This window comes from Oncorhynchus clarkii, chromosome 23 (genome assembly GCF_045791955.1).
Source record: "Oncorhynchus clarkii lewisi isolate Uvic-CL-2024 chromosome 23, UVic_Ocla_1.0, whole genome shotgun sequence".
NCBI lineage: Eukaryota > Metazoa > Chordata > Actinopteri > Salmoniformes > Salmonidae > Oncorhynchus > Oncorhynchus clarkii.
In genome coordinates, this window is record NC_092169.1 from 43,955,230 (window position 1) to 44,082,190 (window position 126,961).

General features: G+C 41.6%; 1 protein-coding gene across 2 annotated transcripts; it reads left to right on the forward strand.

Moving 5' to 3' along the window:
- The first annotated feature begins 1,133 nt into the window (after positions 1-1,133).
- On the forward strand, positions 1,134-70,934 carry LOC139381430 (phosphatase and actin regulator 2-like). Of its 2 annotated transcripts, none has more exons than XM_071124940.1 (12): positions 1,134-1,257; positions 44,948-45,115; positions 46,880-46,954; positions 47,488-47,634; positions 58,235-58,772; positions 60,412-60,596; positions 61,514-61,670; positions 63,520-63,575; positions 64,658-64,719; positions 66,328-66,465; positions 67,456-67,532; positions 67,689-70,934. In XM_071124940.1, the coding sequence occupies exons 1-12, from the start codon at positions 1,134-1,136 to the stop codon at positions 67,702-67,704; spliced, it is 1,743 nt and encodes a 580-aa protein (XP_070981041.1). In that variant the 3' UTR covers positions 67,705-70,934. The 2 variants fall into 2 exon arrangements, with proteins under 2 accessions (XP_070981041.1, XP_070981042.1); XM_071124941.1 differs by lacking the exon at positions 1,134-1,257 and adding an exon at positions 23,258-23,482.
- The last annotated feature ends 56,027 nt before the right edge of the window (positions 70,935-126,961 follow it).

The window sequence follows — 126,961 nt, forward strand, 5'->3', positions numbered from 1 at the left end:
GCTCATGGCTGGAATGGAATAAAACCATTACAATGAGCCTGTCCTCCTATCGCTCCTCCCACCAGCCTCCTCTGATTTACACCATAGTATACTATTTGCTCTTTTCATGTGGGTTGTACTTGCTGATAAATAAATGGGTCAGAGCAGAAGACCACCCTGTTGTCCTTGTGCCCAACGTACAGTAGTTACTCAAAACATGACCCAAGCAGGAATTTGGTTTTGACAAGAGGAAACCAGAAAATTGTGTCAAAGCCAGGTTTTCTATATCTTGGGTTGGAGTCACAACGTGTGTAAGAAGAATACAGCATGTTTGTGTATATCTGTGGAAGGAGTGTTATTGAACAATTCCACACGTTCTTGGTTCATTGCGGCCAACCTTTATAGGAAAAGGTCAACATTATAGTTTGGCTACACCCTCTGAATATCTATTGTTCTTACATAAAAAAAAAACACTTTGTTGTCAGGGCCCTAAAAATGTTTATATCACGCATTTTATTGATCGATATAATAACTGCCAATGTCAGCTTATGTCAACCACTACATGTTATGCATTACTTAAAGAATTTGTAAAATAGCCCCAGAAGGGCTCATAAGTGTCAATAAGTGTCAAAATTGTTATAATAATAACTGTCAAAAATCTGACTATTTTTGCTGAAACAATACTGCCACCAAATGAATTGTTTTGGTAACTTCACTTGTGGCAAATTATGCCACAATTAAAATGGCAGGCCTAAATCCCTTATTGATAAAATTATTGTAATATAAAATTGGGTTATGGTGGATTATGTTAATCGTTTAGGGTAGATTATGTTATTTTGTCTTCATCACTAATCTAGATATTATGACTATATATAATATATATATAATATATATATATATATATATATTTAGACAGATCATATTTCCTCTCTCATATCTTCTTAATTCCCAACTTTATGACACACTATTAACCCAAATACTGTATTTTTGTACAAGTACATTGAAAGTGAATTGAGTGAATTGTACAGCAATCTTCTAGAGCGGAACAACAAGTCGAGGGGAGGGGTTACTGATCTTAAAAGCTGTCGCTGTCCCCTGTCATTGTCAGCACACCCGACAATACTGTATATATCACTCGGTGTTCTATGGATCAGATGGCCAATGAAGACAGTTTCCCCGATTTGAAGACGTTCTCTCCGATTTGCAGAGTTCGTTCTCACAGTGACACGTCTGGTTTCAGGTCTAGAATACTGTTGAGACTGCGAGGCGCACGTTCAGGTGAGTATTTCAATAGCCTACACGCGCCAAATATGTATAACCTCGTCCATATTTTGCTAATTTAGTTTTGTTTGCTGAAGTTTAAATAATAGTCAATTATTGCAGTCAAAATGAAAAATATAGAACTTAATGAAAAACACTGAAAATGGTTGTAACACAGATGAAAGCAGAGTTAGTTAAACGTATATTTGGAAGAAATTGAATGGCAGGGCTTGACATGCATAGAATTCATAATTAAAGTTTTTGAATGCATTATGCTACACCTCTCTGTGATCAAATGAGGATATGCAGTCATTTTGATTGTGGGCTTATTATATATATATATATACAGTTGAAGTCGGAAGTTTACATACAGTTAGGTGTATGTTTACCAACCACTCCACACATTTCTTGTGAACAAACTATAGTTTTGGCAAGTCGGTTAGGACATCTACTTTGTGCATGACACAAGTAATTTTTCCAACAATTGTTTACAGACAGATTATTTCACTTATAATTCACTGTTTCACAATTCCATTGGGTCAGAAGTTTACATGCACTAAGTTGACTGTGCCTTTAAACAGCTTGGAAAATTCCAGAAATTATGTCATGGCTTTAGATGATAGGCTAATTTACATAATTTGAGTCAATTAGAGGTGTACCTGTGGATGTATTTCAAGGCCTACCTTCAAACTCAGTGCCTCTTTGCTTGACATCATGAGAAAATCAAACGAAATCAGCCAAGACCTCAGAAAAAAATATGTAGACCTCCACAATTCTGGTTCATCCTTGGGACCAATTTCCAAATGCCTGAAGGTACCACGTTCATCTGTACAAACAATAGTACGCAAGTATAAACACCATGGGACCACGCAGCCTTCATACCGCTCTGGAATGAGATGCACTGTGTCTCCTAGAGATGAACATACTTTGCTGCGAAAAGTGCAAATCAATCCCAGAACAACAGCAAAGGACCTTGTGAAGATGCTGGAGGAAACAGGTACAAAAGTACAGTGCCTTGCGAAAGTATTCGGCCCCCTTGAACTTTGCGACCTTTTGCCACATTTCAGGCTTCAAACATAAAGATATAAAACTGTATTTTTTTGTGAAGAATCAACAACAAGTGGGACACAATCATGAAGTGGAACAACATTTATTGGATATTTCAAACTTTTTTAACAAATCAAAAACTGAAAAATTGGGCGTGCAAAATTATTCAGCCCCCTTAAGTTAATACTTTGTAGCGCCACCTTTTGCTGCGATTACAGCTGTAAGTCGCTTGGGGTATGTCTCTATCAGTTTTGCACATCGAGAGACTGAATTTTTTTCCCATTCCTCCTTGCAAAACAGCTCGAGCTCAGTGAGGTTGGATGGAGAGCATTTGTGAACAGCAGTTTTCAGTTCTTTCCACAGATTCTCGATTGGATTCAGGTCTGGACTTTGACTTGGCCATTCTAACACCTGGATATGTTTATTTTTGAACCATTCCATTGTAGATTTTGCTTTATGTTTTGGATCATTGTCTTGTTGGAAGACAAATCTCCGTCCCAGTCTCAGGTCTTTTGCAGACTCCATCAGGTTTTCTTCCAGAATGGTCCTGTATTTGGCTCCATCCATCTTCCCATCAATTTTAACCATCTTCCCTGTCCCTGCTGAAGAAAAGCAGGCCCAAACCATGATGCTGCCACCACCATGTTTGACAGTGGGGATGGTGTGATGAGCTGTGTTGCTTTTACGCCAAACGTAACGTTTTGCATTGTTGCCAAAAAGTTCAATTTTGGTTTCATCTGACCAGAGCACCTTCTTCCACATGTTTGGTGTGTCTCCCAGGTGGCTTGTGGCAAACTTTAAACTACACTTTTTATGGATATCTTTAAGAAATGGCTTTCTTCTTGCCACTCTTCCATAAAGGCCAGATTTGTGCAATATACGACTGATTGTTGTCCTATGGACAGAGTCTCCCACCTCAGCTGTAGATCTCTGCAGTTCATCCAGTGATCATGGGCCTCTTGGCTGCATCTCTGATCAGTCTTCTCCTTGTATGAGCTGAAAGTTTAGAGGGACGGCCAGGTCTTGGTAGATTTACAGTGGTCTGATACTCCTTCCATTTCAATATTATCGCTTGCACAGTGCTCCTTGGGATGTTTAAAGCTTGGGAAATCTTTTTGTATCCAAATCCGGCTTTAAACTTCTTCACAACAGTATCTCGGACCTGCCTGGTGTGTTCCTTGTTCTTCATGATGCTCTCTGCGCTTTTAACGGACCTCTGAGACTATCACAGTGCAGGTGCATTTATACGGAGACTTGATTACACACAGGTGGATTGTATTTATCATCATTAGTCATTTAGGTCAACATTGGATCATTCAGAGATCCTCACTGAACTTCTGGAGAGAGTTTGCTGCACTGAAAGTAAAGGGGCTGAATAATTTTGCACGCCCAATTTTTCAGTTTTTGATTTGTTAAAAAAGTTTGAAATATCCAATAAATGTCGTTCCACTTCATGATTGTGTCCCACTTGTTGTTGATTCTTCACAAAAAAAATACAGTTTTATATCTTTATGTTTGAAGCCTGAAATGTGGCAAAAGGTCGCAAAGTTCAAGGGGGCCGAATACTTTCGCAAGGCACTGTATCTATATCCACAGTAAAAGGAGTCCTATATTGGCATAACCTGAAAGGTCGATCAACAAGGAAGCAGCCACTGCTCCAAAATCACCATAAAAAAGCCGGACTACGGTTTGCAATTGCACATGGGGACAAATATGTTGTGGGGGTGCTTTGCTGCAGGGGGAACTGGTGCACTTCACAAAATAGATGGCCTCATGAGGTGGAAAATTATGTGGATATATTAGAGCAACATCTCAAGACACCAGTCAGGAAGTTAAAGCTTGGTTGCAAATGGGTCTTCCAAATGGACAGTGACCCCAAGCATACTTCCAAAGTTGTGGCCACTCCAATACCTTGACTGTTGTCCTTAAGCCATTTTGCCATCACAAAGCCCTGACCTCAACCCTATAGAAAATGTGTGGGCAGAACTGAAAAAGTGTGTGTGAGCAAGGAGGCCTACAAACCTGACTCAATTACACCAGCTCTGTCAGGAGGAATGGGCCAAAATTCACCCAACTTATTGTGGGAAGCTTGTGGAAGGCTACCCGAAACGTTTGACCCAAGTTAAACAATTTAAAGGCAATGCTACCAAATACTAATTGAGTATATGTAAACTTCTGACCCACTGGGAATGTGATGAAAGAAATAAAAGCTGAAAAAAATAATTCTCTTTACTATTATTCTGACATTTCACATTCGTAAAATAAAGTGGTGATCCTAACCAACCTAAGAAAGGGACTTTTTACTAGGATTAAAGGTCAGGAATTGTGAAAAACTGAGTTTAAATGTATTTGGCTAAGGTGTATGTAAACTTCTGACTTCAACTGTAAATATATATATATATATATATATATATATTTGTTTTAAACATGCAAGGCATCTGGTGCTCCTCATTGTGATTCCAGTCACAAACTTCAACTTTAAAACACTTACGTTCATGCTTTCTATCTAATATAGGCAGGATAATAAAAACATAAAAAGTCCAACAATGTATAATGTGTTGTTGTTGATTAACAATCAATCATGAATTATGATTTCCCTTATGCAGTGGGGTAAAGTGAACAAAAATACTACTTAAGTCATTTTTGGGGGCATCTTATCTATACTGGACTATTTATATTTTAGTCTACTTTTACTTCACTGCATTCCTAAAGAAAATATGTTACTTTTTACTCCACACGTTTTTCTTGACACCCAAAAGTACTTGTTACATTATTAATGCTTAGCAGGACAGCAAAGTAATGAAATTCATGCACTTATCAACCGAACATCACTGGTCATCCCTACTTCCTCTGATCTGGTGGACTCACTAAACCGACATGCCAATTATGTCTGAGTGTTGGAGTGTGCCTGTGGCTTTCCATAAAATAAAATAGTCCCATCTGGTTTGCGTAATATAAGGAATTTGAAATTATTTATACTTTTACTTTTGATACTTAAGTATATTTTAAACCAAATACTTTTATACTTTTACTCAAGTAGAATTTTACTGGGTGACTTTTACTTTTACTTGAGTCATTTTCTTTTAAGGTATCTTTACTTTTACTCAAGTATGACAGTTGGGTACTTTTTCCACCACTGCCCTCATGTTTTTCAATTAATGGATGTACTTGATATCATGAACTGACAATGACAAAGATAGCATAATGAGATCACGTTTCCAAGAGAGAAGTTGCTTAGTCCCCTTCTCTAGAATGACCTTTATATAGAACTAAGGTGCCCAATGCTGCAGTGGTTTCCTGTTGTCATTTCTGCAAAGTGCACAGACCTTCAAAGAGCTATAATGCCTCTAGTCTTGATGTCCTATGGAGCTGTGTTCCTCTGAGGTTTAATAGGCTCTGGTGAGAATGGGCTGTTAATCGTCACAGTAAAGGCCTTGTTCTTTATTCCACATAGATTATTTCCTATAGAAGAAGGACTTATATTCCATATCGTTCAGAAGTGCATTATGAACACCATATCTGTATTATTTCTTCATTGTCACAGCTGTGTGGGTTAAATGTTCACATATTTCACATTGATGTGGTCATAAGGTTCTCATACAGTATGTACAATGGCAAGGCTTTCGCAAACAATTTACTGACAGTCACAGCTTTACCATGCCTCCTCTATCAAATGTCACATCAGTACATTATGTCTACTGACAGTCCACTTCCTGTCATCAGTCAACTTTGTTTTCCACTTTTGTCCTTCTGCCCTTTCAGAGTAGTCTAGTTAATTGGATCTTGAATTCATGCATGCTACAGTACAGCTGTAGGATCTTCATTTGAGCCAGTTTGCTACAGCAGGAAAAGAATCCTGCAGCAACAGGAAATGTGAATGATTATGTGGATTATACATTTGTAGGGGTTGATACATTTTTCAAATGTCTAAACGGAAATTACAAACTTCAGAAGTCGTTTTAAACCTCAAATACACAATATGTTTTAAATGTCCTGCATTGCAGGAAACTCCTCCTGCAGCAGGGTGTTTAAATTAAGATTCTACATCTGTATATTATCATCGTCTGTATCTAGCCAAAGTCTGCCGATTGGTGTCTGTGTGTTGCCTTGCCTTGTTAATAAAAATAACTTGAAACTAAATGATCTAGATCACATTACCTAAACCAGAAATATTTTGCAGACAAAAGTCGGGTTATGTATTGCCATCATTCATTCTTTGCACTTTATTGCAGCAGGAAGTGTGATAACACATGTAGAGTAATAGCAGGAAATGCTGGCTATTGTCTGGTAGTTTCTCAAATATCCACAAGAGGGGGGAAAGCTCCTTTTGTTGGAGCTCATTTCCTGTGTCTGTTGTATCTCAGTTGTAACTCAGGCCAACTTGTTTTGAAAAGGGTATATATACACTACCGTTCAAAAGTTTGGGGTCATTTAGACATTTCCTTGTTTTTGAAAGAAAATCTATTTTTTTGTCCATTAAAATTACATCAAATTGATCAGAGATACAGTGTAGATATTGTTAATGTTGTAAATTACTATTGTAGCTGGAAACGGCTGTTTTTAATGGAATATCTACATAGGCGTACAGAGGTCCATTATCAGCAACCATCACTCCTTTCTTCCAATGGCAGGTTGTGTTAGCTAATCCAAGTTTATCATTTCAAAAGGCTAATTGATCATTAGAAAACCCTTTTGCAAATTATGTTAGCACAGCCGAAAACTGTTGTGCTGATTTAAAGAAGCAATACAACTGGCCCTTCTTTAGAATAGTTGAGTATCTGTAGCATTAGCATTTGTGGCTTCGTTTACAGGCTCAAAATGGCCAGAAATGAATAACTTTCTTCTGAAACTCATCAGTCTATTCTTGTTCTGAGAAATGAAGGCTATTCCATGCAAGAAATTGCCAAGAAACTGTAGATCTGGTACAAGACTGTGTACTATTCCCTTCACAGAACAGCACAAACGGTCTCTAACCAGAATAGAAAGAGGAGTAGGAGGCCCCAGTGCACAACTGAGCAAGAGGACAAGTACATTAGAGTGTCTAGTTTGAGAAACAGATGCCTCACGAGTCCTCAACTGGCAGCTTCATTAAATAGTACCCACAAAACACCAGTCTCAACATCAACAGTGAAGAGGTGATTCCGGGATGCTGGCCTTCTAGGCAGAGTTCCTCTGTCCAGTGTCTGTGTTCTTTTGCCCATCTTAATCTTTTATTTTTATTGGCCAGTCTGAGATATGGCTTATTCTTTGCAACTCTGCATAGAAGGCCAGCATCCCGGAGTTGCCTCTTCACTGTTGGCGTTGAGACTGGTGTTTTGGTTGGTTGGCCATACACCACAAACCCTTGAGGTGTCTTATTGCTATTATTGCTATTATAAACTGGTTACCAATGTCATTAGAACAGTAAAAATAAATGATTTGTCATATCCGTCCGTGGTATACGGTCTCATGTACCACAGCTTTTAGCCAGTAAGCATTCAGGCTGGAACCACCCAGTTTATAAATATATATACAGTATGTGGTCTTCTAATAAATATAACAGTACAGGGCCACACATCACCACAATAAAGGCCTACATGGAAATGATCTAGTTAATATCAAATCAAATCAAATTTATTTATATAGCCCTTCGTACATCAGCTGATATCTCAAAGTGCTGTACAGAAACCCAGCCTAAAACCCCAAACAGCAAGCAATGCAGGTGTAGAAGCACGGTGGCTAGGAAAAACTCCCTAGAAAGGCCAAAACCTAGGAAGAAACCTAGAGAGGAACCAGGCTATGTGGGACTGGAGCAGCAGCACAGTCAGGTGGACTGGGGACAGCAAGGAGTCATCATGTCAGGTATTCCTGGGGCATGGTCCTAGGGCTCAGGTCAGTTGAAACTGGAGCAGCAGCACAGCCAGGTGGACTGGGGACAGCAAGGAGTCATCATGTCAGGTAGTCCTGGGCCATGGTCCTAGGGCTCAGGTCCTCCGAGAGAGAGAAAGAGAGAAGGAGAGAATTAGAGAACGCACACTTAGATTCACACAGGACACCGAATAGGACAGGAGAAGTACTCCAGATATAACAAACTGACCCTAGCCCCCCGACACAAACTACTGCAGCATAAATAAATACTGGAGGCTGAGACAGGATACCATATACCATTTATATAATGTGTTGCTTAATAAGAACTTGTCTTGAAAGTGTACTCTTTGTCTCTCATTTGAGTACCTCTGACCTTTCCAACTCAGAGTTGTTGCGCTCTCTCAAATAATAATGGAAGGGGTTTCAGACTCTTAGAGAAGCTCTGGGAAGTAATGATTTGTTGTGATCATTATAGGTTTTTGCCCCTTCAGAATCAATGAGGGGTAGAATACTGTTCCTCCCTACACTCAATTAGTCATGTAATTACACTGTAAGGGAGCTAGGCAGTGTAGCACGCTGTGCACATTGTACCCTTTCTGGACAATACTCCCAAAATAGACATTCAGTTTGAATTTGACACTCCAAATTACTAAGTATCATACTTTCTGTGCCCTTTGCTACTGCCTGTGTTTAACACAATGCAGCTGGTCATAATTGTGTTTCCAACATGTCCAGCATTGCATTCAATCTTAGCCAGGTCATTATAACAATGTACAGTACCAGTCAAAAGTTTTAGAACACCTACTCATTCCAGGGTTTTTCTTTAGTTTTACTATTTTCTACATTGCAGAATAATAGTGAAGACGTTAAAACTATGAAATAACACATATGGAATCATGTAGTAACCAAAAGAGTGTTAAACAAATCAACATATATTTTATGTTTGAGATTCTTTAAAGTAGCCACTCTTTGCCTTGATGACAGCTTTGGACACTCTTGGCATTCTCTCAACCAGCTTTATGAGGTAGTCACCTGGAATGCATTTTAAATAACAGGTGTGCCTTTTTAATTTGTGCATTTGTGGAATTTCTTTCCTTCTTAATGCATTTGAGCCAATCAGTTGTTTTATGACAAGGTAGGAGTGGTATCCAGAAGATAACCCTATTTGGTAAAATGCCAAGTCCATATTATGGCAAGAACAGCTCAAATAAGCAAAGATAAACGACAGTCCATCATTACTTTAAGACATGAAGATCGGTCAATAGGGAACATGGCTCTCATGAGGACCGCCACAGGATAGGAAGACCCAGAGTTACATCTGCTGCAGAGGATACATTCATTAGAGTTACCAGCCTCAGAAATTGCAGCCCAAATAAATGCTTCACAGAGTAACAGACACATCTCAACACCAACTGTTCAGAGAAGACAGCGTCAATCAAGCCTTCGTGGTCGAGTTGCTGCAAAGGAACCTCTACTTAAGGACACCAATAAGAAGAAGAAACTTGTTTGGGCCAAGAAACACAAGCAATGGACATTATACCGGTGGAAATGATGATCTCTGCATGTGTGGTTCCCCCTGTGAAGCATGAGGGAGGAGATGTGATGGTGTGTTGGTGCATTGCTGGTGAAACTGTCTGTGATTCATTTAGAATTCAAGGCGCACTTAACCAGCCTGGCTACCACAGCATTCTGCAGTCATACGTCATCCCATCTGGTTTACTCTTAGTGGGACTATCATTTGTTTTTCAACAGGACAATAAACCAAAACACACCTCCATGCTGTGTAAGGGCTATTTGACCAAGAAAGAGAGTGATGGAGTGCTGCATCAGATGACCTGACCTCCACAATCACCTGATCTCAACCCAGTTGAGATGGTTTGGGATGAGTTGGGATGAGTTGACCACAGAGTGAAGGAAAAGCAGTCAACAGGTGCTAAGGATATGTGGGAACTCCTTCAAGACTGTTGGAAAAGCATTCCAGGTGAAGCTGGTTGAGAGAATGCCAAAGTTTGAAAAGTTGTCATCAAGGCAAAGGGTGGCTACTTTGAAGAATCTAAAATCTAAAATATATTTTGATTTGTTTAACGCTTTTTTGGTGACTAGATGATTCCATATGTGCTATTTCATAATGTTGATGTCTTCACTATTATTCTACAATGTAGAAAATAGTAAAAAATAAAGAAAAACCCTTGAATGAGTAGGTGCGTCCAAACTTTTGACTGGTACTGCATATCATGTAAATGATTCTCAGACTACATTCTAAGAGAGTTTGTACTGTAGCAGTCTTGTTGGTTTCTCAACAAGGCTAACTGGTCTGGTAAGGTAGTATCAATGAACATCAAAACATGCTATGTTTGTGTGTTAATTACTATGGTTACAACTGGATTAGTTAAGGTAACCCCATTTTCTGGGAAAGTACAACCTCTCACAAGGACCTGTAGTCACTGCAGTGTTGGTAGAGTGGAACCAAGGGAAGTGATCTTCCTCTGACACTAATCAATCTCTAGACTGGGAAGGAACTGAAAGTGAAAGAGGGGTAATCTAAGCAGTTGGCCATAAAAATATAATTAGAACGTGTTACAGTATCTCTAGGCAGGCAGCTGTGTGAGTGCAGATGTCTGCTTCTAACTAAGATCAGTTCAGAGTGATTCCGACTGAAACGCAATATTAATTTGTCTCTAGCTGGCTGGGACTATTTCAATGCCGCTGAACAACATCACATAATTCCCTTCCCCTGAAATGATCTTCCCTCAGATGTCGATCATATCCGCTCATCGATTTGAGGACTTGGCTGATATTCATTCCAGATCCATTCCATTCCTGTTTTATTGTCAATATTTTGGAGTCATATCCTCATCTTGAGTTGTGATGATCAACACATACAGAGGGAAGCTTCTGGAATAAAGACATTGAAGTTCAAACTTCAATATCTCCTCTGTTTTGAAGGGCCTGCCATTATGAAGTATTCTGTCTCCCTGCATAACGTTACAGTAAATAAGTATTTTTGAGTCTGTACCTCAGGCAGCGACATGAGAAGACATGTATTCCTGGGTTTACCCCCACTGACCTGTGGGGGAGGCAGGGAAAACACCTCGAACATCTTCCTTGATCATCTTTCCAAGCCTAAAGCTCTCTGCTCCCTTGAATGCAAAATCGTGGCCCTGTGAGACGGCGATGCCAAAAGACTCAGCATCAAACACACAAAGGGTTGCTTTGTAAGAGGGGTCTTTCATCACTCATTTCCATGCTGCCCTGGTTATCTTTGTAACCAGGGTAGCAGTCTGTGTTTAGTACAGTGTGACAGCATATGAAGTAACAGACCAGTCTGGGTTAAGTACGGCACAGATTCTTTCATCACTGATTTTCAATCTGCTCTGGTTATCTTTGTGAGAGGGGTCTTTCATCACTGATTTCCAATCTGCCCTGGTTATCTTTGTGAGAGGGGTCTTTCATCACTGATTTCCATGCTGCCCTGGTTATCTTTGTGAGAGGGGTCTTTCATCACTGATTTCCATGCTGCCCTGGTTATCTTTGTGAGAGGGGTCTTTCATCACTGATTTCCATGCTGCCCTGGTTATCTTTGTGAGAGGGGTCTTTCATCACTGATTTCCATGCTGCATTTCCAAGTTATACAACAACCTGACTGTGCCAGGTCAGTGGCTCACTGTGTTTATCATTCCTTAAAGAGTCTAAAAATACAAACTTGTTTCCGCTGTCACTTTCAAAACTATGTAAATGCAATTTCCATCCCAGTCGAGCTGACCCAGTTGTCAAACAGTAACCCAGCTCAGTTAATGTCACACTGTTGGTCATTAATATCCGCAAGACCAAAAGGACATGGAGGATATTGTCAACATAACTTGTAATAATGCTGTTCACACAATAATGATTAAATACATTCAATTACATCATGTGTTGAAACACTGGCAGAAATTTAACATGGACTTTGACTCTCAAATATGACCTGTGTGAGTATTGAGTATATGCAGCTACTTTAATAATGCAGTTCAGTTTTAGCCCCATCAGGGAGAGTTAGCAGGGCACAAGTTTGCACCTTGTTCAGATTGCTATAATTTACTTGACGTTCTAAATTAGTCATCAAGCTTGTTAGGGGCCATAAAGGGTTAACCCTTTATGGTCCTAACAAGTCCTTAGCCCTTTATGGTCCTAACAAGTCCTTAACCCTTTATGGTCCTAACAAGTCCTTAGCCCTTTATGGCCCCTAGCAACTCCTCAACCCTTTATGGTCCTAACAAGTCCTTAGCCCTTTATGGTCCTAACAAGTCCTTAGCCCTCTATGGTCCTAACAAGTCTTTAGCCCTTTATGGCCCCTAACAAGTCCTTAGCCCTTTATGGCCCCTAACAAGTCCTTAACCCTTTATGGTCCTAACAAGTCCTTAACCCTTTATGGTCCTAACAAGTCCATAGCCCTTTATGGTCCTAACAAGTCCTTAGCCCTTTATGGTCCTAACAAGTCCTTAACCCTTTATGGTCCTAACAAGTCCTTAGCCCTTTATGGCCCCTAACAAGTCCTTAACCCTTTATGGTCCTAACAAGTCCTTAGCCCTTCATGGTCCTAACAAGTCCTTAGCCCTTTATGGCCCCTAACAAGTCCTTAGCCCTTTATGGTCCTAACAAGTCCTTAGCCCTTTATGGTCCTAACAACTCCTTAGCTCTTTATGGTCCTACCAAGTCCTTAGCCCTTTATGGCCCCTAACAAGTCCTTAGCCCTTTATGGCCCCTAACAAGTCCTTAGCCCTTTATGGTCCAAACATGTCCTTAGCCCTTTATGGTCCTAACAAGTCCTTAGCCCTTTATGGCCCCTAACAAGTCCTTAACCCTTTATGGTCCTAACAAGTCCTTAACCCTTTATGGTTCTAACAAGTCCTTAGCCCTTTATGGTCCTAACAAGTCCTTAGCCCTTTATGGCCCCTAACAAGTCCTTAGCCCTTTATGGCCCCTAACAAGTCCTTAGCCCTTTATGGTCCAAACAAGTCCTTAGCCCTTTATGGTCCTAACACGTCCTTAGCCCTTTATGGCCCCTAACAAGTCCTTAACCCTTTATGGTCCTAACAAGTCCTTAGCCCTTTATGGTCCTAACAAGTCCTTAGCTCTTTATGGTCCTAACAAGTCCTTAGCCCTTTATGGCCCCTAACAAGTCCTTGGCCCTTTATGGCCCCTAACAAGTCCTTAGCCCTTTATGGTCCAAACATGTCCTTAGCCCTTTATGGTCCTAACAAGTCCTTAGCCCTTTATGGCCCCTAACAAGTCCTTAGCCCTTTATGGTCCAAACAAGTCCTTAGCCCTTTATGGTCCTAACAAGTCCTTAGCCCTTTATGGCCCCTAACAAGTCATTAACCATTTATGGTCCTAACAAGTCCTTAGCCCTTTATGGTCCTAACAAGTCCTTAGCCCTTTATGGTCCTAACAAGTCCTTAACCCTTTATGGTCCTAACAAGTCCTTAGCCCTTTATGGTCCTAACAAGTCCTTAGCCCTTTATGGTCCTAACAAGTCCTTAACCCGTTATGGTCCTAACAAGTCCTTAACCCGTTATGGTCCTATCAAGTCAAATCAAATCAAATCAAATTTATTTATATAGCCCTTCGTACATCAGCTGATATCTCAAAGTGCTGTACAGAAACCCAGCCTAAAACCCCAAACAGCAAGCAATGCAGGTGTAGAAGCACGGTGGCTAGGAAAAACTCCCTAGAAAGGCCAAAACCTAGGAAGAAACCTAGAGAGGAACCAGGCTATGTGGGGTGGCCAGTCCTCTACTGGCTGTGCCGGGTGGAGATTATAACAAAACATGGTCAAGATGTTCAAATGTTCATAAATGACCAGCATGGTCGAATAATAATAAGGCAGAACAGTTGAAACTGGAGCAGCAGCACAGTCAGGTGGACTGGGGACAGCAAGGAGTCATCATGTCAGGTATTCCTGGGGCATGGTCCTAGGGCTCAGGTCCTCCGAGAGAGAGAAAGAAAGAGAGAATTAGAGAGAGCATATGTGGGATGGCCAGTCCTCTTCCGGCTGTGCCGGGTGGAGATTATAACAGAACATGGCCAAGATGTTCAAATGTTCATAAATGACCAGCATGGTCGAATAATATTAAGGCAGAACAGTTGAAACTGGAGCAGCAGCACAGCCAGGTGGACTGGGGACAGCAAGGAGTCATCATGTCAGGTAGTCCTGGGGCATGGTCCTAGGGCTCAGGTCTTCCGAGAGAGAGAAAGAGAGAAGGAGAGAATTAGAGAACGCACACCTAGATTCACACAGGACACCGAATAGGACAGGAGAAGTACTCCAGATATAACAAACTGACCCTAGCCCCCCGACACATAAACTACTACTGCAGCATAAATACTGGAGGCTGAGACAGGAGGGGTCAGGAGACACTGTGGCCCACTCCGAGGACACCCCCGGACAGGGCCAAACAGGAAGGATATAACCCCACCCACTTTGCCAAAGCACATCCCCTACACCACTAGAGGGATATCTTCAACCACCAACTTACCATCCTGAGACAAGGCTGAGTATAGCCCACAAAGACCTCCGCCACGGCACAACCCAAGGGGGGGGGGGGGGGGGGGGGGCGCCAGCCCAGACAGGATGACCACATCAGTGACTCAACCCACTCAGGTGACGCACCCCCTCCAGGGACAGCATGAGAGTCCTTAAGGACTTGTTAGGACCATAAAGGGTTAAGGACTTGTTAGGACCATAAAGGGCTAAGGACTTGTTAGGACCATAAAGTGCTAAGGACTTGTTAGGACCATAAAGAGCTAAGGACTTGTTAGGACCATAAAGGGTTAAGGACTTGTTAGGGGCCATAAAGGGCTAAGGACTTGTTAGGACCATAAAGGGCTAAGGACTTGTTAGGACTTTCAGTCGTTATCTTGTCAATAGCCTAACAATAATCTAGGACACCAGATACTAAAATCTTGCATTTTTGCCTAAAATTCATGATTAGGTTACTTGCATCTGTCCATGAGAGATTATCCTAACAATGAAATATACCCTTACCTGCCCAGGCTTCATACTGTATGCTTGCTCTGTTCTATAGTGCAATGCCATTTACAGCCTTCTTATAGACTCCTGGCTGAGCCAGAGATCTAAATACCCTCAAGTGTTTGTTCTCTGAAAGCCCACTCTGAAGTGTCTGCTGCCAGAGAAGAAAATATCAGCTACTATGACTCATTCCTTTTAGAACGTTGGCTAATTTCAACACTGCGCTTCAAAATAGACTAAACTGTTTTTTTTCAGAGATTTTCCACACAGCCCTCGAACCCACTGGTTCACCGACTTCAACCTCACATAACTTTCCATTCTGCCTCTGAACGTCGTGATGGGTATTGACACATGGAGTCTGGGGTGCAGAGAGAATATTTTTTTTAGGTGAATAGCAGTAATGAAATCAGCCTGGCTTTAATGATAGTTGCAGAGTCCCCCCCCCCCCCCCTCTCTCTCTATCTTCCTCCCTGTGGCCTCAGGTTGCAGCTAAAAGCCTCAGTGGACAGGGAGGCTCTATTTGATGGTTCCAGACTGGCTCAATCAAGCCTTGCTAATGAATGTAATGGTTGTTGTGTGCTCACTGGGCTGCTTCATGTACAGGAGGTTGGTGGCACCTTAATTGGGGAGAACGGGCTCGTTGTAATGGCGGAATCAGTGGAATGGTATCAAATACATCAAATATGGTTTTCATGTGTTTGATGCCATTCCATTTGCTCCATTCCAGCCATTATTATGAGCTGTCCTCCCCTCAACAGCCTCCACTGGCTTCATGGTCATGTCCACTGCAGAGAGGCATGCAGCAAGCAACACTGATGAACATTAGAGAGCCAGCTCTCTGCAAAGGAAGTGTTAGAGGGAGAGAGGGAGAGAGATAAAGAGAGAGAGAGAGAGAGAGGAGGGAGAGAGAGAGAGAGAGGGAGGGAAAGAGAGTTATGAGGAAAAGAAAGGATCAACTCACAAGGGTGATCATTTTCTTCCAGTCATGGAGCATGCTCGTGAGTCCCCTTTAGTCTGTGTGTCTGTGTCTGTGTGTCTATGTTTCTGTGTGCGTCTATGTTTCTGTGTGTGTCTGTGTTTCTGTGTGTGTCTGTGTTTCTGTGTGTGTGTCTATGTTTCTGTGTGTGTCTATGTTCCTGTGTGTCTGTGTGTATTTGTGTGTGTGAGAGAATTTATTGTCCTTGTGATTGTTGTGTGTGTGCTGTTACAGTAGTTGGTAGTAGGAGTTCTCTGTTGGATACATTGCCCCTGGACTATGCATGAAGAGGGTTGCCGAGAGACATTTGGGATTGCTATCTACCCTACTTATTGAGGAGGAACCTTTTGACTTTCCCTCTGTGCATTCAGATCAGCTGTTTAGGGAACACTGCCAGGCAAAAACCCATTCCTGTAATGTCATTTTGTTGAATTAGAGTTGTTTAAATAACTTAGCTTGTGCCTAAATTGTTTAAAAACCTGTTTTGTATTGTACTTATTTGATTATTTAAAGATACACATAAAGCCTTATGACTTAGAGAGATTACCTCTAAGAATATTATATTCATCATCTCATAACATATTATATAGTTACATCTAGTGACAAGGTAGTCACAGCTAGTGACAGGGTAGTCACAGCTAGTGACAGGGTAGTCACAGCTAGTGACAGGGTAGTCACAGCTAGTGACAGGGTAGCCAAAGCTAGTGACAGGGTAGTCACAGCTAGTGACAGGGTAGTCACAGCTAGTGACAGGGTTGTCAAAGCTAGTGACAGGGTAGTCACAGCTAGTGACAGGGTAGTCACAGCTAGTGACAGGGTAGTCACAGCTAGTGACAGGGTTGTCAAAGCTAGTGACAGGGTAGTCACAGCTAGTGACAGGGTAGTCGCAGCTAGTGACAGGGTAGTCGCAGCTAGTGACAGGTTAGTCACAGCCTGTGACAGGTTAGTCACAGTCTGTGACAGGTTAGTCACAGCTAGTGACAGGCTAGTCACAGCTAATGATAGGTTAGTCATAGCCTGTGACAGGTTAGTCACAGCTAATGACAGGGTAGTCACAGCTAGTGACAGGGTAGTCACAGCTAATGACAGGGTATGATGACTCTGTGTCTTGTAGTGGATTACAGTCAGTCTATATTTAGGCAATGCCATTTGATAAGTTTAATTAAGTTTGCCACACTGTGAATGTCATAACATTTCACTGTTTGTTAACTCATGTCATAACTTCTAGCTTAACTCTTAACTTTCTCTAGTGGAGAAATTGGACTCACACGGTGGGCTAGGTACATAGATCTCCCAGACAGAAATATAAGTCAAGTTCACCTGTGATAATACTGCAGTATTGATCTATGATGTGATGCATAGAAAGATAAGATACGAAGCCATATGTCATGACTGTGAGTCTGTTATAGGTACAGTATGTATATTTCTTTACACATGATTTCATATGGTCCAGGTGGATTCTTAACAGTAGATTGTCAAATCAAATCATATCAAATTTTATTAGTCACATGCGCCGAATACAACAGACCTTACAGTGAAATGCTTACTTACGAGCCTCTAAGCAACAGTGCAGAGGCTAAAGTAACAAGTAATTAAAGAGCAGCAGTAAAAATAACAATATATACAGGGGGTGCCGGTACAGAGTCAGTGTGTGGGGGCATTGGTTAGTTGAGGTAGTATGTACATGTAGGTAGAGTTAATTAAAGTGACTATGCATAGATGACAACAGAGAGTGGCAATGGTGTGGAGAGAGGAGGGGGGGGGCAATGCAAATAGTCTGGGTAGCCATTTGACTAGATGTGTTCTTAGATTGTGTTCTTCAATCTGTGTTTTACAATGCAAAACAGAATTTGTATATGGTATCATATGAGTCAGGTTGTCCACATTTGCATAGCCTCAGACCACAGTGATTCAGCAGTGTCGTAGTGTTGTAGAAAATCCTGATGCTCAACAAGGATAAAGACTACCCTGTGGCATTACTTTATTCTGTCACAACCAACCCTATCCCAGAATAGATGTACTCAATGGCGGGAAATGTGGCACTACTTCCATTGGGGAATTAACCAATGCAGTCTTACAAATGTTATTTTGTCTAGTCTTATGCTGTCCTTTCAATTGAACTTGTAATTGAAACAGCTTTAGTACAGTGTGACAGCATATGAAGTAACAGATCAGTCTCAGTCCAAACAGTGTAATGGACCAAAGTAACTGTAAGAATCGTGAAAATCAATGACACTAAGCCAACGGTTTTGAGCCAATCCACATCTTTAATGTAAAACACATCAATAAGCTTAGCAGCATGTCTGAACAAAAACAATTGGATTCCAATTGAGGAAAATCAGATCTGTCATTTGCTACAGATAGTGGTAGTGATTTTTCAATGAAGACAAACAGTCCGACATCGTCATGGTCTATTTTGACGTGGATGAGTAATGGGTGGGTAGACCTCTGTCTCTGGCTGTCTGCTGCTGCTCTCCTCTCTCTCATATTGAACCTTTATGTGATCATAAGCCCCGATGTCTCTGAACTGTGAAATATAATGCTCTCGATTTGCTCTGCAATGAGCTATTTTTAAACAGCCTAGATTTCAAAATAAGAGCCATCCAGACCAGGGGAAATAAACTACTTACAGACAGGATGACACATTGATTTGTATACAGTACATACAACATTTCAGTGTAGGAAGTGAAGTGGTCCAGTAATGAGAGATACCTGCTATCCAAACAAAGTAACAAAGAAACTGATATCAGTTTCAATAATGGTTTGCTTGTGGAGAAGGTCAAATCTAATTTGTGTATAAAGTAGCCCATTCTTATATGTCAATGTTAAGGTTTTCTCAACATACTTGTACCATACATACAGTATTTGTATGTAATCACTTTTGATTTGGGTATGTAAAATTATATGAAACGTTGAGGTTGCAGCATACTGTGAATTGTCCAACAGTGGTGAGACAATTCAAACTATGGTGCAAATTACACATCCAAAACATACAGTTGTTTCAATTTTATGTGTTTCATGCACAACTACCATCAAGTCTCTACCACTGGGATGAGGACATGCTTGCACCTCTCTGTCTCATATTATGATAGTCATTTTTGCCTTTTTATCTGTGGCTAGCTATGGAATGGCATGCAGTAGTGGTATGTATCATTTCTTAAAAACCTCCATAACAGATAATATTAGCTTGGTCCATCACATAACATTCACATCAATGTGTACTGTACTGCAGCCGGTAATCTGAATGCACTCAGTGACTAGCAACTAGACACACTCAATGACCATCCCATCATTGCACAGTGCTTGATAGAGAAGCTAGATCTTTGCTCTTCGGATCTAATAGCAATTACCTGTATGGACAAATGGCCCTGTCTGCTCCACTTAATCTATATGCAAAACAGATCCTATAGTATGAGACCAATCTGAATGTATCAAATGTTGTTCTGAAAATATTCACCTTAATGTAGACTACATCATAGACAAAGTATGATACTCTCTACTCTACAATACAGATTAGAACTATGGTTTTACTGTTATTTTAGACAGATACAGTCTAGGTAATATAAAACAAAGTTTACCAACACATAGGAACTCACCTCGAAGTCTGAGGTTAATAAAGAAATCATCTAAAAAGAGGAAGAACTAAGAAGCACCACATAAACAATAACTACGAGAGATTGCTGGTTAATCATTTATGACTCGTTCCTTTTTTCCTCCACTTGGACATCCTGTTACCTTTTTGATCAATCAGTGAGGTATACTATAACAACATAAATACATATATCCATTAGTCAATCAGTGAGGTATACTATAACAACATAAATACATATATCCATTAGTCAATGAGTGAGGTATACTGTAATAACATAAATACATATATCCATTAGTCAATGAGTGAGGTATACTATAACATCATAAATACATATATCCATTAGTCAATCAGTGAGGTATACTATAACATCATAAATACATATATCCATTAGTCAATGAGTGAGGTATACTATAACATCATAAATACATATATCCATTAGTCAATGAGTGAGGTATACTGTAATAACATAAATACATATATCCATTAGTCAATCAGTGAGGTATACTATAACATCATAAATACATATATCCATTAGTCAATGAGTGAGGTATATTGTAACAACATAAATACTAATATCCATTAGTCAATCAGTGAGGTATACTATAACATCATAAATACATATATCCATTAGTCAATCAGTGAGGTATACTGTAACAACATAAATACATATATCCATTAGTCAATGAGTGAGGTATACTATAACAACATAAATACATATATCCATTAGTCAATGAGTGAGGTATACTGTAATAACATAAATACATATATCCATTAGTCAATGAGTGAGGTATATTGTAACAACATAAATACACATATCCATTAGTCAATGAGTGAGGTATATTGTAACATTGTAAAGACATACAGTACCAGTCAAAAGTGTGGACACGCCTACTCATTCCATAGTTTTTCTTTATTTTTACTATTTTCTACATTGTAGAATAATATTGAAGATATCAACACTATGAAATAACACATGTGGAATCATGTTGTAACCAAAAAAGTGTTAAACAAATATATTTCAGATTTGAGATACTTCAAAGTAGCCACCCTTTGCCTTGATGACAGCTTTTGGCATTCTCTCAACCAGCTTCAACTCATCCCAAACCATCTCAATTGGGTTGAGGTTGGTTGATTGTGGAGGCCAGGTCATCTGATGCAGCACTTCATCACTCTCCTTCTTGGTCAAATATCTCTTACACACCCTGGAAGTGTGTTTTGGGTCATTGTCCTGTTGAGAAATAAATGATAGTCCCACTAAGCGCAAACCAGATGGGATGGTGTATTGCTGCAGAATGCTGTGGTAGACATGCTGGTTAAGTGTGCCTTGAATTCTAAATAAATCACAGACAGTGTCACCAGCAAAGCACCCCCACAACATCATAACTCCTCCTCCATGCTTCACGGTTGGAACCACACATGCGGAGATCATCTGTTCACCTACTCTGCATCTCACAAAGACACAGCGGTTGGAAAAATCTCAAATTTGGATTCATCAGACCAAAGGACAGATTTCCACCGGTCTAATGTCCACTGCTTGTGTTTCTTGGCCCAAACAAGTATCTTCTTCTTACTGGTCTCCTTTAGTAGTGGTTTCTTTTCAGCAATTCGACCATGAAGGCCTGATTCATGCAGTCTCCGCTGAACAGTTGATGTTGAAATATGTCTGTTACTTGAACTCTGTGAAGCATTTATTTGGGCTGCAATTTCTGAGGCTGGTAACTCTAATGAATGTATCCTCTGCAGCAGATGTAACTCTGGGTCTTCCTATCCTGTGGCGGTCCTCATGAGAGCCAGTTTCATCATAGCGCTTGATGGATTTTGCGATGGCACTTTCTACAAAGTTTTTGAAATGTTCTGTATTGACTGACCTTCATGTCTTAAAGCAATGATGGCCTTCGTTTCTCTTTGCTTATTGGAGTTGTTCTTGACATAAATGGACTTGTTCTTTTACCAAATAGAGCTATCTTCTGGATACCACCCCTACCTTGTCACAACACAACTGATTGGCTCAAACGCATTAAGAAAAAATAAATTCCACAAATGAACAAGGCACATGTGTTAATTGAAATGCATTCCAGGTGACTACCTCATGAAGTTGTTTGAGAGAATCCAAAGAGTGTGCAAAGCTGTCATCAAGGCGAAGAGTGGCTACTTTGAAGAATCTCAAATCTAAAATATATTAAATTGATTGATGGTATGGTTTCTAGAATATCCTTGTTGACAGAATGTTCATTGGACAGTAGATGTCACCCTTGCACCTAAACCAAACAGTCTGCAAAGGTCAATGGATTTTTACAACCTCTCTCAGATACTCTGTATCTACCAACTCACCATAGACCCTACTGTGTACATACATTCATGTCATTAATCATGATTATAATGATCCCTCTTGTCAACATTACAATAGTTATTTAATTGAGCTTCTATATATAGTAGTTTGCCCATTACAATGTATCTACACTCACAGTTTCCCTATATGTACAATGGCAATGCTCTTACTCAACGTGTAGGCTGTAATCAGTGTGTGCGGCAGTGCTGTATGGTTTAGTATATCCATGTTTTGGTATGTGAAAGTATTTTATCTCCTGTTAACACACATCACACAGCTAGAGTGTCAGCTGAGGCCCTGCCATAGGGCCCCTGCGAGTACTATGACATCAGAATGGTATCGCCCATGTCAAAAGCTGTAGCTCACTGCAACAGAGGTCCACTCAGGGGTTGAGCCTCATGCCTTGAAAGGAAATAGAGCCAGCCATCTTTGGTGTATTTTTAAGTGGTGTGAACAAGCTCAGGGGTGGTGATCTTTTAGTTTAGTTTTAGCATTTAGGGCCAAAGTAACAGCACATGCTCATTGTACAGTGCTGCCTTTGTGTGCTGTAATAACAGAGATATTGTGCACGGTTTAGGAGGTGGGAGGACGAGGAGATGGGTTATGGTGAGGCGTTCACAGTGTAGCTGCCTGTGACACAATGCTCAGGGAGGGTCTGGAGGCAGGAGAGGGCTGGTTTCCGTCAGCTCTGGGCGGGAATTGGAGAGCCTTCCTGAGAGGTTCCCACCTACTGACCATATAGCTCACTCAGGGCTTTGTTCTTCTTCTCAGGAAACCTTAGCCTAAGAGGAACAATTCAGATGACTGTAACAGTGTAAGCAAGTTTTGCAGGTAGCCATAATATGTAGATTTAAGATTTCCATTGCCCAAATATAGTATTAAACTAACTTTCTATTCAGTTTTCAAAGACCTGTTTGAAGATTTGTGTTGATTTTATATGTATTACTAAGTTACTAAAACTATGCCATGATATTTTGGATTTTAGAAATTGATGTTTGCAAACATCAAACTGCCATGAATTTCAAGATTTTGAACACTGGAATGATATTGTGGTGTCAGTAACTGTGTGTTCGAAAAATGTCTATACTGTAGGGATGAAATCCTGGTATCTACATATCAGTTGTAGGCTGTTGGGGAGGTAGGCTACAGAGACTGCCTCCCCTCGACCTCTGACGGGTAGTAGACTAATCTGCATAAAGGAATGACAGGCATTGTTGAGCTGAATCAGTGGTTTTGAGACCCAGCGGTTTTTTCAAGAGTTTTATCGCAACAATTGTCCACTGCCTGAAGTAGGTGAAATGAACTTTAGGATTAGGCGATGGCTACGATTTTGTGGTGAAAAAAAAAGTTCCTCGGGGAGCGCGTGATTGTTGCTTTTTCGGTCAATTGAAGACAGAATGGGCCAGACGTCTGTCTCTACCTTGTCTCAAAATGCGAGCGGTGGTGAGTCTACTTTCCTCGTTCAAGCGCGTACCGCTATCTAATTGTTTAGGAAGTCGATGTCTGACAATTTTCACTCGTTATATTATTTTTTCTAACTTTACCCTATTGAAATGTAGCTTTTCAACAAGTTTGAGTTGGTTTGCCGGAAAAAAATATCTGTCTTATTTCCCATCACTCCAATGTGCTCGTGCATATGCAGCTACATCATTGCAGCTGATTCTGAATGCATGTACATGTAACAAGCTGCTGGAAGTAATTGTCTTCCATCAGGCGAAACGAAAGTAACATTTACTTTGACAAGAATCGAATACTTTGTATCACTAAGGTTACGTTATGGCCATCAGTGATGGACTCAACAATTACTCATATTTGAACCCTGTTTAATATAGACACAACTAAATGACAATGCAAACTGGAAGACATGCAAAATATTGATTGTTTGTTCAATAGTGAACTAACCCTAACCCGTAAAAAATCGAGTACAACACAGCTCTGGATCAGGCGACGTACGTGTTGTACTCGATTTTTTTTTTTACGGCGCAATAACAGTTCACTATTGAACAAACAATCAATGTTTTGTACTTCAATCTGGCCCGCGAGACATCAAAAAATAAATATATATATATATAATCGAACCCGGGTCTGTAGTGACACCTCAAGCACTGCGTTGCAATGACTTAGACCGCTGCGCCACTCGGGAGGCCAAGGCAAACTGATTTTAACAAATAATTGGTCACCCCAAAAAATTTGGCTTTCTGTTGAATTTCACAATCCCGATGTGGCCCTTGAGCCAAAAAGTTTGTCCACCCCTGGGCTATAGCGCTATCAACTACATCTTCAATGGAAGAGATACTGATCAGCACATCTGTTTTCTTTTCAAAAGAGAGTAGGGACATATAGGTTTGGTGAACAAGCTAGCCTACACAATAAGTAACCTAACCTTGACTGAGCCCTAAGAGCTTATGCCTTACGGCTTTAGCTCAGTGGGCTAACACAGTAGTCTTGCAGACAACCTGGGTTCAATACCCAGTTGGTCACACATACCCAAGCAAACAGACATTGCTGTATTGATGTCAAAGTTAGTATGTGAGTGGTGTTGAATAATGGCACAGTTAATGCAGTGGGAGATGTTCAACAGGGTGGATCAGGATGCAACTTCAGTACCATACCAACCACAAAGCTTACTTAAAGGCCCAGTGCAGTCAGACATGTGATTTCCCTGTGTTTTTATATGTATGCCTCCTGAGGTTGAAGAGGCGCTGTTGTGCCTTCTTCACCACACTGTCTGTGTGGGTGGACCATTTCAGTTTATCTGTGATGTGTACGCCAAGGAACTTACAACTTTCCACCTTATCCACTGCTGTCCCTTCGATGTGGATAGGGGGTAGCTCCCTCTTCTGCTTCCTGAAGTCCACAATCATCTCTGTTTTGATGACGTTGAGTGAGAGGTTGTTTTTCTGACACCACACTCCAAGTGCCCTCACCTCCTCCGTGTAGGCTGTCTCGTCGTTGTTGGTAACCAACCCCACTACTCTTGTGTCGTCTGCATACTTGATGATTGAGTTGGAGTCGTGCATGGCCACGCAGTTGTGGGTGAACAGGGAGTACAGGAGGGGGCTGAGCACGCACCCTTGTGGGGCCCCAGTGTTGAGGGTCAGCGAAGTGGAGATGTTGTTTCCTACCTTCGGGGCAGCCCGTCAGAAAGTCCAGGACCCAATTGCACAGGGCGAGGTTGATACCCAGGCCCTCCAGCTTGATGATGAGCTTGGAGGGTACTATGGTATTGAATCTCAGTAAGGTACTTAATTGTTACCCAGAAATGATTTGATATTGAAATAATAAGGGCTGCATTGAACCTTTAACAATAACATTACTAACAAGTTCATGCAGGCCTGACTTTTCAATTCTCCAGGGCCTAAATAAGCTTATAGTGCAGCCACATTGGGGCTCCCGAGTGGCGCAGCGGTCTAAGGCACTGCATCTCAGTGCTAGAGGCGTCACTACAGACCTTGGTTCTATTCCAGCCTGTATCACAACTGGCCGTGATTGGGAGTCCCATAGGGTGACACACAATTGGCCCAACGTCGTCTGGGTTAGGGTTTGGCCGGGGTAGGCCGTCATTGTAAATCAGAATATGTTCTAAACTGACCTCCCTAGTTAAATAAAAGTTAAATAAAACATAACCTAAGGTGTTATAGTTATGAGTTTACCTTGCAAGGCATGTATTCTCTTAAACAAAATTGTTATCTCCCTGTTCTCTTGCTGTTCTCTTCCCTCCTATAAGGAATCATAGTCCATAATTTTCACTATTCGTAATAACAATGTCAGCTTTTCACGTGTTTGGTCAATTACACAAAATGTGAGAAAATTATTATATGTCAAATAGCATGTGATCTTAAAAACCTTGGCGTTTAAGTGTGTAAGCCCTCTACAGTGCCTGGATAAACCCTCCCCAGTGGCTTCAACTGAGGAAACCTCTCCCTATTTCCCCTTGACCAAATGTTTTTCTTGTTGCCCATAAAGAAAGACAATGGGAAAAACATCTGGTGAGCAAACAGCATGGCTGATCGAATTTAACGCAAACAGATGGATGTGAATGAATGCTTTTTCATTTGGTGTATAGTTTCATCATATGTTATTTGGCTACTCAAAATTCTGTTTTCGAGGGCACAAACAGAATTAGTGTTTTTGGTTATGAAACTCCTTTCCTATGACGTCATCACAGATCTAGAATCCCGTCAGTATGAGTCACAGCCTGGAGTTTACAAAAAGGGTTGACTAAATTGTATGGCAAGTGCATCAGTAAACACATAGGACCGGACATGTGTTTTGACCCTCCTAACGTAGCATTGTGGAAGTATCAATTTCATACTATTCATGATTTCGGTGTACTCCGTGAGTGTACTCTGTGATGTTTATTTTGGCTGATTGTCCTGATACCTCATAAACATTAATTATCAGCCTGACTGAGGCATGCTGGTCCTTTATTGAAAGTCTTATAGGCCTCTTGTTTTCTCTTGAAATGAAATGTCTTGATTGTTGTCTCATTACAGCTGAAGCTGATATAGAACTACTGATGACATTTAAGTCATCTCAAATCGTAGATGGATTCTGTATAGTCCCAGTCATTCATTTTTCATTTGTCATTTGTCTACAGCCCAATTCCAATCTTTTTTTTCACGAATTGGTCTTTTGACCAATTAGATCGGAAAAGATCGGAATTGGCTCCCTGTGTAAACGCAGCCATAGACAAATGTAGTGGAGCGGGTCGAGAGTTTCAAGTTCCTTGGTGTCCACATCACCAACAAACTATCATGATCAAAACACACCAAACAGTCATGAAGAGGGCATGACAACACATTTTCCTCCTCAGGAGACTGAAAAGATTTGGCAAGGGTCGCCAGATTCTCAAAAGGTTCTACAGCTGCACCATCTATTCTATCGCATCCTGACCGGTTGCATCACCGCCTGGTATGGCAATTGCTTGGCATCCGACCGTAAGGCACTACTGAGGGTAGTGCGTACGGCCCTGTACATCACTGGGGCCAAGCTTCCTGCCATCCTCAACCTATAGTGAAAGTATTCACCCCCCTTGGCATTTTTCCTATTATGTTGCCTTACAACCTGGAATTAAAATGGAATTTGGGGGCGGTTGTATCATTTGATTTACACAACATGCCTACCACTTTGAAGATGTAAAATATTTTTTATTGTGAAACAAACAAGAAATAAGACATAAAAACAGAAAGTGTGGATAACTATTCACCCTCCTAAAGTCAATACTTTGTAGAGCAACCTTGTGCAGCAATTACAGCTGCAAGTCTCTTGGGGTATGTCTCTATAAGCTTGGCACATCTAGCCACTGGAAATTTTTGCCATTCTTCAAGGCGAAGCTGCCCCAGCTCCTTCAAGTTGGATGGGTTCCCGCTTCTGTACAGAAATCTTTTAAGTCATACCACAGATTCTCAATTAGATTGAGGTCTGGGCTTTGACTAGGCCATTCCAAGACATTTAAATGTTTCCTCTTAAACCACTCGAGTGTCGCTTTAGCAGTATGCTTAGGGTCATTGTCCTGCTGGAAGGTGAACCTCCGTCCCAGTCTAAAATCTCTGGAAGACTAAAACAGGTTTCCCTCAGTAATTTCCCTGTATTTAGTGCCATCCATCATTCCTTCAATTCTGACCAGTTTGCCAGTTCCTGCCGATGAAAAACATCCCCACAGCATGATGCTGCCACCACCATGCTTCACTGTGGTGACGGTGTTCTCGGGGTGATGAGAGGTGATGAGAGGTGTTGGGTTTGCGCCAGACATAGCATTTTCCTTGTTGGCCAAAAAGCCCAATTTTAGTCTCAACTGACCAGAGTTCCTTCTTCCATATGTTTGGGGAGTCTCCCACATGCCTTTTGGCGAACACCAAACATGTTTGCTTGTTTTTTTCTGGCCACTCTTCCGTGAAGCCCAGCTCTGTGGAGTGTACGGCTTAAAGTGGCCCTATGGACAGATACTCCAATCTCCGCTGTGGAGCTTTGCAGCTTCTTCAGGGTTATCTTTGGTCTCTTTGTTGCCTCTCTGATTAATGCCCTCCTTGCCTGTGAGTTTTGGTGGGCAGCTCTCTCTTGGCAGGTTTGTTGTGGTGTCATATTCTTTCAATTTTTTAATAATGGATTTAATGGTGCTCTGTGGGACGTTCAAAGTTTCAGGTATTTTTTTATAACCAACCCTGATCTGTACTTCTCCACAACTTTGTCCCTGACCTGTTTGGAGAGCTCCTTGGTCTTCAGTGTCCCTTGCTTAGTGGTGTGGCAGACTCTGGGGTTTTCAGAACAGGTGTATATATACTGAGATCATGTGACAGATCATGTGACACTTAGATTGCACACAGGTGGACTTTATTTAACTAATTATGTGACTTCAGAAGGTAATTGGTTGCACCAGATCTTATTTAGGGGCTTCATAGCAAAGGGGGTGAATACATATGCACGCACCACTTTTCAGTTTTTATTTTTTAGAATTTTTTCATTTCTTTTCCATTTTTTCAATTTCCTTTCACTTCACCAATTTGGACTATTTTGTGTATGTCCATTATATGAAATCCAAATAAAAATCTATTTAAATTACAGGTTGTAATGCAACAAAATAGGAAAAACACCAAGGGGGTGAATACTTTTGCAAGGTACTGTATATACTAGGTAGAATATACCTCGTATATGCAGGTATATACTACCTATATACAGGTATTTTCTACCCCCCCCCCAAATTACCTCGACTAACCTGTACCCCCTCACATTGACTCGGTACCGGTACCCCCTGTATATAGCTTCATTATTGTTATTTTATTGTGTTACTTTTTATTTAATTTTTTACTTTAGTTTATTTTGTAAATATTTTCTTAACTATTTTTCTTGAACTACATTGTTGGTTAAGGTGTCGTAAGTAAGCATTTCACTACACCTGTTGTCTTCGGCGCATGTGACAAAGAAAATTTGATTGATTTGATGTATGGCTGGGGCTATTCTGAGGTGCCATTTTCTGTGACTTTCATTTCATTATGGCTCCAAGCCATTCTCCTTGGGCAATGTAAGAGCCGAGGACTATTCACTTCTTTTCTGCATCTGTGTCCCTAAACCATTTTCTCCCCTGTCCAGCAGCTGTTTGAATTATTGTTGTCCTGCAGTACGTTGTTTGATACTGTGTGTGAGTTATACCTCCACCTCAACATGAAAGCTGCTGCCTGGACTATAACAGAGATTAGTGCTGCACACATTTTAGGATGTGTATACTGAATGTGCTAGCAGAGTCACATGACAACACATAATGTATTATGTTGTTCTCCTAGCAGATGGGCATTTATCTGTATATGGCCTAGATGTTTGTGCTGTCAGTGCAGTCTCAATCATTGTTTGGTTGGTTTAGCATCATCAATTAATTCACAAGAAAATCCAAACAAAAATTGAGAAGGGCTACTGTTTCCTCTGTCAATTAAGTTAGCTTGTCTAAGAATGGAAGAAAGGTGACATGACAGTAGTGACAGCGAAATGCCCATGTGCTAGGAGAACAACATTATTAATGACTTGATGTCATGTGAATATAAAGCTCTGTCCTAAATCAGTTCTTCCTAATAGTCAACCTCTCTAACACTCTCCACTAAGCAGCAACAAGTGGAGCCACTGTCCATTTTCTCCCAGGCAGTTCTAGTCTTTTTATTGAAGTCTAATGGTGATAATTGTGAGCATTACAGATTTTCCTGCCATTAACCACACAAAGAACCTGCTGTAACGTTCCCATTGTTCTTAGTTTATATCAATCTGGAAATGAAACCATGGGATCGGAAGTTTGGAGTGCAGCTGGCCCCTCATGGGCCACACCTCTTTCCTATTTGTTTGTTAGCTTGATTAATTGAGGCTACATGTGATAACTGCGGAAGGACATTATGAGTCCTTCTATAGGCTTAACCCAAAATTCCCCAAACAGTTTGGGGTTGTTTTTAGTAGCTGTTTGGAGTATTGAGTGTCATTCTGGGAAATTAGTAGGACCTGATTAACAACTACTTCATTGTCCACTGTTTTGTCCCTCCCTTATGCTAGAGAAAAATATATTTCTAGTAAAACTGATTTGCATCAGAAATTAACATTCACTTAAAATTCCTTGTCAGAGTTGAGGAGCAAAGTCTCATAGGAAGATATTGACTGATCTACTGTAGTGGTGTATGATATGTTCCTGCACTATTCAATGCTCATCACCTCAGGCCTTTTTAATATTGAATGTCAGGCCTCAGGCAAGAAGTTATTATCCCTGCTGGTCTGGTCATTCATGACTAATAATCATTAGTTATCATGGTTGTGTGTTGTTTTTTATCGTATCAATGTTTGGTAACTGCCATCTGCAATGATATATATATATATATAGTTGTATAGTTTTCTGTTTGTATATAGCTAATCAGTTTTTATATGAGTAGGATGTTTAAACTTGTAACCGGAGCTCTGTTGGAAAGATGATTAGAAATTGGAAAAGATATGTCGCCTGTGTAAACACAATTTGGCCTATAAAGCTGTCTGATGGCTTTAAATGTTGTTTTCATTGCAATGACATTACAAGGTATTATTAGCCTTAGAATGATGGACAATTATGTCGTGCTCAAATCAAAACCCTGCGCTCGAACAGCTAGTTAGACTAAAACAAGCTCAGCTGAAATGGAGGTGTTAGCTCAAGCTGTTGGAAATCACACTTGCCTCATGCTGTACTTCTCTTCACATTGAAACACTTGCCATATATAACCACTGGCTGAGACATAATGATTATTTATTTAGCTTGTTACCGGTCATTTGTTCACTCAAAATGTCATGCAGACATGATACCATTCAGACCTATCAAATACATCTGTCTTCGATTCTACTCTATGTACATATTCTTTTTTTGTAATTTATCAGATGCTCTTATCCAGAGCAACTAGGGTTAAGTGCCTTGCTCAAGGGCACATCAACAGATTTATCAGCTGGGTGATTCAAACCACCAACCTTTCAGGTATTGACCCAACACTCTTAACCACTAGGCTACCTGCCAGATGTATTCTACTAGGTTCTATAGATGTGTTCTGCTCTATAGATATATTCCAGTAGGTTCTACTCTATAGATGTATTCCACTAGGTTGTACTCTATAGATCTATTCTACTAGGTTCTACTCTATAGATCTATTCTACTAGGTTCTACTCTATAGATGTATTCCATTAGGTTCTACTCTATAGATGTATTCTACTAGGTTCTACTCTATAGATGTATTCTACTAGGTTCTACTCTATAGATGTATTCCACTAGGTTGTACTCTATAGATGTATTCCACTAGGTTCTACTCTATAGATGTATTCCACTAGGTTCTACTCTATAGATCTATTCTACTAGGTTCTACTCTATAGATCTATTCTACTAGGTTCTACTCTATAGATGTATTCCATTAGGTTCTACTCTATAGATGTATTCTACTAGGTTCTACTCTATAGATGTATTCTACTAGGTTCTACTCTATAGATGTATTCCACTAGGTTGTACTCTATAGATGTATTCCACTAGGTTCTACTCTATAGATGTATTCCACTAGGTTCTACTCTATAGATCTATTCTACTAGGTTCTACTCTATAGATCTATTCTACTAGGTTCTACTCTATAGATGTATTCCACTAGGTTCTACTCTATAGATCTATACTACTAGGTTCTACTCTATAGATCTATACTATTAGGTTCTACTCTATAGATCTATTCTACTAGGTTCTACTCTATAGATCTATACTACTAGGTTCTACTCTATATATCTATACTACTAGGTTCTACTCTATAGAACTATACTACTAGGTTCTACTCTATAGATGTATTCTACTAGGTTCTACTCTATAGATCTATACTACTATGTTCTACTCTATAGGTCTATACTACTAGGTTCTACTCTATATATGTATTCCAGTAGGTTCTACTCTATAGATGTATTCCACTAGGTTGTACTCTATAGATCTATTCTACTAGGTTCTACTCTATAGATGTATTCCAGTAGGTTCTACTCTATAGATGTATTCCACTAGGTTGTACTCTATAGATCTATTCTACTAGGTTCTACTCTATATATCTATTCTACTAGGTTCTACTCTATAGATGTATTCCATTAGGTTCTACTCTATAGATGTATTCTACTAGGTTCTACTCTATAGATGTATTCTACTAGGTTCTACTCTATAGATGTATTCCACTAGGTTCTACTCTATAGATGTATTCCAGTCAGTTGTACTCTATAGATCTATTCTACTAGGTTCTACTCTATAGATGTATTCTACCACGTTCTACTCTATAGATTTATTATATTCGGTTCTACACTATAGATCTATTCTACTAGGTTCTACTCTATATATCTATACTACTAGGTTCTACTCTATAGATGTATTCCAGTAGGTTCTACTCTATAGATGTATTCCAGTAGGTTCTACACTATAGATCTATTCTACTAGGTTCTACTCAATGGATGTATACTACTAGGTAGAGGTCGACCAATTATTTTCAACGCCGATACCGAATATTGGAGGACCAAAAAAAGCTGATACTGATTAAATCGACCATTGTTTTTAAATGTATTATATATATATATATATAATTTTTTGTTTGTAATAATGACAATTACTACAATACTGAATGAACAATGAACACTTTTATTTTAACTTAATATAATAAATAAAATATAATATAAATAAAATCTATTTAGTCTCAAATAAATAATCAAACATGCTCAATTTGGTTGAAATAATGCAAAAACACAGTGTTGGAGAAGAAAGTAAAAGTGCAATATGTGCCATGTAAAAAAGTTAACTTTTAAGTTCCTTGCTCAGAACATATGAAAGCTGGTGGTTCAATATTCCCAGTTCTTCAATATTCCCAGTTAAGAAGTTTTAGGTTGTAGTTATTATAGGAATTATGACGCGTCGACTATTTCTCTCTATACCATTTGTATTTCATATACCTTTGAATATATGATCTAATAGGCACTTTAGTATTGCCAGCCTAATCTCGGGAGTTGATAGGCTTGAAGTCATAAACAGCGCTGTGCTTCTAGCATTGCTAAGAGCTGCTGGCAAACTAAGTAAAGTTTGATTGAATGTTTACGAGCCCGCTGCAGCCTACCACCGCTCAGTCAGACTGCTCTATCAAATATCAAATCATAGACTTAATATAATAAACAGAAATACGAGCCTTTGGTCATTAATATGGTAAAATCCGGAAACTATCATTTAGAAAACAAAAGTTTATTATTTCAGCGAAATACGGAACCGTTCCATATTTTATCGAACAGGTGGCAAACCTGTCTAAAGTCTAAATATTGCTGTTACATTGCACAATCTTCAATGTTATGTCATTATTATGTAAAACTCTCTGGCAAATTAGTTCACAGTTCGCAACGAGCCAGGCGGCCCAAACTGTTGCATACAGTGCCTTGCAAAAGTATTCGGCCCCCTTGAACTTTGCAACCTTTTGCCACATTTCAGGCTTCAAACATAAAGATATAAAACTGTATTTTTTGTGAAGAATCAACAGCAAGTGGGACACAATCATGAAGTGGAACGACATTTATTGGATATTTCAAACTTTTTTAACAAATCAAAAACTGAAAAATTGGGCGTGCAAAATTATTTAGCCCCTTTACTTTCAGTGCAGCAAACTCTCTCCAGAAGTTCAGTGAGGATCTCTGAATGATCCAATGTTGACCTAAATGACTAATGATGATAAATACAATCCACCTGTGTGTAATCAAGTCTCCGTATAAATGCACCTGCACTGTGATAGTCTCAGAGGTCCGTTAAAAGCGCAGAGAGCATCATGAAGAACAAGGAACACACCAGGCAGGTCCGAGATACTGTTGTGAAGAAGTGTAAAGCCGGATTTGGATACAAAAAGATTTCCCAAGCTTTAAACATCCCAAGGAGCACTGTGCAAGCGATAATATTGAAATGGAAGGAGTATCAGACCACTGCAAATCTACCAAGACCTGGCCGTCCCTCTAAACTTTCAGCTCATACAAGGCGAAGACTGATCAGAGATGCAGCCAAGAGGCCCATGATCACTCTGGATGAACTGCAGAGATCTACAGCTGAGGTGGGAGACTCTGTCCATAGGACAACAATCAGTCAGTCGTATATTGCACAAATCTGGCCTTTATGGAAGAGTGGCAAGAAGAAAGCCATTTCTTAAAGATATCCATAAAAAGTGTCGTTTAAAGTTTGCCACAAGCCACCTGGGAGACACACCAAACATGTGGAAGAAGGTGCTCTGGTCAGATGAAACCAAAATTGAACTTTTTGGCAACAATGCAAAACGTTATGTTTGGCGTAAAAACAACACAGCTGAACACACCATCCCCACTGTCAAACATGGTGGTGGCAGCATCATGGTTTGGGCCGGCTTTTCTTCAGCAGGGACAGGGAAGATGGTTAAAATTGATGGGAAGATGGATGGAGCCAAATACAGGACCATTCTGGAAGAAAACCTGATGGAGTCTGCAAAAGACCTGAGACTGGGACGGAGATTTGTCTTCCAACAAGACAATGATCCAACACATAAAGCAAAATGTACAATGGAATGGTTCAAAAATAAACATATCCAGGTGTTAGAATGGCCAAGTCAAAGTCCAGACCTGAATCCAATCGAGAATCTGTGGAAAGAACTGAAAACTGCTGTTCACAAATGCTCTCCATCCAACCTCACTGAGCTCGAGCTGTTTTGCAAGGAGGAATGGGAAAAAAAATTCAGTCTCTCGATGTGCAAAACTGATAGAGACATACCCCAAGCGACTTACAGCTGTAATCGGAGCAAAAGGTGGCGCTACAAAGTATTAACTTAAGGGGGCTGAATAATTTTGCACGCCCAATTTTTCAGTTTTTGGTTTGTTAAAAAAGTTTGAAATATCCAATAAATGTCGTTCCACTTCATGATTGTGTCCCACTTGTCCCACTTCATGATTGTGTCCCACAAATCATTCCCCATTTGGCGAAGTTGAAGTAGGCTGTAATTCGATGATAAATTAACAAGCACTGCATTGACTATATGCAACGCAGGACAAGCTAGTTAACCTAGTAATATCATTAACCATGTGTTAACTAGTGGTTATGTTAAGATTGATTGTTTTTTATAAGATAAGTTTAATGCTAGCTAGCAACTTACCTTGGCTCCGTGCTGCACTCGCATAACAGGTGGTCAGCCTGCCATGCAGTTTCCTTGTGGACTGCAATGTAATCGGCCATAATCGGCGTTCAGAAAGGCTGAATACAGATTGCTATGAAACCTTGAAATCGGCCCTAATTAATCGGTCAACTTCTACTAATAGGTTCTACTCTATAGATGTATACTATTAGGTTCTACTATAGGTCTATACTACTAGGTTGTACTCTATAGATGTACAGTGGCTTGTGAAAGTATTCACCCCACTTGGCATTTTTCCTATTTTGTTGCCTCTCAACCTGGAATGAAAATAGATTTTTGGGGGGTTCGTATCTTTTGATTTACACAACATGCCTACCACTTTGAAGATGCCAAATATTTTTTATTGTGAAACAAACAAGAAAGAAGACAAAAAAGCAAAAAACTTGAGCGTGCGTAACTATTCACCCCCCCAAAGTCAAAACTTTGTAGAGCCACCTTTTGCAGCAATTACAACTGCAAGTCTCTTGGGGTACGTCTCCATAAGCTTGGCACGTCTAGCCACTGGGATTTTTGCCCATTCTTCAAGGTGAAACTGCTCCAGCTCCTTCAAGTTGGATGGGTTCTCAATTGGATTGAGGTCTGGGCTTTGACTAGGCCATTCCAAGGCATTTACATTATTCCCCTTCAACCACTCGAGTGTTGCTTTAACAGTGTGCTTAGGGTCATTGTCCTGCTGGAAGGTGAACCTCCTTCCCAGTCTCAAATCTCTGGAAGACTGAAACAGGTTTCCCTCAAGAATTTCCCTGTATTTAGCGCCATCCATCATTCCTTCAATTCTGACCCATTTGCCAGTCCCTGCCGATGAAAAACATCCCCACAGCATGATGTTGCCACCACCATGCTTCACTGTGGGATGGTGTTCTCGGGGTGATGAGAGGTGTTAGGTTTGCGCCAGACATAGCATTTTCCTTAATGGCCAAAAAGCTCAATTTTAGTCTCATCTGACCAGAGTTCCTTCCTCCATATGTTTGGGGAGTCTCCCACATGCCTTTTGGCGAACCCCAAACATGTTTGCTTATTTCTTTCTTTAAGCAATGTCTTTTTTTCCGGCAAATTTTCCGTGAAGCCCAGCTCTGTGGAGTGTACGGCTTAAAGTGGTCCTATGGACAGATACTCCAATCTCCGCTGTGGAGCTTTGTAGCTCCTTCAGGGTTATCTTTGGTCTCTTTCTTCCCTCTCTGATTAATGCCCTCCTTGCCTGGTCCGTGAGTTTTGGTGGGCAGCTCTCTCTTGGCAGGTTTGTTGTGGTTCCATATTCTTTAAATTTTTTAATAATGAATTTAATGGTGCTCTGTGGGATGTTCACAGTTTTGGATATTTTTTTATTACCCAAACTTGATCTGTACTTCTCCACAACTTTGTCCCTGACCTGTTTGTAGAGCTCCTTGGTCTTCATGGTGCCGCTTGCTTGGGGGTGTCCCTTGCTTAGTGGTGTTGCAGACTCTGTGGCCTTTCAGAACATGTGTATATATACTGAGTAGAGGTCGAACGATTATGATTTTTCAACACCGCTACCGATTATTGGAGGACCAAAAAAAGCCGATACCGATTAATCAGACAATTTTTAAATGTATTTATTTATTTATTTGTAATAATGACAATTACAACAATACTGAATGAACACTTTTATTTTAACTAATATAATAAATAAATCAAATCAATTTAGCCTCAAATAAATAATGAAACATGTTCAATTTGGTTGAATTAATGCACAAACAAAGTGTTGGAGAAGAAAGTAAAAGTGCAATATGTGCCATGTAAAAAAGCTAACTTTTAAGTTCCTTGCTCAGAACATGAGAACATATGAAAGCTGGTGGTTCCTTTTAACATGAGTCTTCAATATTCCCAGGTAAGAAGTTTTAGGTTGAGGTTATTATAGGAATTATAGGACTATTTCTCTCTATACCATTTGTATTTCATATACCTTTGACTATTGGATGTTCTTATAGGCACTTCAGTATTGCCAGTGTAACAGTATAGCTTCCGTCCCTCTCCTCGCCCCTACCTGGGCTCGAACCAGGAACACATCGACAACAGCCATCCTCGAAGTATCGTTACCCATCGCTCCACAAAAGCCGCGGCCCTTGCAGTGCAAGGGGAACAACTATACCAAGTCTCAGAGCAAGTGACATTTGAAACGCTATTAGCGTGCACCCCGCTAACTAGCTAGCCATTTCACATCGGTTACACCAGCCTAATCTCGGGAGTTGATAGGCTTGAAGTCATAAACAGCGCAATGCTTGAAGCATTGCGAAGAGCTGCTGGCAAACGCACAAAAGTGCTGTTTGAATGAATGCTTATGAGCCTGCTGCTGCCTACCACCGCTCAGTCAGAATGCTCCATCAAATATCAAATCATAGACTTAATTATAACATAATAACACACAGAAATACGAGCCTTAGGTCATTAATATGGTCAAATTCCGAAACTATAATTTCGAAAATAAAACGTTTATTCTTTAAGTGAAATATGGAACCGTTACGTATTTTTTCTAACGGGTGACATCCATAAGTCTAAATATTCCTGTTACATTGTACAACCTTCAATGTTATGTCATAATTACGTAAAATTCTGGCAAATTAGTTCGCAACGAGCCAGGCGGCCCAAACTGTTGCATATACCCTGACTCTGCGCGCAATGAATGCAAGAGAAGTGACACAATTTCCCTAGTTTAATATTGCCTGCTAACATGAATTTCTTTAAACTAAATATGCAGGTTTAAAAATATATACTTCTGTGTATTGATTTTAAGAAAGTCATTGATGTTTATGGTTAGGTACATTCGTGCAATGATTATGCATTTTTCGTATATGCGCTTTTGTTAAATCATCCCCCGTTTTGCGAAGTTGGCTGTCTTTGTTAGGAAGAAATCGTTTTCACAGTTCGCAACGAGCCAGGTGGCCCAAACTGCTGCATATACCCTGACTCTGTTGCACAGAACGCAAGAGAAGTGACACAATTTCCCTAGTTAAAAGAAATTCATGTTAGCAGGCAATATTAACTAAATATGCAGGTTTAAAAATATATACTTGTGTATTGATTTTAAGAAAGGCGTTGATGTTTATGGTTAGGTTCACATTGGTGCAACGACAGTGATTTTTATGCGAATGCGCTTGTTAAATCACCCGATTGGCTATGATTAAGTAGGCTATGATTCAATGATAAATTAACAGGCACCGCATCGATTATATGCAACGCAGGACAAGCTAGATAAACTAGTAATATCATCAACCATGTGTAGTTAACTAGAGATTATGTTAAGATTGATTGTTTTTATAAGATGCGTTTAATGCTAGCTAGCACCTTACCTCGGCTCCTTGCTGCACTCGCATAACAGGTAGTCATCCTGCCACGCAGTCTCCTCGTGGAGTGCAATGTAATCGGCCATGATCGGTGTCCAAAAATGCAGATTACCGATTGTTATGAAAACTTGAAATCGGCCATTCAGATTAATCGGTCGACCTCTAATACTGAGATCATGTGACAGATCATGTGACACTTAGATTGCACACAGGTGGACTTTATTTAACTAATTATGTGACTTCTGAAGGTAATTGGTTGCACCAGATCACATTTAGGGGCTTTATAGCAAGGGGGGTGTATACATATGCATGCACCACTTTTCAGTTTTTTATTTTTTTGAATTTTTTCATTTCATTTAAATTTTTAATATTTCCTTTCACTATTTTGTGTATGTCCATTATAAGAAATCCAAATAAATTACAGGTTGTAATGCAACAAAATGGGAAAACGCCAAGGGGGATGAATACTTTTGCAAGACACTGTATATGTCTAGGTTATACTCTATAGAGGTATACTATTAGGTTCTACTCTATAGCTCTATACTACTAGGTTGTACTCTGCACACACTGTACATGGAGTTTTCTATTGTGTTATTGACTGTATATTTGTTTATGTGTAACTCTGTGTTGTTGTTGTTGTCGCACTGCTTTGCTTTATCTTGGCCAGGTCGCAGTTGTAAATGAGAACTTGTTCTCTACTGGCCTACCTGGTTAAATAAAGGTGAAATAAAAAATAAAGAAATAATATATATTCTACTAAGTTGTACTCTGTAGATGTATACTACTAGGTTCTACTCTATAGCTGTGTACTCTAAGGTTGTGTGTGACTTTGAATGAACGGAGTGAACAAGGATGATCTGATCAATTGAAATACCATTATCTTTCTGCTTGTCTTTTCCTTGTGACTGTTCCTCACCTCCTTACCTTGAACTAAATTATGTTTTAGTTCAAGGTAAAGTCATATTGAAAGAAATAAGGTCACATTTTACAGCCTAGGAATCTGAAAGCGACCTAGATCAGCAGTGGGTTGTTTACATAGAGATATATAGAGGACTCTAGTGCCCAAATGCCAGATTTAGCATGAGCAGGGCCATTGAGGCCTGTCACCATTGTAAAGTAGTCAACTGGATGGGACTTCCTATGGGTTAAGGAAGGATCACATAATTCCATCCAGGTCACCAGGAGTCAGACAATGAATTATAATCATGAGCAAACATTCCAAAACTGCAATGGACAGTAAATCACCAATCTTGGCATTATACCTGTTCAAACACACTCCAGGTGGCAGTATGCACCCTTTCAGTTTGTTTACCAACACATAGAAGTAGTAGAATAAGAAAATGGATTACTTCAAAATGAAGATGGCCTCATTGGTGCTGCCCATGCTCTCACAGACACCATAATGGGACGGATACAATGTTGCGTCCTCTAACTATCTCTATGGTTGTTTACAGGCAGGTGAATCAACTGCTCACTAGATCTTGGGGGAGTGTCCTTGGGAGGGAATGTGGGTGTGTTCCTCTCAGACTGGTGTTTAGTCTCCATGTCTGACCCTTCACACAGCATAGAACCACTAATGAAATTTATCAAAAGGTGGCTGTCACAAGGTTCCTGGTAATTACGTTGTTAGGGATAAGATACCCTTGAGGGCTATACAACAAAGCAGAATCAATGAGTTAGCCAGCTAACTCTGATAAACAACCAGAAATAACCACTTATATTCTGATTCATTTAGAATGCTAATCATAGAGATGTGTTTTTGGTTGTTGAGTCAATTAGATCATGTACATTGCAAGCTTATCGTTCTAAAAAAATAAAAGTTATTTCTGAATATTTTTGCAAGTAAGCTGGCTAACTCATTGATCCTGGTTTGTTGTATTCCCCTCTGGTCTCATGATCTTTGGAGAGCCAAACCTCCTGAGGTAATAATGTTAACCTATATGGCCTTTTTTGATGCTCAAATTGTCGCCTCCAGAAATCGACCTTTGAACCTACCTTCTGCTTTTGAATACTTGAGAACATTTTACTTACAGGCATCATAATTGCACTGAACAACAGTGAACAGCACTGAACAGCAAATCAAACAATAAGTGTAAAGTATAAGAGAGACGCTGGTGTGCTGTAAGTACCATGGCTTGAATTTTTGACACTTCCTGTTTCTCAAGCACATTATTTTACACTGTCTTGTTGATGTTTCTTTTGTGTCAATGGGAACCTCCCATGTTTTGCTGTGTCAATGGGAACCTCCCATGTTTTTCTGTGTCAATGGGAACCTCCCATGTTTTGCTGTGTCAATGGGAACCTCCCATGTTTTTCTGTGTCAATGGGAACCTCCCATGTTTTTCTGTGTCAATGGGAACCTCCCATGTTTTTCTGTGTCAATGGGAACCTTCCATGTTTTTCTGTGTCAATGGGAACCTCCCATGTTTTTCTGTGTCAATGGGAACCTTCCATGTTTTGCTGTGTCAATGGGAACCTTCCATGTTTTGCTGTGTCAATGGGAACCTTGCATATTTTTCTGTGTCAATGGGAAACTCCCATATTTTTCTGTGTCAATGGGAAACTCCCATGTGTTTCCTTTATTTGGACAGGCCTTCATCCACTTCCCCTCCATCAGACAGAGACCCCCGGTTGTATATACATTAGTTCTGCTTATTTACAGATACTTGGACATTAAATTGAACTGAGCGTGCATTGTTCTCGAGATGGTCTGGGATTCTATCCCATGATGTGTTCAAACACCCCTTTATTCTTTCAACCATTTAAAGAAACAAACTTTAGGGTGGCGTTTCTCCCTCTCTTTCAGGGTGTTTCTGAAGGAGAGGGAGTCCGGGGTTGTTTTATGTAGATACAGTGCATTCTGAAAGAATTCAGACCCCTTGACTTTTTCCACATTTGGTTACGTTACAGCCATATTCTAAAATTTATTAAATTGTTTTTTTTCCCCCTCATCAATCCACATACAATACCCCATAATGACAGAGCAAAAACAGGTTTTTAGAAAATTTTGCACATTTATTTAAAAACCCCCAGAAATATCACATTTATGTAAGTATTCAGACCCTTTACTCAATACTTTGTTGAAGCACATTTGGCAGTGATTACAGTCTTGAGTTCTTGGGTGTGATGCTACAAGCTTGGCCCACCTGTATTTGGGGAGTTTCTCCCATTCTTCTCTGCAGATCCTCTCAAGCTCTGTCAGGTTGGATGGGGAGCGTCGCTGCACAGCTATTTTCAGGTCTCTCCAGAGATGTTCGATTGGGTTCATGTCCGGGCTATGGCTGGGCCACTCAAGGACATTCAGAGACTTGTCCCGAAGCCACTCCTGCGTTGTCTTGACTGTGTGCATAGGGTTGTTGTCCTGTTGGAAGGTGAACGTTCACCCCAGTCTGAGGTCTTGAGCAGCTTTTCATCGAGGATCTCTCTGTATTTTGCTCCGTTCATCTTTCCCTTGATCCCGACTAGTCTCCTAGTCCCTGCAGCTGAAAAACATCCCCACAGCATGATGCTTTCACCACCATGCTTTTTAAAATTTAAAATTTAAATTTTACCTTTATTTAACCAGGTAGGCTAGTTGAGAACAAGTTCTCATTTGCAACTGCGACATGGCCAAGATAAAGCAAATCAGTTTGATACATACAACAACACAGAGTTACACATGGAATAAACAAACATACAGTCAATAATACAATATAAAAAAATAAGTCTGTATACAGTATGTGTAAATGAGGTAGGATAAAGGAGGTAAGGCAATAAATAGGCCATAGTGGTGAAGTAATTACAATATAGCAAATAAACACTGGAATGGTAGATGTGCAATAGATGAATGTGCAAGTAGACATACTGGGGTGCAAAGGAGCAAGATAAATAAATACAGTATGGGGATGAGGTAGTTGGATGGGCTATGTACAGGTGCAGTGATCTGTGAGCTGCTCTGTCAGCTGGTGCTTAAAGCTAATGAGGGTGATATGAGTCTCCGACTCTCATATCAAAGGGTCTGAATACTTATGTAAATAAGCTATTTTTAAAATGTTTTTTTTTATACATTTGCAAAAAATTATTTTTTATTTAATCCATTTTTGAATACGGTCCTAAGATGAAGCCTTGAGAGACACCACAGGTGATCGTGGTTGGTTCTGACTTGTCATTTCCTATGACAACATATTGTGTGCATTTGAAAAGGTAGGAGGTGAACCAGTGTAGGACGATACTGTCGAGACCTATCTGTTCCTTCAATCGATCCAGGAGGATGCTGTGGTCAACCGTGTTGAAGGCGGCACTGAGGTCAAGGAACACGAGGATGTTCAGAAGTCCACTGTCAGCTGACACGAGGAGGTTGTTTACCACGCTGACGAGGGCCATTTCTATGGCCTGGACGATACCAGTACTGCAATATTTTTTCCATGGCAAAACTGAAAACACGAAGCAGCCAAACTTTTTGATCCTTAAAAACCTGCTCTATGTAAAATAGTGTGTGATATAGCTTGGAAAATAAATAAATGTGACTCTGGATGATAATGATGTTTGTTTCCAACATTAGGGCTGTTTTCCCAGAGAAGTTAAATCTGCTTTGTGTTTTGTTCCTTTGCCAAGATACTAAAATGTATCGCGATACAGGTATCGTCCCGGTCCTAGGTGTTTCTCTACATTGGTTAGGCCTGAAACCGGATTGGAAATTCTCATAGTCTGAGTTTACACAGGCGATGATTGCACTTCTTGTGGTGTTAATCTTTTTGAAGAAGTAGGTGGAGAATCTTCCGCAGTCCTCTGTGGTCGTCCTCTGTGGCAGTCCTCTATGGTAGTCCGCTGTGTCAGTCCTCCATGGTAGTGTCTGTGGCAGTCCTCTGGAGTAGTCCTCTGTGGTAGTCCTCTGTGGTAGTCCTCTGTGGTAGTCCTCTGTGGCAGTCCTCTGTGGCAGTCCTCTGTAGTAGTCCTCTGTGGCAGTCCTCAGTGGTATCAGTGTTGTATGTAGAGTGTGAATGAATGGTGCAGATAAAACATTCAACAGCCATGGGCCATAGAACCTCCCTATTCTTGAAAAGTGAGGCATGAGTAAATGCCACACCTTATCTTTCCCCTCCAGCCTCAGTGTTTCCGGTCTGTTTCCATTCCCCGGGCTTCTTACTTTGAAACAGGAAAGGGAAGGATTAGGGAAGGACAAGAATCTGCTCCCTAAGCAAGTGAATCACTGTGAAAACCCTGGTGCTGCACTGTATGAGAAGACTTCATTTTCTACCCTAGTACAGAGCTGTATGAGAAGACTTCATTTTCTACCCTAGTACAGAGCTCTATGAGAAGACCTAATTTTCTACCCTAGTACAGAGCTGTATCAAAATACTTCATTTTCTACCCTAGTACAGAGCTGTATGAGAAGACTTCATTTTCTACCCTAGTACAGAGCTGTATGAGAAGACTTCATTTTCTACCCTAGTACAGAGCTGTATGAGAAGACTTCATTTTCTACCCTAGTACAGAGCTGTATGAGAAGACTTCATTTTCTACCCTAGTACAGAGCTGTATCAAAAGACTTCATCTGCTACCCTAGTACAGAGCTGTATGAGAAGACTTCATTTTCTACCCTAGTACAGAGCTGTATGAGAAGACTTCATCTGCTACCCTAGTACAGAGCTGTATCAGAAGACTTCATCTGCTACCCTAGTACAGAGCTGTATCAAAATACTTCATTTTCTACCCTAATACAGAGCTGTATCAAAATACTTAATTTTCTACCCTAGTACAGAGCTGTATCAAAATAATTCATTTTCTACCCTAGTACAGAGCTGTATGAGAAGACTTCATTTTCTACCCTAGTACAGAGCTGTATCAGAAGACTTCATCTGCTACCCTAGTACAGAGCCTTATCAAAGACTTCATTTTCTACCCTAGTACAGAGCTGTATGAGAAGACTTCATCTGCTACCCTAGTACAGAGCTGTATGAGAAGACTTCATTTTCTACCCTAGTACAGAGCTGTATGAGAAGACTTCATTTTCTACCCTAGTACAGAGCTGTATCAAAATAATTCATTTTCTACCCTAGTACAGAGCTGTATGAGAAGACTTCATTTTCTACCCTAGTACATAGCTGTATCAGAAGACTTCATCTGCTACCCTAGTACAGAGCCTTATCAAAAGACTTCATCTGTTATTTTGCTCTGCTATGGAGATTATAATTTGTTTTGCAAAGAGGAGAAATTACTAAATGCACCAAAGTTGGGATAATCGTTGACAGAATTATTGGCCTAGAAAGTCCAATTAAAGTCAAGTGAAAGTACAGTTTATTACTGATATGTACTGACTTGAATATACCATTGTTCAATATCCACAATTTCTAATTTTGTGTTCAGTGATTCTTGAAGCCTTATGTTCCACATAGTAATGAACAGTAAATATGTTCATTTCTTCTGATCAGGTGTTCTTGTGTGATTTCCCACAGTTGACGGACTGGAAAAATGTTCTCTGGCCAGCTGTGATGTTGTGGTGGGCAGCACCCAGAATCCTCCACTGAAGCAAAAGGGGAAGCTCTCCACTATAGGGAAGATCTTCAAACCCTGGAAGTGGCGCAAGAAGAAAACCAGCGACAAGTTTCAGGACCTATCCATATGTATGTCTGAAGTAGCCTCATCACATACTGCTTCATTATGCTGTAGCCAACTCCTTCATCGTTGTCATTCCACATGTTTTCATGTATTATGCTGTAGCCAACTCTTTCATCGTTGTCATTCCACATGTTTTCATGTATTATGCTGTAGCCAACTCTTTCATCGTTGTCATTCCACATGTTTTCATGTATTATGCTGTAGCCAACTCTTTCATCGTTGTCATTCCACATGTTTTCATGTATTATGCTGTAGCCAACTCTTTCATCGTTGTCATTCCACATGTTTTCATGTATTATGCTGTAGCCAACTCTTTCATCGTTGTCATTCCACATGTTTTCATGTATTATGCTGTAGCCAACTCTTTCATCGTTGTCATTCCACATGTTTTCATGTATTATGCTGTAGCCAACTCTTTCATCGTTGTCATTCCACATGTTTTCATGTATTATGCTGTAGCCAACTCTTTCATCGTTGTCATTCCAGATGTTTTCATGTATTATGCTGTAGCCAACTCTTTCATCATTGTCATTCCACATGTTTTCATGTATTATGCTGTAGCCAACTCTTTCATCGTTGTCATTCCACATGTTTTCATGTATTATGCTGTAGCCAACTCTTTCATCGTTGTCATTCCAGATGTTTTCATGTATTATGCTGTAGCCAACTCTTTCATCATTGTCATTCCACATGTTTTCATGTATTATGCTGTAGCCAACTCTTTCATCGTTGTCATTCCACATGTTTTCATGTATTATGCTGTAGCCAACTCTTTCATCATTGTCATTCCACATGTTTTCATGTATTATGCTGTAGCCAACTCTTTCATCGTTGTCATTCCACATGTTTTCATGCCAAACATGCCATGAAACTTGTGCCATTCGCTATCCCCTCACATGATCAACATCCCCGCAAAGTTTCAATCTATTGGTTTGCATCTTGCGTGACTCTGCCATGCCGGGCAAACTACATAGTGTATACCCTAACTAAAGTATATCTTGTGGATTTGACATTTATGTAAAAATTTGAAGCTTGATTATAAGAATATCAGCAGGCTAGGGGCAGGTTTGACAGAAGTGAGTGTAATCATGGGTTTAATTTCTCAAGCATCCTCCACTGTTTCTGTACTATGTAACACAGAACTAAATGAAGTGATATCTGATCATCATATGCAATCATGTTGAGCTATTCATGTCATACTAGACCTGGCTTCAAATAGTTTGTTTTATTTCAAATAGTTTGACCCTTTGATTGAGCCTGCCTGAATGCCAGCTGGGTCGGACAGCTATTTAAAGAAAAACAATACTACTGGAACCCAATTCTGTCGTCTGTGCCATACCTGTCTGGCTAGTAGTAGGAAGGCCTTCTCAAGTTTATCTCTTGGTGTGATAATCGACTTTTGAACACAAATGCTGTTATTATAATTTTTTGTACAGAATTTACATATTTAATGGTCTACTTTCCCTACTGCATCATGGCTCCATGACCCTAAGCTGTCCATCTGTCACATGGTCTGTTCTAGTTGTATTCTTCTGTGCAATGTTTCCTGGACTTTTATTTCATCCCTGCCGTACATATTGTGCGTGTGTGTGTGCGTGTGTGTGTGTGTGTGTGTGTGTGTGTGTGTGTGTGTGTGTGTGTGTGTGTGTGTGTGCGTGTGTGTGCGCGTGTGTACACACTGGGTAATATCCTACCCTGTCATTGCAAAGATCACAAAATGAATGACTACATCTGGCCAATGATTAACTCTGCCTTGCTCATCTCCATAGTTCTGGAGAGGAAAATCTCCACGAGGCAAAGTCGAGAGGAGCTGATAAGACGAGGAGTCCTCATTCCTGATCAAGGTGAGAGTTACGGTGGGAAAATGAATGTAATTAACAGTGTGCATTTGTTTAAGGCCCTCCCCCAACCCCCTGTTTCCCTCTGTGGCATTGTCATGCCAAAAACCACTCTCACAAGAGCTGCTGTCCTCTGCTAACAATATACCTGAATCAACAAGTTTGTGTTTTTATAACCAATGGAAAACTCCCTGATGTTAGCTGTTGCTACGATGGGGAAGAAACCCAAACTGCAGTACCATCTAAGTTGTTTGTCCTCCTGGTAGTCACTGAAGAGCAAGAGTAATGAGGCCCAGGAGAGGACTATGTTGCTGCCCTCAGTAACATCCCCTTCCCCCTACATTGTTACATTCTAATTTAACATTACTTCAAATCTTTAAGGATGAAAAATGACATTTTGTTCTTAAGGGAGTTAATCTCATGGTAAACGTAAATGTCTCAAGCCAGAAGCCTCCTTGTATTCCTTGTGTGTACTGTATACTGAGTGGATGTAAAATAGCTTCATATCACCCCCTGCTTACTGTTAAATGTTTCCTTAGGACCAGAGGACCCAGTGAACCCTGAAACTCTAAATGGCCACGCCACGCTTAGTCTGGGGTCAGAGGAGGTCAAAGTTGACATAGAGTCTCCTGAAACGCCTTCAGAGGAGAAGACCGAAGAGTCAGAGAATTCTGAAGACAAAGCAGGTGCAATGCGTTTAACATGTTTGTCTGCAAGCAGGCCAAAGCTAAATTAAATGGCATGGTCTAAATCCATTCAGTGTTTGATTGAATAATGTGTCCACTAGCGCTTCCTATTTTGGCTTTGACCTCCAAGCATGAGTCTGAACAGAGCAATAACCGATCCACTGATGGCCAATATTACCCAGTTAGACCTGCAGGAGTATTGCCATCTGAAGCTTTTAATGTGTTGTGGGGGTTTCTCAATTCAATTTGTATTGGTTTTTCCACCCCATATCCATTAAGATGTCTCCATCGCTGTTCATCTTTTAGCAGATGGCTGATCGGCACAGGGCTGCACACTCCAGCAGAATGTATCCAGATACACCTTCTATGTTAAATCCCCTTGATGCTTGGATAGAGAAATGAAAGAGTAGAAATCCCCTATTCTTAAGACCTGCAGGTCAATGGAGTCTGTCACTTCTGCAATGATCAAATGCCTTCTGTACTCTTACTGATCATACAACTGGAGCCAGAGCTCTGGCCTCTTCAGATCAATAGTAAGCCACTCCACTGCTCCCCACTTAACACCAAAGACAAACTGGAATGACGGGCTAGATCTCTCTCCAATGACACATTCAGAGTGGTTCAGCTGGTCAATGCAGGTCAGGAAAACTGATTCAATTGAGTTCTCAGTTCATTACAGAGCCATTTGGCGCCCTGTCAGGGCAGATACTCAGACTATGCCTCATCTACAGTGCCCGAGCACTGAGGGCACTGCCTGGCAATAATAATGTGCTGCTTTAATGAATGCATCGGGAGAATGGTCGTGACAGCTCAGATGAGTAAGAATGTGGAGAGAAATTCTCCTATGTTGACCCCACAATATATACTTTATAAGTCCATACTAGATGGACATTTGTCTTCTACTTTTGTCCCCTCCGATATAAACACACACGTTAGGTTAGAGGTCAAGTCACATCATAAAGGTTTGTTAGACCTTTCTTCATACCTCCGATATACAGTGGCTTGTGAAATGATTCACCCCCCTTGGCATTTTTCCTTTGTTGCCTTACAACATGGACTTAAATTGTTCTGCTGGAAGGTGAACCTCCATCTCAGTCTCAAATCTCTGGAAGACTGAAACTGAAACGGGTTTCCCTCAAGAATTTCCCTGTATTTAGCACCATCCATCATTCCTTCAATTCTGACCAGTTTGCCAGTCCCTGCCGATGAAAAACATCCCCACAGCATGATGGTGGTCTTATCTAACCAGAGTATCTTCTCAAATCATATCAAATTTAATTTGTCACATACACATGGTTAGCAGATGTTAATGCGAGTGTAGCGAAATGCTTGTGCATCTAGTTCCGACCATGCAGTAATAGCTAACAAATAATCTAACCTAACAATTTCACAACAACTACCTTATACACACAAGTGTAAAGGAATTAATAAGAATATGTACATAAAAATATATGAATGAGTGATGGCCGAACAGCTTAGGCAAGATGCAGTAGATGGTATAGAGTACAGTATATACATATGAGATGAGTAATGTATGGTATGTAAACATTATATAAAGTGGCATTGTTTAAAGTGGCTAGTGATACATTTATTACATCCAATTTGTTATTATTAAAGTGGCTAGAGTTGAGTCAGTATGTTGGCAGCAGCCCCTTAATGTTAGTGATGGCTGGTTAACAGTCTGATGGCCTTGAGATAGAAGCTGTTTATCAGTCTCTCAGTCCCAGCTTTGATGCACCTGTACTGACCTCACCTTCTGGATGATAGCGGGGTGAACAGGCAGTGGCTCGGGTGGTTGTTGTCCTTGATGATCTTTTTGGCCTTCCTGTGACATCGGGTGGTGTAGGTGTCCTGGAGGGCAGGTAGATTGCTCCCGGTGATGCGTTGTGCAGACCTCACTACCCTCTGGAGAGCCTTGCAGTTGAGGGCGGAGCAGTTGCCGTACCAGGCGGTGATACAGCCCGACAGGATGCTCTCAATTGTGCATCTGTAAAAGTTAGAGTGTTTTTGGTGGCAAGCCGAATTTCGTCTGCCTTCTGAGGTTGAAGAGACCACGCTGTCTGTGTGGGTGGACCATTTCAGTTTTTCCGTGATGTGTACGCCAAGGAACTTAAAACTTCCCACCTTCTCCACTACTGTCCCGTCGATGTGGATAGAGGGCTACTCCCTCTGCTGTTTCCTGAAGTCATCTCCTTTGTTTAGTTGACATTGAGTGTGAGGTTATTTTCCTGACACCACACTCCGAGGGCCCTCACCTCCTCCCTGTAGGCCGTCTCGTTGTTGTTGGTAATCAAGCCTACCACCGTAGAGTCGTCTGCAAACTTGATGATTGAGTTGGAGGCGTGTATGGCCACGCAGTCATGGGTGAACAGGGAGTACAGGAGAGGGCTGAGAACGCACCCTTGTGGGGCCCCAGTGTTGAGGATCAGCAGGGTGGAGATGTTGTTACCTACCCTCACAACCTGGGGGTGGCCCGTCAGAAAGTCCAGGACCCAGTTGCACGGGGCGAGGTCGAGACCCAGGGTACTATGGTGCTAAATGCTGAGCTGTAGTCGATGAACAGCATTCCTACATTGTCTCCAACATGCCTTTTGGCGAACACCAAACGTGTTTGCTTATTTTTTTCTTAAGCAATGGCTTTTTTCTTGCCACTCTTCCGTAAAGCCCAACTCTGTGGAGTGTACGGCTTAAAGTGGTCCTATGGAGAGATACTCTAATCTCAGCTGTGGAGCTTTGCAGCTCCTTTAGGGTTATCTTTGGTCTCTTTGTTGCCTCTCTGATTAATGCCCTTCTTGCCTGGTCGGTGAGTTTTGGTGGGCGGCCCTCTCTTGGCAGGTTTGTTGTGGTGTCATATTCTTTAAATGTTTTAATAATGGATTTAACGGTGCTCCGTGGGATGTTCAAAGTTTCAGATATTCTTTTATAACCCAACCCTGATCTGTACTTCTCCACAACTTTGTCCCTGACCTGTTTGGAGAGCTCCTTGGTCTTCATGGTGCCGCTTGCTTGGCGGTGCACCTTGCTTAGTGGTGTTGCAGACTCTGGGGCCTTTCAGAAAAGGTGTATATCTACTGAGATCACGTGACACTTAGATTGCACACAGGTGGACTTTATTTTACTAATTATGTGACTTCTGAAGGTAATTGGTTGCACCAGATCTTATTTAGGGGCTTCATAGCAAAGGGGGTGAATACATATGCACGTACCACTTTTCAGTTTTACATTTTTCTTTTCATTTCACCAATTTGGACTATTTTGTGTCTGTCCATAGCATGACATCCAAATAAAAATCTATTTAAATTACAGGTTGTAATGCAACAAAATAGGAAAAATGCCAACAGGGGTGAATGCTTTTGCATGGCACTGTAAACACACGTTAGGTTGGAGGTCAGGTCACAGCTTAAGGGTTTGTTAGACCTTTCTTCATTCCTCCGATATGCACATAATGCACCGACTTTATGTTCCCCACTTTTACGATTATTAGTGAGACTGTGTCTGTCTGACTCCCTCCATCTGGGTGTTGGTAAATGACAGGAGAGGTTGCTCTGCTCCCCCTCCTCTACCCTCGTAGTGACAAATGAAAACAAAGCTACTCTAAATGGGAACCAGGCCAGAACGAACCAGGCCAGAACGCGGGAGGCCCCCCAAAAAAGCCCTACCACTGCAACTCCCAAATCAGCTGGTGGGGTTACAGCAGGGCGCAGGGACGGAACCATGGGCGGTAAAAAGCTGGCCAAAAGCACAGGCAAGCAAGCTACTGCTCTGTCCCACAAACAAAACCCTCAAAACAATTACCGTGGGAGTGGTGAGTATCAGTGGTGCTGGTTGGTTGGGAGAGAGAGAGAGAGAAGCCTGTTTGCATGCAAAACCCGTCTTCGCATGTGTAAGGCCTCCCTCCGTCCATCAGTCCATCCATCCTTGTCCCCCCTCAGGAATGAATGGTAGTGTCCATACTAGAATAGGCTGAGGATTTACAGTAGTTGAAAGTTTTGTTTTTTTTGTAGGAAAAAAGGAAGTGAGAAGAGTGTGTACAGTGTTGCCTGCAAAGACTTTTACACAGCAGAGCACTACAATGAGACAATGTGTCCGATTTGTGTTCCCCTGCTTGCTGTCTGCCTGCTGCCTGCCTGCTGCCTTCCTGCTGCCTTCCTTCTGCCTGCCTGCGTCTGTCTGTTGTTTGCCTGCTGTCTACTTGCTGTCTGCCTGCTGCCTTCCTGCTGCCTACCTGCTGTCTGCCTGCCTGCCTGCTGTCTGCCTGCTGTCTTTCTGCTGTCTGCCTCTGAGAACCCTTGCTCATGTGGTTTCTTTTTGTCTTTGGTGCATGAGGATCTGGTTCATGGATCGTTTGGTTCCCCAGGTCCTGCGTGGCCATGTCGTGTTTGTGTGTGTGTGTCTGTCTGTCTGTCTGTCTGTCTGTCTGTCTGTGTGCCAGTGTCTGTGCACATGTCTCATTTGACCCCATTAGAATAAACTATGCTACTCAGGGCCAATAGTGTTGCATGTGATGGGCATGCCTGCCAAACTATGTATTTTATGAGTTTCTGTAAAGAAATGCCATATTTTGGGCTCTCCATATTTCTGTTTTATGTCCATTGTTATCCTCTGGCTATAGTAATCTTTGAGTTTGCATTGTTCTCTTGTTGAGTGACAGTAGTTTATTGAGTTCACATTGTTCTCTTGTTGGATGACAGTTTATTGAGTTCACATTGTTCTCTTGTTGGATGACAGTTTATTGAGTTCACATTGTTCTCTTGTTGGATGACAGTTTATTGAGTTCACATTGTTCTCTTGTTGGATGACAGTTTATTGAGTTCACATTGTTCTCTTGTTGAGTGACAGCAGTTCATTGAGTTCACATTGTTCTCTTGTTGAGTGACAGTAGTTTATTGAGTTCACATTGTTCTCTTGTTGGATGACAGTTTATTGAGTTCACATTGTTCTCTTGTTGGATGACAGTTTATTGAGTTCACATTGTTCTCTTGTTGAGTGACAGCAGTTCATTGAGTTCACATTGTTCTCTTGTTGGATGACAGTTTATTGAGTTCACATTGTTCTCTTGTTGAGTGACAGCAGTTCATTGAGTTCACATTGTTCTCTTGTTGAGTAACAGTAGTTTATTGAGTTCACATTGTTCTCTTGTTGAGTGACAGCAGTTTATTGAGTTCACATTGTTCTCTTGTTGGATGACAGTTTATTGAGTTCACATTGTTCTCTTGTTGGATGACAGTTTATTGAGTTCACATTGTTCTCTTGTTGGATGACAGTTTATTGAGTTCACATTGTTCTCTTGTTGGATGACAGTTTATTGAGTTCACATTGTTCTCTTGTTGGATGACAGTTTATTGAGTTCACATTGTTCTCTTGTTGAGTGACAGTAGTTTATTGAGTTCACATTGTTCTCTTGTTGGATGACAGTTTATTGAGTTCACATTGTTCTCTTGTTGGATGACAGTTTATTGAGTTCACATTGTTCTCTTGTTGAGTGACAGCAGTTCATTGAGTTCACATTGTTCTCTTGTTGAGTAACAGCAGTTCATTGAGTTCACATTGTTCTCTTGTTGAGTAACAGTAGTTTATTGAGTTCACATTGTTCTCTTGTTGAGTGGCAGTAGTTTATTGAGTTCACATTGTTCTCTTGTTGAGTGGCAGTAGTTTATTGAGTTCACATTGTTCTCTTGTTGAGTGACAGTTTATTGAGTTCACATTGTTCTCTTGTTGGATGACAGTTTATTGAGTTCACATTGTTCTCTTGTTGAGTGACAGCAGTTCATTGAGTTCACATTGTTCTCTTGTTGAGTGACAGCAGTTCATTGAGTTCACATTGTTCTCTTGTTGGATGACAGTTCATTGAGTTCACATTGTTCTCTTGTTGGATGACAGTTTATTGAGTTCACATTGTTCTCTTGTTGAGTGACAGCAGTTTATTGAGTTCACATTGTTCTCTTGTTGGATGACAGTTTATTGAGTTCACATTGTTCTCCTGTTGAGTGACAGTAGTTTATTGAGTTCACATTGTTCTCTTGTTGAGTGACAGCAGTTCATTGAGTTCACATTGTTCTCTTGTTGAGTGACAGTTTATTGAGTTCACATTGCTCTCCTGTTGAGTGACAGTAGTTCATTTGGTTTTGAATAGCTTCGGTATATCTACCAAATGGCGTTTCCACAATACAACCTATATCCACAATACTGCCTGTATCCACAATATGACCTCTATCCACAATTTGGCCTGTATCCAAAACACAACCTCTATCCACAATTCGGCCTGTATCCAAAATACGACCTGTATCCACAATGCGGCCTGTATCCACAATACTGCCTGTATCCAAAACACAACCTCTATCCACAATTCGGCCTGTATCCAAAATACGACCTGTATCCACAATTCGGCCTGTATCCACAGTACGACCTCTATCCACAATACGGCCTGTATCCACAATACCACCTCTATCCACAATATGACCTTTGGAGCACCTTAAATGAAATTTGAGGCAAAAGGGCAAATTCCCACTTCCATCTTTCACTGAATCAGATTGCTCATTCAGATTAGCAAATTTAGGCATGACATGCCAGCAACAAACGCTGGCACTACACATTCAAGTATATCTGACCAAATTATGAAAGACAAGTAATATTTAACTCTGTAAAGTGAGTGTGGAAGAGGTGAAAAATTGTTGTCTATCAAAAATGGCAAGCCACTGGTGGTCTGACAACTGGGATAGAAAATGACTGAGGATAATAGTGGATGATATTGCCACTCCCATTTGCCATATCTTCAATTGAAGCCTACTAGAAAGTGTGTGACCTCAGGCCTGGAGGGAAGCAAAAGTTATTCTCCCACCTAAGAACAATAATGCCCCTTTAACTGGCTTAAATAGCCGACCAATTGGCATATTACCAAACCTTAGTAAACTTTTTGAAAAAATTGTGTTTGACCAGATGCAATGCTATTTTACAGTAAACAAATTGACAAGAGACTTTCAGCACACTAATAGGGAAGGGCACTCAACAACCACAGCACTTACACAAATGACTGATGATTGGCTGAGAGAAATTGATGATAAAAAGATTGTGGGGGCTGTTTTGTTAGACTTCAGTGTGGCTTTTGACATTAACGATCATAGTCTGCTGCTGGAAAACATTTGTGTTATGGCTTTACACACCCTGCTATAATGTGGATAAAGAGTTACTTGTCTAACAGAACACAGAGGGTGTTCTTTAATGGAAGCCTCTCCAATATAATCCAGGTAGGACATCTGTACTAGGATTACATGTCAGGAATTGTGAAAAACTGAGATTAAATGTCTTAGGCTAAGGTGTATGTAAACTTCTGACTTCAACTGCACATTTAAACTCAGTTTTTCACAATTCCTGACATTTAATCCTAGTAAAAATGTCCTGTCGTAGGTCAGATGGGATCATCACTTTGTTTTAAGAATGTGAAATAATAATAATAATTAACCTTTCTGATCTCCCCATCCCGGATCCGGGATCGTGAATACAGACTCAAGCTCATTACCATAACGCAACGTTAACTATTCATGAAAATCGCAAATGAAATGAAATAAATATGCTAGCTCTCAAGCTTAGCCTTTTGTTAACAACACTGTCATCTCAGATTTTCAAAATATGCTTCTCAACCATTGCAAAACAAGCATTTGTGTAACAGTATTGATGGCTAACGTAGCATTTAGCATTAGCATTCAGCTGGCAACATTTACACAAAAAAACAGAAAAGCATTCAAATAAAATCATTTACCTTTGAAGAACTTCAGATGTTTTCAATGAGGAGACTCTCAGATAGCAAATGTTCAGTTTTTCCTGAAAGATTATTTGTTTAGGACAAATCGCTCCGTTTTCTGCGTCACGTTTAGCTATGAAAAAACCCCTGTATCCAGGATTGTGTAAATCTATCAGCAAGCTCATTAGCATAACACAACGTTAACTATTTATGAAAATCGCAAATGAAATGAAATAAATATGCCATCTCCTCAAGCTTAGCCTTTTGTAAACAACACTGTCATCTCAGATTTTCAAAATATGCTTCTCAACCATAGGAAAACAATCATTTGTGTAAAAGTAGCTAGCTAGCGTTAGCATTTCGCGTTAGCATTTAGCGTTAGCATTAGCGTTAGCATCCAGCACGCAACATTAACAAAAACATAAAAGCCTTCAAATAAAATCATTTACCTTTGAAGAACTTCTGATGTTTTCAATGAGGATACTCTCAGTTAGATAGCAGATGCTCAGTTTTTCCAAAAAGATTCCTTGTGTATTAGAAATAGCTCCGTTTTATACATCACATTTGGCTACCAAAAAAAATCCGAAAATTCAGTCCTCAAAACGCGAACTTTTTTCCAAATTAACTCCATAATATCGACTGAAAACATGGCAAACGTTGTTTAGAATCAATCATCAAGGTGTTTTTCACATATCTCTTCATTGATACATCGTTCTTGGACACATGCTTTCTCCCCTGAATCAAATGGTAAAGTAGAAGCAGCTGGCAATTGCGCACCGAATTCGACGCAGGATACCAGGCGGACACTTGGAAAATGTAGTCTCTTATGGTCAATCTTCCAATGATATGCCTACAAATACGTCACAATGCTGCTAAGACCTTGGGCGAACGACAGAAAGTGTAGGCTCATTCGTTGCGCAATCACAGCCATATAAGGAGAGAATGGAAAACAGAGCTTCAGAAATTCTGCTAATTCCTGGGTGATGCATCATCTTGGTTTCGCCTGTAGAATGAGTTCTGGGGCACTTACAGACAAAATCTTTGCAGATTCTGAAACTTCAGAGTGTTTTCTTTCAAAAACTGTCAAGAATATGCATAGTCGAGCATCTTTTCGTGACAAAATATCGCGCTTAAAACGGGAACGTTTTTTATCCAAAAATGAAATAGCGCCCCTAGAGCTCTAACAGGTTAATAATAATAAAAATAGTGGAGAGTGATTTATTTCAGCTTTTATTTCAGTCATCACATTCCTAGTGGGTCATAAGTTTACATACACTCAATTAGTATTTGGTAGCGTTGCCTTTAAATTGTTTAACTTGGGTCAAACGTTTCAGGTAGCCTTCCACAAGCTTCCCACAATATGTTGGGTGAATTTTGGCCCATTCCTCCTGACAGAGATGGTGTAACTGAGTCAGGTTTGTAGGCCTCCTTGCTCACACACGCTTTTTCAGTTCTGCCCACAGATTTTCTATGGGATTGAGGTCAGGGCTTTGTGATGGCCACTCCAATACCTTGACTTTCTTGTCCCTTAAGCCATTTTGCCACAAATTTGGAAGTATGCTTTGGGTCATTGTCCATTTGGAAGACCCATTTGCGACCAAGCTTTAACTTCCTGACTGATGTCTTGAGATGCTGCTTCAATATATCCACATAATTTTATTTTCTCATGAAGCCATCTATCTTGTGAAGTGCACCAGTCCCTCCTGCAGCAAAGCACCCCCAGAACATGATGCTGCCACCCACGTGCTTCACGGTTGGGATGGTGTTCTTCGGCTTGCAAGCATCCCCCTTTTTCCTCCAAACATAACGATGGTCATTATGGCCAAACAGTTCTATTTTTGTTTAATCAGATCAGAGGACATTTCTCCAAAAAGTACAATCTTTGTCTCCATGTGCAGTTGCAAACCACAGTCTGGCTTTTTTATGGCGGTTTTGGAGCAGTGGCTTCTAGTGGTCGACCGATTAATCGGAATGGCCGATTAATTAGGGCCGATTTCAGGTTTTCATAACAATCGGAAATCTGTATTTTTGGGCGCCGATTTATTTAACTAGGCAAGTCAGTTAAGAACACATTGTTATTTTCAATGACGGCCTAGGAACGGTGGGTTAACTTGTTCAGGGGCAGAACGACAGATTTTCACCTTGTCAGCTCGGGGGATCCAATCTTGCAACCTTACAGTAAACTAGTCCAACGCAATAACGACCTGCCTCTCTCTTGTTGCACTCCACAAGGAGACTGCCTGTTACGCAAATGCAGTAAGCCAAGGTAAGTTGCTAGCTAGCATTCAACTTATCTTATAAAAAACAATCAATCATAACCACTAGTTAACTACACATGGTTAATGATATTACTAGATATTATCTAGCATGTCCTGCGTTGCATATAATCTGACTGAGCATACAAGTATCTAAGTATCTGACTGAGCGGTGGTAGGCAGAAGCAGGCGCGTAAACATTCATTCAAACAGCACTTTCGTGCGTTTTGCCAGCAGCTCTTCGTTGTGCTGACCATGGCTTACCCTGACCCTGGCCGTGACCCCACTCTCCGAGGGTGTATCAGGGAGAGTTGGGATATGCAAAAAACGCATGCTTATAATACACTCAAATTATTATTATTATTTTACTCTTCTATTTCTATCACATGACCACAACATTCTATAGAACATATATACAGTATATATATTTGTTATATCATTGACTGTTAATGTTCCAGATTTAAACAAAAGGCTCATGTTCGTCTGAAGTCCCTGGTCTCGTCATTTAAAATGACAGCAAAAGCAAAAGCGCATAAAATACAACAGGACATCAGCCAGTTTTTGCTGTTGTTTCAAATAAACCTAATGAAGTTTCTTCTCCTCTTAGCCAAATCCTCTCATCCTAAGAAAACTGGAGGCACATCCAAGACCACGGCCCAGTCCTCATCCTCCTCATCGTCCACACAGTGTAACACAAAGATCTCGAAGGACAGGCCTGCCAATCCAACCGGGACAGAGAAGACCAACAAGCGCGAGCTCCAACTAGCAACTGACCCTTCCCGCTTCTCTGGAGCCCCCAAGGCCTCCCCAGACACAGACAGCCTACCAGGTGAAATACTGCTCACGGGTCCTGGGGATGGGAACCAGGGGGGTAAGGAGGATCCCTCTTCTGGCCCAGAGGGCAGGCCTGCTGCTCAGGATAACTCCTCTCTGCCTGGGGTGGATAAAGACGATGCCTCAGGTGTTGGCCCTCAGGACCCTGGAGAGAAAGCACCCCTTGTCAACAGCACCACTGAGGACACTTCCTTCACTGAGTCTCAAAGTGAGAGCTCCACGGAGGAAGCCCTGGGGACTGGGAAAGATGGAGGAGGTGACCATGAGCAACAGTCGGGGGACGAAGACCATGACTTAGAGAAAAATTGGAGGTATGTCTCTAGTGCAGAAAAGCCATTTTATGGGGTTTCGTACAGAGAAAAAACAGCACAGAACATGTTATTGTTCAGCAATGCCACAAAGCCACTTCATAAGGGTATGAACAACAGAATTATAATAACATTTATATTGTATGAACATTCTTGCAGACAGAACCATATAGTTGAAGTCTCATTATATTTGAAGTATGTTACCAGGCTGTACTGTGGTATTCTGCTAGCTACTGTACTCCAAACACCTACTGGAGCAGCTGAACAGATGCTTGCTGAAAATCTATATTGAAGCATGGCAACGTTCTTTCATCATCTCAGAGAACGACATTCATCAGAAAAGGTTGCGAGTTTTGAGACGCATCTGATTAAGCACGGCCTTGTTTATCATGAGCATCCTGCTACAGATGTAGGGTCTTAATTTGATCACCCTGTTACTTGAGAACTTTCCTGCAATGCAGGACATTTTAAACTTATAGTGTACTTGAGGTTTAAAAAGTATTCTGAAGTTTGTAATTTCCACTTAGAAATCAGACTTGATTTTCCCTTACGAAAAATGTATCAACCCCTACAAAAATGTCCATTAATTATAATCCACATAACATTTCACATTTCCTGTTGCTGCAATATTTTTTTCCTGCTGTAGCAAACTGGCTCAAATTAAGGTCTTACATCTGTATGCGGGAAACACACTCCGTCATATTGTACATGCAGGAATGGAAGGGAAACTAGTTCTAGCTGTCTCCTGCTACAAGGGTTTTGAGTTGTGCACTTTGCGTCCATATAGCAGGTCTGAGTTCATAAAGTGAAGCAGACCTGGGTCAAACGCAGACATATTTCAAAGTATTTGAGATATTTGAGGTACACTTTATGTAGCTTGAATTCTGCACTTTTGGGATCATTCCATTTGTTCTATCAAACCAGGCCAATTAAATCAAGTGCATTTCAAGTATTTGAAAGTAGTTGAGTTATATATTTGACCCAGGCTGGTAGTAGCTGAAGAAAATAAAAGGGTGTCTTACATCATGTTTGCTCTTACGAAACTTTGGAATGAAATCAGGTGGTATTGGTAGGAAAGCTCTTTACTGCAATCACGATTACCATAATAATACAGTATGCTTTACAAAACTCCATCGAAGGGATGATGTAAGTCTTACTGCACGTGTAAATGGTCAGCAGCATTGGGAGTCAGACAGTACTGCAGATTCAGAAGACAGCACAGCAGTGTAAAAAGCTATTCTGTGTGGAATATTGTACTGTATAATTTACTGATATACACTTATTCTCCCAGAGAAGCTGGATCATTTGCCAGGGGTATTGCACTTGGTCATGCATGGGATGTTCCCCAATGCTGGAAGGGGGGCTTGAGTGAAAAGTCACAGAACCCTGTCTGTGAAGTATGCCTTCAACCATTGAATATAGGATAGTTTATCTTGCATGATGCCAGGTTCATGAGGAAAAACCTTTTGGGAAAGAAAAGGCCTGTTTTCACCAGCGTTTTGGTCTATACACCCTTTATCTACATTTTTTAATCGCCATTTTCCATTATGCAACGAGGACAACAATGGACATGATAAATCAATCAATAGATAAGAATCAATCAAGTAAGAACGCTTTATCAGTTTTGATGATATGATTCCAGGCCTACCAATGGGATTGGTGAGAAGCTCCACAGTGTTAACCTGGAGAGCCCAGAGGTTACAGTCATCCCAGACAGTACTACGGAGTCTGACTACCACTCCATAGTCAGCGACTCTGACTCAGATGGGCCCATCCTCTACCGAGACGAAGAAGAGGACGAGGATGAGGAGGACGAGTATACCACAAGTAAGGAATCTGTCACAGATATAGAAGCTTACAGCTAATTGTATTCTAGCCTTTAGTCAGTCAGTCTTCATGTATGCTGTCCAGCCTTTGCAACAAATTCATCCATAGCCACTAGTGCACTCACTGCAAAAAGTGAAATCTAAGCAAGCCTAAATATCTTATATTGAGGGATAATTCACTTAAAATAAGTGTTGTTCTTTTCTTACCAAGCTAAATGATCTTGCGGCAGATCTTTTTGCTGATTTGATTTTATTAACCAAGATATTTTAATTGTCTTAAGGTAAAATATCTTGAAACATATCTTAATTTAGCTTATTTCTAATTAACAACAAAAAATTATCTGCCAATGATGTGAGATAATTTTGCTTGGTAAAAAAAATAAAAGAAACATATTTTAAGTGAATTATCCCTCTATGAGATATTTAGGCTTGCTTAGATTTCACTTTTACCGTGATAGAAATACGGAAAACACCCATGAAACAAGACTAGAAACAAGACTAGAAACAAGACTAGAAACAAGACTAGAAACAAGACACAAGACTAGAAACAAGACTAGAAACAAGACTAGAAACAAGACTAGACACAAGACTAGACACAAGACTAGACACAAGACTAGACACAAGACTAGAAACAAGGACTAGAAACAAGGACTAGAAACAAGACTAGAAACAAGACTAGAAACAAGATTAGAAGCAAGACTAGACACAAGACTAGACACAAGACTAGACACAAAACTAGACACAAGGACTAGACACATGGACAAGGAACAACCAAAACACAGTTGAAAACAATGTCACTTCTTGTGTTTCTTTCTGGGAGGTTTTATATGTACTAGTATATGTACTGCACAGAACACTTTCCTACAGTATAAAACTGGGGGGCTAGCTGGATTTACATGACTATTATTGGTTTTGTAGGCTCTCTAGCCAGTAAGATCCGCCGCAGGGACACCCTGGCCATCAGACTTGGCAACCGGCCCAGCAAGAGAGAGCTGGAGGAGAAGAACATCCTGCCTCGTACCTCTGAGACCGAGAGGCAGGAACTCCGCCAGCAAATTCACTCCAAGCTAGTGAGGTACAGAGTACACCCCTGGTGTCATGCACACATATACACACACAGACACACACACACCGGGGTTTCCGCTGCACTCATTTTCCTGTGGTGCTGCGCAACGGCAAAATCATAGGGGCGGCAGGGTAGCCTAGTGGTTAGAGCGTTGGACTAGGAACCGGAAGGTTGCAAGTTCAAACCCCCAAGCTGTCGTTCTGCCCCTGAACAGGCAGTTAACCCACTGTTCCTAGGCCGTCATTGAAAATAAGAATTTGTTCTTAACTGACTTGCCTAGTTAAATAAAGGTTAAATAAAATAAAAAATAAAAAATTGCCGCCACGCAACAATGGAACATGAATTCCTGTGAAAACAAAACAAACAATTAATAGAAAAATCTAACAACCCCATAGTAGAATAGTTGATCTATTTACCTAGTCGGCTAGATAAATCTTTTTAACAAGTCGGATAAATAACTATTCCTCTCATGGCTCATTCATGTTATAAGTGCCACAGGGATGGAAACATGCATTCTGACAAGTAGTCAATGCACAACAATTCTTGCAATCGTGAAAACAACAGTTTTAATGGCTTTTGTTTGGGAATCTCAGCTTTTCATTCCTACTTTATTTATTTCTCAACTCATAAATATGCGTGAAATACGCAATTTTAAACCTGGGGTTTTTAACAGTTTTTAACAGTTACACATTACCACTCCGCAATTCGCAGTGTGCATAGGGGAGAGTGGGGCTGAATGTAACACTGGTTAGTTGTAGGCCTCTCTACCTCAAAATAATTTATTTGGAATGACATAAAAAAAATTGTGATGAGAGATAATATTTTTTGTTGAGCAAGAGTAGTGGAAACAGGGAAAGTGTTGGGGGAAGAATTGTGACATGAAGTGGTTTCTGTGAGAAGTACAGGCAGGGGGGCTTTTTACCCCAGGTGGCAAGTTACCCTAAGTTACCCTAACAGGTAGACCTAAATCATATTCAGAGTTTATGCACGTTTTTTGGGACATAAAATGAATCAATATGATAATAACTAGCTAAAAGATCACATTTGAGATCTGGCTAATGATTAGCCCAATAGGGTAAATGCAGATAGGCAAACCCATGCTTCAGCCTATTTATTTGCGTTTGGCAGCATCAGTTGGGATAAAGGTGATAATGTTTATTGCTAATAGCATAGCTGATAATATGGACCATGCATAGGATATATACTGTACATGGCCCAATATATTAAAACCATTTTACTAATGTGTTATTGGGCTAATTTCTGGAGGTGGAAATTCTATTTTAGATGGTGTCAGCATAATTTTTTTAATTCATCCTTTTAAAAAGTCACCAGAACTGAGCTCCTCAGTCCTTCAACATAAAAATTATAGGAGGGACCCACCCTCTTCAACCCCCCTCCGCAACCTTTTCCCCCCACTCCTTTTCCCCACTGCTACACATGTTTCCAGAGGAAACACTGACACACACCACTGTCTGAAGCAGCAGTAGGTGTCTCTAGCTTTGGGATCCACCACTCCAGAAGACCCGGCATGACTTGCTATGGGTATAACCCGAGGCTTCTTCTAAGTTTCCACTCATCAGTGGGGGGTTGATAACATTACCCTGGGCTATTAAAGTTCTGGATAGAATAATGAGATGTGTTGGAGCCAAGTCTCCAAAACCTACAGTATTTGTTTGTCATCAAGATTATATCTAATATGAAATAACTGTTCGTTCTGGTGTGAGATTCCTGAAGATTTGGTAGCACTAAAATCATCTTTCATCCAAGGGACATAAAATGATCCTAGTGCTACAAAGCTTTTGGGGAACAAATCACAGTGGTGTTGTCTCACTTCCTTCTCCCTCTCTGTCCCTCACAGACGACTTAGTCAGAGGCCCAGTACTGAGGAACTGGAGCAGAGGAACATTCTGAAACGTGAGTGATCACAGACAGACAGCACCACAGACTGCACCACACTGGACCCAGTCAGACCACAGACAGACTGCACCACACTGGCCCCAGTCAGACCACAGACAGACAGGACCACACTGGCCCCAGTCAGACCACAGACAGACAGGACCACACTGGCCCCAGTCAGACCACAGACAGACAGGACCACACTGGCCCCAGTCAGACCACAGACAGACAGGACCACACTGGCCCCAGTCAGACCACAGACAGACAGGACCACACTGGTCCCAGTCAGACCACAGACAGACAGGACCACACTGGCCCCAGTCAGACTACGGACAGACAGGACCACGCTGGCCCCAGTCAGACTACAGACAGACAGGACCACGCTGGCCCCAGTCAGACCACAGACAGACAGGACCACACTGGCCCCAGTCAGACCACAGACAGACAGGACCACACTGGCCCCAGTCAAACCACAGACAGACGGGACCACACTGGCCCCAGTCAGACCACAGACAGACGGGACCACACTGGCCCCAGTCAGACCACAGACAGACGGGACCACACTGGCCCCAGTCAGACCACGGACAGACAGGACCACACTGGCCCCAGTCAGACCACAGACAGACAGGACCACACTGGCCCCAGTCAGACCACAGACAGACGGGACCACACTGGCCCCAGTCAGACCACGGACAGACAGGACCACACTGACCCCAGTCAGACCAGGGACGCTAGGCACATCTGTTAGAATCTCAACAACTACCTGTTGAAGAATAGAACAATGGTCTATGCTGGGCTCGGGTTTAAAGGGTTGACTATGTATGGTTAACAAAATACAACTCTAAAATCTAAGTTTGTCAGATGTTTTCAGACCTCAAAAGCAGACTTCTGTTGAGATAATTCCATATTCCAGGACATCAGTTTTGTAGATGTAGCCATAAGGCACACTCCAACATCAGTTGGAAAGATAAGCACCGTATCATTTCCAGATCTATCTTTTCCATCCATTTGTAGACCACATTGCTTAATTAATAATCACTATATTGGGTAGTAAAGTACCACCCCAGCCTACTTACAACTTCTTTTTAATTTCACTGCAGAGACAAATGAAGCTGATCAACATGAAGCCATACAAGAGATTAAAAGGAGACTCTCCCGAAAGGTACTGTCATTTATACTATGGTTAGGTAAGCCTGCTGAACGTCTGCATCTCATTGAGTTTATGGCTGATGACTTGTGTTGATATTTGTGGTACACAGATCCATCTGGTGGACATAGCCGGAACTGAATTAACTGGAACCAAACACATTCAAACTCATATTCACTGAATTACCAGATAATGTCTTAGGTTCTGAATTACCAATAAAAATTCAATCTCATTGACTGAATTACCAAACAATTTATGAATTTATGAATTACCAAACAAATGTCAAACTCATTTAGGGTTATACAATGTGAGGGGGTGCACACATTGTCACATTCAGAACCCACATTGAAGGTGGAGGAAGATGATTGTGTTTATTCCATTGTTTTAAAAAAGTATAATAGAAAATAACAAACTCATCATTTTAGAGTTTTTTGACAAGCCAAAATGCAGCAACTGTATGACTCAGTTGCCACAGTGCATACTGTAGGGCATACCAGCTCTGTGTGAGAAGCATGCCACAGTGCATACTGTAGGGCATACCAGCTCTGTGTGAGAAGCATGCCACAGTGCATACTGTAGGGCATTCCAGCTCTGTGTGAGAAGCATGCCACAGTGCATACTGTAGGGCATTCCAGCTCTGTGTGAGAAGCATGCCACAGTGCATACTGTAGGGCATTCCAGCTCTGTGTGAGAAGCATGCCACAGTGCATACTGTAGGGCATTCCAGCTCTGTGTGAGAAGCATGCCACAGTGCATACTGTAGGGCATTCCAGCTCTGTGTGAGAAGCATGTCACAGTGCATACTGTAGGGCATTCCAGCTCTGTGTGGGAAGCATGCCTCAGTGTAGTATCAGGCTGCTTGAAATTCCTCAGATTGCTCGCCCCTGTGGTGGCTGGGGGAAGAGGGAATTTTCCAGGGTTAGGCCAACACTGCTTGACCTTAGATATAATAAAGAGAACTGGAGTGTAGTTTCAACACAATGCCCCTGTATGGCATTGTGGAAGGACTTAAACTCTTCCGACAACTCTCTATCCATCTCCCGTGCCGCAGCTGTCTTGTCTAGAAGTCACACTTTACAGTTGTCAATCACTGGCTACTTACACTGAGTATACCAAACATTAGGAACACCCCCTCAAAACAGCCTCAACTCGTCAGGGCATGGACTCTACAAGGTGTCGAAAGCGTTCCCCAGGGATGCTGGCCCATGTTGACTCCAATGCTTCCCACAGTTGTGTTAAGTTGGCTGTATGTCAAGTTGGCTGTATGTCCTTTGGGTGGTGGACCATTCTTGATACACACCAAGCAACGTTGCAGTTCTTGACACATACTGATGCACATGGCACCTACTACCATATCCCATTCAAAGGCACTTAAATATTTTGTCTTGGTCTTTCACCCTCTTAATGGCACACACACACAATCCATGTCTCAATTGTCTCCAGGCTTAGTCCTTCCTTAACCCGTCTCCTCCCCTTCAGCCACACTCACTGAAGTGGATTTCTCAAGTGACATCAATAAGGGATCATAGCTTTCACCTGGATTCACCTGGTCAGTCTGTCATGGAAAAAGCAGTTGTTCCTAATGTTTTGTCCACTCTGTATATTTTGTGTGTGTTTGTATAGCTGAGTGTGAGGCCGACAGTAGCAGAGCTGGTGGCTCGGCGGATTCTGCGCTTCAATGAGTACGTGGAGTGCACAGATGCTAAGGACTATGACCGTCGCGCAGACAAACCCTGGACCAGGCTCACTCCAGCTGACAAAGTGGGTTCCAGACTCCTACCGTATAATGTTATTGCTAAAGCGACTAAAACACATGACATTCATAATGCCATTAAATACTTGGAATAAGAGAGGTTATAAAAAGGCATAATTAAAAAACTTTTTGTTAGCATTTTCTTCCTCATGTATTCCAGCTACCTGAACAATGCTGTAAATACATTATTCACATATAATGAGTTATCTACCATTTCATCTTCAGTTATATTAAATGTGTTGCCTGTCTGAAGCTATTGACGGTCTGATAGTTTGACAATTAATTCATATATTTGACAATTAATCTATGAATCCCTCAGGCTGCTATCCGTAAAAACTGAATGTTTATATTCCCTCAGGCTGCTATCCGTAAAGAACTGAATGTTTATATTCCCTCAGGCTGCTATCCGTAAAGAACTGAATGTTTATATTCCCTCAGGCTGCTATCCGTAAAGAACTGAATGTTTATATTCCCCCAGGCGGTTATCCGTAAAGAACTGAATGTTTATATTCCCTCAGGCTGCTATCCGTAAAGAACTGAATGTTTATATTCCCCCAGGCGGTTATCCGTAAAGAACTGAATGTTTATATTCCCCCAGGCGGTTATCCGTAAAGAACTGAATGTTTATATTCCCTCAGGCTGCTATCCATAAAGAACTGAATGTTTATATTCCCTCAGGCTGCTATCCATAAAGAACTGAATGTTTATATTCCCCCAGGCTGCTATCCATAAAGAACTGAATGTTTATATTCCCCCAGGCTGCTATCCATAAAGAACTGAATGTTTATATTCCCCCAGGCTGCTATCCATAAAGAACTGAATGTTTATATTCCCTCAGGCTGCTATCCATAAAGAACTGAATGTTTATATTCCCTCAGGCTGCTATCCATAAAGAACTGAATGTTTATATTCCCTCAGGCTGCTATCCGTAAATAACTGAATGTTTATATTCCCTCAGGCTGCTATCCGTAAAGAACTGAATGTTTATATTCCCTCAGGCTGCTATCCGTAAAGAACTGAATGAGTTCAAAAGCAAAGAGATGGAAGTTCATGAAGAGAGCAAACAATTTACCAGGTAATGACAACTTGAACGTTATTGATCCCCAGCCATTACACTTCATTATGAGTGATACAAGATAATAAATTGCTGTTTGATTTAGGCCTAGTAACAGTGTGCTATAAGGTGCAGACTTCAGTTCTGATCCAACAGTGTTTCCCTGTGCCTTGGCAGATTCCATCGGCCCTGAGGCATTTCTCTCTCCAGTGGGGGTGCTGGTCGGCTGCCGGCACTGCCTAAAGGCTCTCTCTCCCCGCTGCGGGCTTCACCATCGGGCTTTTCCCCGGAGCCTCGGGCCTGGATGCCCTTAGGCACGGACACATGGACACCGTCTCCCAGGGCCAACCTGGCTCCAGCTCTACAGATCAATAGAGGTTGATAACATTGGGCCACACCTGCTTACACAGACCAGACCAGACTGGGCTTTAGTGCTGTGTGAAAAGAGACAGACCGAGAGAGAGAGGCCAGTATCCATGAAGGACAAAACTGTTGCACGTTGTAACACAGCACTGATTTAATTACTCACATACTTTTTGGCTTCCCTAAAGCACCTTAACAGGCCTTGACCAAGTCCCCATGGGACTGGAAGGGAAAAGGTTTTGCAACTATGACAATGTTGTAGGTTAGGCAAGTCCAGCCAAAGGTAACAGTAATCAAATCAATGTTTATTTGTGATATACACAGGATACAATGTAAACCGTGCAATGCAATGCTTACTTGCAAGCTTCCTCAACAGTGCAATGACAAATATAACCAAATCAGACACATAGTCCTTAACTTAACGTAATCTTGGAAGTGCATGGCAAGGTGTTAAGAATAAATGGTTAGTTTTACTGCCATGTGGTCTTGATGGTGGAAATTAAGGTGTTTGGGTCTTGTTTTAAGGGGTGATTGTTGATGCGGATCTCAAAGTGGCTGGGACTACATGAATTTTGCCTAGATAATAAGGAATATGTATCATTACTGTATTTGTCATGTTTTCTAGAACACTTACCATTATTGAGCATATATTTTACAGGGACAGAGCAGAGTGGACCCTATTGATCTATGTAGGCTATTCTTCCACTCCCTCTTTCCAAATTTAGGGCAAGTTCAGAACAAATTGGTCTGCCCTTCAGATTGGTTGATCTATTAATAATGGATGGTCTGTGTAGTTTGAAAGTATATGATAAATGTTAGTATTTTACAGTCCCAGATGAATCCATTGAGCTTTTTTCCTGGTCATAAAATGTGAAGCATTTCTTTGATATTTCTGTGATGAGGTGCACCAATGAATTTACATTCATTTCAGACTGCTAAGGGCAGCTGTAGAATATAGGAAGAGAACCATAGTATTCATGCTAATGTTTTTCTCATTCTATGGATTTTTTGTACATAATGTATATCAGTTGCATGATCACAAGTTTACTGCCAATTACCCTATAGATTTTTACATTGATGTGATGTACAGGATGAGTTTTGTATTGATGGCGCTATGTGCTGTTCATATGTGAGTACTGTATCTTTGAATTATGTCAGTACATAATATTAATGTATATACAGTACCAGTCAAAAGATTGGACACACATGCTCATTAAAGGGTTTTTCTTTATTTTTACTATTTTCTACATAGTAGAATAATAGTGAAGACATCAAAACTATGAAATAACACATATGGAATCATGTAGTAACCAAAAAAGTGTTTAACGATTCAAAATATATTTTGGATTTTATATTCTTGCAAGTAGCCACCCTTTGCCTTGATGACAGCTTTGCACATTCTTGGCATTCTCTCAACCAGCTTCATGAGGAATGCTTTTCCAACAGTCTTGAAGGAACCAAAAATCTCAAATTTAGAACAAAGGACAGATTTCCTTCGGTCTAATGTCCATTGCTCATGTTTCTTGGCGCACGCAAGTCTCTTCTTCTTATTGGTGTCCTTTAGTACTGGTTTCTATGCAGCAATTCATCAATGAAGGTCTGATTCACGCAGTCTCCTCTGAACAGTTGATGTTGAGATGTCTGTTACTTGAACTCTGAAGCATTTATTTGGGCTGCAATTTCTGAGGCTGGTAACTCTAATGAACTTATCCTCTGCAGCAGAGGTAACTCTGCGTCTTCCTTTCCTGTGGCAGTCCTCATGAGAGCCAGTTTCATCATAGCGCTTGATGGTTTTTGCGACTGCACTTAAAGAAACGTTCAAAGGTATTGAAATTTTCCGTATTGACTGACCTTCATGTCTTAAAGTAATGATGGACTGTCGTTTCTCTTTGCTTATTTGAGCTGTTCTTTACATAATATGGACTTGGTCTTTTACCAAATAGGGCTATCTTCTGTGTACCACCCCTACCTTGTCACAACACAACTGATTGGCTAAAATGCATTAAGAAGGAAAGAAATTCCACAAATTAACTTTTAACAAGACACACCTGTTAATTGAAATGCATTCCAGGTGACTACCTAATGAAGCTGGTTGAGAGAATGCCAAGAGTGCAAACTGTCATCAAGGCAAAGGGTGGCTACTTTGAAGAATCTAAAATAGAACAAATATTTAGATTTGTTTAACACTTTTTTTGGTTACGACATGATTCCATATGTGTTATTTCATAGTTTTGATGTCTTCACTATTATTCTACTATGTAGAAAATAGTAAAAATAAAGAAAAACCCTTTAATGAGTAGGTGTGTCCAAACTTTTGACTGGTACTGTACATTTATTGCCACTCCCATATCCATCATGCATATACGAGGTCTATATATGCCTCTAAATGTCTTTATTGTTCCGTTGTTGATCACATACATAGATACCATTTATGCGAACCATCAACGGTGTATGCTCAGGAGGAAGATGCCATAACCCTTCAGTATTAGCTACATAGACTAAAAGTGACCCCATGGCCACTTAAATGGTGTAATATGTTGACTTAAGGCTCTATTCAATCAGATCCGCTTAAAAATGTAAAGATTCACACACTGAATAGGTGCAGTGAAATGTGTTGTTTTACAGGGTCAGTCATAGTAGTACAGTGCCCATGGAGCAAATTAGGGTTAAGTGCCTTGCTCAAGGGCATATCGATAGACCTTGTTGACTCGGGTATTCGAACCAGTGACCTTTTGGTTATTGGCCCAGCGCTCTAACTACTAGGCTACCTGCGAAAGCTTCTAATAACCTGTTTTTGCTTTGTCATTCTGGGGTAATGTGTGTAGATTGATGAGGTAAAAAAGTAATTTAATCCATTTTAGAATAAGGCTATAACGTAACAAATGTTGAAAAAGTCAAGGTGTTTGAATACTTTCGGAATGCACTGTATATATTTATATATAAAAATATGTATGTATATATATGTGTATGTGTGTGTATATATATATATATATATATGTGTGTGTGTGTATATATATACACTGCTCAAAAAAATAAAGGGAACACTTAAACAACACAATGTAAGTCCAAGTCAATCACACTTCTGTGAAATCAAACTGTCCACTTAGGAAGCAACACTGATTGACAATAAATTTCACATGCTGTTGTGCAAATGGAATAGACAACAGGTGGAAATTATAGGCAATTAGCAAGACACCCCCAATAAAGGAGTGGTTCTGCAGGTGGTGACCACAGACCACTTCTCTGTTCCTATGCTTCCTGGCTGATGTTTTGGTCACTTTTGAATGCTGGCGGTGCTTTCACTCTAGTGGTAACATGAGACGGAGTATACAACCCACACAAGTGGCTCAGGTAGTGCAGCTCATCCAGGATGGCACATCAATGCGAGCTGTGGCAAGAAGGTTTGCTGTGTCTGTCAGCGTAGTGTCCAGAGCATGGAGGCGCTACCAGGAGACAGGCCAGTACATCAGGAGATGTGGAGGAGGCCGTAGGAGGGCAATAACCCAGAGCAGGACCGCTACCTCCGCCTTTGTGCAAGGAGGAGCAGGAGTAGCACTGCCAGAGCCCTGCACAAGGACCTCCAGCAGGCCACAAATGTGCATGTGTCTGCTCAAACGGTCAGAAACAGACTCCATGAGGGTGGTATGAGGGCCCGACATCCACAGGTGGGGGTTGTGCTTACAGCCCAACACCGTGCAGGACCTTTGGCATTTGCCAGAGAACACCAAGATTGGCAAATTCGCCACTGGCGCCCTGTGCTCTTCACAGATGATAGCAGGTTCACACTGAGCACATGTGACAAGAGTCTGGAGACGCCGTGGAGAACGTTCTGCTGCCTGCAACATCCTCCAGCATGACCGGTTTGGCGGTGGGTCAGTCAGGGTGTGGGGTGGCATTTCTTTGGGGGGCCGCACAGCCCCCCATGTGCTCGCCAGAGGTAGCCTGACTGCCATTAGGTACCGAGATGAGATCCTCAGACCTCTTGTGAGACCATATGCTGGTGCGGTTGGCCCTGGGTTCCTCCTAATGCAAGACAATGCTAGACCTCATGTGGCTGGAGTGTGTCAGCAGTTCCGGCAAGAGGAAGGCATTGATGCTATGGACTGGCCTGCCCGTTCCCCAGACCTGAATCTAATTGAGCACATCTGGGACATCATGTCTCGCTCCATCCACCAACGCCACGTTGCACCACAGACTGTCCAGGAGTTGGCGGATGCTTTAGTCCAGGTCTGGGAGGAGATCCCTCAGGAGACCATCCGCCACCTCATCAGGAGCATGCCCAGGCGTTGTAGGGAGGTCATACAGACACGTGGAGGCCACACACACTACTGAGCCTCATTTTGACTTGTTTTAAGGTCATTACATCAAAGTTGGATCAGCCTGTAGTGTGGTTTTCGACTTTAATTTTGAGTGTGACTCCAAATCCAGACCTCCATGGGTTGATAAATGTAATTTCCATTGATAATTTTTGTGTGGTTTTGTTGTCAGCACATTCAACTATGTAAAGAAAAAAGTATTTAATAAGAACATTTCATTCATTCAGATCTAGGATGTGTTATTTTAGTGTTCCCTTTATTTTTTTGAGCAGTGTATATATATATATATATATATATATATACATATACATATATATATATATATATATACTGTGTTTCACCATCATTGTGTATAGTTTTGTGTATTGACAGACCAAGCCATGAAAACACAAGTTTATATTATTATTTACCTTTTGTCGGACTGTTTCTGTCCCATTGTGCATAATCGATTTAATGTGGTCAGGATCCGAATGTTGTAGAAGTGTGTTTGTGTTGAAAATCATCTGTGCGGTGGAAAGTAATGTGTCTGCCTGGCCTTAATCCACCTTGCAGTCAACTGTGAAGTCATTGAATGGCACTCAGTTCCAATGGCATGTCTTTGTCTCTGGTTCTTGTCCATTGATCACAGTTGAAAGCACCTCTGTGGATATAGGCAGCAGCAAATGCCAAAAGCAAAACGTTCAGTCTCTTAGAAGGGTCAAAGTGACAGGCAGGACCCTTGAACAAAGACCACACGTCTCAAGTAATATTAATTGCGTAATATTTTGAAGCAGCATATCTCTGTGAGGGAAATATGAGTAGCTAATATGTTTGTGGAAAATACTGTATGTTAACATCTATTGGAGTGGGTTACTGGCCAGCCTTTTGTGCCAACTGCGAAACCCACATTTTATGGAAACAGATGGTTTTAAGCTCACTTAAATGTCTCATTTTTCTAGAAGAATCCTAAGTTAGATGGAGTATGTCAATTTGTATCACTTTCCATTGGGTTACAGCAATAAAACTCTGATGGGGTTGGGGTTTATTGGTTTCAGGTTACTGTGGGAGAAGCAGTCAAACAGACATTGCTTGCACTTACATTAGTGTACATATGTCACATTTTCCACTGGTTGCCAAGCTCAGCAATATAACCTCATCATACGGTACACAGCCAGGCAACTTCCTGTTTACAGGCATGAACAACAACAGAGTGGGTGAGCTAATTTTGCACAGCCGGGGCGTCAATGATTAGAAGTTGGTTTGTATCCACCACCCCTGATAGCTGGCCTTGTCGTCGATGGTCAGTGTACACCGCCGGGCCCCTAAAGCCCTGTTTATACCTGGTTCTAACATCCTTTGTTCTGATCTTGTCAACATTCTGATTGTGCGCACATTTTTAGACAGGTGTAGACGATTAAGTCTCATTTTGATCACAACTTAAGGTAGTCAGGGATCTAATGTGTCTGGATATCTTACAAGTGTAGACGGTTTTAGACAGTGAAATCATTTAAATCATCATTATCCCGTCTTCTAAAATCTTTGCTCTGTGACGCCATTGACTTATGGCATCAATATATGTCTTCAAATGAATAATTAAATATTATTTTAGAAGAAATAATAATTTATGAATAATTAAATAATAAATAATAAATAATTTGCTTACGGGGGACCTGATATCTGATTACAATGCAGGCACAATGGGGGAAATGAGACACATTTGTGCAACAGATACAATGTGGGCACAATCAGAATGAGGACAATATCAGGACAAAGGATGCATTTTAGCACCAGATATAAACAAGGCTTTAATCCCCCCCCCCCCCCCCCCCCCCCCCCCCCCCCGCAGTCCCCAACAACCAGATGTTCCGGTTTTCAGGAGGAATGGAAATAATGGAGAGAGAGCCTGTGACGCAACTTTTTTTTCTTCTCATCAAGACCAGAATATAGGGCATGGTTTCCCAAACATGGTCCTGGGGACCCCAAGAGGTGCACATTTTGGTTTTTGCCCTAGCACTACACAGCTGATTCAAATAACTAATTGTCAAGCTTTAATCATTTGAATCAACTGTATAGTGCTAGGGCAAAAAACTAAAGGTGCACCCCTTGGGGTCCCCAGGACTGGGTTTGGGAAACACTGCTCTAAGGGATCTAGCTTCAGGCATTTCTTTTACACCTGTTACATTATGCTATGCAAAACAAGCTCGCCCAATTCAAAACTGCCTCTATTGCCCGGGTCGTTCCACCAATTCAGTGCCGTTTTGAAGAGCGAAACTTGGTAAAAAAAAAAATGGATTTGACCTAATTAACATCCTGTCATAAAGAGCAGATGTTCAACTTAATAAAAAAGGAGTTTTCCCATCTCAAAGGGTTAAATAAAAAAATATACTGTAAGTTCCTATTAATGCCAAATAAAGTAACAGGGTTGACCATAAATGGGTTGACCCTAACAGGGTTGACCTTAACAGGCTTGAACGCAACAGGCTTGAATGTAACAGGCTTGATAATGATCTTAAACCAGCCATAAATCCCCTTGTGAAAGGGGGAATGGAAGCGTGTTGTGTGCAACAAGGAGTGGCAATTGAATTCAGAGTGGTTAAGTGGGTTAAAATCTTCCTGAAAGTCAGAGGGTGCAGAGAGGGACATGTCAAATGCTGAAATTTGGCACTTTAGCAAGTCTTTATTCATATAGCAAAATCAATTTGATTGAATTGTCCATGTGGTCTATATTAAGTTGAACTTCATTTAACATACCAGCCTCATTAGTGCAGAATTTCTACTTAGAATATCAAAGGGGCAGAAAAGGCACTATTTTTGTGGAACGGCCCTATTTCAAAACGGGGCGGCAGGGTAACCTAGTGGTTAGAGTGTTGGACTAGTAACCGAAAGATTGCAAGTTCATATCCCCGAGCTGACAAGGTACAAATCTGTCGTTCTGCCCCTGAACAGGCAGTTAACCCATGGTTCCTAGTTGAAAATAAGAATTTGTTCTAAACTGACTTGCCTAGTTAAATAAAGGTAAAAATAAAAAACTGTGCCCTCCATGTCTACAATGGGAAGAGCCAATAGTAGCAGACTTGGCAGATGGTTATTGAACTCTATAAGCAGCAGAATGCCCTCCCATGTGGGAGGATGTCATACTGATGAGTAAGCTGTAACCAGTGGAGAAGCCAAAGAGAAGATGTCCATATTGTACAACCTTCCCTTGAAATAGTGTAACTCTTTCTACTAACTCCCCTATCAAATCTGTTTTGATCAAAACAGCGTACCCTTCTATCGTCAGAGGCGCCAGGCCTGTAATAGAATATTTCATGGATATTAAGAAAACATCTATCTGCCTGTTGTTTACTAGCCTGGCTGACGCGACTCACATGGTACACAGCTAAAGAGAGCCGTGACGCACAAGTCCAGGGATCGTCAACTAAATTCAGTGCAGGCTGATTTTTTCTTGAGCGGATGTTCAGGAGGGCAGAACATAATTAGAAATAATTTGTAGACTGCAAATTGACCGCAAGAAACCCAACCAGATGTAATATTAATAAATCATAATTTAAAACCATGATTACATTTGTATATGATCACGTGCCTATTATGCGTGGGAATACTTTGAAACAGAATACCCTAATTAAAATCACTTCGAGGTGATTTGCTGGCGTTTTGACAGTCTAATGTCCAACAACGCAGGGAACCACTTTAGATACGCTTTAGCCGACATCCGCATAGATGATGTTTGGATGATGTGGTGGAACTTGCATTAGAGCTGTAAAATCCTGGCATTATACCTGGGCATTGCCATTGACTACACGGAGTCGCATTAAGAGAAATCCCATGCAGCCTTGTTTACAAGTACAAACACTGGAATGTGAGATGTGATCTACACCTCGATTAGGCTGATAAAAATCCTCAGTATTTTGTTTAATGATTTTCAATGTGAGTCATTATTTCTATATAGCCTACACTTTCTCTTTCTGAACTTCTAACGCGAGTGAGACTGATGTGGCTTCATGACAATGATCAAAAGAGCAGCTGCTCACCGATTTGACAGTTCCAATGCAGAAATTAATCAAATACAAAAATGAAAGGCTAATTTCAAAGTCGGAACAAATCCAGCGTAAATATAAATAGATGGTCTTGGTAGTAATTTCCGACTAGATATACTGCCCTGAACAGGTTGCAAATTAATTTAGAAGAGAAATCAATTCTTCCCTTTACTAAATACCACTATACAAGTTTGACAGTTATTGTATTGTAGCGGATAAATGCTATGTTCAAAGCTTGCTAAAGGAACCGCAAGTCCTCTCTGTGCTCCTCACAGACTGCATGACACTTTAATAGGTCACAGACTGCTACTAAAGTACATTAAAGGGATCAGACACTTTTTTTCAATTTTCGCATAAAATGACATACCCAAATCTAACTGCCTGTAACTCAGGCCCTGAAGTAGGATATGCAATTTCTTGGTACCATTTGAAAGGAAACACTTTGAAGTTTGTGGAAATGTGAAAGGAATGTAGGAGAATATAACACATTAGATCTGGTAAAATACAAAGAAAAAAACAACATATTTTTGCATTTTTTTGGTACCATCATATTTGAAATGCAAGAGAAAGGCCATAATGTATTATTCCAGCCCAGGTGCAATTTAGATGTTGGTCACTAGATGGCAGCAGTGTATGTGCAAAGTTTTAGACTGATACAATGAACCAATGTATTTCTGTTCAAAGTGTTGTATCAAGACTGCCCAAATGTTCCTAATTTGTTTATTAACTTCTTGATCCTACTTGAGACGCAGATGTCTCAACTAGGCACCTGGAAATGCAAATGCGCTACGCTAAATGCTAAATGTACTCGTTAAAACTCAAACGTTCATCAAAACACACATGCAGGGTATTGAATTAAAGCTACACTCGTTGTGAATCGTTGTGAATCCAACAAGTCAGATTTTTAAAATGCTTTTCGGCGAAAGCATGAGAAGCTATTATCTGATAGCATGCACCCCCCAAAATACCAGCACGACACGTAAACAACAGATTTTGCGGTAGCCGGCGCTACACAAAACGCAGAAATAAAATATAAAACATTCATTACCTTTGACGAGCTTCTTTCTTGGCACTCCTATATGCCCCATAAACATCACTATTGGGTCTTTTTTTCGTTTAAATCGGTCCATATATACCCAAAATAGCTTTCTATGGAAGCTGTGTCATTCAGAAAAAAACATTGTTTTTAAACGCTGCGTCATTTTTTAAAATTAAAAAAGTTGACGATAAACTTTCACAAAACACTTCGAAATACTTTTGTAATCCAACTTTAGGTATTAGTAAACGTTTATAATCTATCAAAATGATTACAGGGCGATGTGTATTCAATAGCTCCTCGTCTTCACATCAATGGCTGCCAATGTGCACATTCAAAACATCCTGGTGGAGACCGGAAGAAATTGAATCCAGTTAGTTGGATTTACCAAGAAAAAACTCCCTGGAAAATGACGACAATGGCGACATCGTGTGGAATCTGTAGGAATTGCATGCAGATCCATAATTCATTTTGTGCCCTTTTAACAACCCATGAAAGTGACTTATGGAAATTATTTTTAGCTTTCAGAGAGCAGTTTTTCTTGCGTTTTTCGATGAAACACACGATCTGTTATAGTCACAGCCGTGATTTAACCAGTTTTAGAAACTTCAGAGTGTTTTCTATCCACACATACTAACCATATGCATATACTATATTCCTGGCATGAGTAGCAGGACGCTGAAAAGTTGCGCGATTTTTAACAGAATGTTCGAAAAAGGAAGGGGTAGACTTAAGAGGCTTTTCACATTCAAAACTGTGCACTCTTTTCAAACAATAGCATGGTATTATTTCACTGTAATAGCTACTGTAAATTCTACAGTGCAGTTAGATTAACAAGAAGCTTAAGCTTTTTGCCAATATCAGATATGTCAATGTCCTGGTAAATTTTCTTGTTACTTATGCTCATGCTGATCGCATTAGCCTACGTTAGCTCAACCGTCCCGCAGGGGACCCACCAATCCTGAAGAGGTTTTTTAAAGGATAAATTGATAACAGCATTTTGAAACAGCTCATCTGCCATATCAGCCTGCCAGTTATCTTTAGGGCTTTGGCGGCCTGTGTGTAATGTTAGTGCCTTTGTGAACAACGTGAGGGAATAAATGTATTTTAGCCAAGGCCCTGCTAAATTATGTTACGTTCGCTCAATCAGCCCTAGAGCTGTTGTTATAAACCTCAGTGTGTCTTGTAGATGTCATGCACCTGGAAAATGTGATTTCACAGGCAGTAGGACTTTTTTTCCCCTCTGGCACTCTACCTCAATATGCCATCTTGGTTCAATCAGTTTTTCACCCAGACGGATGAAGACAAGAAGCGTATACCTCTTTGTGAACCTGAGATTCATCTGTTCGAATGTTTCCAATACTTACTATTGAGTTTAGAGAATCAAATGAAATCAAATTGTATTAGTTACATTTGGCGAATACAACAGGTGTTGGCTTTACAGTGAAATGCTTACTTACAAGACCATAACTGACAATGCAGTTTAATAAAATTAGGATAAGAATAAGAAGTAAATGTAACATGTAATTAAAGAGCAGCAGTAAAATAACAATAGCGAGACTATATACAGGAGGGAACCAGTACAGAGTCAATGTGCGGGGGCACCTGTTATTTGAGGTAATATGTACATGAAGGTGGAGTTGTTAAAGTGACTATGCATAGATAACAACAGAGAGTAGCAGCGGTGTAAAAGAGGGGGAGAGCAGGGGGGTCAATGCAAATAGTCCGGGTAGCCCTTTGATTAGGTGTTCAGGTGTCTTATGGCTTGGGGGTAGAAGCTGTTTAGAAGCCTCTTGGACTTAGACTTGGCGCTCCGGTACCGCTTGCTGTACGGTAGCGAGAGGACATTCTATGACTAGTGTCATGACGTTGACCTGGGGGGTAGGTTTATGACAGTCATAAATACCTATTCCCCACTTTTTCCTCTCTCTACCCTACTGATGTTACATTTGCAAACCCTTGGTTAGCATAGAGATTCTGGGAACATCCGAAGGTGGGGGGAAATGAACAATATTCTGGTAATCCGACCTATTTAACATATGCGGTGGTACTTAATGAATATGATGTCAGTTCGGTTGTCATCTGAGACATTCTCATCAATGATAAGATGACATAAACTCTACAGTGGAAAGTATACACATCAGAGTTATCGGATTCACATGGAATTGTTGTTCAATTTAAATGTTTGAATATTAAATTATTCGTGATGGGAGGAAATGTGATTTTAGCTTCTAAAATGTGAGATTTGGGTTTTCATAAGATAGGGCTCTGCTCAATCAGTGACCCGCCCCTGTGAAAGGACAACAACTTTTCAAACATGCCCACCTCTCCCTTCCTATATAAGCCCTTGACGGCAATATAACCTCCTGTTCCGAGGACGTGAGGACGACGGTCCTATGTCAGAATGTTTCAGATAATAACTACAGAACGAAGCCAACATCAGCGTGAGCTTTGGTTGAGAATGGTATGAACTTTGAACTCTTATTCACTACAGAAGTGATACCTCCTAGCCGTTGAGTTAGCAACAGCAGATGCAAACGAGGGTTAGGAAGGAACAGACAGAGTAACCCGTCTATCACCCAACGACGTTACTACAACGTATCCAATTGACAACCAGAGACATTCTTCAGAGGACTCAGTTGGGCAACACGGCTTTCCATCTACCGCCAACCTACCGAAGCCCAGCTCAGAGTAAATCTTTATTGCATTTGCCTTTTCCAAATGGGCGGTAATTTAGAATGCATAAGATACTGTATTTACGATAGCACAGCTTCTTCCCTTTGTTCCTCAGTCTTCCCGCTCTTTCACTCAAACCCAGCCCTTTTCTTTTGTGTAACAAGCTGTCATATCTGTTCCGCCCGCTAGGGATGTTTTCCTTTATGACGTAATTTGTAATCTAGTTATGATTTAATTATGTGTATGTGTAATTCTGTGTGATTCGTTAGGTATTTAGTAAATCAATAATTAAACCCAAGTTTGTATTGCTGATTCAACTTGCCAGGGTTCGTGCAGATAACCAAGAATTTACAACTTTCAGATGAGAGTGAATTAAGATGACGATTAATATTGACTGCTATTGAGGTAAAATATTACTATGTCTTTAAAGGGTTTATTCGGAAGATAACAGCTCTATAAATATTATTTAGTGGTATTATTAGTGGTATATTATTTAGTGGTGCCCGACTCTCTAGCTAATTACATTTACATGATTAGCTCAATCAGGTAATATTAATGACAGAGAAATTATTTTATAGAATAGCATGTCATATCATTTAATCCGGCATAGCCAAAGACACGACACTAGGGTGGCTGGAGTCTTTGACAATTTTTGGGCCTTCCTCTGACACCGCCTGGTATAGAGGTCCTGGATGGCAGGAAGCTTGGCCCCAGTGATGTACTGGGTCGTTCGCACTACCCTCTGTAGTGCCTTGCGGTCGGAGACTGAACAGTTGCACCTGTAGAACCTTTTGAGTATGTGAGGACCCATGCCAAATCTTTTCAGTCTCCTGAGGGGGAATAGGTTTTGTCGTGCCCTCTTCACAACTGTCTTGGTGTGCTTGGACCATGTTAGTTTGTTAGTGATGCAGACACCAAGCAACTTGAAGCTTTCAACCTGCTCCACTGCAGCCCCGAATGGGGCATGCACTGTCCTCTTTTTCCTGTAGTCCACAATCATCTCCTTTGTTTTGATCACCTTGAGGGAGAGCTTGTTGTCCTGGCACCACACGGCTAGGTCTCTGACCTCCTCCCTATAGGCTGTCTCGTCGTTGTCAGTGATCAGGCCTACCACTGTTGTGTCATCGGCAAACTTAGTGATGGTGTTGGAGTCGTGCCTGGCCGTGCAGTCATGAGTGAACAGGGAGTACAGGAGGGGACTGAGCACGCACCCCTGAGGGGCGCCTGTGATGAGGATCAGTGTGGTGGATGTGTTGTTACGTACCCTTACCACCTGGGGGTGGCCCGTCAGGAAGTCCAGCATCCAGTTGCAGAGGGAGGTGTTTAGTCCCAAGGTCTTTAGCTTAATGTTGTGCTTTGAGGGCACTATGGTGTTGAACCCTGAGCTGTACAATAAGATGTTGAACAAACAGAGAGAGATACAATGTGAAAGGGCTGTGCTTCTTGTGTTGCAAGGAAGTGGAAAGGAACTAGTTATATGCTGATCAAACTGGCTCTGCACGTGCGTCTGCGTGCACCATCGTGCACATGTTGATTTCGTCTATCCCCACCAAAACCAACTGTGAACCAACAGGTTGAAACTGTAGCTTGCTGTTGCTAATTTTTGTCCTGGAAGATGAACATTGGGTGTGCTCTCTACTCCAACAATTCATCCACAGATAAAAAAGGGGAAACCTAGTTAGTTTTCTTTGATTAATCTCTTCTGCTTCTTCTTCTTCTTCTGTGAATTTTATATGACGGTTGGCAACAAACTTTATGGTTCACTACTGCCTCCAACTGGACTGGAGTGTGGACCTCGCTCATCTTTCAATCACCCACGTGGGTATAATGCTCCTAAAAAACAATGAGGAGATGGGAGAGGCGGGACATGCAGCACTTTAAGCATCTAAAATAGAACCAAGTTCATATTTTAGCGCCCGGCTACACAGATGCCCATTGACGCGCGCGAGTAGTTAGGATGAGATGATTGAATAACATGTATATGCTCATTTATTTTGCAACACTTGCGCACGCAACATGGCCGGTTTGGTCAACACCTTATTCAACATCTTATTCATCTTATTCTTCATAATTCATAAAGGTCAAGTTAACTGACTGATATTATCTCATAGAACAAAACCTATAAGATCTTTTAAACCTGTGTTCAACTTAGACCTTATTTTTCGGGTTTATCCCAAAACCCTGTTCTTTCCCCATTCAACCAGAAGTAATTAATGTACGTTTTTTAGGCGTACAAGCTGGCCAGCTCCATTCTGACCTCGACCTAAGGCTTCAATCTGTATCGCAGAAATTCAGCGCTACAGCCCAATTGAAATTTAAAGGAAATGTTGCTGTGTTGACAGAGACTGCATACAGTGCTTTCAGAAAGTATTCACACCCCTTGACTTTTTCCACGTTTTGTTGCGTTACAAGGTTTAATTAAAATGGATTTAATTGTCGTTGTCAACGATCTACACAAAATACTCTGTAATGTCAAAGTGGAAGAAAAATGTACATTTGTAAAGAATTTATGAAACAAAAATGTTAATATATCTTGAGTACATAAGTATTCAACCCCCTGAGTCAATATAGGAATTATAGCTGTGAGTCTTCCTGGGTAAATCTCTGAGCTTTACACACCTGGATTGTACATTATTTGCACATTATTCTTTTTAAAAATCTTGAAGTTCTGTGCTTGAAGTTCTGTGCTTCAAATTCACAGCTCAACTGAGGGACCTTACATATACTGTAATTGTATGTGTGGGGTACAGAGATGAGGTAGTCATTAAAATCATGTTAAACACTATTATTACACACAGAGTGAGTCCATGCAACTCATTAAGCACATTTTTACTCCTGAATTATTTAGGCTTGCTTAGGGTTGAATACTTATTGACTCAATATAATTCAGCTTTTAATTTTTTATAAATTTGTAAAAATGTCTAAAAACATAATTCCACTTTGAGATCATTTAGGTATTGTGTGTAGGCCAGTGACACAAAATCTCAATTTAATCCATTTTAAATTCAGGCTGTTACACAAATCTCTCTCTCTCTCTCTCTCTCTCTCTCTCTCTCTCTCTCTCTCTCTCTCTCTCTCTCTCTCTCTCTTCTCTTCTCTTCTCTTCTCTTCTCTTCTCTTCTCTCTCCTCTCTTCTCTTTTCTCTCCTCTCTCTCTCTACCTCATCTGTTGTCTCGGCCTCACCTGTTCTAAATGCTCGGCTATGAAAAGCCAACTGACATTTACTCCTGAGGTGCTGACCTGTTGCACCCTCTACAGCCACTGTGATTATTATTTGACCCTGCTGGTCACCTATGAACGTTTAAACATCTTGAAGAACGATCTAGCCTTAATGGCCATTTACTCTTATAATTTCCCCCCGGCCACCCCTCAGAGCATGGTTCCTCTCTAGGTTTCTTCCTAGGTTCCTGCCTTTCTAGGGAGTTTTTCCTAGCCACCGTGCTTCTACGTGAGCATTGCTTGCAGTTTGGGGTTTTAGGCTGGGTTTCTGTATAAGCACTTTGTGACATCTGCTGATGTAAAAAGGGCTTTACAAATACATTTGATTTGATTCAGTTATACAGATTTAATAGAGACCTTAACCTCCTTATGCTTAGAGACCTTATGCTTCTGTATATATTTGTGGGTTTGATTACAGTCTCAAAATGGCCAGAAACAAAGACCTTTCTACTGAAACTTGTCAGTCTATTCTTGTTCTGAGAAATGAAAGCTATTCCATGTGAGAAATTGACAAGAATCTGAAGATCTCGTACAACACTGTGAACTACTCCCTTCACAGAACAGCGCAAACTGGCCCTAACCAGAATAGAAAGAGTAGTGGAAGGCCCCGGTGCACAACTGAGCGAGAGGACAAGTACATTAGAGTGTTTAGTTTGAGAAACAGATGCCTCACAAGTCCCCAACTGGCAGCTTCATTAAATAGTACCCACAAAACACCAGTCTCAACGTCAACAGTGAAGAGGCGACTCCAGAATGTTGGCCTTCTAGGCAGAGTTGCAAAGAAAAAGCCATATCTCAGACTGGCCAATAAAAAGAAAAGATTAAGATGGGCAAAAGAACACAGACACTGGACAGAGGAAAATTGGGAAAAAAAGTGTTATGGACAGACTAATCTAAGTTTAAGGTGTTCGGATCACAAAGAACATTCGTGAGATGCAGAAAAATATGAAAATATGCAGGAGGAGTGCTTGACGCCATCTGTCAAGCATGGTGGAGGCAATGTGATGGTCTGGGGGTGCTTTGGTGGTGGTAAAGTAGGAGATTTGTACAGGGTAAAAGGGATATTGAAGAAGGAAGGATATCACTCCATTTTGCAACGCCATGCCATACCCTGTGGATGGTGCTTAATTGAAGCCAATTTCCTCCTACAACAGGACAATGACCCAAAGCAGAGCTCCAAACTTTGCAAGAGCTATTTAGGGAAGAAGCAGTCAGCTGGTATTCTGTCTATAATGAAATGGCCAGCACAGTCACCGGATCTCAACCCTATTGAGCTGTTGTGGGAGCAGTTTGACCGTATGGTATGTAAGAAGTGCCCATCAAGCCAATTCAACTTGTGGGAGGTGCTTCAGGAAGCATGGGGTGAAATCTCTTCAGATTACCAGATTACAAATTGCTGCAAATGGAGGATTCTTTGACAAAAGCACATTTTGAAGGACACAATTATTATTTAAATTAAAAATCATTATTTATAACCTTGTCAACATCTTGACTATATTTCCTATTCATTTTGCAACTCATTTTCATGGAAAACAAGGACATTTCTAAGAGACCCCAAACTTTTGAACGGTAGTGTATGTACTTTACAGGCAACATAATGACTATGGAGAATACTTTGTAGTGAAACCTCATGATCTTGCTCCCACTATTTACTTGGCTTTATTGCGTACATATTTCCAAGCTTGGTAAAATAGAAAACATTAACAATAACGTAATCTGGCCTCACGGAGCCCAGTTGGACAGAAAATGCTGCAGCATCCCAATGTGTTCAGCCCTGACACAGCAGAAATAGCATCACCACATCCATGATTCAAACTGGCGGGGACAGCTGGTGAGGACAGCTGGTGAGGACTTACCCCAGCTAGGTGATGTTCCTGCCAATTGGCACTCATACACTTCACAGGAGACTTCCCCAGCAGTGGGGGCACCAAGACGTAATCTCTCCCTCTCTCTCCATTCAATGTTGAATCATCAATGTCCTCTCTTCCGCTCGCCTGGGGATGTTTGGACAAAACATGAGAGCGACCAAGCGGACTTTGATGACCAGCATCCCATTGACAGTCTGGCCCTCATCTTAAACCCTGTAACGGCAACCTAATTTTAATTAACCAATGCGAAAATGAAATATTGATTTGCACGACTTTCCCAAAAAAACATATCTGAGGGGAGGCATTACACTTTTACACCTCTTAGATTGTTGAATTACTTTTTTAAATCATACTTTCCTCTGACAAGGTTAGCTTGAATAACAAGGTACCCGTTGCCATGTACCCCCATTTCCTTGGCAAAGAAATGCTAATGAAACCAACCAGCCATTTTTTCAGTAGGGCAACAGTAGGGCAACACATGGCAAAGTAATGGTTCTGTGTGGGCGTTTGAATGGTCAGATGTAGTGTGTGGGTGGACAAGATAATGAGGTGAATATTTTCAACCAGAACCAACATAACCATTACAGTTTAATAGACAATAGATGAAATGGCCAAGAATAGACAGGGCAATAACTTTCTACATGAAGAAACTAACAGGAATACTGAAGCTAAACCACTGACTTCCTGTATGTAACTAGAACTGCATGACTCTGGCCCTCCACATGTTCCCTTCAAACTGTGAGTAAAAAGAGAGAATTTTCAGTCCCACATCTTCAGCGAATGAAGCTATCACCCCAGAATAATAATAATGCAGATTATTATCGCTCCCACAATAATAATCTCACTGGTTGACAGGGAAACACTGGATAGGTTGAAAAGCACCTCGTATGTTGCACCTTTGTGCAATTAAATCATAACCTTTTCTGAAAGCAGTCATGCTGACCTGGGTCAAATATGTATTTCAGACATTTTAATTATTTTTGCTTGATTAAGCTTCTCAGACACAATAGAAACAATGACTCTGTGCATTTTAATCAACTATGCTGGCTATAGTTGGAGGAAAGGGTTGTACAAATTCAACAGAATTACTGACTAAGCCCACAGGTAACTACCTAAACAATTATTTTATTAGAGATGTTCATCAGTTCAATGCACATGCCAGAGACTCTAACATTGATTGTTTCAAACACCTTTCGGTATACCAACACAGTGCAGTGGAACAAAACCACAACAACTCAAAGCAATAACAAGGAATTATTTTTAAAAGAATGTCCAAATCTGGTTTATGACTGAATGCTCATAGCAGCTCAGTAGCGTGTCTGTTTATGTCTGTATAGGTAATTATATCATTTATTGAACCATGCAATAAGATGTCTTCAATGGAAATAAGTCATTGACTTTTTAATGTATGTCCTGTCTGTACATTTTTCCATTTAAATGTGTCATTTAGCAGACGCTGTTATCCAGAGCGACTAACAAGGACCTTGCTCAAGGGCACATAGACAGATTTTTCACTTAGCCGGCTAAGGGATTCGAACCAGAAACTTTTTGGTTATAAGCCCAATTCTTTTAGCAGTTAGGATACCTGCTGCAAATAAACTCAATCAAATAATCCCAAAAGTGCAAACTCATGCCAGGCAAGATAGATCATGTGAACCTCAAGTATTGACATATTCCACTCAGGTCTGTGGTCATATCACTCTCTAGACAGTTTTCTGGGCATTAGGCCTAATTTGATCAATATCAGTTAAAGGAACACACTCTCAGATTGACAGAAACTGTATTCAGAAACAGTAACTGTTTAGATAACTGTTGAAGTCAATGATAATGAGTTCTTATAGGGGTGCAATGTACAGAACATTTTACAATTATCATTCTCAAACCTCACTGTCAGTTGTAACCACAAGATGATGGCGGTAAGGGAAAATGACAATTTTGGGGGGACAAGTAAGGACACCTGACCACAACCACTTTATCCCCAATGTTTATTTTCTATGCAAACATCACACTGATGGGAATCTTATACATTGTTCATAAACATTCCTTCCGTGTCATGCATCTCGAGCCTCAAGCTTCTTATCAACAATGGATACATTTGGACAGCCGAACAGTAAAAACACAAAGTTCTACATATTCTCAGTTTAAGTCCTTAGCCTAGTAATTGTCAGGTTTGTGGCCACAGGATGAGATTGAAGCGCACTCGGGCTTTGCTCTTGTTCTCAGCAACAGAGAAGTAATTCAACAGGTCAAAGTGACCCATATATGAACAGTATGAGTCCTGATGTTGGTTCACCAACCACTCCCACTTCCTGGTGTCCGCATAGCCTGTTACAATGTATTTAGATTGAAGATGCTCCAACTGGCTGTGAAGGTTGTAGCTGACTGTCATCTTCAGGCAGATGTCTGGACAAGGAAGGAAAATTATTTCAGTGCATATAGATGTTATTTAGCCAATGTTACAAACTTAGCAATACCCTGATGAAGACAGCTTGGCTGTCGAAACGTTGGTAATTACATTTTTGCATCTGAGCTCCTAGAGTGTGTCTTTTATTTTCAAACAACCTTAGACATTTTTGTAATTTGCTTTGTATAGCCAGAAACTGTCCTTTAAACTTTGCCAGTTGTCCACCTGTTTGGTCCTTATGCCGTTGGAAATTTAAACCAAAGAAACAGGAGAGTTTTATCACACATACTTTTACTGCCATTATGATTTATATCACCCAACAGATGCAAAACCATGTAAACACCTGAATGAGCTTGGCTAGTATACATGCACCACGTGTATTTAGCTTTTACATTGTGAGTGTGTAACGGACATCACGCTGCTTGCTTAGCGAGTATCGCTTCCACCGGATTCAGCTCACACCGAATTCGGCTCAAACCAAACTCTGAACCCAGGAACTCTGCCTTGCTAGCACACGAGACCACCCTACTGGGGTCTTACCAGTCAATCCACGTGAAAAGCTAGCTATTCGGCGGCGCAAGTGGAGACACTTCAGGCTGAGGAGTGAGTTTCACATCCCCATGTGCTACATTCACCCCTCAAACTTACTCCACAGCGACCCCAGAGCGACTGAGTGCAACTGTAGATCTGAGTCACGGCACCATCTGTTAGCGACATCACAATGCTTGCTTAGCGAGTACTACTTCCTCCTAATTTGGCTCACACCTAGGACCTCTGCCTTGCTAGAACATGTGACCGCCCTCCTGAAGCGTCATAGCAGTCGCACAAAGTGAAAAGCTAGCTATTCAGCTGCGCAAGTGGAGACACTTCAGGCTGAGGAGTGAGCTTCACACATCCCCATGTGCTATATTCTCATGCCTCAGGTGATCAACAAACCCTGAGAGCCACACACTGACCCGCCTTTTGAAGTGTGATATTAACTACAGCATAATAAGGAAAACAAGGAAAGGGTGTCCAAGGGTGTATAGGGTGTCCAATCAAAAACGCATATGTTAGATGGGTAGATCAGAGATGGGCAACTCCAGTCCTCAGGGGCCTGATTGTTGTCACACTTTTCCCCCAGCTAACACAACTGACTCCAATAATAATCAACTGGCTACCTGACAGGCTCACTCTCCCATTGAACTCGTCATCTTTCTACTGGCTACTTGACAGACTCACTCTCCCGTTGAACTCGTAATCTTTCTTCTGGAATCCACAGAACACAAAAAAATTGCAACAAATATTAAAATGTACTTAAAAAATATATGGTATTGAAAAACCATCCCTTGGCTATTTCCAAATACCCTGGTATACGGTATACCGCCCAAGCCTGTTTCGTAACCTAATACAGTACATCCAATAATAATTACTGAGCTTTGTTGACATAGCAGTGCAGGTTTCTCGTAACAACTCTTGAGGATTTTACATTTTATGGTCGTCGTCTTAAAAGTTGTTTTCGTGGGTTGCAAAATTAGCATGACACTAGCTGAATTAAATATAAAAGGCTTTGACATTTTACAGAGATGCTTGTTTTTGTGAGAAGTCTTCGAAAAATAACAGGAAATTCAAATTAATATGAAAGCGCATACTAAAATATGAAAACATGTCATGTCTCAAAATATATGTCCATCTTACATCCTAGCGTCTATTGTTTTAAGTGAATACCTGCAGTCAATTTGTGCAATACGTTAGGAGATAATGCTGATCACATTCTTAATTTCATCTGTCACATTATTTCGCATTGTGAAGATGACGTAGTTCCCCAGAACAGTTGAGCCAGTCACGTGTTTGTTTGTAAATAGCACAACAGGAGAAAGCAGGAGCAGGTGAGCCCAGGTGTGTATTGACAGGGGTTGTGTTTTATATTGAAAATTAAGTGGGTTTTTTCTTTAATAGAGTGATCAGGGACATGCAACTATAGTTTTCCTTCACAGAAAATACATTAGTGCAACATATTTGAAATAAAATAGCTTCATTTTTATCAAATGACAATAGTATTTTGGCTGGCAGCAACACAAGTAAATGTGGCTTACAATGCAGAAGTGATGCATGGCCATCATATTTCTAATGTTTAGCCCTATCAAATAAAGTATTTAGCCAGTTACATTTCCTAATGTTTTGCTCAATCAATCTATATATATATATATATATATATATATATATATATATATATAAATAAAGGCTGGCTACACAGAGAAACATACAGGGAGAAAAGTAGCTCAAATCAAATTTTATTTGTCACATACACATGGTTAGCAGATGTTAATGTGAGTGTAACGAAATGCTTGTGCTTCTAGTTCCGACAATGCAGTAATAACCAATGAGTAATCTAACCTAACAATTCCACAACTACTACCTTATACACACAAGTGTAAAGGGATAAAGAATATGTACATAAAGATAAATGAATGAGTGATGGTACAGAACGGCATAGGCAAGATGCAATAGATGGTATAGAGTTGAGTATATACATATGAGATGAGTAATTTAGGGTATGTAAACATTATATTAAGTGGCATTGTTTAAAGTGGCTAGTGATACATTTTTACATCAATTTCCATTATTAAAGTGGCTAGAGTTGAGTCAGTATGTTGGCAGCAGCCACTCCATGTTAGTGGTGGCTGTATAACAGTCTGATGGTCTTGAGATAGAAGCTGTTTTTCAATCTCTCGGTCCCTGCTTTGATGCACCTGTACTGACCTCGCCTTCTGGATGATAGTGGAGTGAACAGGCAGTGGCTCGGGTGGTTGTTGTCCTTGTGGATAGTGGGGTGCTCCCTCTGCTGTTTCCACAATCATCTCCTTTGTTTTGTTGACGTTGAGTGTGAGGTTATTTTCCTGACACCACACTCCGAGGGCCCTCACCTCCTCCCTGTAGGCAGTCTACACATCATACAGAGTGCTGTCTGCTGATAGAATGCCTGTTCATGAATTCTCATCAGAGTTTAGAAGTGTAAAATTAGTCTGATGCCGAGCAGAAATTACAATAACAAGAATTTTAGATCTGTGTTTACAAAACGCAGCAAGATATTACTTATGTGTTTTAAGTAGCTAAATTAATACGGTGACAGGGCATCATATTATGTTAGCTTTCTGCCGTGTTTGAGAAGTCAAAGCACTTTCGATTAGTTATTTGTACAGCTGCCACTGCTATCTTGATTACCTTGCGTTTTTCTCCTCTCAGTTCTCCATGGTCTTCTCCTCCCCCCTCTTCTCCAAGCAGTCAGGCCTGTTGCCCTAGCAACTCCAGACTACACACAGACACAGCCTGTAGACATGTTGTTAGAGAGCCAGTACTGCATGTGTCAAAACTTTCTTCATTTGCACAATGTCTCTTGTTCAATTTCGCTTGTAAATGTCCAAATTTCTCGCATGGAATAGCCTTCATTTCTCAGAACAAGAATAGACTGATGAGTTTCAGAAGAAAGGTCTTTGTTTCTGGCCATTTTGAGCCTGCAATCGAACACACAAATGCTTATGCTCCAGATACTCAACTCGTCTAAAGAAGGCCAGTTTTATTGCTTCTTTAATCAGGACAACAGAGTTCAGCTGTGCTAGCATAATTGCAAAATGGTTTTCTAATGATCAATTAGCCTTTTAAAATGATAAACTTGGATTAGCTAACACAACATGCCATTGGAACACAGGAGTAATGGTTGCTGATAATGGGCCTCTGTACGCCTATGTAGATATTCCACAAGAAATCAGCCGTTTCCAGCTACAATAGTCATTTACAATATTAACAATGTCTACACTGTATTTCTGATCAATTTAATGTTTTTTTAATGTACAAAAACAAGGACATTTCTAAGTGACCCCAAACTTTTGAATGATAGTGTATGTATAACTTTATGACCTGGATTGACTGTCTTTGCGATTCATTTATTTTCGTTTGCGCTTGTTAGCATATTTAGCTAGCAGCTTCCATGGAAATTCGCTATTATTTGTGTACTAAACCGGTAATACCATAAATCCCAGGGTGAGAGAAGGACTGTATGATGATATGAAAAAGAACATCTGAAGAAAATACTCTACCTATTGATTCAGAATTGTCTTTCAAGCAAAAACGACAAGAATTCAGTAGCTACAGCCTTACAATCGATAGAAACATAGCATTTTTTATTTATTTGACTTTTATTTAACCATGTAGGCCAGTTAAGAACAAGTTCTCATTTACAACTGCGACCTGGCCAAGAGAAAGCAAAGCAGTGCGACAAACACAACAACAAAGTTACACATTAACAAACGTACAGTCAATAACACAAAATAAAATAAAAATAGACAAATCTATGTACAGTGTGTGCAAATGTAGAAGAGTAGGGAGGAAGGCAATCAATAGGCCCTAGAGACAAAAATAATTACAATTTAGCATTAATACTGGAGTGATAGATGTGCACATTATGATTTGCAAGTAGAGATACTGGGGTGCGAAAGAGCGAGAGGATAAGTAACAATATGGGGATGAGGTACAGTGCCTTGCGAAAGTATTCGGCCCCCTTGAACTTTGCGACCTTTTGCCATCAAACATAAAGATATAAAGATATAAAACTGTATTTTTTTGTGAAGAATCAACAACAAGTGGGACACAATCATGAAGTGGAACGACATTTATTGGATATTTCAAACTTTTTTAACAAATCAAAAACTGAAAAATTGGGCGTGCAAAATTATTCAGCCCCCTTAAGTTAATACTTTGTAGCGCCACCTTTTGCTGCGATTACAGCTGTAAGTCGCTTGGGGTATGTCTCTATCAGTTTTGCACATCGAGAGACTGACATTTTTTCCCATTCCTCCTTGCAAAACAGCTCGTGCTCAGTGAGGTTGGATGGAGAGCATTTTCGTTTTCAGTTCTTTCCACAGATTCTCGATTGGATTCAGGTCTGGACTTTGACTTGGCCATTCTAACACCTGGATATGTTTATTATTGAACCATTCCATTGTAGATTTTGCTTTATGTTTTGGATCATTGTCTTGTTGGAAGACAAATCTCCGTCCCAGTCTCAGGTCTTTTGCAGACTCCATCAGGTTTTCTTCCAGAATGGTCCTGTATTTGGCTCCATCCATCTTCCCATCAATTTTAACCATCTTCCCTGTCCCTGCTGAAGAAAAGCAGGCCCAAACCATGATGCTGCCACCACCATTTTTGACAGTGGGGATGATGTGTTCAGCTGTGTTGCTTTTACGCCAAACATAACGTTTTGCATTGTTGCCAAAAAGTTCCATTTTGGTTTCATCTGACCAGAGCACCTTCTTCCACATGCTTGGTGTGTCTCCCAGGTGGCTTGTGGCAAACTTTAAACAACACTTTTTATGGATATATTTAAGAAATGGCTTTCTTCTTGCCACTCTTCCATAAAGGCCAGATTTGTGCAATATACGACTGATTGTTGTCCTATGGACAGAGTCTCCCACCTCAGCTGTAGATCTCTGCAGTTCATCCAGAGTGATCATGGGCCTCTTGGCTGCATCTCTGATCAGTCTTCTCCTTGTATGAGCTGAAAGTTTAGAGGGACGGCCAGGTCTTGGTAGATTTGCAGTGTTGATACTCCTTCCATTTCAATATTATCGCTTGCACAGTGCTCCTTGGGATGTTTAAAGCTTGGGAAATCTTTTTGTATCCAAATCCGGCTTTAAACTTCTTCACAACAGTATCTCGGACCTGCCTGGTGTGTTCCTTGTTCTTCATGATGCTCTCTGCGCTTTTAACGGACCTCTGAGACTATCACAGTGCAAGTGCATTTATACGGAGACTTGATTACACACAGGTGGATTGTATTTATCATCATTAGTCATTTAGGTCAACATTGGATCATTCAGAGATCCTCACTGAACTTCGGGAGAGAGTTTGCTGCACTGAAAGTAAAGGGGCTGAATAATTTTGCACGCCCAATTTTTCAATTTTTGATTTGTTAAAAAAGTTTGAAATATCCAATAAATGTCGTTCCACTTCATGATTTGTCCCACTTGTTGTTGATTCTTCACAAAAAAATACAGTTTTATATCTTTATGTTTGAAGCCTGAAATGTGGCAAAAGGTCGCAAAGTTCAAGGGGGCCGAATACTTTCGCAAGGCACTGTAGTTGGGTGGGCTATTTACAGATTGGCTGTGTACAGGTACAGTGATCGGTAAGCTGCTCTGACAGCTGATGCTTAAAGTTAGAGAGGAAGATATAAGACTGCAGCTTCAGATATATTTGCAATTGGTTACAGTCAATGGCACCAGAGAACTGGAAGGAAAGGCGGCCAAAGGAAGTGTTGGCTTTGAGGATGACAGTGAAATATACCTGCTGGAGCGCATGCTACGGGTGGGTGTTGCTATGGTGACCAGTGAGCTGAGATAAGGTGGGGCTTTACCTAGCAAAGACTTACAGATGACCTGGAGCCAGTGGGTTTGGTGATGGATATGTAGTGAGGGCCAGACAACGAGAGCATACAGCTCGCAGTGGTGGGTAGTATATGGGGATTTGGTGATTTGGTGATTAAACAGATTGCACTGTGATAGACTACATCCAGTTTTCTGAGTAGAGTGTTGGGGGCTATTTTGTAAATGAAATTGCCGAAGTCATGGATCGGTAGGATAGTCAAATCAAATCAAATGTATTTATATAGCCGTTCATAAATCAGCTGATATCTCAAAGTGCTGTACAGAAACCCAGCCTAAAACCCCAAACAGCAAGCAATGCAGGTGTAGAAGCACGGTGGCTAGGAAAAACTTCCTAGAAAGGCCAAAACCTAGGAAGAAACCTAGAGAGGAACCAGGCTATGAGGGGTGGCTAGTCCTCTTCTGGCCGTGCCGAGTGGGGCAAATGTTCATAAATGACCAGCATGGTCAAATAATAATAATCACAGTAGTTGTCGAGGGTGCAGCAAGTCAGCACCTCAGGAGTAAATGTCAGTTGGCTTTTCATAGCCGATCATTAAGAGTATCTCTACCACTCCTGCTGTCTCTGGAGAGTTGAAAACAGCATGTCTGGTACAGGTAGCATGTCCGGTGAACAGGTCAGGATTCCATAGCCGCAGGCAGACCAGTTGAAACAGGAGCAGCAGCACGACCAGGTGGACTGGGGACAGCAAGGAGTCCTCATGCAAGGTAGTCCTGAGGAATGGTCCTAGGGCTCAGGTCCTCCGAGAGAGAGAAAGAAAGAGAGAATTAGAGAGAGCATACATAAATTCACACAGGACACCGGATAAGACAGGAGAAGTACTCCAGATATAAGAAACTGACCCTAGCCCCCCGACACATAAACTACTGCAGCATAAATACTGGAGGCTGAGACAGGAGGGGTCAGGAGACACTGTGGACCCATCAGATGATACCCCCTGACAAGGACAAACAGGAAGGATATAACCCCACCCACTTTGCCAAAGCACAGCCCCCACACCACTAGAGGGATATCTTCAACCACCAACTTACCATCCTGAGGCAAGGCCGAGTATAGCCCACAAAGATCTCCACCACGGCACAACCCAAGGGGCGCGCCAACCCAGACAGGAAGATCACATCAGTGACTCAACCCACTCAAGTGACGCACCCCTCCTAGGGACAGCATGAAAGAGCACCAGTAAGCCAGTGACTCAGCCCCTGTAATAGGGTTAGAGGCAGAGAATCCCAGTGGAAAAAGGGGATCCGGCCAGGCAGAGACAGCAAGGGCGGTTCGTTGCGCCAGAGCCTTTCCGTTCACCTTCACACTGGGCCAGACTACACTCAATCATATGACCCACTGAAGAGATGAGTCTTCAGTAAAGACTTAAAGGTTGAGACCAAGTCTGCGTCTCTCACATGGGTAGGCAGACCATTCCATAAAAATGGAGATCTATAGGAGAAAGCCCTGCCTCCAGCTGTTTGCTTAGAAATTCTAGGGACAATTAGGAGTTCTGCGTCTTGTGACCGTAGCGTACGTGTAGGTATGTATGGCAGGACCAAATCAGAGAGATAGGTAGGAGCAAGCCCATGTAATGCTTTGTAGGTTAGCAGTAAAACCTTGAAATCAGCCCTTGCCTTAACAGGAAGCCAGTGTAGGGAGGCTAGCACTGGAGTAATATGATCAAATGTTTTGGTTCTAGTCAGCAGCCATATTTAGCACTAACTGAAGTTAATTTAGTGCTTTATCCGGGTAGCCGGAAAGTAGAGCATTGCAGTAGTCTAACCTAGAAGTAACAAAAGCATGGATTAATTTTTCGGCATCATTTTTGGACAGAAAGTTTCTGATTTTTGCAATGTTACGTAGATGGAAAAAAGCTGTCCTTGAAACAGTCTTGACATGTTCGTCAAAAGAGAGATCAGGGTCCAGAGTAACGCCAAGGTCCTTCACAGTTTTATTTGAGACGAATGTACAACCATTAAGATTAATTGTCAGATTCAAAAGCAGATCTCTTTGTTTCTTGGGACCTAGAACAAGCATCTCTGTTTTGTCCGAATTTAAAAGTAGAAAGTTTGCAGCTATCCACTTCCTTATGTCTGAAACACAGACTTCTAGCGAGGGCAATTTTGGGGCTTCGCCATGTTTCATTGAAATATACAGCTGAGTGTCGTCCGCATAGCAGTGAAAGTTAACATTATGTTTTCGAATGACATCCCCAAGAGGTAAACTTTGAGGAACACTGACATTTACAGTTGATTTGTCAGAGGACAAACCATTCACAGAGACAAACTGATATCTTTCCGACAGATAAGATCTAAACCAGGCCAGAACTTGTCCGTGTAGACCAATTTGGGTTTCCAATCTCTCCAAAAGAATGGTCAGTTTTACGAGGGTATGTTTGGCGGCGTGAGTGAAGGAGGCTTTGTTGCGAAAAAGGAATCCGATTCTAGATTTAATTTTGGATTGGAGATGCTTAATGTGAGTCTGTAAGGAGAGTTCACAGTAAAACCAGACACCTAGGTATTTGTAGTTGTCCACATATTCTAGGTCAGAACCATCCAGAGTAGTGATGCTAGTCGGGCGGGAGGGTGCGGGCAGCGATCGGTTGAAGAGCATGCACTTAATTTTACTAGCATTTAAAAGCAGTTGGAGGCCACGGAAGGAGTGTTGTATGGCGTTGAAGCTCGTTTGGTGGTTTGTTAGCACAGTGTCCAAAGAAGGGCCAGATGTATACAGAATGGTGTCCCTGCGTAAAGGTTGATCAGAGAATCACCAGCAGCAAGAGCGACATCATTGATATATACAGAGAAAAGAGTCAGCCCGAGAATTGAACCCTGTGGCACACCCATATAGACTGCCAGAGGTTCGGACAACAGGCCCTCCGATTTGACACACTGAGCTCTATCTGAGAAGCAGTTGGTGAACCAGGCGAGGCAGTCATTTGACAATACCAGTGAATTGAAAATGTTTCCCATCTATCTTTTTGTGCAGCTGGCTAAGAGCTCACTGCCTCTTCTGTGCCTAGGCTAATTATTTGCTGCAGTTTATCACTAGCTTAACTCATCAACACCAAAAATAACATTACAATGTAACCAAACTCACATGTAGACCTACCTGGAGGTAAGCTGTACTGAACAAAAATATAAATGCAGCAAGTAGTGTTGGTCAGATGTTTGTTTCATGAGCTGAAATACAAGATCCCAGAAATGTTCCTTAAGCACAATTTTTTTTTCTCAAGTAAAATGTGCACAAATTTGTTTACATCCCTGTTCATGAGCATTTCTCATTTGCCAAGATCATCTATCCACCTGACAGGTGTGGCATATCAAGAACCTGATTAAACAGCATGATCGTTACACAGGTGTACCTTGTGCTTGGGACAGGGCATAAAATTTACTTTTTGGTCCACCAGTCACAATGGCAGGTAGATCAAAAAAATCTACCAGCCACTCAGACCTTTTACCAGACAAAATTACACCAACACAAAACACAGAGAAACGGATTATAATGCTTTGTAATGTTTAGAAAACAAATGTGTTACTAGTAAGAAGTAGTGGTATATTGTTTTTCATTTTTGTGACCAAAATATGTTCTGTCAGAACTATGAAAACAGCTACTGCATAATTTATTTGACTATAAATGTGATTAGAAATGTTTGCACTATCTCGGGGAAGCTCATCTGCGTGCTCATCGTCCTCACCAGTGTCATGACCTAACTTCAGTTCGCCGTCACAACCAACTTCAATGGACAAATGCTCAACTTCGTTGGCCACTGGCACACTGGAGAAGTGTGCTCTTCACAGATTAATCTCAGTTTCAACTGTACCAGGCAGATGGCAGACAGCATGTATGGCGTCATGTGGGTGAGTGGTTTGCTGATGTCAACGTTGTCAACAGAGTGACCCATGGTGGGGGTAGGATTATGGTATTGGCAGGCATAGGATACGGACAACGAACACAATTCAATTTTATTGATGGCAATTTGAATGTACAGAGACTATGACAATATCCTGAGGCACATTGTCGTTTCATTCATCCACCACCATCACTTTACCTTTCAGCATGATAATGCACGGCCCCATGTCGCAAGCATCTGTACACAATTCCTGGAAGCTGAAAATGTCACAGGTCTTCCATGGCCTGCATACTCACCAGACATGCCACCCATTGAGCATGTTTGGGATGCTCTGGATCAACGTGTACGACAGCGTGTTTCAGTTTCTGCCAATATCCAACAAGTCATCACAGCCATTGAAGAGGAATGGGACAACAGCCTGATCAACTCTATGTGAAGGAGATGTGTCACGTTGCATAAAGCATGTGGTGGTCACACCAGATACTGACAGCTTTTCTGATCCATGCGCCCACCTTTTTTGAAAGGTATCTGTGACCAACAGATGCATATCTGTATTCCCAGTCATGTGAAATCCATAGATTAGGGCCTAATGAATTTATTTCAATTGACTTACATTTATATTTTTGTTCAGTGTATGTTATTAGACTAGTAGCGTTCTATGTTACATTTCAGACTTAAGATGAAATCACATGGAGACGCCCGTCAATGGCATGATAGTTGCGTGCGAGAGTAGCGAGCGTCAATTCACATACACTGTGTAGCATATGCCAACATCATTGTCATGAAAATCCTTAATGAACAGTTGTATTTGTTTGCTACTGTACATATCCCCTGAGAGTTCTTGCTGTGACTTCCTTTTGACTTTCGATGTCCCACAGGAGCCACTGTACCTGGGCCTCTTTGACTGATAAACCTTAGTTTACAGACCAATATATTTTAAACTATATCGTTAGTTAACTTTTCTACAAACGACCCACACAATTTATTTGCTTATGTTACCAGCATTGCACCGTGTAGATGCGAGAAAAATAGACTTGATGCACTATGATGCCGTAGATGCCGTTTGAATTTAGCTTTAGTGTGCGTCTGTGTTAAGCTGCGTGTGTGTCTTGTTAGTCTATGTGTGATGTGGTGTGTGTTGGTGGGGGTGCTGTGTGAGTGTGTTGGGATGCTGAGAAGTGTGTGTCTGTGATAGGCTGTGTGTGTTTGTGTGTGTGTTTTGGTAGGGGTGCTGTGTGTGAGTGTGTGGAGATGTGTGGTGTGCGTATTAAATATCTAATTTACATAATGCAGAAAACCTGTATTATAATTTCATGAATTGTTTCAAATTGTTTCAAACTACGTTTTGCATAACAATAATATGACCACCCTACCTTGAAATATTGCACAAAAATTGTTGAATTTAAGAATCTAGAAAGGTAATTTAGTGCCATTATTGACTAGGGATTAACATTTACCTGTCTGCAACTGTTGACATTTTCTGGTAACTTGAAAATAAGATCTTAGCAATTGTAAATCCTATCCCCATGAAATAAAATGTTGTGTGTTCTCTATAACATGGAATACAAAGTATAACACCAGAACCAATGTTTTATTTAGTCCCAAAACACCCCACCCTAAACATTGTGGCGATACAAGGCAAGTTAGCTATGAACATTTCAATGAGGCCAAGCTAATCAGCAAGCTAGCTATTGCTATTAGCTACGTCAGGAAGCCAGCAAACCTGGCAATAGGTTTACAGACCTGAGGGGTATACTATAAAGCCACATTAATTAGTTAGCTAGCCAGCTAACTTTGCTGAACAACCAGAAAGATCTAGCTAGCTATTGATTTTCTGATTCATTATGAAAGTTAAACCTAAATGTGTTTTTGATAACGTTAGTTGAGTCAATTATATAATTCCCGTTAGCTATCTTTCAAAAAAATAGAAGAAAAAAAATTGCTACGAAAACTTGGGGGGCCAAATAAAACCTATTGCAGGCCAAATTTGGCAAGAGGGCCGCCAGCTGAGGAACCCTGCGATAGGACGTGTACTGTTGTTGTCACGTTATTGCCATATGATTTCATATGGTGTGTTGTTTAAACACTTTTATCACACTGATTTGTGAGTAACAAATAGGTAACTAACAAATGAATTAGCTAGTTGAGTTTACACACTTCCCATGCATTGTTTATACTCCGGCTAGTCTAAATAGCTAACTTTAGCTCGAAGGGTTAGCTAGCATGTGTTTTCGAAAATAACAAAATCTATTTAGTTATTCACATTGATAATGTTCTGTCATAGCTAGCTACTTACTCAAACTAAAGATGTTTTTTCAAATATGTACGACGACGTCTACAATTTCAGTTCAGCGCGTCATTCACAGAGGAATTGGGATCATATCGGAATGTCTCGTATGTGTAAAATAGAACGATGTCGGGTGGGAAACAAAGCCAGCCACATAGAGAACCTATAATTCATATAATTCATTACTACCATTTGTACTAAAATCATGAAGGATTTGATGCACGCATTCATTTGTTAAATTGAACATTGTTTGCAATCAATCCAACTGAGTGTATTGCATAAAAATGTAATATAATATAATCCCATATAATTCTAGATATGACAAAAGCAATTAAAAACACTTCCTTGTGAATGTGAACCAAGGTCTTATTTCAATGAACAGGGAAGTATCCTGTATAAGTAGTTATTGATTTTTTTTAAAACATTTTTATTTTGTCTGTATTTAATACTAATTCATATTTCATCAAGTGCAAAGGCCTCCATTTTTGGGTCCATCTAATTGTCCATCTCTTGAGGCCTAACTGTCACAAGCCAAGAGAGGAAGTGATCTGTATTGGGCACTAATCTACTGTAAACTGTGTGAACCTGATGAGAAAAAGGTATGCCACCATAACCACCTATATATAAAGAATATTGATGGATAAAGCTATCATTTTTATTACACGCCAACATTGATATTTATGAGGAGAACTCATCTGACAGAGGGAACTGTTGCTTCAATCATAATCACAGTAACAGAAGGCTGCTGTGATTCAACTATGAGAAATATATCTGTTTAGAGCACAGTTTCATGATCAATTACTGTTGTCACACAGGTTGTAAAACCTTATCACAATTATATAAACATCACATACATTTATTGAAGGCCATGAAAGTCCTTCATTTTCACTTTGCTGAAAATAGACTATCCAATTAAAATGAGAGAGAGAGCGGGGCCTGTGTTGCTCTTTCAATGTGCTCATGTTTTCTGGAGTGTCACTGAAACTGGAGTGTAGTTTTGTGATGGGGACTGTGTTGCCATAGTAATGAAATATACGGGGCTCTTAGAGCAAGACGAATAATGCCAAAACTATTACCTAACTTTCCTCTGTGCCTTACAATGTTTTTACCATGTTTGTGCTTCTGCCATGTTGTGTTGCTACTGTGTTGTTGTCGTACTGTGTTGCTACCATGTTGTGTTGTTGTCTAAGGTCTCTCTTTATATAGTGTTGTAGTGTCTCTTGTCGCGATGGATGTTTTGTCCTACGTTTACATTTTTAATCCCAGCCCCCGTTCCCACAGGAGGCATCATGCAAATAAGAACTTGTTGTTAATTGACTTGCCTAGTTAAATAAAGGTTCAATAAAATAAAATACAAATTCTCAGAATCCCATTTCACTCACTGTAGTATTTACCACCAAATAAGAGTTTATTCTGTCTCCAAGGGAACATACTGTACACTCTTAGAAAAAAAGGGTTCCAAATGGGTTCAGTCCCCATAGGATAACCTTTTTTGGTCTCAGGTAGAACCCTGTGTAAAGATTTCTACATGGAACCAAAAAAGGTTATACAAAGGCTTAACAGCCGAATAACCCTTTCAGGTTCTAAATAGCACCTTTTATTCTGAGAGTGTAGGTACAGGAGATGCAGTGTCACGGTCGTCCTCCTCATCTGAAGAGGAGAGGCGAGATGGATCGGAAGACCAAAATGCGGCGTGGTAAGTGTCCATGGTAAATCTTTAATCAAGAAAATACTGACACTGCATACAAAACAATAAACAAATGACGACCGTGAAGCTACAAAATAGACCTGTGCTGACACAAGCCACTAACATAGACATTCACCCACAAACAAACAGTGCAACCCAGGATACCTAAGTATGATTCTCAATCAGAGACAACTAATGACACCTGCCTCTGATTGAGAACCATACTAGGCCGAAAACATAGAAATACCCAAAACATAGAAAAACAAACAGACTGCCCACCCCAACTCACGCCCTGACCATACTAAATAAATACAAAACAAAGGGAATAAAGGTCAGAACGTGACAGTACCCCCCCCCCCCCCCCCCCCTGAAAAGGTGCGGACTCCGGCCACAAAACCTTGACCTATAGGGGAGGGTCTGGGTGGGCGTCTGTCCGCGGTGGCGGCTCTGGCGCGGGACGCGGACCCCACTTCACCATTGTCTTAGTCCGCCTTCGTGGCTTTCTCACCATGACCACCCCTCTCAATGACCCCACCGGACAGAGGGGCAGGTGGGACGGCTGCTCGGGACAGACGGGCAGCTCGGGACAGAGGTGGGGCAGCTGCTCGGGACAGAGGTGGGGCAGCTGCTCGGGACAGAGGGGCAGCAGCTCCGGCGCCGGACAGGCGGGAGGCAGCGGCGCCGGACAGGCGGGAGGCAGCGGCGCCGGACAGGCGGGAGGCAGCGGCGCCGGACAGGCGGGAGGCAGCGGCGCCGGACAGGCGGGAGGCAGCGGCGCCGGACAGGCGGGACCACCTGCAGGGAGGAGACAGAGAGACAGCCTGGTGCGTGGGGCTGCCACAGGAACCACCAGGCTGGGGAGACCTTCAGGAGGCTTGGGGTTAGGAGGAGGCACCTGAAGGACCGGGCTGTGGGGTTGCACTGGAGCTCAACCTTGGCACCACTTCCCCAGGCTGGATAACCACTCTAGCCCAGACCCTCCAGAGTGCAGGCACAGGTTGAACCGGGCTGTGGGTAAGCACGGGAGATCTAGTGCTTACTACACGCACCTCTCCCTTAGGCTCCATTCCCACATTCGCCCGGCACGAGCGGAGCGCAGGCAGAGGACGCACTGCACCCTCCCAGCGCCCCGGAGACACAGCACGCAGAGCTGGCGCAGGATACCCTGGACCAAAACTGCGTACCGGCGACCAGACCCGCTGAGCAGGCACCATACGCCCTGGCTCGATGCCCGCGCTCGCATGACACTCTCGGGGGGATGTCCTATAGCGCACCGGGCTATGGACACGTACTGGCGACACCGTGCGCTTAACCGCATAACACGGTGCCTGACCAGTAACGCGCTGCTTATAATAAGCACGAGGAGTGAGCGCAGGTCTGCTACCTGGCTTAGCTCCACCCCTCGTGTGCCCCCCCAAAAATTGTTTTGGGGCTGCCTCTCGTACCTGTCGCACTGCCGTGCTGCCTTCGCCAACCTCATTCTCCTGTAACCTTCCTTGCACTGCTCCATCGAATCCCAGGCGGGCTCCGGCACTCTCCCTGGGTCGATCGCCCATCTGTCTATCTCCTCCCAAGTTGTGTAGTCCTGTGAAGCTGGCCGCTGTTGTTGTTGCTGCTGCTGCTGTCGTCGCTGTCTTTTACCACGCCGCTTGGTCCTTGGTTGGTGGGTGATTCTGTCACGGTCATCCTCCTCTTCATCTGAAGAGGAGAGGCGAGATGGATCGGAAGACCAAAATGCGGCGTGGTAAGTGTCCATGGTAAATCTTTAATAAAGAAAATACTGACACTGCATACAAAACAATAAACAAATGACGACCGTGAAGCTAACAAAATAGACCTGTGCTGACACAAGCCACTGACATAGACAATCACCCACAAACAAACAGTGCAACCCAGGCTACCTAAGTATGATTCTCAATCAGAGACAACTAATGACACCTGCCTCTGATTGAGAACCATACTAGGCCGAAACATAGAAATACCCAAAACATAGAAAAACGAACATAGACTGCCCACCCAACTCACGCCCTGACCATAATAAATAAATACAAAACAAAGGAAATAAAGGGCAGAACGTGACATGCAGGTGTTGACTCTAAATGAACACCTTTTATTCTGAGAGTGTAGGTACAGGAGATGCAGGTGTTGACTCTAAATGAACACTGATTGCCTCTCTGACTTGTATTTGTAATGAGAAAAGAAGTGGTTTAATTGTACTGTAAGTGCTTTTTGGCGAAATGCCAGAACTCTTAAAGGTAATACATTCATATTGCATATATGCTCACACACTTTTGAAAAGAGATTTGGATCAATAGCCTGCCCTTTATCTTTATCAAACATTTTACACCGTTTTATAGATTTGCTTTATGTAAATATATTCATACTTTATGTAAATATACTTCATACTTTATGTAAATATACTTCATACTTGCAACATAAACTAAATAAAGAATACTTCATTGATAGAAATTGTGGCAATTGGAAAGAAACACAGTCATGTGCTTTTTATGAGAGGCGAACAGATTCCTTGGCAACGACTAGAGTGCTTAATATAGTGCCTAGAAGGCCCTGGGTTTGGTGGGCATACGGCTTCCTTTCAGGTTCTTACAAGCTGCCCATAACACAAGTCTCTCTGTCAACAGAGAGTTCAGGCTACATGGCTTAGTGCTGGACTAAGTGTGTGTGTGTGTGTGTGTGTGTGTGTGTGTGTGTGTGTGTGTGTGTGTGTGTGTGTGTGTGTGTGTGTGTGTGTGTGTGTGTGTGTGTGTTTGTGTGTGCCACTCTGGACTGGATAATGATCATGTGCTTGGCGGTCTGCTTGAGTGGTGGGCCCCAAAACCACCAACAAGCCTGCTTCATCAGACAGAGAAGAGACTTGATCTTACCATTCAGTTGGATGTATTGGTCCAGATCCTTCTAAAAATGGTAGTGATTTCCAGTTACTCATAGTTAAAACAATAAAAACAAATTACCATGAATTATGAGTGTGATGTACTGTAGTGTCTAAAGTGCTGCAGTGGTTGAGCGATGTTCCTCAAACAAGGTGCTTTCTTCAGCCGGCAGGCAGGGAGCCTGTAGGGGGGAGATTATTACAGTCTCCTCCACTATGACATACTGTACTGCCTTTGACATACTCATACAGCCTCATTCAGTAGGGAAATGCAATTTCCCCCTCACTGAGATTGGGTGCTGAGCTGGCTATTTCTCGAAGTGTAAAATTTGTTATGTTTCAGTAGCTTCTAAAAGCATAGAGTGAGAAGTGAGTGCAGGGGTTTCTCTCAGGAATAAATGATTTTTTATATATACAGTATATTTGACATAAAGATAACGTACTGTATAATGTATGTGGGGATATGTACATGTTTCGACGTGTTATTCTCAGGAATAAATGTGTGTTTATTTGACGACAGGAAGGCATCTAGCACAGAATTCCATCCAGGACCTAGGTACAATCTGCAGTACTGTTGTTCAAAGGACATTGCAATTAAGCTAACCTATTAATTCTTGAAGAATTTAACAAAGAAATGCCGAATGAGCTGTCTTACCCCATAAGAACACAACATATAAAGTATATTTTTGCCCCAATGTATGTCTTTTGTTGTATTTTGAGGATTTATTTTGAATACATTTTTTATTTAAGAATATAGCTTCAAAAGTTTATAACTATCAAACTGATATCATGGACTGTCAGTCATTGCATCCATAGGATCCATCGAATTCAGAAGTGGTTACATTTCTCCATCCCCATCCCTCAGCTTTATAACAAGTCAGGTGACTATACTGTTTGGCTTGAGGTTGTCAATTAATGAAATCCAACAAAGAACGGATTAGGTTGAATTTTGAATGGTTACTTCCCGCCTCCAGACAACAGTGGACAGACTGACACATTCTTTGAAGAACCAAAAGAGAATAAACACTTAATTCAAAGTTCATATATTTCAACCACTTGCTATTGACCTTCTGTTCTCTTTCCTTTGAGCTCTACAACAGCTTGATAGTCAAATAAATTGATCACATATAGTGGCGATTTTAGCATGTAAATATTTTTAGATGCATGCCAGCAAAGCCACTACACAGCACAACACTAAACAATACATAAAGTGCACTATAATGGTGACAAATGGTGCCCTCAAACTGTTAGTCCCAACACCTTACCACTGCTACACCTGGCTATCAGCGGAGCCTTGTCTGGCAGCGAAACAGTTCATTCAGCCTCATTTACTGCCTTTAAAAAAAACATGGCTGATATGGCTGACTTGCTTAAACAAATGTGGTTTCTACTGACAATTGAGATGTACAAACTATGGCATAAGGGGACGATCAGTGGATGAAATTAGTGAGCTAGGACGGATGTAGTCAATATAACTATTTGTTGAGCACTTTTGAAATGTACAGCGACAGAATTCAGAACATGGGCCATTCTTACAGTATTCTCCCTGTACACTAAGTCAGAACTGTAGGATAAATAAAGGGGGCATATAAGCAGACAATGAAAGCTCTTACAATATTTGATGATGACATTTCTCTTAAACAGGCTATAGGCTACATGTGCACCACCAAGTCAGAACATTATGATGGGAAAAAGGACCAAATTATTAGGGTGATGATGCACATGGGCTACTAACAGCTTACTACACAACATATACTTAGTGCTTTCTTAACTACAGTATACATTTCTCCCTGGCATATTACGTCATTTATGGAGCAGCATACAAGGCATTTTTGGACTCATGTTGTGCTGTTCTCAATTGAACAGAAAGGTGGTGCAGTGGCCCTTTGTGGGCAAGACAACTGGAGAGGTCGAATCATGATGATGTCAGTGATCTTCAGGTCGGAGCTCTCGAAAGAGGCCCGAGTTCCCGACTTGCAAAACCGAGTTGGATGAACGTAAAAAAAAAAAATCCCAGTCAGAGTTTCAGTTTTCTTGAACTCACTGAAGTCTGAGATTTCCCAGGTCCGAATTTCCAGTTGTTTTGAGCGCGGCAAAGTCATGCTGGATTGACCGCATGGCCAATGTTGAATGTTTATCCTTTAACTTCTTTGGGGTACCTCCCTTCTTCTCAATTTCTGCCTAAAGACATACCCTAATCTGTAGCTCAGGCCCAGAGGCAAGGATATGCATATTATTGGTATCATTTGAAAGGAAACACTCTGAATTTTGTGGAAATATGAATTGAATGTAGGAGAATATAACACAATAGATCTGATAGAAGAAAATACAAGGAAATAAACATAAATTTTCTGTTTTTTATTGTTGCTGCATCATCTTTCAAATGACCAAGAAGAGCCAAACATACTGATAGGATGCTGTGGATGATTTGAATGAAGAACATAAAATGGCAAAAATAGCTGAGCAAAGTTTTGGACAGATAACTTCAAAAATGAGCAAGCTACATGACATTGAGCATGAAGTCACCCAGGTGTCCTACACAAATGTACCCAAATGTACCCAAGTGGCCGAATTGGTACAGTGATACATTTTGAAGGAAAGAACTATATACAAAATACATAAATGCTATTCTAACACACACACACAAAAAAAAAATGATTAATTAAAAATACATATATAAAAAAAATAGTGATTAAAATAATAATAATAATAAAACAAACAATTAACAAGGCTAACTATTTTTTCCTTTTTTTCTATTTACAATATTGTGAAGACCCTCAGTCCTCTACACAATATTGTGCTGCTGTTGCCATGCCCCATAGCAGTCGCATTCTGCTGTAAAACAAAGGCTTACTGAACAGGTGGTGCAGGTGATGGGGCATTTCCTGTGACAAAGGGCACAACGACGTCTCACTACTGTGCCCTTTTTGCCCTGAGGCACAATAATGCCTGCAGAGATGAATCTGGGCAGGTGAACACCACTGGTTGGAGCAGATGGGACAGAGGTAGAGGGGACAGAAGGTGCTACAGTGGACTTGCTGTAGCTAGCAAGCTCCTGGATGAGCAGCTCGCTGAAGGCTAGCTGTGAGATGGGGGGCTGTCCACAGCTCTTAGCCATTTCCTTCAGGAGGATGAAGACATTCACCACAGCAATGTCAATGAAATGATAGAAAAATGTCTTGTACCATTTCATGGTCTTGTGGACAACATTGTAGTATCCTATCAGAGCATCTGACAGGTCCACACCTCCCATGCTCTTGTTGTAGTCCTTCACAGCAGCTGGAATGGGGACATTTTTTGTGTTCCATGCCCCGGCACCGTCCTTCACACACCTGACGACGTGATCTCCACTGAAGGACTTGTGGATACTGGAGCACAAGACCACCTCTCTGGTATCCATCCACTTCACAGATCCATCGCAAAGCAGGCCATCTTCACGGATCCATCGCAAGGTACCCCGCTCAGCCCGCTTAGGCATGTCGTTCACCTTTGTTTTTGGAAAGCCCACCCTGTTGGTCCGAATGGTGCCACAAGCCCACACATCCTGCTTCCTCAGCTCTGTAAACAGGGTAGGGCTTGTGTAGAAGTTGTCCACAAACAGTTTGTAGCCCTTCCCATAACGGAATCATAACTCAGTCCATTACCGGTAGCAAAACTGTTTTTCTCCTCATAAACAAAAAAAATGCAAGTGTAGGCACACACAGAATCAGTCGAAACAAACAGCTTGTAACCCCACTTAGTTAGTTTGTTTCTCATGTATTGTTTGAGGCTGATTCTGACCTTTGAGGCTACCATCCTCTCATCGATGGAGAGGTTCTGAGCGAGCTGAAAATAGGTCTTGCAGGCCTCAACGATGTTGGGGTAGAGAGGTTTGATTTTGCACAGCCTATCAAACCTTGGTGTGCCTCTTCTTGTCATTCTCCTCATCAACTTCTGGGTCACTGATGTGAAGCGCCCGTGAGATAGTCAGAAACCTTATACAAGACATGACAGTCATGGGGAAAGGCAGTTGATAGAGAGCTGACGTTTTCCAGTAGTCCCTTGGAGTTTTCAACTTCACCAGCCCCATGTAAATGACAATTGAAAAGTAGCAGAAAAGGTCTGACATGGAAATGGTCTTCCATGCCACTTTCTTTCCTGCCTGCTTTTTAGCCCCGTACTTATTGGTATCCAACACCAGGGAATCAACAACCGACGAGGTGAAAAACAGTTGAAAAAGTTGAAGGGGGCTATACTTGGCAGTCATGTCTAGTTGAGGTCCTGGCTGCCTTTTGGGTCTAAAAACTGGTGGATTTGGTTCCACGTCATCTTCTAACACAGAGTGCCAACGACCCTCTGGCCCTCTGTCTGCAGGTTTCTCTCTTCCCCACCTCCTCTTCTTTGTCACTGACTTCACATCTCTAGATGGCCAGGTAGGTGTGGAGCCGGAGACAGCTGGGGTCGGGCTGGATGAACCAGCTTCAGAGGGAGATGGACACCTAGACATTGGCGGCTCATAATCAGAATCACTGCCACTGTGAAAGATTTTTAAAAATCAGTAACAAACTTTCACGTATGAGCCCTGTATCAACACGTAAAATAAACAGATATATATAGAGTACAGGGAACATAATCACTATGGTGAAGTGGTGAAGGGCTGTTCCATTCCATGTAAAATAACATTTTTAAATATATCACACGCACACACACACACACACACACAGTATAGCCAATGTGTAATTTCATTACAGATGATATAATTATATATTGCAAATAAAATAAGAAAATCTAAAAAAAAATCTAAAATGAATAATATTTGATATTATTAATTTCAAACAATGACATTAGCATTAGAACTTACCAATCCAGCATGGCATCCTCGCCATGCAGAAACATGTCCTCTGCCTGGGAGTCAAAACTAGCTTCGCTGAAAGATTCATATTCCTGAAGCAACTTGGTCTCGCTTTATCTATCTATTTCCTCTATAATTTGGGTTAACTCTGTATACCTAGACTTTGTTTTAGCTTTTCCTGATTTTTTCGCCATATTTTAAATATATGAACTTTTTGAAGATGCTATTGAATACGTACTGCTATGCATAACACCCGTGGCTCCATCAAGTAGGATTTGCAATGGCGAATTAACCTGTCTACGATACTGGTTCCCAATTGGGAATCAACCCTCCCACGTTCAGCTGAAACGGTGGCGCATGGAACGCAAAAATATTCTTAAAAATATTTAACCTCCACACATTAACAAGTCCAATAGCTCAAATGAAAGATAAACACCTTGTTCATCTAGCCAGCAAGTCAGATTTCTAAAATGTTTTACGGCGAAAACATAGCACATATATATGTAAAACCACCACCAGACACAGCTCATTTGAATAGCCAAAACATGCAATCAACAAACGCAGGATTAAAAAATAAATCGCTCACTAACCTTTTGAAAATCTTCATCAGATGACAGTAATATGACATGTTACACAGTACATATATATTTTTTTCAATAATATGCCATTTATATCCATAAATGTCCATTTACAGTGAGTTCACGTTCAGAAATTACTCAAAAATGCCCGCAGGAAATCTATGTAGCGCGGCAAGATAACGTAAATAGACATCATAAACTTTGACTAAATATACATGTTCTACATATAGTTAGAAAGATACACTTCTTCTTTATGCAACCGCTTTGTTAGATTTATTTTTAACGTTACAGAAATCGCACACTATTCTATATGCTGAGACGGCGCTCAGTTCCAAGCTACATTTCTACGTAATGTTGGAGTCAACAGAAACACAGATTTAAGCATAAATATTCCCTTACCTTCGATGGTCTTCGTTCAGAATGTTCTGGAAGGGTTCATACTTACCCAATACATCGTTTGGTTTCAAGTCTTGCGTCTTTGTATTAGCTACTGCTAATAACATCAGCTGAAATGCACCCAAAACGTCCTCTGGTCCGGAAAAGTTGCGCATCAAAACTTCAAAATTACATATTATATGTCGACTAAACAGGTCAAACTAAGTGCAGAAGCAAGCTTTATGATGTTTTAGACACGCAAAACAAACTTCAATTCAATCGGCCATCGTCTGCCCTTCTCTTGAGTGCTGGAACAAAGGAATGGCTGGGACCAATTCGCGCCCTAACGCACAGCCTATTCTCTCGTGGCACGCACTAATTTCACTCCCATAGGGTCAATTCTCGCGGGATTTGAACGATTCAAAGCTCTACTGAAAGAGGACATCTAGCGGAAGAGATAGAAAGTCTCCCCAGAATCATAGCTGGTTGGGAAGGGTGGGGGCCATGACGTCAAAGTTGCTCCAACTTTCATGGCCACAAAAACTAGTTTGAAAGAATGCCTGCCCTGTGAGTTCTGCTATACTTACAGACATAATTCCAACGGTTTTAGAATCTTTAGAGTGTTTTCTATCCAATAATAATTTTTATTTGCATATATTAGCAATTTTTGACAGATTTTTTTTTCAGTTTACTAGGGGTACCCAATCTCTCCAAAGGGGGCATATGTCTGCCATATCCTTAACAGGTTTTAACCTCTTTTATGCCAGAGTTTACGACAAAAGGCTGGTCTTCAAACGTATAACCATTACATATTGCTGTTTACCTCAGCTCATTGGCTTCTTCCAAGCTAGATTTCAAGATGATCAGTGGTCATTGGGCCAAAATACAGTCAATCAACGATAGACCGGTCCTACCATTAGTGCGCAATGATGTCCTTGATTGGTGTCTTCAAAACGGTTTGTTTCGGTCAATACGTCCCGGGAAAAGAACCATCAAGTATGGTTGTGTTAGTGACAACCAGAGGATTGCAATGAAACCTACCATGACTGGATAAACGTTTGTTTAGTGTGTGTAATTACCACGAACGCATCGTCCAAAGTTGAAAGAGACGGAAATCATGATGCAAGCGGTTTACAAAATGGATTTTATCAAACAAAACGAACATTCACTGTGTAGTTAGGACACTTGGCATTGCAACCAGAGGAGGATCTTCAATGGTAAGCGATTTATTTTATTGTTATTTCTGACTTTCATGACGCTAATGCTTGGTTGGAAAATGCTAGTAATACTTGTGTGTGTGTGGTGCAGTCCTTAGAAAATAGCATGTTTGCTTTCGTAGTAACGGCTTTTTGAAATCTGACACAGCGGCTGGATTAATAAGACATTAATCTTTTAAATGATGTAAGATACATGTATTTACAAGAATGTTTACTATAACAAATGGTGTATTTAGAATGTTAGCTCTCTGCAGTTTCAACGGATGTTGGCATGGTGGGACGTTAGCGTCTCACCTACCCTAGAGAGGTTAAGCTTGGAAAAGATACCCTTAAAACGTGTTAGGGCTAGGGGTTCCGCTAGCGGACAACATCAGCTGAAAAGGCAGAGCGCGAAATTCAAAAATATTTAACTTTCATACATTCACAACATACACCAAATTAAAGCTTAACTTCTTGTTAATCTACCCATCGTGTCCGATTTCAAAAAGGTTTTACAGCGAAAGCACACCATATGATTATGTTAGGTCAGAGCCTAGTCACAAAAACACATACAGCCATTTTCCAGCCAAAGAGAGGAGTCTCAAAAAGCAGAAATAGAGATAGAATTAATCACTAACCTTTGATGATCTTCATCAGATGACACTCATAGGACTTCCTGTTACACAATACATGTATGTTCTGTTCATTAAAGTTCATATTTATATCCAAAAATCTCAGTTTACATTGGCGCTTTATGGTCAGTAATGTTGTGCCTCGAAAACATCCGCCGAATTTCCAGAGAGCCACATCAATTTACAGAAATACTCATAATAAACTTTGATAAAAGATACAAGTATTATGCACAGAATTATAGATATTCTTCTCCTTAATGCAACAGCTGTGTCAGATTTCAAAAAAGCTTTACGGAAAAAGCAAATCATGCAATAATCTGAGTACGGCGCTCAGACACAAAAACAAGCCATGCAGATACCCGCCATGTTATGGAGTCAATAAAAGTCAGAAATAGCGTTATAAATATTCACTTACCTTTGATGATCTTCATCAGAATGCACCCCCAGGAATCCCAGTTCCACAATAAATGTTTGTTTTGTTCGATAAAGTCCATCATCTATGTCCAAATACCTCCTTTTGTTAGCGCGTTTAGTAAACAAATCCAAACTCACGAGGCGCGGGCAAGTCCAGGCGAAAGTTCAGACGAAAAGTTCAAAAGGTTATATTACAGTTCGTAGAAACATGTCAAGCGATGTATAGAATCAATCTTTAGGATGTTTTTAACATAAATCTTCAATAATGTTCCAACCTGAGAATGCCCTTGTCTTTAGAAATGCAATGGAACGCAGGTCGCTCTCACGGGTGCGCGCGTGATCAGTTCATGCCACTCTGGCAGACCTCTGGTTGAAACAGCTATCATTCGCCCCACTTCACAGTAGAAGCCTCAAACAACGTTCTAAAGACTGTTGACATCTAGTGGAAGCCTTAGGAAGTGCAATATGACCCCATAGACACTGTATATTCGATAGGCAATGAGTTGAAAAACTACAAACCTCAGATTTCCCACTTCCTGGTTGTATTTTTCTCAGGTTTTCGCCGGCCATATGAGTTCTGTTATACTCACATACATCATTCAAACAGTTTTGAAACTTCAGATTATTTTCTATCCAATACTACTAATAATATGCATATATTAGCTTCTGGGCCTGAGTAGCAGGAAGTTTACACTGGTCATGCATTTCATCCGAACATGAAAATGCTGCCCCCTATCACACAGATTTAGACCACTCACCCACTCCACTGAATAACAGGCTAGTGATTACTTTACAATGCTTGCAGTTAGCCACCGATTCCTTCTAAACCACTCATTGTTGAATTTGCGATTTCCAACTTATTGTGTAGTGTTTATGTCCAATGGCCGATGAGCACCGATACATTTTATCTATAGTTTCTCTTCATATGACAAGGATTGAAAATAATTTGCCAGTAGATTATCGACTTGCTTCATGATGATGACTGGTTGTTTCCTAGCTAAGATGTTGAAAGTATGATGTTGACATGATCAGTCCAATCAAAGTTACAGTAGATATAACGTAATTTGCCGTAATTTTATCTGTGACCAATGACCTTAAGCCTTCTTGGATGGACACTTCTAATGTGACTCTATGGCAGCACCCAAGGGGCTTGAATCTTCAAGCTCTACCCAAGCTGAAAAAATCTATTTAGGCCTAATTTAGTCACTTCTTCTAGTCCGATGGCATTACATACTTTCTGTGTACTGATGTATTGGTAAACTGCCATGATGGTGGATTTAGAAATGGGAACTTGTGAAATAGTCATGTGCTATTCTGATAAGTTAACTTTTATGGATATAAAGAGAAATTAAAAGTCGGAATCAATTAGCACGGTAACTGACCGTAAAGAAATGCATTGAACCTGACTCCTATTTAATTTCCCTAATGCTGCAAAGCAGTGTGTAAAGATGGCGCTGCAGTGGATAGTAGCTGTTTTATAGGATCCTGACCAATTCTGCTATTTTGTGAGTGTTTTTACACTGATCTTAATTTTTTTTGTACATAATGTCTCTGGCATAATTTCCTATGACCGAAAACAGCTTCTGGACATCACCACAGTGATCACTAACCTCGATTTCGATGACAATTTCTACTTCAACGAGTCATTCTGCTTACTCCGGACCAGGCCCTAATCCTAGGACCTCGAAAGAGGAAGCGACAGTGCAAGAAAAGTACACGAGCCAGCATCCTGACGACACTACGCTGGCTAGCAAATAAACCGCTTCTACCCTCCGTTCTATTGGCGAACATAAAATCACTAGAAAACAAACTGGACAAGCTGTTCGAGACTATCTTACCAATGGGACCTGAAGAACTGTAATATTCTATGTTCTATGTTTCTCTGAGTTGTGGCTGAACAAGGACATGGATAATACACATTTTGCTGGTTTTCCCATCGTCAAGACCGGTCGGCAGCTTCGGGTTAACAACAGCCGGTACGCAATCTCTAATGTTAAGGAAGTCTCAAGTTTTTGCTCGCCTGAGTTAGCTGTAGACCAATAGCTGTAGACCATAGTTTTTACCAAGATACTTTTCACCTATATTTTTCATAGCTGTCGATTCACCACCACAAACCGATGCTGGCACTAAGAGCACACTCAACGAGCTGTATAGGGCCATAAGCAAACAACAAAATGCACTCCTAAAGGCAATGCTTCTCATGTCCTTAACGATTACAAGCATACCCATAACTGTCACACACTGATCTGTTTCAACTGTCTTTGTGCTTGTCTCCACCCCCCTCCAGGTGTCGCCAATCTTCCCCATTATCCCCAGTGTATTTATACCTGTGATCTCTGTTTGTCTGTTGCCAGTTCATTTTGTTTCCTACCAGCGGTTTTCCCCTTGCTTCTCTCTGTTCTAGTTCCTGTTTTCTAGTTTTTCCCGGTTTTGACCATTCTGCCTACCCTAACCCTGAGCCTGCCTGTCGTTCTGTACCTTGCAACACCACACTGGATTATTGGCCTGCTCTCACCCTGAGACTGCTTGCCGTTCTGGACCTTTTGCATCCTATCTGGATTGCTGACCTCTGCCTGCCCTTGACTTGTCGTTTTGCCTGCCCTTGTACTAGTAATAAACTTTTGTTACTTTGACACTGTCTGCATCTGGGTCTTACCTCAAACGTGATAGTACGAACTGGCCATGACTGAACCAGCAGACTCGGACCTGCTCCACAATGCCATATCCTCCCAAGGAGCCACCATTGGAAGGCATGAGGAGTTGCTTCCTGGTCTTATAGAAGGGTTCCAGACCTTGGACGAACGCCATGACCAAGCATTGAACACATTGCTGGAGAAATTCAGCGGGTTGTCTGTTAGACAGCCTACCATGACGGTAACCTCCCAGCCCCTCAGTAACCTGGCTGTTAGCAGCACTGCCTTCCCGGTCGCCCCGGTTTCCCGGGAATCCCGGTTAACTCACCCGGAACACTTCGATGGAGAGTCAGGCATCTGTCGGGCGTTTCTCGCTCAGTGTTCCCTCATCATTGAGCTGCAGCGCTCCTCCTTCCCCTCGGACCACTCTAAGGTAGTGCACCTCATCACGCTGATGTCCAGAAAGGCTCTCGCCTGGGCTACGGCAGTACTGGAACAACAGTCGGCCGGATGCGTCAGTCTGGAGGAGTTCGTGGCATAGGTAAAGAAAGTATTCGATGCTCCATTGTCCAGGAGAGAGCCTGCCCGGAAGTTACTCCAGCTTTGGCAAGACTCCTGCAGTGTGGCAGACTATGCGGTGGTTTCTACACGTTGGCAGCTGAGCGCCTGGAACCCGAAACCACTGTTCGACATGTTCCTGTCCGGAGTATCAGAGGAAGTAAAGGACGAGCTTGCAGCCCGGGAACAACCTACGGATCTCGACTCGCTCATCGCCTTGAACATTCGAATTGATAGGCGACTGCGGGAGCGAAGGAAGGAGAGGAGATTCGATTTCACTCGCCCGTCCAAGGATTCCACCTCGCCTCCGAGGCATCCCGGACGTCCCCGACAGCTCCGTTGCCGAGAGAACCCAAGGCTACCTAAGTTCCCCTGAGAGTCTCAGAAGACTGCTGATTCACCTCTTCTAGAGCCTATGAAACTAGGCAGAGCTAGGCTGTCCCCAGCTGAATGTCTTCACACTAAAAGTTGCCTGTATTGCGGGACTACTGGTAATTGTCTCCACCTGTCAACTAAAAGACCAGGCTCACCGGTAAGAGCGAGTACTCTTGTGGGCCATACGGGGAACTTTTCCTCTCCCCTTACTCGCACCCCTTATCATGCCATTTTGCTGTGGGGGAACCAGTCGAAATCTCTGTGAGAACTCATCGACTCTGGGGCCGATGAGAGCTTTAGAAACGCTACCCTGGCTTCCGAACTCAACATCCCCACTCAGCCCATCTCCATTCCCATGGACGTGAGAGCACTGGATGGGCGCTCTATAGGACGGGTCACCCACAATACCACCCCCATCAACCTACTTGTGTCAGGGAACCACAGCGAGACTAACCAATTCCTGCTCATTATGTCTCCTCAGGTTCCCGTGGTATTGGGATTCTCTTGGCTCCAGCTACACAATCTGCTGATGCCATCATGGGCTGGAGTCCGTTCTGCCACGCACATTGCCTGTAGTCTGCCCTGGGACGTCTTCCTGGGGGCTCAGAAGTTGCCCCGGGCCTCTCTACCATTCCTGCGGAGTACCAGGACCTCCGGGAGGTGTTCAGTAAGGCCCGGGCCACTTCGCTTCCGCCGCACCGACCATATGTCTGCGGGATCCAGGCACCACTCCGCCCCAGGGACGACTGTAGTCTGTCGGGTCCGGAGACCAAGGCTATGGAGACCTACATTGAGGGTTTTGCCCTTCTTCTCCACAAGAAGAATCCTGCGCCCGTGCATCAACTACCGTGGTCTCAACAACATCACAGGAAGAACCGCCACCCGCTACTCCTCATCTCCTCGGCCTTCGAGCCGCTCAAGGGGGCCACCGTGTTCTCCAAGCTGGACCTACGGAACTCCTACCACCTATGCGGATACGAGAGGGGACGAGTGGGAAACTGCCTTCAACATGTCCAGCAGTCACTACGAGTATCTTGCCATGTCATTTGACCTTACCAACGCACCTGCTGTGTTCCAAGCTCTGGTTAATTATATTCCCTGCGACATATTGAACCAGTTCATCTTTGTCTACCTCGATGACATCCTCGTCTTTTCCCACTCCGTCCAAGAACACACACGTCCGAAAGGTTCTCTAACTCCTCCTGGAGAACCAGCTTTCTGTAAAAGCAGAGATGTGCGAATTTCATCACTCCACCATACCCTTTCTGGGTTACATCATACAGATGGATCCCGGAAAGGTGAGAGCAGTGGTGGATAGTCCCCAGCCTATGTCCAGGGTGCAGCTGCAATGTTTCCTGGGATTCTCCAGCTTTTATCGCCGCTTTATCTGGGGTTACAGCACCCTGGCTTGCCCCCTGTCTGCACACACCGCTCCCAAGGTTCCGTTCATGTGGTCCCGAGCTGCTGACCGGGCCTTCCGGAATCTCAAACACCAGATAACCGGATGTTCGTTTCTGATGCGGTCTGCTCCTCGGTCCTGGAGTGGGCCCACTCCTTCAGATTTGCCTGCCACCTGGGCTTCCGGCGGACCCTGGCCTTTGTGCGACAATGCTTTTGGTGGCCTACCATGGTTTCTGACATTTCAGTTCGTCACCGCATGCACGATTTGTGAGCAGAACAAGACTCTTTGGCAAGCTTCACTGGTCTCCTTCAACATCTCCTATCCCTCACTATCCCTGGTCTCACATATACCTGGACTTTGTCACGGGTCTCCCCCATCTGATGGCAACACCACCACCCTGACCATAGTGGATCAGTTTTCCAAAGCCGCCAACTTGATTCCTCTCCCCAGGCTACCCTCTGCCAAAGAGACAGCCCAGCTCACGGTGCAGCAAGTCTTCGGATCCATGGACTGCCAGAGGACATGGTCTCCAACCAGGGTCCTCAGTTCTCATCATGGTTCTAATCAAATCAAATCAAATTTTCTGGAAGGCATCCTGCACACTCAATGGATTGTCGGCCAGCCTGTCCTCCGGGTTCCACCCCCAGTCCAACGGCCAGTCGGAGCAAGTCAACCAAGACCTGGAGACGACTCTGCGTTGCCTGGTCTCCGTCAACCCCACCAGCTGGAACCAGCAACTAGTGTGGGTTGAATACACCCGCAACACCCGTCCTTGCTCTGCCACGGGTCTATCGCCCTTTGAGTATTCCCTGGGGTATCAGCCCCTGCTCTTCACTGAGCAGGAGGAAGAGGTCGGCATACCTTCAGCCCAGATGTTTGTCCACTGCTGTCATGGTACCTGGAAGAGAGCCCAGTCGGCCCTTCTCAAGACCACCTCCAGGTTTCGACGACAAGCGCATCGCCACCGGACCCCAGCTAGCCGGTATCGTCTCGGGCAGAAGGTATGGCTGTCCAAATGGTATCTGCCCCTCCGGGTGGAATCACGCAAACTCTCCTCCCGGTTTATCGGCCCTTTCCCATCTCCAAGGTCATTAGCCTCTCTGCTGTTCATCTTCTGTTGCCCCGTACCCTCTGTATACATCCCACTTTTCATGTTTCCAGAATTAAACCCATGTCTCACAGCCCTTTGTCTCTGGTTTCTGTTCTGAACCTTTTGCACCCTATCTGGAATACTGACCTCTGCCTGCTCTTGACTTGTCTTTTTGCCTGCCCCTGTACTAGTAACAAACTTGTGTTACTTCAAAATCAAATCAAATATATTTATATAGCCCTTCATACATCAGCTGATATCTCAAAGTGCTGTACAGAAACCCAGCCTAAAACCCCAAAAAGCATGCAAGGCAGGTGTTGAAGCACGTTGGCTAGAAAAAACTCCAGAGAAAGGCCAAAACCTAGGAAGAAACCGAGAGAGGAACCAGGCTATGAGGGGTGGCCAGTTCTCTTCTGGCTGTGCCGGGTGGAGATTATAACAGAACATGGCCAAGATGTTCAAATGTTCATAAATGACCAGCATGTTCAAATAATAGGTCTGGGACAGGTAGCACGTCTGGTGAACAGGTCAGGATTCCATAGCCACAGGCAGAACAGTTGAAACTGGAGCAGCAGCACAGCCAGGTGGACTGGGGACAGCAAGGCGTCATCATGCCAGGTAGTCCTAAGGCATGGTCCTAGGGCTCAGGTCCTCTGAGAGAGAGAAAGAAAGAGAGAAAGAGAGAATTAGAGAGAGCATACTTAAATTCACACAGGACACTGGATAAGACAGGAGAAGTACTCCAGATATAACAAACGGACCCTAGCCCCACCGACACATAAACTACTAGGGCTCAGGTCCTCCTCCGAGAGAAAGAAAGAGAGAATTAGAGAGAGCATACTTAAATTCACACAGGACACCGGATAAGACCCTAGCCCCCCGACACATAAACTACTGCAGCATAAATACTGGAGGCTGAGACAGGAGGGGTCAGGAGACACTGTGGCCCCAACCAATGATACCCCCGGACAGGGCCAAACAGGAAGGATATAACCCCACCCACTTTGCCAAAGCACAGCCCCCACACCACTAGAGGGATATCTTCAACCACCAACTTACCATCCTGAGGCAAGGCCGAGTATAGCCCACAAAGATCTCCACCACGGCACAACCCAAGGGGCGCGCCAACCCAGACAGGAAGATCACATCAGTGACTCAACCCACTCAAGTGACGCACCCCTCCTAGGGACAGCATGAAAGAGCACCAGTAAGCCAGTGACTCAGCCCCTGTAATAGGGTTAGAGGCAGAGAATCCCAGTGGAAAGAGGGGAACCGGCCAGGCAGAGACAGCAAGGGCAGTTCGTTGCTCCAGAGCCTTTGCGTTCACCTTCACACTCCTGGGCCAGACAAGACTCAATCATATGACCCACTGAAGAGATGAGTCTTCAGTAAAGACTTAAAGGTTGAGACCGAGTTTGTGTCTCTCACATGGGTAGGAAGACCATTCCATAAAAATGGAACTCTATAGGAGAAAGCCCTGCCTCCAGCTGTTTGCTTAGAAATTCTAGGGACAATTAGGAGTTCTGCGTCTTGTGACCGTAGCGTACGTGTAGGTATGTACGGCAGGACCAAATCAGAGAGATAGGTAGGAGCAAGCCCATGTAATGCTTTGTAGGTTAGCAGTAAAACCTTGAAATTAGCCCTTGCTTTGACAGGAAGCCAGATTAGGTGTCACGACTTCTACCAAAGGTAACTACTCTCCCTGTTCGGGCGGCGCTCGGTTTACTAGCCGCCAACGATCCCTTTTTCCTTTTCTGGTTGTTTTGTCTGTGTTCCTTTTCACACCTGGATTCATTTGCGTTTATTTCTGTGTGTATATAGGGCACCTGTTGCCTGCCTTAATTCGTGCTGGATTAAGCTTGTGTGTATTTGCGCTCGATTATCTTTGATGTTTATTGTTTTCACTATTACGCACTTAAGTTTCGGAACTGAGTTTGTTCCTCCGTGTGTTGGCACGAGTTTCTGTTCCTTCGAGAGCGTAGTTTTGGATTTTCGACTGTGCCATTTTTGTATTGGTGGACTATATATATATATATATATATATATATATATATATATATATATATATATATATATATATATATATATATATATATATATATATATATATATATATATATAGTACACTCTTCTCAGAAATCCCTGCTCTCCTGCGCCTGACTCCTACACCTCTCACCGAGACGCACCTTATCACAGTAGGGAGGCTAGCACTGGAGTAATATGATCAAATTTTTGGGTTCTAGTCAGGATTCTAGCAGCCGTATTTAGCACTAACTGAAGTTTATTCAGTGCTTTATCCGGGTAGCTGAAAGTAGAGCATTGCTGTAGTCTAACCTAGAAGTAACAAAAGCATGGATTAATTTTTCTGCATCATTTTCGGACAGAAAGTTTCTGATTTTTGCAATGTTACGTAGATGAAAGAAAGCTGTCCTTGAAACAGTCTTGATATGTTAGTCAAAAGAGAGATCAGGGTCCAGAGTATTGCCGAGGTCCTTCACAGTTTTATTTGAGACGACTGTACAACCATTAAGATTAATTGTCAGATTCAACAGAAGATCTCTTTGTTTCTTGGGACCTAGAACAAGCATCTCTGTTTTGTCCGAGTTTAAAAGTAGAAAGTTTGCAGCCATCCACTTCCTTATGTCTGAAACACAAGCTTCTCGCGAGGGCAATTTTGGGGCTTCACCATGTTTTATTGAAATGTATAGCTGTGGGTCATCCGCACAGCAGTGAAAGTTAACATTATGTTTTCGAATGACATCCCCGAGAGGTAAAATATATAGTGAAAACAAGAGTGGTCCTAAAACGGAACCTTGAGGAACACTGAAATTTACAGTTGATTTGTCAGAGGACAAACCATTCACAGAGACAAACTGATATCTTTCCGACAGATAAGATCTAAACCAGGCCAGAACTTGTCCGTGTAGACCAATTTGTAGTTTTTTATATTTTCTGGGTCAAGGTTTGGCTTTTTCAAGACAGGCTTTATTACTGGCACTTTTAGTGAGTTTGTTAGACATCCGGTGGATAGAGACCCATTTATTATGTTCAACATAGGAGGGCCAAGCACAGGAAGCAGCTCTTTCAGTAGTTTAGTTGGAATAGGGTCCAGAATGCAGCTTGAAGGTTTAGAGGCCATGATTATTTTCATCATTGTGTCAAGAGATATAGTACTAAAACACTTGAGTGTCTCTCTTTATCCTAGGTCCTGGCAGAGTTGTGCAGACTCAGGACAAATGAGCTTTGAAGGAATACGCAGATTTAAAGAGGAGTCCGTAATTTGCTTTCTAATATTCATGATCTTTTCCTCAAAGAAGTTTATGAATGTATTACTGCTAAAGTGAAAGCCATCCTCACTTGGGGAATGCTGCTTTTTAGTTAGCTTTGCGACAGTATCAAAAATACATTTCGAAATGTTCTTATTTTCCTCAATTAAGTTGGAAAATAGGACGATCGAGCAGCAGTAAGGACTCTTCGATACTGCGCGGTACTGTCTTTCCAAGCTAGTCGGAAGACTTCCAGTTTGGTGTGGCGCCATTTCGTTCCAATTTTCTGGAAGCTTGCTTCAGAGCTCTGGTATTTTCTGTATACCAGGGAGCTAGTTTCTTATGAGAAATGTTTTAGTTTTTAGGGGTGCAACTGCATCCAGGGTATTGCGCAAGGTTAAATTGAGTTCCTCAGTTAGGTGGTTAACTGATTTTTTTCCTCTGACGTCCTTGGGTAGGCAGAGGGAGTCTGGAAGGGCATCAAGGAATCTTTGTGTTGTCTGTGAATTTATAGCACAACTTTTGATGCTCCTTGGTTGGGGTCTGAGCAGATTATTTGTTGCCATTGCAAACGTAATAAAATGGTGGTCCGATAGTCCAGGATTATGAGGAGAAACATTAAGATCCACAACATTTATTCCATGGGACAAAACTAGGTCCAGAGTATGACTGTGACAGTGAGTAGGTCCAGAGACATGTTGGACAAAACCCACTGAGTCGATGATGGATCCAAAAGCCTTTTGGACTGGGTCTGTGGACTTTTCCATGTGAATATTAAAGTCACCAAAAATGTGAATATTATCTGCTATGACTACAAGGTCCGATAGGAATTCAGGGAATTCAATTAGGAACGCTGTATATGGCCCAGGAGGCCTGTAAACAGTAGCTATAAAAAGTAATTGAGTAGGCTGCATAGATTTCATGATTAGAAGCTCAAAAGACGAAAACATATATTTATTTTTTGTAAATTGAAATTTGCTATCGTAAATGTTAGCAACACCTCCGCCTTTGCGGGATGCATGGGGGATATGATCACTAGTGTAACCAGGAGGCGAGGCCTCATTTAACACAGTAAATTCATCAGGCTTAAGCCAAGTTTCAGTCAGGCCAATCACATCAAGATTATGATCAGTGATTAGTTCATTGACTATAATTGCCTTTGAAGTAAGGGATCTAACAATAAGTAGCCCTATTTTGAGATGTGAGGTATCACGATCTCTTTCAATAATGACAGGAATGTAGGTCTTTATCCTAGTGAGATTGCTAAGGTGAACACCGCCATGTTTAGTTTTGCCCAACCCAGGTCGAGGCACAGACACCGTCTCAATGGGGATAGCTGAGCTGACTACACTGTGCTAGTGGCAGACACCACTAAGCTGGCAGGCTGGCTAGCAGCCTGCTGCCTGGCCTGCACCCTATTTCATTGTGGAGCTAGAGGAGTTAGATCCCTGTCTATGTTGGTAGATAAGATGAGAGCTCCCCTCCAGCTAGGATGGAGTCCGTCACTCCTCAGCAGGCCAGGCTTGGTCCTGTTTGTGGGTGAATCCCACAAATTCTATCTTTTGAGAGGGGCAGAAAACAGTTTTCAACCAGCTCATAGAGCTCAGCTGTAGAGCTCATCACTCCCCCTAACTGGGAGGGGGCCAGAGACAATTACTTGATGCCAACACATCTTTCTAGCTGATGTACACCCTGAAGCTATGTTGCACTTGGTGACCTCTGACTGTTCCATCCTAACATTGTTGGTGCCGACGTGGATAACAATATCTCTATACTCTCTACACTCGCCAGTTTTAGCTTTAGCCAGCACCATCTTCAGATTAGCCTTAACGTCGGTAGCCCTGCCCCCTGGTAAACAGTGTATGATCGCTGGATGATTAAGTCTAATACTGTGGGTAATGGAGTCGCCAATGACTTGGGTTTTCAATTTGTCACAGCTAATGGTGGGAAGCTTCGGCGTCTCAGACCCCGTAACGGGAGGAGTAGAGACAAGAGAAGGCTCGGCCTCAGACTGCCACTGGCTGCTTAATGTGGAAAACCGGTTTAAAGTTTCTGTCGGCTGAATGAGTGACACGGTTGATCATTCCTACAGCATATCCCTCCAGAAACCATGAGAAAGTTGCCCGGCTGTGGGGACCGTGCGAGGGGATTTATACTAACGTTACTATCTGTACTTACTGGTGGCACAGATGCTGTTTTTTTTTATTTTTTTTATTTCACCTTTATTTAACCAGGTAGGCTAGTTGAGAACAAGTTCTCATTTACAACTGCGACCTGGCCAAGATAAAGCATAGCAGTGTGAACAGACAACACATGGAGTAAATAATTAACAAGTCAATAACACAGTAGAAAAAAGAAGAAAAAAGAGAGTCTATATACATTGTGTGCAAAAAGCATGAGGAGGTAGGCGAATAATTACAATTTTGCAGATTAACACTGGGGTGATAAATGATCAGATGGTCATGTACAGGTAGAGATACTGTTGTGCACAGATGCTGTTTCATCCTTTCCTACACTGAAATTACCCTTGCCTAACGATTGCGTCTGAAGCTGGGCTTGCAAAACAGCTATCCTCGCCGTAAGGCGATCGTTCTCCTGTATATTATGAGTACAGCGACTGCAATTAGAAGGCATCATGTTAATGTTACTACTTATCTTCGGCTGTTGGAGGTCCTGACGAACCACGTCCAGATAAAGTGTCCGGAGTGAAAAAGTTGAATGAAAAAAAGTTGAGTGAGGGAAAAACCAAAAATATAAACCGTAATTAAAAAGTAAAAAACGTAAAGTTGTCAGGTAGCAAAGTAAGGTTGGCAACAAAACGCACAGCAACACATAAACAAGTCTGCAAGTTGTGACCAGAAATGGCGTCAGCAATGCAGCAATCAAAAGTATGACAGCTGTAGCTCTAGCTCCAAGACTGTCTGCATCTGTGTCTTACCTGAAACGGGATACATAACATGATGCAGCCACCACCATGCTTGAAAATATGAAGGGTGCTACTCAGTAATGTATTAGATTGGATTACCCCCAAACATAACACTTTCTATTCAGGACAAAAAGTGAATTGCTTTGCACATTTTTGTGCAGTATTACTTTAGTGCCTTGGTGCAAACAGGATGCATGTTTTGGAACATATTTATTCTGTACAAGCTTCCTTATTTTCACTCTGTCGATTAGTTTAATATTTTGGAGTAGCTACAATGTTGTTGATCCATCCTTGTTTTCAACTATCCACACCATTAAACTCTGTAACCGTTTTAAATACACCATTGACCCATTGGCCTCCACCTTTCCGACAATTGAGTTAGGAAGGACATGAGTATCTTTGTAGTGACTGGGTGTATTGATATACCATGCACCAACTTATTATGTGACTTGTTAAGCACATTTTACTCCTGAACTTATATGCCATAACAAAGGAGTTGAAAACTTATTGACTCAAGACATTTCAGCTTTTCATTTTTAATTCATTTGTAAAAGTTTTAAAAAACATAATTCCACTTTAACATTATGGGGCCAGTGACAAAAATCTAAATTTGATGTATTTTACATTCAGGCTTTAACAAATTTTTGGGGGGAAAAAAGTCAAGGGGTGTGAATACTCTCTGAAATAGCTACCTGGGGTTTCTGCATAGACCCTTTTTGCACAAACTCTTTGACATGTTTATTATCTATCCTGTTGCCTAGTCACTTTACTAACTAACTATAGGTGCATATACAGTGCATTTGGAAAGTATTCAGACCCCTTGACTTTTTCCACATTATGTTACATTACAGATTTATTCTGAAATGGATTAAATACATGTTTTCTCTCATCAATCTACACACAATAACCCGTAATGACAAAAAGAAAACAGGTTTTTAGAAATGTTAGCAAATTTATTTAAAAAAATAAAAACAGAAATACCTTATTTACATACAGTAAGTATTCAGACCCTTTGACATGAGACTAGAAATTGAGCTCAGGTGCCTCCTGTTTCCATTGATCATCCTTGAGATGTTTCTACAACTTGATTCGAGTCCACCTGTGGTAAATTCAATTGATTGAATTTTGAATGATTTGGAAAGGCAAACACCAGTCTATATAAGGTTGACAGTGCATGTCAGAGCAAAAACCAAGCCATGAGGTCGAAGGAATTGTCCATAGAGCTTCGAGACTGGATTGTGTTGAGGTACAGATCTGGGGAAGGGTACCAAAAAAATCCTGCAGCATTGAATGTCCCCAAGAACATAGTGGCCTCCATCATTTTTTTTGTACCTTTATTTAACTAGACAAGTCAGTTAAGAACAAATTCTTATTTTCAATGACGGCCTAGGAGCAGTGCGTTAACTGCCTGTTCAAGGGCAGAACAACAGTTTTGTACCTTGTCAGCTCGGGGATTCGAACTTGCAACCTTTCGGTTACTAGTCCAACGCTCTAACCACTCCTTATAAAGGATAAGTGGGAAGGGAGGAAAAGACAGACTGATGTATAAAAAAATAAAGGGGAGGCGTCTAAGCACGCTCCCCACGGATACGACCCTGCCGCCTTTTTTTAAATGGACGAAGTTTGGAACCACCAAGACTCTTCCTAGAGCTGGCTGCCCGGCCAAACTTAGCAATCGGGGGAGAAAAGAACCCTATGCTCACTCTAACAGAGCTGCCTCCTCATACCACCTCCGCTCAGCTTTCGCTGCCTCCAGCTCTGCCTTGGGGCGGCGATATTCCCCAGCCTGTGCCCAGGGTCCTTCTCCGTTCAAAAACTGCTCCCATGTCCAGGAGTCTTGAGATTTCTGCCGCTGCCCATTACCACGCTGCTTGGTCCTTGGTTGGTGGGTGATTATGAAACGCTCGTCTTCCTCCTCTTCTGAGGAGGAGTAGTAGGAAGGATCGGAGGACCAATGCGCAGCGTGGTACGTGTTCATGATGAATTTATTGAACACAGAACACTAAAACAAAAATGACGAAGAGAATGAAACGAAACAGTCCTGTCTGGTTACATACACAAAGACAGAAAACAATCACCCACACCACACAGGTGGGAAAAGGCTACCTAAGTATGATTCTCAATCAGAGACAACTAACGACACCTGCCTCTGAT

Excerpts from the sequence above, each read along its gene's own strand:
- LOC139381430 (XM_071124940.1), top strand. The coding sequence starts at position 1,134 with ATGGCCAATGAAGACAGTTTCCCCGATTTGAAGACGTTCTCTCCGATT. Across the intron at positions 60,597-61,513 it reads GGAGGACGAGTATACCACAA|GCTCTCTAGCCAGTAAGATC; the intron begins GTAAGGAATCTG and ends TTGGTTTTGTAG. Across the intron at positions 63,576-64,657 it reads GCAGAGGAACATTCTGAAAC|AGACAAATGAAGCTGATCAA; the intron begins GTGAGTGATCAC and ends ATTTCACTGCAG.